Source organism: Anomaloglossus baeobatrachus, chromosome 1 (assembly GCF_048569485.1).
Source record: "Anomaloglossus baeobatrachus isolate aAnoBae1 chromosome 1, aAnoBae1.hap1, whole genome shotgun sequence".
Classification (NCBI taxonomy): Eukaryota; Metazoa; Chordata; class Amphibia; order Anura; family Aromobatidae; genus Anomaloglossus; species Anomaloglossus baeobatrachus.
Genome location: NC_134353.1, coordinates 21479877 through 21609780, shown reverse-complemented (window position 1 = coordinate 21609780; position 129904 = coordinate 21479877). Strand labels below are relative to the sequence as shown.

The 129904-nt window shown below is 47.0% G+C and overlaps 19 pseudogenes; all 19 read right to left on the bottom strand.

The window, feature by feature from the left end:
• Window positions 1-62235: 62235 nt before the first annotated feature.
• Window positions 62236-62354, bottom strand: LOC142258176 (5S ribosomal RNA; annotated as a pseudogene).
• A 1139-nt stretch (window positions 62355-63493) lies between these two features.
• On the bottom strand, window positions 63494-63612 carry LOC142258171 (5S ribosomal RNA; annotated as a pseudogene).
• A 386-nt stretch (window positions 63613-63998) lies between these two features.
• Window positions 63999-64117, bottom strand: LOC142258248 (5S ribosomal RNA; annotated as a pseudogene).
• A 382-nt stretch (window positions 64118-64499) lies between these two features.
• LOC142258241 (5S ribosomal RNA) lies at window positions 64500-64618 on the bottom strand (annotated as a pseudogene).
• A 1139-nt stretch (window positions 64619-65757) lies between these two features.
• LOC142258222 (5S ribosomal RNA) lies at window positions 65758-65876 on the bottom strand (annotated as a pseudogene).
• A 633-nt stretch (window positions 65877-66509) lies between these two features.
• LOC142258957 (5S ribosomal RNA) lies at window positions 66510-66628 on the bottom strand (annotated as a pseudogene).
• Window positions 66629-74269: 7641 nt separating this feature from the next.
• Window positions 74270-74388, bottom strand: LOC142258190 (5S ribosomal RNA; annotated as a pseudogene).
• An 8821-nt stretch (window positions 74389-83209) lies between these two features.
• LOC142258204 (5S ribosomal RNA) lies at window positions 83210-83328 on the bottom strand (annotated as a pseudogene).
• A 2442-nt stretch (window positions 83329-85770) lies between these two features.
• On the bottom strand, window positions 85771-85889 carry LOC142258250 (5S ribosomal RNA; annotated as a pseudogene).
• Window positions 85890-87048: 1159 nt separating this feature from the next.
• Window positions 87049-87167, bottom strand: LOC142258184 (5S ribosomal RNA; annotated as a pseudogene).
• Window positions 87168-89351: 2184 nt separating this feature from the next.
• On the bottom strand, window positions 89352-89470 carry LOC142258325 (5S ribosomal RNA; annotated as a pseudogene).
• Window positions 89471-90915: 1445 nt separating this feature from the next.
• On the bottom strand, window positions 90916-91034 carry LOC142258229 (5S ribosomal RNA; annotated as a pseudogene).
• A 1931-nt stretch (window positions 91035-92965) lies between these two features.
• LOC142258167 (5S ribosomal RNA) lies at window positions 92966-93084 on the bottom strand (annotated as a pseudogene).
• Window positions 93085-95270: 2186 nt separating this feature from the next.
• On the bottom strand, window positions 95271-95389 carry LOC142258180 (5S ribosomal RNA; annotated as a pseudogene).
• Window positions 95390-100910: 5521 nt separating this feature from the next.
• Window positions 100911-101029, bottom strand: LOC142258215 (5S ribosomal RNA; annotated as a pseudogene).
• A 6037-nt stretch (window positions 101030-107066) lies between these two features.
• Window positions 107067-107185, bottom strand: LOC142258165 (5S ribosomal RNA; annotated as a pseudogene).
• Window positions 107186-109373: 2188 nt separating this feature from the next.
• Window positions 109374-109492, bottom strand: LOC142258208 (5S ribosomal RNA; annotated as a pseudogene).
• A 6019-nt stretch (window positions 109493-115511) lies between these two features.
• Window positions 115512-115630, bottom strand: LOC142258196 (5S ribosomal RNA; annotated as a pseudogene).
• A 6532-nt stretch (window positions 115631-122162) lies between these two features.
• Window positions 122163-122281, bottom strand: LOC142258234 (5S ribosomal RNA; annotated as a pseudogene).
• Between the last annotated feature and the right edge of the window lie 7623 nt (window positions 122282-129904).

The window sequence follows — 129904 nt, the reverse complement described above, 5'->3', positions numbered from 1 at the left end:
CAGAAAGCCTCATTGTGAAATATATGGTGAAGTTTCTTGCAGTTTTTCACAAAATCTTCCATTCCAGGAAAAGGTTGGGAAGAAATGGCCACTGCTAGACTTCCATTAAATTGTGGGAAGTCAATGGAAGTAATGATGGAATTCAAGTCCCAGGAAGGTGGAAGAATGAGAGTGTTGTCTGCAAATACTGATTTATACATAGCTGATAAATAATCCCCAACATTAGAGAAGGTCCCGCACATTATAATGACATTGACCTGTGGAATATTCAAAGCCTGAAACATTAGCCCACTGAAGCCAAAACTGTGTTCTGAAAATGTTATGATGAAGGCGGCACAGATGCCATGGTCTCTCATGTATTTTGTTAGTATCTGCAGTTCATTCTCTCCAGTCTCATCATCTGATACTAAAATCCCAACCCAGGTCCAGCCAAAATGCTGCAACAGTTTAATGATTGCCATATTATGGATGTGGGGACTTTGGACTGTTCGGAAAACATGTGGATAGATGCGTCTATCAAATATTGAGTGATCGGCGGCTCCATAGCTGATCTGCAAAACACAGAATAAAAAAATAAACATTAATTTTTGTTTAGCATTTTACTAGTGATGAATGAGCAGTGCCAACTATCTACTACTATGGAGATAAAGTTCCAGTGCACCAGCTTCTTTCAATGGTTGGTGAAACCGCATTGAAGCCGCAGATTCCCCCTGGTGATTGCAGGCACTCCTTACTCAGCTACACTCTTTTTGAACTGAAAAACTCTTAGGTTAGTTCTTTCTCCATATCTCTCTTTCTCTCTTACATCTCACCATACAACCATTTCTACTTTACTACATCCAAACATCTCTACTTTACTACATCCAAACATCTCTACTTTACTACATCCAAACATCTCTACTTTACTACATCCAACCATCTCTACTTTACTACATCCAAACATCTCTACTTTACTACATCCAAACATCTCTACTTTACTACATCCAACCATCTCTACTTTACTACATCCAACCATCTCTACTTTACTACATCCAAACATCTCTACTTTACTACATCCAAACATCTCTACTTTACTACATCCAACCATCTCTACTTTACTACATCCAAACATCTCTACTTTACTACATCCAAGCATCTTTACTTTACTACATCCAAGCATCTCTACTTTACTACATCCAACCATCTCTACTTTACTACATCCAACCATCTCTACTTTACTACATCCAACCATCTCTACTTTACTACATCCAAACATCTCTACTTTACTACATCCAAGCATCTTTACTTTACTACATCCAACCATCTCTACTTTACTACATCCAAGCATCTCTACTTTACTACATCCAACCATCTCTACTTTACTACATCCAACCATCTCTACTTTACTACATCCAAACATCTCTACTTTACTACATCCAAGCATCTTTACTTTACTACATCCAAGCATCTCTACTTTACTACATCCAACCATCTCTACTTTACTACATCCAACCATCTCTACTTTACTACATCCAACCATCTCTACTTTACTACATCCAACCATCTCTACTTTACTACATCCAAACATCTCTACTTTACTACATCCAAACATCTCTACTTTACTACATCCAAACATCTCTACTTTACTACATCCAACCATCTCTACTTTACTACATCCAAACATCTCTACTTTACTACATCCAAGCATCTTTACTTTACTACATCCAAGCATCTCTACTTTACTACATCCAACCATCTCTACTTTACTACATCCAACCATCTCTACTTTACTACATCCAAACATCTCTACTTTACTACATCCAAGCATCTTTACTTTACTACATCCAAGCATCTCTACTTTACTACATCCAACCATCTCTACTTTACTACATCCAAGCATCTCTACTTTACTACATCCAAACATCTCTACTTTACTACATCCAAGCATCTCTACTTTACTACATCCAAACATCTCTACTTTACTACATCCAAACATCTCTACTTTACTACATCCAAACATCTCTACTTTACTACATCCAACCATCTCTACTTTACTACATCCAAACATCTCTACTTTACTACATCCAACCATCTCTACTTTACTACATCCAACCATCTCTACTTTACTACATCCAAACATCTCTACTTTACTACATCCAAGCATCTCTACTTTACTACATCCAAACATCTCTACTTTACTACATCCAACCATCTCTACTTTACTACATCCAAGCATCTCTACTTTATTGCATCGAACCATCTCTACTTTACTACATCCAACCATCTCTACTTTACTACATCCGACCGTCTATGCTTTACTAAATCCAACCATCTCTGCTTTACTAAATTCCAACCATCTTTACTTTACTACATCCAACCATCTCTACTTTACTAATCCACCCATCTGTACTTTACTACATCCAACCATCTCTGCTTTACTACATCCAACCATCTCTGCTTTACTACAGCCAACCATCTTTGCTTTAATACATCCAACCATCTCTACTTTACTACATCCAACCATCTCTGCTTTACTACATCCAACCATCTCTGCTTTACTACAGCCAACCATCTTTGCTTTAATACATCCAACCATCTCTACTTTACTACATTCAACCATCTCTGCTTTACTACATCCAAATATCTCTACTTTACTACATCCAACCACCTCTACTTTACTACATCCAAACATCTCTACTTTACTACATCCAAGCATCTCTACTTTACTACATCCAAACATCTCTACTTTACTACATCCAACCATCTCTACTTTACTACATCCAAGCATCTCTACTTTATTGCATCGAACCATCTCTACTTTACTATATCCAACCATCTCTGCTTTACTACATCCAACCACCTCTACTTTACTACATCCAACCATCTCTACTTTACTACATCTAACCATCTCTACTTTACTACATCCGACCGTCTATGCTTTACTAAATCCAACCATCTCTGCTTTACTAAATTCCAACCATCTTTACTTTACTACATCCAACCATCTCTACTTTACTAATCCACCCATCTGTACTTTACTACATCCAACCATCTCTGCTTTACTACATCCAACCATCTCTGCTTTACTACAGCCAACCATCTTTGCTTTAATACATCCAACCATCTCTACTTTACTACATCCAACCATCTCTACTTTACTACATCCAACCATCTCTACTTTACTACATTCAACCATCTCTGCTTTACTACATCCAACCATCTCTACTTTACTACATCGAACCATCTCTGCTTTACTACATCCAAACATCTCTACTTTACTACATCCAAGCATCTCTACTTTACTACATCCAAACATCTTTGCTTTACTACATCCAACCATCTCTGCTTTACTACATCCAACCATCTCTACTTTACTACATCCAACCATCTCTACTTTACTACATCCAACCATCTCTACTTTACTACATCCAACCACCTCTACTTTACTACATCCAACCATCTCTACTTTACTACATCCAACCATCTCTACTTTACTACATCCAACCATCTCTACTTTACTACATTCAACCATCTCTGCTTTACTACATCCAACCATCTCTACTTTACTACATCGAACCATCTCTACTTTACTACATCCAACCATCTCTACTTTACTACATCCAACCATCTCTACTTTACTACATCCAACCATCTCTACTTTACTACATCCAACCATCTCTACTTTACTACATCCAACCATCTCTACTTTACTACATCCAACCATCTCTACTTTACTACATCCAACCATCTCTACTTTACTACATTCAACCATCTCTGCTTTACTACATCCAACCATCTCTGCTTTACTACATCCAACCATCTCTACTTTACTACATCCAACCATCTCTACTTTACTACATCCAACCATCTCTACTTTACTACATCCAACCATCTCTACTTTACTACATCCAACCATCTCTACTTTACTACATCCAACCATCTCTGCTTTACTACATCCAACCATCTCTACTTTACTACATCCAACCATCTCTACTTTACTACATCCAACCATCTCTACTTTACTACATCCAACCATCTCTACTTTACTACATTCAACCATCTCTGCTTTACTACATCCAACCATCTCTGCTTTACTACATCCAACCATCTCTACTTTACTACATCCAACCATCTCTACTTTACTACATCCAACCATCTCTACTTTACTACATCCAACCATCTCTACTTTACTACATCCAACCATCTCTACTTTACTACATTCAACCATCTCTGCTTTACTACATCCAACCATCTCTGCTTTACTACATCCAACCATCTCTACTTTACTACATTCAACCATCTCTGCTTTACTACATCCAACCATCTCTACTTTACTACATCGAACCATCTCTGCTTTACTACATCCAAACATCTCTACTTTACTACATCCAAGCATCTCTACTTTACTACATCCAAACATCTTTGCTTTACTACATCCAACCATCTCTGCTTTACTACATCCAACCATCTCTACTTTACTACATCCAACCATCTCTACTTTACTACATCCAACCATCTCTACTTTACTACATCCAACCATCTCTACTTTACTACATCCAACCATCTCTACTTTACTACATCCAACCATCTCTACTTTACTACATCCAACCATCTCTACTTTACTACATCCAACCATCTCTACTTTACTACATCCAACCATCTCTTTTAAATATTGCATCCTCTATAATTGTTACTTGTTTGTATATGTTTATGTATATGATATGTATATGTTCCTCCTGAATTGTAAAGCGCTGCGGAATATGTTGGCGGTATAGAAATAAAGATTATTATTATTTATTATTATTATTATTATTATTATCTCTACTTTACTACATCCACAACCATCTCTACTTTACTACATCTAACCATCTCTACTTTACTACATCCAACCATCTCTGCTTTACTACATTCAACCATCTCTGCTTTACTACATCCAACCATCTTTGCTTTACTACATCCAACCATCTCTGCTTTACTACATCCAACCATCTCTACTTTACTACATCCAACCATCTCTACTTTACTACATCCAACCATCTCTACTTTACTACATCTGACCATCTCTACTTTACTACATCCAACCATCTCTGCTTTACTACATTCAACCATCTCTGCTTTACTACATCCAACCATCTCTACTTTACTACATCCAACCATCTGTGCTTTACTACATCCAACCATCTCTACTTTACTACATGCAACCATCTCTACTTTACTACATCTGACCATCTCTGCTTTACAACATCTCACCATCTCTACTTTACTGCATCCAACCATCTGTGCTTTACTACATCCAACCATCTCTGCTTTACTTCATCCAACCATCTCTGCTTTACTACATCTAACCATCTCTACTTTACTACATTAAACCATCTCTACTTTACTACATCCCACCATCTCTGCTTTACTACATCTGGCCATCTATGCTTTACTACATTTGACTGTCTCTGCTTTACTACATCTGACCATCTCTGCTCTACTACATCTCACCGTCTCTGCCTTGCTACATCTCACCATCTCTGCCAAGCTACATCTGACCATCCCTTCTGTGCTACATCTGACCGTCTCTGCCAAGCTACATCTGACCATCTCTTCTGTGCTACATCTGACCGTCTCTGCTGCGCTACATATGACCATCTCTGCTGTGCTACATCTGACCGCCTCTGCCGTGCTACATCTGACCATCTCTGCTTTACTACATCTGACCATCTCTGCTTTACTACATCTCACCATCTCTTCTGTGCTACATCTGACCACCTCTGCTTTACTACATCTCACCATCTCTTCTTTGCTATATCTGACCGTCTCTTCTGTGACACATCTGACTGTCTCTGCCATGATACATCTGACCATCTCTGCCGTGATACATCTCACCGTCTCTGCCGTGATACATCTCACCGTCTCTTCTGTGCTATATCTGACCGTTTCTTCTGTGCTAAATCTGACCATCTCTGCCGTGCTACATCTGACCATCTCTGCCGTGATACATCTCACCATCTCTTCTGTGCTATATATGACCATCTCTGCCGCGCTACATCTGACCATAGCTGCCGTCCTACAACTGACCATCGCTGCCGTGATACATCTGACCGTCTCTGCCGTGATACATCTGACCGTCTCTGCCGTGCTACATCTGACCGTCTCTGCCGTGCTACATCTCACCATCTCTTCTGTGCTATATCTGACCATCTCTGCCGCGCTACATCTGACCATAGCTGCCGTCCTACAACTGACCATCGCTGCCGTGATACATCTGACCGTCTCTGCCGTGATACATCTGACCCTCTCTGCCGTGCTACATCTGACCCTCTCTGCCGTGCTACATCTGACCATCTCTGCCATGCTACATCTGACCTTCTCTGCCGTGCTACATCTGACCGTATCTGCCGTGCTACATCTGATCGTCTCTGCCGTGCTACATCTGACTGTCTCTGCTGTGCTAACGTGCCTGGGGGAGGGGGGGCGCCAAACTGAATTCTTGCCCCGGGTGCTGGAAAGCCTAGATACATCTCTGTGTAGGGCTATGGTCCCTGCCCTCATGCCTCTAATACACTATGCCTACTGTAATAGTCGACCCTGTACTAAATTCAGAATAAAAGTGATATTATAGAATAGATTTTAATTAGCCCTGAAAAGGAGGATTTGTTACTGCTGCATCAGCAGGTACTGCCATGCTGCAACACACTGTCCCTTCTCCAGGAGATTCTCTCCCTGAGCCCTACACTATTTTGGGGTACAGCACGGCAAACATGGCGTCTGTGGGTCTGATATAGACCCAATGATGCTATGCAGCTGACCAATCACAGTACTGCCAGTAGTTAAGATGGCTGTGGCATTACCATGATTGCCTGGCATTTCCTTTAGGTTTACTGGTTGATAAAAAGTCGGGAAACGAGGGGAGGAGACTTAAGTAAAGTGCCACAATACTTCATTATCAAGTGTTTGAGTACTGAGCGGTGCCGAGCACGCTCGCCCATCACTATTATATGTCCAAGGCTTTGCTCATATGTACATGTAACACAGACGAGAGCTAGCCAATGTTTTGTTTGATAGCCCCCTGATTAATATCATTCTATGGGGCAGTGCCAACCAGGGATTTTTGACATCTCTATTTGGCATGAGAAAAGAAAAGTCAGAGCATTCTTTGATTGGCAATGACAGCGCACACCCATTCAAGTCTACGGGTGCGTTCAAAATATCGTACGTCATCTGGATGACATCCCATATACTCTGTGACAGACAATATAGAAGATGGAGAAATTAAGTCTGATCCAAATCTCGTATGTGAGAGAAGCAGATCACAGTGATTGACACTCGGCGTATCAGAAAGTCATTACCATAACTGTGCCGAATCTCTCGCCTGAGGGAACCATCTCCAGTGTGACCCCGGCCATAGGCAAAACAATTACATGACATTTCACCGAAAAATAAAACAAATATGATTGTATTTCAAGGACAAACTGTCCATTTGTTTAGTTGCTTTTCTCACAAAGTTTTATAAGTCTGGTACCTGAGGATATCCATATAATCCAAGGATCTGTGCTGCTGGAACAGTGGTGGACGAGTGACGATCTCCAATGACGCCAACCAGCTGGGCATGGCCCATACAAGAGTAATTAGGTATCACCTTACCCGGTCCAGACAGGAAACATAAAACATTGTGTACTGACAGTCGTCCTTGTGCGCACGAGTCGTAGAGATGATACCCCAGGGTAATATTGGGTAAAATGTCAGCATTCTGGTTGATATTTTCAATAGCAAAGAGAAAAATCAAAAAATGCATCATTCCTTGGAAACTAGGCCTGAAAAAACATGGAAAAGGTAAATAGGGCCTGAAGACCACCCTTGTTTGTTTTTTATTAATTTACCATATGAGTAGGGAAGAAAGAAATATTTGTGAGATTTCCTGATTTCTGATTGGTTTTGCTTTATTATTATATTTTTGCAGCATCATATTTACATGAAATGAGCTGTGAAATATATAGGGAAGCTTCAGATTTATTACTTGGGGCATCACCACTGGTCCAATGCACCGAGAAATTACTAAACTTTGCTTTATGAATAAACATAAAAGATAATATATAAAAAGATGTAGGGAAATATTGGTATATTGTAATATGTAATAAGTAAATATATTCTCCTCATCAGGGCAGATACTGGTGTGATGTAACTGCAATACTGGAGCGTAACATCAGATGACACCGGCACATGAATAGGAAACCTAATGAATACAGAGAACAGTAAACTCATGGCGACTGTCATTACTTTGCAGTATTAGAAGGTGTAAATGGGATGTCCGCTACGTGGAGAACCCCTAAACATTCCCCTTGTTCACCCCCATAAAACTAACAAAGCCTATTCTCCCCTCCGATGCGGCCGCGGTTCCAGCGATGTCTGAAGTCGCATCCCCGGGGCCTATGTGACATTATGCCATGTGACCAATCAGCGCCCGATGTCTGAGTCCGCGCAGGATGTGAGCACTGCTATGACTTCCTGCTGACATGCCTGAAGGCGGGGTGAAGGAAGCCACTGATTGGTCATGGGCTCGCGTGTCACAGCAATGTCACGTGGGCTCTAGTAACGGAACGTCAGAACGTGCAGGAACCACGGCACAGGTGATTATAGGCTTTTTTGTTTTTTTAGGGGCGAACAAGGGAAATAATTAGGGGTTATCCAAGTTGTGGACCACTTCTGTAAAGACACTGAGGGAGGTTGTGCGCACATTGAGTATTTGGTTGCAGAACGGTCTGCATCTCTTGCAGGAAAAATGCGCTTTTTTTATGCATTTTTTAAATGCTGCAAAAATGGTGAAAGAATTGACAGATTATTTTCTGCACCAAATCTGCATGGTACAAATACCACTGTCTGCACTGCACCACTGGAATCTCATTGACTTTGCTGGCCTCAGGATTTCTTACAGTTTTATGAGAAATCTGCACTAAACGCAGCAATAAACTGTGATAAAAAGCACGGTGTGTACACAGCCTGAAGCCACATTACATGACGCAGGTATCTAAACCTCCCCCACAGCTTTCCCAGAAAATCTATACTAAAGCAGCAGCTTATGTGTCTGGCCGTCCGCCTGTATTTATCACGTGGAGACATCAGAAGGGGAGAACATGACGCCATGTCACCTCCTCACACCTCCTGGATATTCAGCCAATGCAGGAATAAAAGCAGATAGCATGTAATAGTCTGTCACTATAATCCCTTCATGGGGAGATGGGACCTCAGGACAGAGCGGTTGTGTCGCTACCAGGAGGCCAAAACTTGTGTAAACTGAAGTGTGTGAAGAAATGCAGGTGATGCCTCGAATCTACAATGTGATTACAACTGTTAGGTTTGTGGAGAAGTCACAGCACGTTTCCATTCAGTTGGATGGTGGACTCACCTGAAAGCTGAATAAACCGCTAGATAGACAATATTTAAAGCATTACTTCAGCAGTTTGGGTTTTTTTTTTTTTTTTCAATATTGGAGCAGTGTTTTAAATCTAATGTCCCTGTCCCTAGAAATATATTCACCCTTCAGAGGCTTCACCTTTTTTTGGCGGCCCTCCGATCCCTCTACACAATCAATGTTACCACCACTTCTGAATTTATGAAATTTAGAAGTTACATCACAAGCTCACTGCAAGTCTATGAGAGCCACAACGAGGTCAGACCAATGCTCTCATAGACTTGTATTGAGCTGTGACCTTCATGATACACTGGAGGAGCTGACAGATCACAAACTGCAGAAAAAGGGTGGCAGGAAAGGATGAGACTACATCAATGAACTTAGATTTAGAACACCATTCCAGCCGGGAAATCACAAGAAATCCACTGGAGCGGGGCTTTATTATCAGTCATTGCCCTTTATACAATCATGTGGAACATCTCTATGAAGTTCTTACTTTACTATGGTTGAATATCTTCAAAAAAGGTCTTCTATAACCACAGAGACACAATGTGTGAAATAAATGAATCAATAAATAAGCAGATTATTTTTTGTTATTTTTTTTTAAAAGCTTATATTGCAATTATTAAAAAAAAAGATTGTTACCTTCTGTACTGCTAAGATACATGTAACAATGGATATGGGAATATAGACATGCATTACTGCTATGGGGAATATATAAAAGTGGAGCTACTTAGAACACAAAAATGTCCAGTTTTAAGTGAGCCCAACAGCCCACGGCAAGGTGACCTCATTTTTGTTGGATCCCTATCAAACTAATGCCTTTGTTTGGGTTAAAAACTTTCAAGTTGTGGGTGGACAGGAACCTGTAAGTAAATAATTAAAGTCACCTGAGGCTGAAGAGCAGGAGCTTTATCAGAAGGTATGACCCTGTAATCTGTGAAAAAGACTGATGGCTCATCCTATCTTTCTAATGTGAACAGGTGCAAACTGAATATGAAACATAGTAATAAAGAGGAGACAGCTGCACTCTGCAGAGCTAATATATGTGGAACAATGAATATGGGAATATAGACATGCATTACTAAAATAAAAAAACATAAAAATTGAGATACTTAGCTTACAAAAATGGCCAGTTTTATGGGAGCTCAACAGCCAAAGACAAGGCAGCCTCTTTTTGTTGGGTCCCTACCTTCTCTAATGCTTCTTTTTGGGTTAAAAAACCCTCCAATTTATGGTTGGACAGGAACCTGCAAATAAAGAATTAAAATCACCTGAGGCTGAAGAGCAGGAGCTCTCAATCAGAAGGCATAACCCTGTAATCTAAGAAAGACTGATGGCACATCCTATCTTTCTAATGTGAACAAGTGCAAACTGAATATAAAGCTTAGTAACAACATGGAGGCAGTTGCCCTCTGCAGTGCTAATACATGTGGAACAATGAATGCGTTGGCTGTTGGGCTCAGTATTGCATGTCTATATTCACATATTCATTGTTCCACATATCTTAGCACTGTAGAGGGCAACTATCTCCTTTTTGTTACTATGTTTCATATTCAGTTTGCACTTGTTCACATTAGAAAGGTGGGATGAGCCATCAGTCTTTTTCACAGATTACAGGGTTATGCCTTCTGATTGAATTCCTGCTTTTCAGCCTCAGGCGATTCTAATTATTTATTAGCAGGTCCTTGTCCAATCATAAATTGTAGGTTTCTTAACCCATATAGAGGTATTAAAGCAGGCAGGGACCCAACAATAAGAGGTCGCCTTGCCGCTGGCTGCTGGGCTCACATAGAACTGGCCATTTTTCTGTTCTAAGTATCTCAATTTTTACATGTCTTTTCATAGCAGTAATGCATGTCTATATTCCTATATCTATTGTTCCATATTTCTTAGCACTGCAGAGTGCAGCTGTCTGCTTTGTGTTACTATGTTTCATGCTCAGTCTGCACCTGTTCACATTATATTGCAATGATCAGCATCAACCAAAGGAAAAAAAAAAACAAAATATGCCCAATATATACAGTACTGCTCAAAAAAATACAGGGAACACTTAAACAACAAAATGGTATTTTAGTGTTTCCTTTATTTTTTTCGAGCAGTATACAGTCATGGCCAAAAGTTTTGAGAATGCTACAAATATTAATTTTTACAAAGTCTACTGCTTAAGTTTTTCTAATGGCAATTTGCATATACTCCAGAATGTCATAAAGAGTGATCAGCTGAACAGCAATTACTTGCAAAGTCAATATTGGCTAAGAAAATGAACTTCAACCCCCAAAACACATTTCAACATCATTGCATTCCTGCCTTAAAAGGAGCAGCTAACATTGTTTTATTGATTGTTCCATGAACACAGGTGTGAATGTTGATGAGGACAGGGCTGGCGATCAATCAGTCATGATTAAGTAAGAATGACACCACTGGACACTTTAAAAGGAGGCTGGTGCTTGGTATCATTGTTTCTCCTCAGTTAACCATGGTTATCTCTAAAGGAACATGTGCAGCCATCATTGCTCTGCACAAAAATGGCCTAACAGGGAAGAGTATCGCAGCTACAAAGATTGCACCTCAGTCAACAATCTATCGCATCATCAAGAACTTCAAGGAGAGAGCTTCCATTGTTGCCAAAAAGGCTCCAGGGCGCCCAAGAAGGACCAGCAAACGGCAGGACCGTATCTTAAAACTGTTTCAGCTGCGCGATCGGACTACCAGCAGTGCCGAGCTAGCTCAGCAATGGCAGCAGGCTGGTGTGAGGGCTTATGCACGCACTGTGAGGCGGAGACTCTTTGAGCAAGGCCTGGTTTCAAGGAAGGCAGCAAAGAAGCCACTTCTCTCCAGAAAAAACATCAGGGGCCGACTGATATTCTGCAAAAGGTACAGGGAGTGGACTGCTGAGGACTGAGGTAAAGTCATTTTCTCAGATGAATCCCCTTTTCGATTGTTTGGGACATCTGGAAAACAGATTATTAGGAGAAGAAGAGGTGAGCGCTAGCACCAGTTTTGTCTCATGCCAACTGTTAAGCATCCTGAAACCATTCTTGTGTGGGGTTGCTTCTCAGCCAAGGGAATCGGCTCACTCACAGTCTGGCCTAAAAACACAGCCATGAATAAAGAATGGTACCAGAATGTCCTCCAAGAGCAACTTCTCCCAACTGTCCAAGAGCAGTTTGGCGCCCAACAATGCCTTTTCCAGCATCGTGGAGCACCTTGCCATAAAGCAAAGGGGATCACTAAATGGCTCATGGAACAAAACATAGAGATTTTGGGTCCATGGCCTGGAAACTCCCCAGATCCTAATTCAATTGAGAACTTGTGGACAATCATCAAGAGACAGGTGGACAAACAAAAAACAAAAAATTCTGGCAAAATGCAAGCATTGCTTATGCAAGAATGGACAGCTATCATTCAGGATTTGGTCCAGAAGTTGAGCATGCCAGGGAGAATTGCAGAGGTCCTGAAGAAGAAGGGGCAACACTGCAAATATTCACTTGCTGCATTAACTCATTCTAACTGTCAATATAACCTTTTAGTACTCATAATATGATTGCAATTATATTTCTGTATGTGATGTAAACATCAGACAAACACAATTAAAAACCAGAGGGCAACAGATCATGTGAAAATAGCATTGTGGTGTCATTCTCAAAACTTTTGGCCATGACTGTATAATGCTTGATACAGAAAATTGAACAACATGTTAAATGCCTTCCTTTGTGGTCAAGATTTTATTCCTTAAATATGAAAATCAGAAATCTCCTTTCTATTCTCCAAAATAAGTAAAAAAACAAAAACCAAAACACCCCTTTGCATATCTGAATGTCACTAGAGTTGACCATCGGTAGGCTCGTCATATACAGTAATAGCTTCCCAGGTTCACGGCATTGCTCATCTCCTGTCATTAGTAGAGTTGAGCGCGGTTCGCGGTTCGAGGTTCTCCAGTTCTAAGCTCGAGTGATTTTGGGGGCTGTTCGAGATCGAACTAGAACTCGAGCTTATTTCAAAAGCTCGATAGTTCTAGATACGTTCAAGAACGGTTCTAGCAGCAAAAAGCAGGGCTTTTTACAGCTACAGTGTGCAGGAGCCATCGCTGGCAGCCTGCCAGAAGCTGGTAACCAAGATAAACATCGGGTATCCAACCAAAGCGCTTTGGTTAGTAACCCGATGTTTATCCTAGTTACGTACAGGAAGCCCACACTTCCCCGCTCAGCTCGCTCCGCCCCCTCCTGCCCGCGGCATGTACACATACATACATACACACACACACACGGTCCCGCTCGGCTTACCTGCGGTGATGAAGTCCCACCATCCCGACCTCAGCGCTGTCACTGTCCTCCATGGCCGCCGCTTGTCACATCACCTTCTCTCGCTTCTGACCCGAGACTGACTAGCGGTGACGTCACGGGCCTCTCGCGATACTTGGTGTGAAGGCGCCGGTCATTGAACTCAGTGACAGGGGCTGTCAGTGTGCTGGAGATCAGCGCAGGTAATGTACCTCGCTGACAGCAGCACTTGTCATCCCCTGCAGTGACCTGGGCTGACCCATTGATGTTAGCTCAGGTCACTGCACTGCTCTCCCAGCCAATGGGGAACATCCTGCTCTTCATTGACTGGGACAGTGTGGATCGTCATGGCAACCCCCTGGATTACACCAGACCTGGATTTGTTTTTCATTCTAATAAATTGGTTAAAGAGGGAATGTTTTGGGGAGTGTTTTTTCAAATAAAAATGTGTTTGTCGTCTATTTTTTTTTATTACTGACTGGGTTGGTAATGTCGGGTATCTGATAGACGCCTGACCTCACCAACCCCAGGGCTTGGTGCCAGGTGACATTACACATCTGGTATTAACCCCATATATTACCCCGTTTGCCACCGCACCAGGGCGCGGGATGAGCTGGGGCGAAGCACCAGGATTGGCGCATCTAATGGATGCGCCACTTCTGGGGCGGCTGCGGCCTGCTATTTTTAGGCTGGGGAGAGTCCAATAACCATGGACCTCCCTAGTCTGAGAATATCAGGCCCCAGCTGTCTGCTTTACCTTGGCTGGTGATCCAATTTTGGGGGACCCCTACGTGTTTTTTTTTTTTAATTATTTATTTAATTTAAAATAACAGCGTAAGGTGCCCTCAGTTTTGGATTACCAGCCAAGGTGAGGTTGCCAGCTGTGGTCTGCAGGCTGCAGCCGTCTGCTTTACCCTAGCTGGCTACATAACTAGGGGGAACCCTACGTGATTTTTTTGGCTAAATACAAAGCTAAGCACCCCTTAGTGCCACATGAAAGGCACCAAAGGGTGCTCCACTTTTTCTCCACTTTTTCTCCATTTTTTCTCCACTTTTTCTACATTTTTTCTCCACTTTTTCTACATTTTTTTCTCCATTTTTTCTCCACTTTTTCTCCACTTTTTCTCCACTTTTTCTCCACTTTTTCTCCATTTTTTTCTCCATTTTTTTCTCCATTTTTTCTCCACTTTTTCTCCACTTTTTCTCCACTTTTTCTCCACTTTTTCTCCATTTTTTTCCTCCATTTTTTCTCCATTTATTCTCCATTTTTTCTCCACTTATTCTCCACTTTTTCTCCACTTTTTCTTCACTTTTTCTCCACTTTTTCTTCACTTTTTCTCCACTTTTTCTCCACTTTTTCTCCACTTTTTCTCCACTTATTCTCCATTTTTTTCTCCACTTTTTCTCCACTTTTTCTCCACTTTTTATCCACTTTTTCTCTACTTTTTCTCCATTTTTTTTCTCCATTTTTTCTCCACTTATTCTCCATTTTTTCTCCACTTATTCTCCATTTTTTCTCCATTTTTTCTCCACTTTTTCTCCACTTTTTCTCCACTTTTTCTCCCCTTTTTCTCCATTTTTTTCTCCATTTTTTCTCCATTTATTCTCCATTTTTTCTCCACTTATTCTCCACTTTTTCCCCACTTTTTCTACATTTTTTCTCCACTTTTTCTACATTTTTTTCTTCATTTTTTCTCCACTTTTTCTCCACTTTTTCTCCATTTTTTTCTCCATTTTTTCTCCATTTTTTCTCCACTTATTCTCCACTTTTTCTCCACTTTTTCTCCACTTTTTCTCCACTTTTTCTCCACTTTTTCTCCACTTTTTCTCCCCTTTTTCTCCATTTTTTTCTCCATTTTTTCTCCATTTATTCTCCATTTTTTCTCCACTTATTCTCCACTTTTTCCCCACTTTTTCTACATTTTTTCTCCACTTTTTCTACATTTTTTTCTTCATTTTTTCTCCACTTTTTCTCCACTTTTTCTCCATTTTTTTCTCCATTTTTTCTCCATTTTTTCTCCACTTATTCTCCACTTTTTCTCCACTTTTTCTCCACTTTTTCTCCACTTTGTTCTCCATTTTTTTCTCCACTTTTTCTCCACTTTTTCTCCACTTTTTCTTCACTTTTTCTCCACTTTTTCTCCACTTTTTCTCCACTTTTTCTTCACTTTTTCTGCACTTTTTCTCTACTTTTTCTCCATTTTTTCTCCACTTTTTCTCCACTTTTTCTCTACTTTTTCTCCATTTTTTCTCCACTTATTCTCCATTTTTTCTCCACTTATTCTCCATTTTTTCTCCACTTTTTCTACATTTTTTTCTCCATTTTTTCTCCACTTTTTCTCCACTTTTTCTCCACTTTTTCTCCACTTTTTCTACATTTTTTTCTCCATTTTTTCTCCACTTTTTCTCCACTTTTTCTCCACTTTTTCTCCACTTATTCTCCATTTTTTCTCCACTTTTTCTACATTTTTTCTCCACTTTTTCTACATTTTTTTCTCCATTTTTTCTCCACTTTTTCTCCACTTTTTCTACATTTTTTCTCCACTTTTTCTACATTTTTTTCTTCATTTTTTCTCCACTTTTTCTCCACTTTTTCTCCATTTTTTTCTCCATTTTTTCTCTATTTATTCTCCATTTTTTCTCCACTTATTCTCCACTTTTTCTCCACTTTTTCTCCACTTTTTCTCCACTTTGTTCTCCATTTTTTTCTCCACTTTTTCTCCACTTTTTCTCCACTTTTTCTCCACTTTTTCTCCACTTATTCTTCACTTTTTCTCCACTTTTTCTCTACTTTTTCTCAATTTTTTCTCCACTTTTTCTCCACTTTTTCTCTACTTTTTCTCCATTTTTTCTCCACTTATTCTCCATTTTTTCTCCACTTATTCTCCATTTTTTCTCCACTTTTTCTCCACTTTTTCTCCACTTTTTCTACATTTTTTTCTACATTTTTTCTCCACTTTTTCTCCACTTTTTCTCCACTTATTCTCCATTTTTTCTCCAATTTTTCTACATTTTTTCTCCACTTTTTCTACATTTTTTTCTCCATTTTTTCTCCACTTTTTCTCCACTTTTTCTCCACTTTTTCTCCATTTTTTTCTCCATTTTTTCTCCACTTTTTCTACATTTTTTTCTCCACTTTTTCTCCACTTTTTCTCCATTTTTTTCTCCACTTTTTCTCCACTTTTTCTCCACTTTTTCTCCACTTTTTTTTCATTTTTTTCTCCATTTTTTCTACACTTTTTCTCCACTTTTTCTCCACTTTTTCTCCATTTTTTTCTCCATTTTTTCTCCACTTTTTCTCCACTTTTTCTCCACTTTTTCTCCACTTTTTCTCCATTTTTTTCTCCATTTTTTCTCTATTTATTCTCCATTTTTTCTCCACTTATTCTCCACTTTTTCTACATTTTTTTCTCCATTTTTTCTCCACTTTTTCTCCACTTTTTCTCCACTTTTTCTCCATTTTTTTCTCCATTTTTTCTCCACTTTTTCTACATTTTTTTCTCCACTTTTTCTCCACTTTTTCTCCACTTTTTCTCCACTTTTTCTCCATTTTTTTCTCCACTTTTTCTCCACTTTTTCTCCACTTTTTCTTCATTTTTTTCTCCATTTTTTCTCCACTTTTTCTCCACTTTTTCTCCACTTTTTCTCCACTTTTTCTCCATTTTTTTCTCCATTTTTTCTCCACTTTTTCTCCACTTTTTCTCCACTTTTTCTCCACTTTTTCTCCATTTTTTTCTCCATTTTTTCTCTATTTATTCTTCATTTTTTCTCCACTTATTCTCCACTTTTTCTCCACTTTTTCTCCATTTTTTCTCCACTTTTTCTCCACTTTTTCTCTACTTTTTCTCCATTTTTTCTCCACTTATTCTCCATTTTTTCTCCACTTATTCTCCATTTTTTCTCCACTTTTTCTCCACTTATTCTCCACTTTTTCTCCACTTTTTCTCCACTTTTTTCTCCATTTTTTCTCCACTTTTTCTCCACTTTTTCTCCACTTTTTCTTCACTTTTTCCCCACTTTTTCTCCACTTTTTCTCAATTTTTTTCTCCACTTTTTCTCCACTTTTTCTCCATTTTTTTCTCCATTTTTTCTCCACTTATTCTCCATTTTTCCTCCACTTATTCTCCATTTCTTTTCCATTTTTTCTCCACTTTTTCTCCACTTTTTCTTCACTTTTTCTCCACTTTTTCTCCATTTTTTTCTCCACTTTTGCTCCACTTTTGCTCCATTTTTTTCTCCATTTTTTCTCCACTTTTTCTCCACTTTTTCTCCACTTTTTCTCCATTTTTTTCTCCATTTTTTCTCCACTTATCCTCTATTTTTTCTCCACTTATTCTCCATTTTTTCTCCATTTTTTCTCCACTTTTTCTCCACTTTTTCTCCACTTTTTCTTCACTTTTTCTCCACTTTTTCTCCACTTTTTCTCCATTTTTTTCTCCACTTTTTTTCCACTTTTTCTCCGTTCTTTTTCTATGGTCGGTCTACCCATTAGCTCTGCCATGCATAGTGTAGCTCTACACCTACTGCACATGTTACTTTATGATTGACATCTCTTTCGTACCAGAGCTGTCTAAGCCTACTCTGACCCCATATTTGTCATTACTATATTGTCCTTGTACTGTATTATGACATTTGTATCATGTGTTTCATTTCTTGCTGTGTTGCAATTTTTTTGCTGCATCCCAATTGTACCTCTACATTGTTCGAGTTTATGTTATTGTTCTCTCACTCTTATCTATTATTACCTCTGAGCACCTATATACCAGTGAGCAGAGCTTCCTCTACAGTAGTTCTCCTGATTAGGCATGCCCTTACCTCATGAGCAGGGCATTGCAGCTTTGGTAGCAACCATTACGACATGGACTCTGCTGCTGTGGACCCGAGAAGAGTGAGTGCAGATTCATTGCACCCACACTCCTCACATGAAGGGTCCGCACTCCTAGAAAATGGGGGATACGTTCCCTGAGTGTCTCCCCCCCATATTCTAGACGGTCCAGAGTCGTCGTGGGACCCCTTTATTTTTTTTCTTACAAAAAATTGGTGAAAGAGGAAATGTTTTGGGGACTGTTTTTTCAAATAAATTTCTTTTGTCGATTTTTTTTTTTTTGTTAGTACTGACAGTTTATAATGTTGGGTATCTAATAGACGCCATGACATCACAAACTGCTGGGCTTGATCTCAGGTTACTTTACAGCTAGTATCAACCCGATTTATTACCCTGTTTGCCACTGCACCAGGGCATGGGATGAGCTGGGGTGAAGCGCCAGGATTGGCGCATCTAGTGGATGCGCCACGTCTGGGGTGCCTGCGGCCTGCTATTTTTAGGCTGTGAAGGCCCAATAACTATGGAGCTTCCCACCCTGAGAATACCAGACCACAGCTGTCCGCTTTACCTTGGCTGGTGATCCAATTTGGGAGGGACCCTACTTTTATTGTGTAATTATTAATATTTATAAAATAATTATAAAAAAGAGCCTGAGGGGACCTCCACATTGGATCCCCAACCACGGTAAAGCTGCCAGCTGTGGTTTTCAGGCTACAGCCGTCTGCTTTACCCTAGCTGGCTATCAAAAATGGGGGGACCCAACGTCATTTTTTTTTTTTAACTATTTTTTAAATAGAAAAAATTAATGGGCTTCCCTGTATTATGATTGCCAACCAAGGTAACGGCAGGCAGATGGGGGTGGCAACCCATAGCTGTCTGCTTTATCTGCGCTGAGAATCAAAAATACCGCGGAGCGCTACGTCATTTTTTTAAAGATTTATTTTTACAGCACTGTGATGTCCAGCAATCAAAATACAGGGAAGCCCATTTTGTTTTTAGTTATTTAAATAAATAATTAAAAAAAATATATATGGGCTCCCGCTGCATTTTTTGTATTGCTAGCTAAGGGTAATCCAAGCAGCTACTGGCTGCTAACCCCCACTGCTTGGTGTTACCTTCACTGGCAATGGAAAATCCAGGGAAGCATTTTTTATTTTTTTTGCCAAAAAACTACAAAAAAAGGACGTGAGCTTCGCCATATTTTTGTATGCTAGCCAGGTACAGCAGGCAGGTGCTGGAAGAGTTGGATACAGCGCCAGAAGAAGGCGCTTCTATGAAAATGCCATTTTCTGAGGCGGCTGCAGACTGCAATTCGCAGCAGTGGGGCCCAGAAAGCTCAGGCCAACCTGTGCTGCGGATTCCAATCCCCAGCTGCCTAGTTGTACCTGGCTGGACACAAAAATGGGGCGAAGCCTACGTCATTTGTTTTCTAATTATTTCATGAAATTCATGAAATAATAAAAAAAGTGCTTCCCTTTATTTTTGGTTCCCAGCCGGGTACAAATAGGCAACTGGGGGTTGGGGGCAGCCGTATGGCGAAGCCCACATAATTTTTTCAGGGGGCAAAAAACTTCTGCATACAGTCCTGGATGGAGTATGCTGAGCCTTGTAGTTCTGCAGCTGCTGTCTGTCTGTATGGAGAAGAGCAGACAGCAGCTGCAGAACTACAAGGCTCAGCATACTCCATCCAGGACTGTATGCAGAATTTTTTTGCCCACCAAAAAAATGACGTGGGCTTCGACATATTTTTGTATGCTAGCCAGGTACAGCAGGCAGCCACGGGCTGCCTCCAACCCCCAGTTGCCTATTTGTACCCGGCTGGGAACCAAAAATATAGGGAACCCCGTTTTTTTTTAATTATTTCACTTATTTCATGAAATAATTAAAAAACAAATGACGTGGGCTTCGCCCCATTTTTGTGTCCAGCCGGGTACAACTAGGCAGCTGGGGATTGGAATCCGCAGCACAGGTTAGCCCGAGGTTTCTGGGCGCCTCTGCTGCGAATTGCAATCCGCTGCCGTCCCAGAAAATGGCGCTCTCATAGAAGCGCCATCATCTGGCGCTGTATCCAACTCTTCCAACAGCTCTGGAGCCAGGTGGCTTGTTGGGTAATCATGAGTTAATACTGGCTTTGTTTTACTAGCCAGTATTAAGCCAGAGATTCTTAATGTCAGGCACGTTTGACCCGGCCATTAAGAATCTCCAATAAAGGGTTAAAAAAAAACACCACACAGAGAAAAAATACTTTAATAGAAATAAATACACAGACACATTAGAGACTCCATCTTTATTACCCCCTGTCAGCCCTCCACGATCCTGCTCTTCTGTCTTCTTTCTTTCTAGTGTAGTAGTAGTGACGATTGTAGTGAGGATGATGTGCACCAGCTCATCACTTGGGGCTGGGGAACCTCATCCTCAGTACAATCCTCACTACAATCCTCACTAGTGTAGTAGTAGTGACGATTATAGTGAGGATGATGTGCACCAGCTCATCACTTGGGGCTGGGGAACCTCATCCTCAGTATAATCCTCACTAGTGTAGTAGTAGTGACGATTGTAGTGAGGATGAGGTTCACCAGCTCATCACTTGGGGCTGGGGAACCTCATCCTCACTACAATCCTCACTACAATCGGGAAGCAGTGTGCAGCCTTCACTCCGTGAGTGATCAGTGCTGGCTGTCAGCGGTAACAGCGGTAACGCTGACAGACGCGTGACCATAGCAACGGTGTTCTCGGAGCCGCGGTTAGCGGTGACGTCCTGTTAACTGCGTTGCTAAGGCAACGGTGATCTCCGTTAATGACCGGCTGTGTCAGCCGGTCCCTAACGGAACGGGGAGTCGAATGTTTGCTAGAGCATGTCGCCGGTACACGGCGATACACATATGTGCACCGTGTACCGGAGAGATGCACTCGCAGGTCCTACATGACGTGTCATAGTCATGTAACCAGTCTGTAGCCAATGAGATAATAGCCACGTGACTGGTCACATGGCTATTTTGACGTCACGATAGGTCCTGCATCTCTGCTGGCAGTGCCGTCACCGGGAGGATTCAGCGATCATCGGATGGAATAGCGGCAGGAGACAGAGTGCAGAAGGGATCGCGAGGACCGGTAAGTGTTATGGCAATGATTATTAACTGTTTGTGTACATTTATAATGCATTTTTATGTGTTTGTGATTGCCTCCCATTATAGCCTATTGGCTCGAGTTCGGTTCGTCGAACGTTCGACGAGCCGAACTCGAACGGGACCTCCGTTCGGCGAACCGACCTCGAGCCGAACCGGGACCGGTTCACTCATCTCTAGTCATTAGTGATTCTGTCTTTATTCTATTGCTGATATTTGATAAACAATAAAACAATAGGATTTTATTTGTATCAAAAGGAAAGGAGAATTTTCTTAGTATCTTTACACCAAAGCGACAATAAAAATCTTCAATCAGAAGTGAATTTCAGACGTTCCCCCATTCTGCGCTCATGGAGTAAAGTCTTATCAGATTCATCTCACATCAAATCCAACCAATATGTTTTCTCTTCTCTTCCTTCATAAATCCCAGAGATGTGACCCCTGATTACAGAATATACGTGGCTCGTCCTGTACATATCGCTCGGTGATGGCCTCACACTATGGATATTACACATAACATTTACACTTACATTGAACATGTTATAGTAGATTTCTCCGAGAGTTGATCTTCCATCACGCGTTGGTTCATGGTCAGCAGACCACCGATGAGGAGATCTCCATCCTGGTAAATTGTAACTAAATCTTCAGCAAGTTCTTTTTTCCTAAGATCACAGACTAATTGAATTGAAGGAAGCCATGGAAGCAGCAGCATAAGAAAACACAACATCTCCTTATAGGAACGGTAAAGATGAAGAAGTAGAAGCGGCCAGAGCAGTGATGGAGCGCACGGCACACAGGGTCCGACCTGTTGTGATCACTGAATCACCCCCCTCTTTTATACACTATGATGGGATATATTTTACATTGTCTGATCTCATCACACACAATGTTGTATTCGTTTCTAAATAACGATCTGAACTGTCATTTCTCTGGGTAATTGTAGAAATAAAACAAGACACGTTATGTCCTTCTCGTAATGGGAATTTCATTATATTCAGTCGCACCCAAAACATAAATAGACAAAAAAAAAGTCTATATCTCTTGTAAAAGAACAAATACAAATGTCAATGCAAGAACTACATGGCAAAATATATTATAATAATCAAAATTGAACTTTAGCTCTATGCAGAGAGTATTTTAGTTACCAGTGATTGCCGGGGTAAGGTAAGACACCAATGCAATATTCAATGGTCAATCGTCCATCTTCTACGTCTCATTCTGTGAGATCACTCACTCGAAGATTTTTCTTCTTTCTAGAAAGGAAAATCCTTTACAGGAATAAACATATTCTAGAGATGAGGGAACTGATTTGGGAATCTGATGATCTTTGTGAATTCAAATAATTTGCAATTCTCTAAGGTGACAAATTGTGGCCGTAATTTGATATAATGCAAAGAATTCTTTAACGGGGGAACATCAGTCCACTGATATGGCCAGGAAATCCTCGCCATAATGCCTTGTAGATATTAAAGCCTGAATAAAAGGAGAGAAAGAGAGAGAAAGATAGAGAAAGAGAGATAAAGATAGAGAAAAAGAGAGAGAAAGAGAGAGAGAAAGAGAGAGAGAAAGAGAGAAAGGGAGAGAGAAAGAGAGAGAAAAAGAAAGAGAGAGAAAAAGAAAGAGAGAGAAAGAAAGAGAAGGAGAGAGAAAGAAAGAGAGAAAGAAAAAGAGAGAGAGAAAGAGAGAGAGAAAGAGAGAAAAAGAGGGAGAAAGAGAAAGAAAAAGATAAAGAGAGAAAGAGAGAGAGAAAGAGAAAGAGAGAGACAGAGAGAGAAAGAGAGAGACAGAGAAAGAGAGAGAAAGAAAGAGAAAGAGAGAGAGAAAGATAGAGAAAGAGAAAGCATCAGAGAGAGGCTGCCATGGATCGGCCTTTGTAACTAGCGTACCGCATAGTTTAGTCCCTGCCAACTATTACAGTATATTGTTCTCTTACAGCCACTTTCACACATCCGTGAAAATCACACACGTTTTTCACGGACGTGTCAAAGGTGTGTATTGCCCTAGGTGAGCCGTGTGTATTATAGCACACGTGTGTTCTCCGTGTGTTATCCATGATAACACACAGAGAATGGGAGGGGACGTTCTACTCACCTGCCCCTGGCTTTGCTGTCTGTAGTGCTCATCTTCGGTCTCCGGTCCTACAGACTCCCCGCTGCTGCTGCTGCTTCCGGCTGCAGTGGAGTGAATATGTAATGAGCATAATGAGCGGCGGTCGGAAGCAAATGACAGCAGCGGCAGAGACAGGAGGGCTGGAGAAGATGAGTAAAGGTTTTTTTTTTCTCAGACACATGTGTTTTCTCTGGTGTGTGTCACACGGAACACATCCGTGTGGTACAGAATATCCAAGGTACGGAAGACAGACTGCACTCAGCTGCTATGCCGGAGAATTTTATTCCAGAAAACGGTGCAGGATAAAATAAGCAGGAGGAGACCTGGATGCGGGTCCCTAACAGAGGACGGCGGCCGTTTCGCCTGCCAATCAGGCTTCCACGGGTCCACCATCCGTGTGGTATGTTTGTGTTACGTGTGACCCATTTGCTTTCCGTGTGATACCCGTGATGATGGAGAGAAAAAGGACATGTCTACGTGTGGAGCACACGGGCACACGTATGCTCCACACGTACACACGGTCCATGGCAGAAGAAGCACGTGAGCGCAGACACATTGATTTTAATGGGTCTACGTGTGCCCGTGTCTCTGGTACGTGAAAAAACTGAACAAACACGTACCGGAGGCACGGACGTGTGAAAGAGGCCCAAACAACACAGGATCAAACATAACAGACTCCGACCATACAGCCAGTGGCTAAGAGATGATGGCTATGGTTTGGGCAGCATGTAGTAGCTGACAAGTTCTCTTTTACTTTTGGGATATTTCTTATTTATGTTCAATCCATTAATTCTGAGCAGATTTGTGCAAATTTTCAACCTAAAATCCCACCAGTTGTTGACCTTAGAAGTGCACAGCTCAGGAGGCCGGACTGTGACTTTCTTTGTTGCACTTTTCTGCCTTCACTTGAATATAACAAATAAAAAGAGATTTCTCAACATCTAGTTAACCTGAATATGCTTGGTATGATATTGATAGAGGCCATGCTCCCTAAATAAATGTTCATACATTTTAATTGATGTTAAGGGGGTGATATAACTGCATTGTACTTGGTAGCACAAAGGCTATCCTAAGCATCAAACTGTAAACATGAAAGTGCAATCACAGCCCAACTATACAGGCTAACAATTGCCTGCTGATCAGCTTTATATAGCAGTTTGGTGGCTGTTTAAAGCCTCCATTTAGCCAATATAACTGCACCTTTAGATCTGGGTACTTTACAAGTCCTGATGACATGATGACTTCACATGCATAGCTCATCTCTGCAGACTTCCATCTTCTCACGTCTTCTGACATCCCAACACAGTGTCTTTAAAACGTGTCATTCATGCCTGAATAAAAATACCTGGCCTTCACTGGGCCCTGTATCAGAGTATAAATATTTGCCCATAACAGTGCACCCTGCACAGAAAAAAATATCCCACATTTTCCTTCTAAGGCTAGGTTCACACACTGCGGTTTTTTGACACTCCGTTTTTGTGGGTTATTTTCCTTGAAAAAGCGCACAAAAACGCACCTGCGGCAAAAAAAGTGGCAATAAACGCATGCGTTTTACCACGTTTTGGTTCGTTTTTTGCTGCGTTTTTTTTATCAGTGAATAATGCCATTAAATATTGTTGAAAAAAAAGAAGAAAGGTCTGATGTCATTTTCTTCTTCAATATGTTCTTCATTCTCCACTAGTGTATGCAGGAGAGCAGACAGCTGCAGAACTACAAGGCTCAGCATGCTCCATCCAGGACTGTATGCTGGAGGAAGAGGCAGGGGAAGCAGAACTACAATTCTCAGCATCCTCCATCCAATAGTGTATGCAGGAGAGCAGACAGCAGCTGCAGAACTACAAGGCTCAGCATCCCCCATCCAATAGTGTATGTAGGAGAGCAGACAGCAGCTGTAGAACTACAAGGCTCAGCATCCTCCATCCAATAGTGTATGCAGGAGAGCAGACAGCAGCTGCAGAACTACAAGGCTCAGCATCCTCCATCCAATAGTGTATGTAGGAGAGCAGACAGCAGCTGTAGAACTACTAGGCTCAGCATCCTCTATCCAGGACTGTATGCAGGAGTTTTTTGCCCCCCCAAAAAATGACGTGGGCTTCACCATGTTTTTGTATGCTAGTCAGGTACAGCAGGCAGCTACGGGCTGCGCCCAACCCCCAGCTGCCAATTTGTACTCGGCTGGGAACCAAAAATATAGGGAAACCATTTTTTTTAATTATTTCATGAAGTTGTAATCCGCAGCACAGGTTAGCCCGAGCTTTCTGGGCCCCTCTGCTGCGAATTGCAGTCCGCAGCCACCCCAGAAAATGGCGCTTTCATAGAATCGCCATCTTCTGGTGCTGTATCCAACTCTTCCAGCTGCCCTGGTGACGGGTGGTTCGCTGGGTAATAATGGGGTTAGGGCTACCTGTATATTATCAGCTGGCCCTAAGCCCGAAATTCATGTTGTCACGCCAATATTAGACATGGCCACTATGAATTTCTAGTACAGATAAAAAAACACACAGAAAAATATTTTTATTAGAAATAAAATACAACACAATTAGTGACTCCATCTTTATTGAAATAAAGACCCCCTCCCTCCTCCGCAGTAATCCTGGCTCAAGGGTCCCGCGCCGTCCAATCCAGATCCAATATCATCTGTTCGGTTTGCTGGAAGGCAAAGCGATCACATGATGTCAGGTTAAAGGACATGAATCACATCACACAGCAGCTGATTGTATAAAAGCCGTTTATACAATCAGCTGAGGCATCGGTACAAAAACAAAAAAAAAATAAAAAATGTGCTAATAACCAGCAGCTCCTGGAGCGATCGGACGGGAGTCTGATCCCGTCCGATCGCTGCAGGAGCTACCGGTAATCAGCTGATGAAGTCTCCTGACGGCAGGATCAGCTGATAGGTTAAGCCGGACGGGCGCTAAAAAGCCGGCGTCACCGCAAGACTTACGATCAGTTGATGCGTCAGGTGACCACATCAGGTGACTACCACCAGGTCCTGCAGACATCGGATGTGCCGGGGAGCCGGCACACAGCTGGGCGGGGGTGGCGGTACCGGGAGAGGAGCTGGGAGCGGACATGGCACCGGGAGTCTGCAGACAGGTGAGTATGAGATTTTGCTACTGTTCACTTTTGATTTAGCAGCCACTTCCAACTCCCGCATGAAAGCGGACATCGCACCGGGCGGGAAATGGAAGCAGAGGTGGTGGTACTGGGAGGATTCACACTTCTGTTTACTGACAGAAGGAATACTCTTCCTGTACATGTCACTTTACTACCCACCCCTTGCGTTTATAGCTGCGTTTTTAGTCATAGAAACGCACTAAAACGCAGCTATATTTGCAAAAAGTTTTTCATTGCGTTTTTGAACATCTCATTGAACTCAATGAGTGGAAAACGAAGTGAAAACGCAAAAATAATTGACATGATGCGTTTTTGTGGGCACCACAAAAACGCAGCTAAAAAAAAGCGCTGTGTGCAGACAGCAAAAATGAAAACTCATAGACTTTGCTGGGGAAGCAAGTCATGCAGTTTTCTGAGCAAAAACACACCCGAAAAATGCACTGTGTGAACTTACCCTTATGGTACATGGCTTCAACACCATAATTTCCTATCAAAGATTCCCACCACACCGACCTCTGCTTTTACTTTATGACCACCACAATGTCAACCCTTGTGAGCTTTAGAAATTAAAATTTCCACTGTCCTCCCTTCTGAATTAAACCCACTGCTTCCTTCTCACTTACGAATTATACTATCTTCGCACTGAACCCAACCTGTGCTGCCCACATTTCCATACTAAGCCCACTTCACACTGCCGTCTTTTCCATACTGAGCCCACTTCACACTGCCCCCTTTTGCATACTGAGCAGACCTTTAACTGTGCCCTTTTCAGTTCTGAGCTTACCCTACATTGTCCCTTTATCCGTACTGAGCCCAAGTCACACTGCCCCCTTTTCAATTTTGAGCCCATCCCACATTGCCTTCTTTTTCATACTGAGCTCATCCCACACTGTCTCCTTATACATACTGAGCCCACTACATACTGCCTCCTTATACATACTGAGCCCACTACATACTGCCTCCTTATCCATATTGAGCCCATGACACACTACTCAGTTTTCAATTTTGGGCATATCTCACACTGCCTTCTTATCCATACTAAGCCCACCTCACACTGTCCCGCTTTCAATTTTGGGCCCATCTCACACTGCCTCCTTTTCCATCCTTCAGACCCCTAAACTTACAACCAAAAGTTTCCCAGACAATAAAGTGATTAAATTTTGAAACTGACCATCCACCGCCATCCGACTCAACCAACAAAGCAGTGTTCCCACTGATTCCTCTTCTGACAGTGGTTTGCTGAAGTGCTGCTTCCAGCTCTCCCATTCCTCCCAATCAGCCTCGTATGCTAATGAAGTACTGTCTACAAGAGATGCTCTAATTAATGGACACGATACTTGGACACCAACTCCCAAAGCTCCACTGGCCACTTACAGCCCCGGACACCGCACTCAGTGCCAAACTTTGAAACGTTTCCACACCAAACAAGACAGAGAATCACCAATTTAGTTCTCTACACCTGTCACTTGAACTGCCACCACTCATAATTTAAGACAAAAGCACCACCAAACAAAATGGCGCATTAAAGAAACCACTGGTGGCAAAGATGATGACGGCTTATTAATAGCCATTACCACCAACATATTGTCAGAATGAAACATTTTTTTTGCTGAAACTGTCACTCCAAATCAAGAATGCTATACCTATTTTGAAAAAACGTGCTTTTCTCCGCTATGCCGGCCATTCACCCACTCTCCATTGCCCCTTGTAGTATGCAGAAAAACCAGTACTACTCACCACAACCATAAAAAGCTTGCAATCAAATATCTCTTACCTCCGTAATCATTAAAGACCGCTTATTGTACTTTTCCAAAAATCCTTCCCACATCAACAACTCATCTGTCAGAACCCTGGTTAAATGAATGTATTGCCGATGGGAAGACATCCCTGCCATAGAGGTTACCAAAAGCTGGGAAAAAACTAACCCCATTGATATAACCCCACAAGCAAAGATAAGTTTCCACAACAAAGACTGCAGATTAGAGATGAGCGAACCGGTCGTAGTTCGGCTTGAGTTCGGTTCGTCGAACGGAGGTCTCGTTCGAGTTCGGTTCGGCAAACCACTTAGGAGAACCACTCGAAACGCATAGGAAACAATGGGAGGCAATCACAAACACATAAAAACACCTAGAAAACACCCTCAAAGTTGTCCAAAAGGTGACAAACAACTCACAACACAAACACATGGGAAAGTGACAAGGACATATACTCATGCGAAAAGAAAAGAGCTGGACAAGGAAAAAGAGGAGGAGACACAGATATAGGCATGTCATGCCCTTCTAAAATCATCTAAAACACCGCAAGGTGACTCCAAGCGGAGTCTCCCTTTTTTCTGAAAATTGGGCCACACAGACACCCCATCAGTGGCAGCACTTGTGCCCTAGTTGTACACTTCACAGGTAGATTTGCATCAACAACATTCAAAATTAATTACGCCAACCTTAACCCTTCCCAGGATGACCCCGGAGTAGGTAGCAAAGGCTTTGCTGAACCATGACTTGTTCATCTTGGCTCCTTTTTAAAAACACTGTAAGCAAGGGTTGCTCAAAGCGGAGTCTCCCTTTTTTCCAAAATTTGGGCCACACAGACACCCCTTCAGTGGCAGCACTTGTGCTGCAGTTGTACACTTTACAGGTAGATTTGCATCAACAACTTTCAAAATTACGCCATCCTTAACCCTTCCCAGGATGACACCGGGGTAGGTAGCAAAGTCTTTGTTGATCCCAGCTGTGTTAACTTGGATCATTTTTAGAAACACTGCAAGCAAGGGTTACTCCAAGCGGAGTCTCCCTTTTTTCCAAAAATTGGGCTACACAGACACCCCTTCAGTGGCAGCACTTGTGCCCCAGTTGTACACTGCATCAAGCACATTCAAAATCCACAAGCATTTACTCTCCCCAGGATGACACAGGGGTAGTAAATTCCTTATGGATCCATGAACTGTTCATTTTGATGAACATTAGTCTGTCCACATTGTCACTGGACAGACGCGTGCGCTTATCTGTCAGCACACACCCAGCAGCACTGAAGACACGTTCAGAGACAACGCTGGCAGCTGGACACAACAAGATCTCCAAGGAGTAAGTGGATAGCTCTGGCCATTTTTCAAGATTTGAAGCCCAAAATGAGCAAGGCTCCATTTGCAAAGTCATGGCATTGATGTTCATTTGGAGATACTCCTGTATCATCCTCTCCAGCCGTTGACTATGTGTCAGACTTGTTGTCTCTGGTGGCCTTGCAAAGGATGGTCTAAAAAAATTATGAAAAGATTCCAAAAAATTGCTGTTAAAAGTACCAGATACGGTGCTGCTGGTACGGTTAGACTGTTGAAGATGACGAGACCGTCCCATGTTTGTCGAGTTACAACTGGGAGATTCACTCAGTGCACCACGGGTGTTTTGTGGAAAAGCCGAGTTAAGATCGAGTAACAGCTTTTGCTGATACTCCTGCATACGTGCGTCCCTTTCTATGGCTGGAATTATGTCACAAAATTTGGACTTGTACCGGGGATTTAATAGTGTGGCAAGCCAGTAGTCATCATCACTTCTAATTTTGACATTACGATAGTCATGTTGGAGGTAGTGCAGCAAGAAGGCGCTCATGTGTCTGGCGCAGCCATGCGGACCAAGTCCACGCTGTGTTTGTGGCATAGAGGTGCTAACAGTTCTTTCTTCCTCTGACATCTCCCCCCAACCTCTTTCAACTGAAATTTGACCAAGGTCTCCCTCATCCGCTGAGTCTTTGATGTCCATGGAGAGTTTGTCCTCCATTTCTTCATGTTCTCCTGCACGTCCTCAACATTTCGCCTGCTACCATGCGCCCCCGTTGATCCCTGTCCCCCATGGTCCCATGCCTGCCGCCTTGGTGATGATGAATGTCTGTACCTTGGTGATGTTGTTGTCTCTTGCGCATATGAATCCTCCTGTAGTTCCTCCCCTTCCTTTTGTCCCACCCCCTGAGTCCGAATAGTGTTTAGCGTGTGCTCGAGCATGTAAATGAATTGAATTTTCATGCTGATAATGGCATTGTCAGCGCTAAACATATTCGTCGCCATGTCAAAACTGTGCAAAAGGGTGCATTGGTCCTTGATCTGAGACCACTCCATCAGGGTGATCTGCCCCACCTCTGCATCTCGTTGGCCCAGACTATACATCATGACGTATTGCGCCAGGGCTCGGCGGTGCTGCCACGTTTGCTGTAACATGTGGAGAGTCGAATTCCAGCGTGTCGGCACATCGCATTTCAGGCGATGAACCGGCAGGCCGAAAGACTTCTGGAGCGATGCAACTCGCTCAGCTGCGGCGGTTGAACGGCGAAAGTGAGCAGACAGTTTTCGTGCCCTGTTCAGAAGGCCATCTAGGTCGGGATAGTGTGTTAAAATTTGCTGGACAACAAGGTTCAACACGTAAGCCATACAGGACACGTGTGTCACCTTGCCCAGGCAAAGGGCCGCACCCAGGTTTGCAGCATTGTCGCACACGGCCTTACCAGGCTGCAGGCTGAGTGGAGACAACCATTTACCAAACTCAGTCTCCAGAGCTGCTCACAACTCAGCCGTTGTGTGACTCTTAGTTCCAAGACATTTCAAGACAAAGACCGCCTGATGCCATTGCGCTCTGCTGTCAGCATAGTAATGAGGGGTGCGTGATTCCTTCTGCGCAGTTACAACGCTGGTGGCCTGACCAGGCAGGCTTGGGGCGGAGGTGGAGGACCCAGACGAGGTTGAGGAGGCAGAAGCATTGGAGTAACTTGGACAGACAAAGGATTGACACACAAGTCGTGGGGACGGCAAGACTTCTGCAGCAGACCCTTCACTATCTATCACCATAGTTACCCAGTGCCCAGTCAGCGACATGTAACGTCCCTGTCCATGCTTACTGGCCCAAGTATCGGTGGTGAAATGCACCCGTTCACACACAGAGTTCTCAAGGAAGCAGTGATGTTGTGTGCGATATACTGGTGTAGCGCAGGCACACCTTTCTTAGAGACGTAGTGGCGACTGGGCATCTGATACTGGGGCACAGCGAGAGACATAAGGTCTCTAAAATCCTGTGTGTCCACCAGGCGGAAAGGCCGCATTTCGGTAGCCAAGAGCTTACAGAGGGATGAAGTCAACCTCTTAGCTTTGTCATGGGTCGCAGGAAATGGCCTTTTATTTGTCCACATCTGAGGGACAGAGATCTGGCTGCTGTGTGTAGACGGTGGTGAGTAGGGTGTCCCTGGAAAAATGCAGGTTTGTGAGGAAAGTGCAGGCATAGTCATGATGTTGCCTTCATCCAACGTTGGTGCTATCGATGTCCGAGAGAGCTGTACACACGCACTTGTTTCCCCTTCCAAACCAACTGACGACTTACCAAGCAAACTGCCTGTTGCGGTTACAGTGGTGGAAGTTGTGCATGGAAAACCAGGTGTGACATCTGTCCCCACAGTCCTAGAAGATGAACAGCGCACGGATGCACTGGAAGGGGCAGGCGGCGGATGGTCCGCTCCGCTAGGCCGCATTGCAGCACGGTGAGCTTCCCACTGGGACATATGATATTTATTCATGTGACGATTCATGGAAGAAGTTGTCAAACTGCTGAGGTTTTGCCCTCTACTAACAGAATCACGACAAATTTTACATATCACATGATTTGGGCGATCTTTTGCTATGTCAAAAAAGAACCAGGCTAGGCAAGGCTTAGAGGGCATGCAACCTGCTGAGCCACCCCGACTAGTGCTCAGAGGCACAGTGGTGGCTGACAATGCAGTTGTAGACGTGCTACCAGTACTCCTCCTCTGTCCAGGAAGAGCAAGGTAACTTTGTCGTCAGTTGCATCCTCCTCCACCTCCTCTGTTGACCTCCTCGAGTGCCTGACTGTGGGATGACAGTAGGTGGGATCTAGAGGTTCTTCTTGAAGCGTTGTGTTTGCATTCCCCTTCCCCTCAGACCGAGCCTCTTCTTGACCTGAACAAATATTTAAGTTGTCATCCAAATCTGGTATCTGCATCTCATCGTCATCAGTATTTTCCTCATTGTCTATTACAACAGGTCTTTCAGTTTGTAAATAAGGGTCAACATTATGCTCAGAAACTTGGTCATCATGGCCTGAATCAGAGTCACAAAGGTTCTGGGCATCACTGCAGACCATTTGCTGGTCTGTACTCACTGTAGCTTGGGAGCAGACCTCTGATTCCCAGGCTATAGTGTGACTGAACAGCTCTGCAGACTCAGCCATCTCTGTTCCACCATACTGTGCAGGGCGGATGGAGACTTGAGAGCTGGGAGAAACCAAGTGTGATTGGGATGACAATTCAGAGGACTGGTGTTTTTTGGATGCGGTAGTTGAGGTGGCTGAGAGGGCACTTGTTGGACCACTTGAGATCCATTCAAGCATTTTCTTTTTTTGGCAACATCTACCTTTGTTCCAGTTGTTCGTGTTCGTAAAAAAGGGAGCACATCGGATTATCCACGGTAAGTATTAGACATCTTACTTTTGCTGGAAGATGGCCTATCTTCAGCAGATGTTAATGGAGCTTTGCCACCTTCCCCACGGACACAACCTTTTTTTCCTTTTCCAACACGCCTGTTCCCCTTTCCACCAGCATCTGTCATTTTGCCACTCATTTTGCTAGCGAAAAGATTGTGCACTTAAAATGTGGTAGCAAAAATTGAGAGGTGGTGTAGATTGCAGCGGTGGTCTACCTTTATTGACAGCAGAATAAACAACAATAAAAATCCCGGACAATGAAACTATGGCCCTTAAAATGGCAGCACAGTTTGCTAGTATAACAGCTTAGTAAAAATGAGTTTGAGTGTGCAATGCAGAGGTGCTGCAAATAGATTTGCACTATTGGGACACTAATGGAAGTCCAACAGCCACTTTTAGGATGCAACTAAGTTTACTCAGTGTTTGCTAGTATAATTTCTTAGTGCCAATGAGCTTGAGTGTGCAATGCAGAGGTGCTGCAAATAGATTTGCACTAGTGGGACACTAATGGAAGTCCAACAGCCACTTTAAGGATGCCACTAAGTTTACTCAGTGTTTGCTGGTATAATGGCTTAGTAACAATGAGCTTGAGTGTGCAATGCAGAAGTGCTGGAAATAGATTTGCACTAGTGGGACACTAATGGAAGTCCGACAGCCACTTTTAGGATGCCACTAAGTTTCCTCAGTGTTTGCTAGTATAATGGCTTAGTAACAATGAGTTTGAGTGTGCAATGCAGAGGTGCTGCAAATAGATTTCCACTAGTGGGACACCAATGGAAGTCCAACAGCCACTTTTAGGATGCCACTAAGTTTACTCAGTGTTTGCTAGTATAATGGTTTAGTACCAATGAGCTTGAGTGTGCAATGCAGAGGTGCTGCAAATAGCTTTGCACCAGTGGGACACTAATGGAAGTCCAACAGCCACTTTACGGATGCTACTAAGTTTACTCAGTGTTTGCTGGTATAATGGTTTAGTAACAATGAGCTTGAGTGTGTAAAGGGCAGGAGGGTACAGTGGCCGGGTTGTGGCTCAGTGTACAGGAAAGTAAGCCTTACTTTCTATCCCTCCTAATGATGAAATGCAGCAAGGTACTTCCCGACCTTAGCTACACAGACGCTCTTATCTGTAGCTTTTAAAACCTCTTTCCACGGACCTGGCTGTCACCTATGGCTCTGAGCCTGCTGTTATTAGCCCTTACAAGGGCTGAAAGAAACTTCTATCCCTTTTCTGTATAGCGCTGTGTGTAGAGTGTACACAGCAGTATCGGAGACAGGAGCTGCACCTGCGGTGACTGACACCCAGACGCAGAAGGTAGATAATGGCGTCCAGACAGGCAGATGCCCGTATTTATAATGCAGGGACATGTGACATGGACATCCTATCACACATGCCGTTGCTTCTATGCCCAAAAGTCCACTTACCTGTGTGTGTGTCTTTGATTGGCTGACATGCTGGCCCGCCCCACTACACGCGCGCTTAGGGAGGGAAGGAAGAACAGAAAAAATAAAAAATTGTGATCGCCATTATTCCAGCAGCAGTGATGTGAACGCGCTGTTCCCGCACACTATACACTGAATTTTCTTAATAGTGTAAGTCACAGAGTGACTTACACTATTACAGCTGAAAGCCAGCTAGTAATTAGCTTGGCTTTTTGCTGCTAGAACCGTTCTCGAACGTAACTAGAACTATCGAGCTTTAGCAAAAAGCTTGAGTTCTAGTTCGATCTAGAACAGCCCCCAAAATCACTCGAACCGCGAACTGGAGAACCACGAACCGCGCTCAAGTCTACTGCAGATCTCTCAGCTGAATTTTCTTTATACATCCAGCCTTACTAACTGCTGATCACAGTCCCACCATCTTCTCCTCTGGCAATCTGCACTCCATTTACAAAGTATCAATGGTAATACCTAAAAAGTAATGCAAATTTAAGGGCCTTCTGTTTTTTTTTTTATGAAAATGGACACTTAACCAGCGCTCTGACCTCTCCATCGACCCTCAATGAAAACAGGCAAACTTTAAAATCAGGCAGCGAAAGAATAAAAAAAATCATGCAAAGTAGTGGATGACATAAGATATCCCAGCTATGTCACACACTCTAAAAAATAACTAAATACTTCAAACAAAGTGCATGAGATCAAGCATCCACTTGGCAGGCACTTATGTACAACATAAGCACTATACCAAAAACATCCCAACAAACAAAAACTATTGGGGTGGATTGGAAATGAGCGAAATGCTGGCTCAATGTCAGTCTTGGCAAACAACACCTCTTTTGCATAAAATATATCCCACCCCACAGCTGCATCTAAAGATGTTTACAATACGGTGCAAAAGCAGGGTCAATATCATTAACCAAACAGCCTTTTGCAAGCAAATATTGCATGAGCCAAAATTTAGTTGGCTCATTATTTTCGTACCACCTGCAAAAGGTGAAATCAATAAATTAAACAAGCAGGGGGTAATCCAAAGGACCTACCATGTGACCTTAAGCAACCTTTGCTTAATCATTTCTCCACAACCAGGACAAGCTTTTTAGGAAAACTTCAATTTTGTTAATGAAAATGGAAGTACATTGGTGGAAAAGGAATTGGAAAACTTAAACAAAAACTTTCCTCTAACTACTGTACTACACCTTCTCCTTATTTAGATGGGCAGCCAGCTCTAAAACTCTAACTGGGCTAACACAGTTTTGTTGCATCTACTCTAATGTAAATTTGAAAACCGTAGAACAGTGTAGCTGGATTTTAACAGCAGTAATAGGCAAAGACTTCTGAAGGCACAATTGAATACAGGGGAGGAAGAAGTCATTCATTATGCCAAGGTGTCTACATGCCTCAAACCAAGAAAGTAGTCAAAATGCACAAGTGTGCAGGTAAAAAAATTTTTTTACTTTTAATGAACACACAATGGTACAATACAAAAGGCATGGATGTAGATAAATAAATTACAAAGACATAGAGGGTGATTAAAATCCCACATGTGGATGCATGCAAAGAATCATATCAATTAAGTAGCTTATAGCTCACTGGTATGGTCAGTGCTGAAAACATATGGCAACACAATGTAAGCACAGGAATTACCAGCTGAAGGAGTAAAGGAGCCGGCTCACATTATAGATAAACAGTGCAGCAAAAGACCAAGAACCAGTATGGAGCTTACCAGGGTAACAAGGAGAAGCGTGCAGGCACACACAGGGATCGTCCCGACACGTGTTTCGTGTGAGGACTGCTTCAGGGGACGGTGGACAACAGGACAATGTGTAAGTCTAATATACCTGCCGTACTGAAGCGGGATTGGTAACACCTGTCGCAGCTCGAGGGGGCGGAGAGGCGCCGCGTCGGCATGAGCGGCTACTCAAGCGTCATCTGGGTAGAGGGAAATCCCTTATTGACGTCAGGAACCCAGAGAACGCCAGAAAGAGAGCCGCGCACACCGCGCATGCGCAGTCCCGCAACCAGGAAGTGCGATCCCAAAACCCATCTTAAGTACTGGCAACAGTAAGGGCAGAAAGAAAGCAGATAAATCTCCTGGGAAGGAACGTCCTGTATAGCGATAACTCAAAGAAAGTATATCGAATATGCCATAACAGGTAAATATAGCTAAGCAGGTTTAGTAAAAGCGAAAGCAGACGAATTATATTTAGGCTGCTTATTGTAAACAGTGTACCGAACTTAAGCATACATAAACATATCATGGACGAGAAATACATGTGATGAATATACATAACGTCCCAACCAGGTACATAAGTAAACATATCTGCTCAGGTCATATTGTAGAACGAAGCATTAACTGCGATAATAATCCAGAGTAGTTTCAATAAGACACTCCATTTTCTGCAGCTCATATAGATATTCAATATTCTGATACTGTAACTCCAGAAGGGGTGGCATGAAAAACATCCGGCAGGCATATTAGAAAAACAGGCTGTGAAAAAGGTAAAAAACACAAAAAGTGGAGTTAAAATTTGTTAAAAAGACTCAACAGAACATAAACAGCACATGGGAATTGTAACCAACCAGCAACAAACATTAATACTGCCCGCAACGGAGGAGACGTGGTGGTCTAAAGAAATGACACAAACGTTTGTCTTTCATTCAATCCGTCAGGTACCACGGACCCAAGCAGAAAGATCCACCGGCACTCTGCCCTTGCCAACATCTTGTGTATATCCCCGCCCCTCAATCCAAGGTGCACCTGGTCGATTCCCCTCACTTTAAAACTTGAGGGGTCCGACCGGTGGTGAACCCTAAAGTGGCGGGGAATAGACTTAAGAGTGTCAACATCCTCAAGTTTGACTTGTTTTGCGGCAATTATATCCCTCACATGTTCCCTAGTGCGGACTTTGAGTTCACGGCTAGTTAGCCCGACATATATTAAATTGCAGCCGCACGTGGCATAATAAATTACGCCAGTGCTGTTGCAAGAGATGTAATGACGAATATCAAATGTCCTAGCACCACTAGAGGATGTGAAGGATGTTGCCCGAATGATATTGCCGTGGCGGCACGCGATGCAAGATCCACAGGGGAACGAACCAACCAAGGGTCGCCCTGCGAAGGGTAGTTTATTAGGTCTTAAATAGTGACTGTGGACCAGCATATCGCGTAAACTCCGGCCACGACGAGCCGTCATGAGAGGACGATCAGGCAGAGTGTTCTTCAACATAGGCTCAGTTTGTAAAATAGGCCAGTGTTTAGAAAGGATACCTCTGATGTGTTCCCACTGACGGTTGAATGACGACACAAAACGGATCTTAGGTTCAGTGCAGCGTGTCGTATTGGGATTAAATCTCAAAAGAAGCTGGTTTCGAGGAACAGACCTTGCGCGTTTATATGCCTTCTTTATAGATCTTGTACTGTAGCCTCTCGCCCTAAACCTATCACGCATCTCATTGGCCCGGTCCTCAAATACCCCTGTCTCAGAGCAAATCCGTTTAAGACGGATAAATTGGCCTGTGGGGATGGCATTGATGGTAAATTTCGGATGGCCGGAAGATGCGTGAAGAAGGGCGTTAACAGAGGAAGGCTTACGGTAAATATCAGTAGACACAAGGCGCTGGTCAGTAAGAGATATATTAATATCCAAAAAGTCCACCTGATTGGGGTCAGCATGGAAAGTAAGATAGATGTTAAAGGAGTTGGAGTTCAAGTGACGCACAAAGCCCTCAAGCTCCGAGGTGGTTCCCCCCCAGATGACAAATATGTCATCAATAAAGCGGAGCCAGCACTGCGCATGGGAGCTAGCCGGCACGCCACCGCCGAAAACCTCTCTCTCCCAGTACCCCAGGAAGAGGTTTGCGTACGATGGCGCGCAAGCCGCCCCCATCGCAGTGCCGCGCCGCTGGAGGTAGAACCGTTCCCCGAAGGTGAAGACGTTGTGCGTCAGTATGAACTCCAATAACTCCAAAATCAGCTGTTGGAGAGGGGGTGCCCAGTTGCTCATACTTAGAAAATATTCCACCGCCTGTAAACCATGTTCATGACAGATGTTAGTGTAAAGTGTCTCAACATCCAAGGTCACCAGCAGTACACCCACGTCCGCCGTCAGGCCATCAAGCCTCCTCAGGACGTCCGAAGTGTCTCTGACATGGGAGGGCAGCGTCTCAACCAAGGGTTGGAGATAAAAATCTATAAACTTGCACACTGCATCGCATAGCCCTCCCATGCCAGAGACAATCGGACGCCCAGGGGGAACCCGCGGGTTCTTATGTATTTTCGGCAATAGGTAGAACGTGGGCGTTACCGGCAACCTTGGAAGGAGACCATCATAGATCTTTTTTGTTATGGTCCCGGCGGTGAGAGCATTTTCGAGTATGAGAGTCAACTGAGTGAGATAGGCATTGGTCGGATTCGAGGGAAGCAGCTGGTAAAAGTCGGCATTCTTCAGTTGCCTATATACCTCGCGCTCATACATGGTGGTCGGCCAGATCACCACGTTACCCCCCTTATCCGCTGGTTTGATCACAACCCCCTCTAGCTTCTTCAACTCCTCAAGGGCCCGTTGGTGTTTAACTGAAAGGTTATTGGGTAGGTTACTCCTTGAGAGAGATCTCAGGTCTCCCATGACCAAGTCATGAAAGATCTGGACCTGGGGGCACAGTGAAAGCGGGGGGAACGTGGTGGAGCGCGGGTATAGATGTGTAGGGAAGATGCCAGACAACTCACCAGATGCCTGACCCTCGAGTTCTTCAAGTGTGCGTGTTGCCTCCTCCTCGGCCTCAGTGATGGACAGACCCGGACCAGATGTCTTAGAATGCAGCTTATGGAGGATCACCCTTCTGAGGAACAGGTTCAAGTCCTTTGCAACTGTAAATAAATCAAAATTGCAATCAGGCACAAAAGTTAGCCCCAGTTTTAGCACTTCAACCTGGTCATCAGAAAGTACAAGTTGAGACAGGTTAATCACCTCCAATTCATTAGAGCTGCTCTTTTTGGCAATTGCACCCGGAGTTGGTCTCGGGGGGCCAGGAGGTACCTTGTTCGGTCGATTTTTCCCCATAAACCCTCTGGTCATGGGTCGAGGAAGAGCTTGCGAAGTCACATTCTCGTCCTCCACTGAAGAAACCGAGGAGGCGGATACAGAGGCTGCCAGACCAACAAAATGCCTTCTACGCCGTGTGTTTGCCCTCCAACGATATACCTGCTGATTCTTATAATCAGTGACATCCCGTTGGTATTTTTTGGTTTTAGTCGAGACCAGTTCCTTTTCCCATTTAGTGAATTCTTTATCCATTGTTTCATTGAAACTGGATAATTCAATGGGTGTTAATTCCTTAGGCAGCCGATCTAATAGGGTAGCAATCTCTCCATCAAGGTCACGGAGAGAAGCCTCATTGTTTTTAATCAATAGAAGCATAAAAGACTTAGAGCAAGCCGAGGCTGCATCCTCCCAGTCTCGCTTAAAGTCCATGTCCGTGACATTAAAAGAGGGGAAAACTTGCACCCTCAGGCCCCTAGGTATTAGATCTCGGTCGACATAGCGCTGCATGAACGCTTTATTCCACCACAATCTCATCCTGCGGTTGTATAAAAGCTTAAGTTGGTTACAAAGTTCCCTGTGCGATCTGGAATCAGTCGTGTTGTCCAGTTCACCCTCGGTGTCAAAGACCTTGTTCAATTGGGTCTGCCACGTAGTTTCGCGGACCCTATAATCCATACTGTTCAATAATACTGTGAAAAAACACAGAAAAATACATATGAAAACCGTAGAACAGTGTAGCTGGATTTTAACAGCAGTAATAGGCAAAGACTTCTGAAGGCACAATTGAATACAGGGGAGGAAGAAGTCATTCATTATGCCAAGGTGTCTACATGCCTCAAACCAAGAAAGTAGTCAAAATGCACAAGTGTGCAGGTAAAAAAATTTTTTTACTTTTAATGAACACACAATGGTACAATACAAAAGGCATGGATGTAGATAAATAAATTACAAAGACATAGAGGGTGATTAAAATCCCACATGTGGATGCATGCAAAGAATCATATCAATTAAGTAGCTTATAGCTCACTGGTATGGTCAGTGCTGAAAACATATGGCAACACAATGTAAGCACAGGAATTACCAGCTGAAGGAGTAAAGGAGCCGGCTCACATTATAGATAAACAGTGCAGCAAAAGACCAAGAACCAGTATGGAGCTTACCAGGGTAACAAGGAGAAGCGTGCAGGCACACACAGGGATCGTCCCGACACGTGTTTCGTGTGAGGACTGCTTCAGGGGACGGTGGACAACAGGACAATGTGTAAGTCTAATATACCTGCCGTACTGAAGCGGGATTGGTAACACCTGTCGCAGCTCGAGGGGGCGGAGAGGCGCCGCGTCGGCATGAGCGGCTACTCAAGCGTCATCTGGGTAGAGGGAAATCCCTTATTGACGTCAGGAACCCAGAGAACGCCAGAAAGAGAGCCGCGCACACCGCGCATGCGCAGTCCCGCAACCAGGAAGTGCGATCCCAAAACCCATCTTAAGTACTGGCAACAGTAAGGGCAGAAAGAAAGCAGATAAATCTCCTGGGAAGGAACGTCCTGTATAGCGATAACTCAAAGAAAGTATATCGAATATGCCATAACAGGTAAATATAGCTAAGCAGGTTTAGTAAAAGCGAAAGCAGACGAATTATATTTAGGCTGCTTATTGTAAACAGTGTACCGAACTTAAGCATACATAAACATATCATGGACGAGAAATACATGTGATGAATATACATAACGTCCCAACCAGGTACATAAGTAAACATATCTGCTCAGGTCATATTGTAGAACGAAGCATTAACTGCGATAATAATCCAGAGTAGTTTCAATAAGACACTCCATTTTCTGCAGCTCATATAGATATTCAATATTCTGATACTGTAACTCCAGAAGGGGTGGCATGAAAAACATCCGGCAGGCATATTAGAAAAACAGGCTGTGAAAAAGGTAAAAAACACAAAAAGTGGAGTTAAAATTTGTTAAAAAGACTCAACAGAACATAAACAGCACATGGGAATTGTAACCAACCAGCAACAAACATTAATACTGCCCGCAACGGAGGAGACGTGGTGGTCTAAAGAAATGACACAAACGTTTGTCTTTCATTCAATCCGTCAGGTACCACGGACCCAAGCAGAAAGATCCACCGGCACTCTGCCCTTGCCAACATCTTGTGTATATCCCCGCCCCTCAATCCAAGGTGCACCTGGTCGATTCCCCTCACTTTAAAACTTGAGGGGTCCGACCGGTGGTGAACCCTAAAGTGGCGGGGAATAGACTTAAGAGTGTCAACATCCTCAAGTTTGACTTGTTTTGCGGCAATTATATCCCTCACATGTTCCCTAGTGCGGACTTTGAGTTCACGGCTAGTTAGCCCGACATATATTAAATTGCAGCCGCACGTGGCATAATAAATTACGCCAGTGCTGTTGCAAGAGATGTAATGACGAATATCAAATGTCCTAGCACCACTAGAGGATGTGAAGGATGTTGCCCGAATGATATTGCCGTGGCGGCACGCGATGCAAGATCCACAGGGGAACGAACCAACCAAGGGTCGCCCTGCGAAGGGTAGTTTATTAGGTCTTAAATAGTGACTGTGGACCAGCATATCGCGTAAACTCCGGCCACGACGAGCCGTCATGAGAGGACGATCAGGCAGAGTGTTCTTCAACATAGGCTCAGTTTGTAAAATAGGCCAGTGTTTAGAAAGGATACCTCTGATGTGTTCCCACTGACGGTTGAATGACGACACAAAACGGATCTTAGGTTTGAACCTAAGATCCGTTTTGTGTCGTCATTCAACCGTCAGTGGGAACACATCAGAGGTATCCTTTCTAAACACTGGCCTATTTTACAAACTGAGCCTATGTTGAAGAACACTCTGCCTGATCGTCCTCTCATGACGGCTCGTCGTGGCCGGAGTTTACGCGATATGCTGGTCCACAGTCACTATTTAAGACCTAATAAACTACCCTTCGCAGGGCGACCCTTGGTTGGTTCGTTCCCCTGTGGATCTTGCATCGCGTGCCGCCACGGCAATATCATTCGGGCAACATCCTTCACATCCTCTAGTGGTGCTAGGACATTTGATATTCGTCATTACATCTCTTGCAACAGCACTGGCGTAATTTATTATGCCACGTGCGGCTGCAATTTAATATATGTCGGGCTAACTAGCCGTGAACTCAAAGTCCGCACTAGGGAACATGTGAGGGATATAATTGCCGCAAAACAAGTCAAACTTGAGGATGTTGACACTCTTAAGTCTATTCCCCGCCACTTTAGGGTTCACCACCGGTCGGACCCCTCAAGTTTTAAAGTGAGGGGAATCGACCAGGTGCACCTTGGATTGAGGGGCGGGGATATACACAAGATGTTGGCAAGGGCAGAGTGCCAGTGGATCTTTCTGCTTGGGTCCGTGGTACCTGACGGATTGAATGAAAGACAAACGTTTGTGTCATTTCTTTAGACCACCACGTCTCCTCCGTTGCGGGCAGTATTAATGTTTGTTGCTGGTTGGTTACAATTCCCATGTGCTGTTTATGTTCTGTTGAGTCTTTTTAACAAATTTTAACTCCACTTTTTGTGTTTTTTACCTTTTTCACAGCCTGTTTTTCTAATATGCCTGCCGGATGTTTTTCATGCCACCCCTTCTGGAGTTACAGTATCAGAATATTGAATATCTATATGAGCTGCAGAAAATGGAGTGTCTTATTGAAACTACTCTGGATTATTATCGCAGTTAATGCTTCGTTCTACAATATGACCTGAGCAGATATGTTTACTTATGTACCTGGTTGGGACGTTATGTATATTCATCACATGTATTTCTCGTCCATGATATGTTTATGTATGCTTAAGTTCGGTACACTGTTTACAATAAGCAGCCTAAATATAATTCGTCTGCTTTCGCTTTTACTAAACCTGCTTAGCTATATTTACCTGTTATGGCATATTCGATATACTTTCTTTGAGTTATCGCTATACAGGACGTTCCTTCCCAGGAGATTTATCTGCTTTCTTTCTGCCCTTACTGTTGCCAGTACTTAAGATGGGTTTTGGGATCGCACTTCCTGGTTGCGGGACTGCGCATGCGCGGTGTGCGCGGCTCTCTTTCTGGCGTTCTCTGGGTTCCTGACGTCAATAAGGGATTTCCCTCTACCCAGATGACGCTTGAGTAGCCGCTCATGCCGACGCGGCGCCTCTCCGCCCCCTCGAGCTGCGACAGGTGTTACCAATCCCGCTTCAGTACGGCAGGTATATTAGACTTACACATTGTCCTGTTGTCCACCGTCCCCTGAAGCAGTCCTCACACGAAACACGTGTCGGGACGATCCCTGTGTGTGCCTGCACGCTTCTCCTTGTTACCCTGGTAAGCTCCATACTGGTTCTTGGTCTTTTGCTGCACTGTTTATCTATAATGTGAGCCGGCTCCTTTACTCCTTCAGCTGGTAATTCCTGTGCTTACATTGTGTTGCCATATGTTTTCAGCACTGACCATACCAGTGAGCTATAAGCTACTTAATTGATATGATTCTTTGCATGCATCCACATGTGGGATTTTAATCACCCTCTATGTCTTTGTAATTTATTTATCTACATCCATGCCTTTTGTATTGTACCATTGTGTGTTCATTAAAAGTAAAAAAATTTTTTTACCTGCACACTTGTGCATTTTGACTACTTTCTTGGTTTGAGGCATGTAGACACCTTGGCATAATGAATGACTTCTTCCTCCCCTGTATTCAATTGTGCCTTCAGAAGTCTTTGCCTATTACTGCTGTTAAAATCCAGCTACACTGTTCTACGGTTTTCATATGTATTTTTCTGTGTTTTTTCACAGTATTATTGAACAGTATGGATTATAGGGTCCGCGAAACTACGTGGCAGACCCAATTGAACAAGGTCTTTGACACCGAGGGTGAACTGGACAACACGACTGATTCCAGATCGCACAGGGAACTTTGTAACCAACTTAAGCTTTTATACAACCGCAGGATGAGATTGTGGTGGAATAAAGCGTTCATGCAGCGCTATGTCGACCGAGATCTAATACCTAGGGGCCTGAGGGTGCAAGTTTTCCCCTCTTTTAATGTCACGGACATGGACTTTAAGCGAGACTGGGAGGATGCAGCCTCGGCTTGCTCTAAGTCTTTTATGCTTCTATTGATTAAAAACAATGAGGCTTCTCTCCGTGACCTTGATGGAGAGATTGCTACCCTATTAGATCGGCTGCCTAAGGAATTAACACCCATTGAATTATCCAGTTTCAATGAAACAATGGATAAAGAATTCACTAAATGGGAAAAGGAACTGGTCTCGACTAAAACCAAAAAATACCAACGGGATGTCACTGATTATAAGAATCAGCAGGTATATCGTTGGAGGGCAAACACACGGCGTAGAAGGCATTTTGTTGGTCTGGCAGCCTCTGTATCCGCCTCCTCGGTTTCTTCAGTGGAGGACGAGAATGTGACTTCGCAAGCTCTTCCTCGACCCATGACCAGAGGGTTTATGGGGAAAAATCGACCGAACAAGGTACCTCCTGGCCCCCCGAGACCAACTCCGGGTGCAATTGCCAAAAAGAGCAGCTCTAATGAATTGGAGGTGATTAACCTGTCTCAACTTGTACTTCCTGATGACCAGGTTGAAGTGCTAAAACTGGGGCTAACTTTTGTGCCTGATTGCAATTTTGATTTATTTACAGTTGCAAAGGACTTGAACCTGTTCCTCAGAAGGGTGATCCTCCATAAGCTGCATTCTAAGACATCTGGTCCGGGTCTGTCCATCACTGAGGCCGAGGAGGAGGCAACACGCACACTTGAAGAACTCGAGGGTCAGGCATCTGGTGAGTTGTCTGGCATCTTCCCTACACATCTATACCCGCGCTCCACCACGTTCCCCCCGCTTTCACTGTGCCCCCAGGTCCAGATCTTTCATGACTTGGTCATGGGAGACCTGAGATCTCTCTCAAGGAGTAACCTACCCAATAACCTTTCAGTTAAACACCAACGGGCCCTTGAGGAGTTGAAGAAGCTAGAGGGGGTTGTGATCAAACCAGCGGATAAGGGGGGTAACGTGGTGATCTGGCCGACCACCATGTATGAGCGCGAGGTATATAGGCAACTGAAGAATGCCGACTTTTACCAGCTGCTTCCCTCGAATCCGACCAATGCCTATCTCACTCAGTTGACTCTCATACTCGAAAATGCTCTCACCGCCGGGACCATAACAAAAAAGATCTATGATGGTCTCCTTCCAAGGTTGCCGGTAACGCCCACGTTCTACCTATTGCCGAAAATACATAAGAACCCGCGGGTTCCCCCTGGGCGTCCGATTGTCTCTGGCATGGGAGGGCTATGCGATGCAGTGTGCAAGTTTATAGATTTTTATCTCCAACCCTTGGTTGAGACGCTGCCCTCCCATGTCAGAGACACTTCGGACGTCCTGAGGAGGCTTGATGGCCTGACGGCGGACGTGGGTGTACTGCTGGTGACCTTGGATGTTGAGACACTTTACACTAACATCTGTCATGAACATGGTTTACAGGCGGTGGAATATTTTCTAAGTATGAGCAACTGGGCACCCCCTCTCCAACAGCTGATTTTGGAGTTATTGGAGTTCATACTGACGCACAACGTCTTCACCTTCGGGGAACGGTTCTACCTCCAGCGGCGCGGCACTGCGATGGGGGCGGCTTGCGCGCCATCGTACGCAAACCTCTTCCTGGGGTACTGGGAGAGAGAGGTTTTCGGCGGTGGCGTGCCGGCTAGCTCCCATGCGCAGTGCTGGCTCCGCTTTATTGATGACATATTTGTCATCTGGGGGGGAACCACCTCGGAGCTTGAGGGCTTTGTGCGTCACTTGAACTCCAACTCCTTTAACATCTATCTTACTTTCCATGCTGACCCCAATCAGGTGGACTTTTTGGATATTAATATATCTCTTACTGACCAGCGCCTTGTGTCTACTGATATTTACCGTAAGCCTTCCTCTGTTAACGCCCTTCTTCACGCATCTTCCGGCCATCCGAAATTTACCATCAATGCCATCCCCACAGGCCAATTTATCCGTCTTAAACGGATTTGCTCTGAGACAGGGGTATTTGAGGACCGGGCCAATGAGATGCGTGATAGGTTTAGGGCGAGAGGCTACAGTACAAGATCTATAAAGAAGGCATATAAACGCGCAAGGTCTGTTCCTCGAAACCAGCTTCTTTTGAGATTTAATCCCAATACGACACGCTGCACTGAACCTAAGATCCGTTTTGTGTCGTCATTCAACCGTCAGTGGGAACACATCAGAGGTATCCTTTCTAAACACTGGCCTATTTTACAAACTGAGCCTATGTTGAAGAACACTCTGCCTGATCGTCCTCTCATGACGGCTCGTCGTGGCCGGAGTTTACGCGATATGCTGGTCCACAGTCACTATTTAAGACCTAATAAACTACCCTTCGCAGGGCGACCCTTGGTTGGTTCGTTCCCCTGTGGATCTTGCATCGCGTGCCGCCACGGCAATATCATTCGGGCAACATCCTTCACATCCTCTAGTGGTGCTAGGACATTTGATATTCGTCATTACATCTCTTGCAACAGCACTGGCGTAATTTATTATGCCACGTGCGGCTGCAATTTAATATATGTCGGGCTAACTAGCCGTGAACTCAAAGTCCGCACTAGGGAACATGTGAGGGATATAATTGCCGCAAAACAAGTCAAACTTGAGGATGTTGACACTCTTAAGTCTATTCCCCGCCACTTTAGGGTTCACCACCGGTCGGACCCCTCAAGTTTTAAAGTGAGGGGAATCGACCAGGTGCACCTTGGATTGAGGGGCGGGGATATACACAAGATGTTGGCAAGGGCAGAGTGCCGGTGGATCTTTCTGCTTGGGTCCGTGGTACCTGACGGATTGAATGAAAGACAAACGTTTGTGTCATTTCTTTAGACCACCACGCCTCCTCCGTTGCGGGCAGTATTAATGTTTGTTGCTGGTTGGTTACAATTCCCATGTGCTGTTTATGTTCTGTTGAGTCTTTTTAACAAATTTTAACTCCACTTTTTGTGTTTTTTACCTTTTTCACAGCCTGTTTTTCTAATATGCCTGCCGGATGTTTTTCATGCCACCCCTTCTGGAGTTACAGTATCAGAATATTGAATATCTATATGAGCTGCAGAAAATGGAGTGTCTTATTGAAACTACTCTGGATTATTATCGCAGTTAATGCTTCGTTCTACAATATGACCTGAGCAGATATGTTTACTTATGTACCTGGTTGGGACGTTATGTATATTCATCACATGTATTTCTCGTCCATGATATGTTTATGTATGCTTAAGTTCGGTACACTGTTTACAATAAGCAGCCTAAATATAATTCGTCTGCTTTCGCTTTTACTAAACCTGCTTAGCTATATTTACCTGTTATGGCATATTCGATATACTTTCTTTGAGTTATCGCTATACAGGACGTTCCTTCCCAGGAGATTTATCTGCTTTCTTTCTGCCCTTACTGTTGCCAGTACTTAAGATGGGTTTTGGGATCGCACTTCCTGGTTGCGGGACTGCGCATGCGCGGTGTGCGCGGCTCTCTTTCTGGCGTTCTCTGGGTTCCTGACGTCAATAAGGGATTTCCCTCTACCCAGATGACGCTTGAGTAGCCGCTCATGCCGACGCGGCGCCTCTCCGCCCCCTCGAGCTGCGACAGGTGTTACCAATCCCGCTTCAGTACGGCAGGTATATTAGACTTACACATTGTCCTGTTGTCCACCGTCCCCTGAAGCAGTCCTCACACGAAACACGTGTCGGGACGATCCCTGTGTGTGCCTGCACGCTTCTCCTTGTTACCCTGGTAAGCTCCATACTGGTTCTTGGTCTTTTGCTGCACTGTTTATCTATAATGTGAGCCGGCTCCTTTACTCCTTCAGCTGGTAATTCCTGTGCTTACATTGTGTTGCCATATGTTTTCAGCACTGACCATACCAGTGAGCTATAAGCTACTTAATTGATATGATTCTTTGCATGCATCCACATGTGGGATTTTAATCACCCTCTATGTCTTTGTAATTTATTTATCTACATCCATGCCTTTTGTATTGTACCATTGTGTGTTCATTAAAAGTAAAAAAATTTTTTTACCTGCACACTTGTGCATTTTGACTACTTTCTTGGTTTGAGGCATGTAGACACCTTGGCATAATGAATGACTTCTTCCTCCCCTGTATTCTAATGTAAATTTTCTGTTTTGAAAAACACCAAGACACTTCATGTGATGCCTTCCACACTGTGAACACTGGTGCATAAATTACCTTCACCCCCAAAACTTACACTTGCCATCGTTAAACTGCAAACAAGCTCTTGGCTTTGATCCTCCTTTCTACTGCAAGATGGGTGTTCTGGCCCCCACCTTGAAAAGACTGATGATTCCGGGATAGTGCCACGACCTTCAGCCATTAACCTATGTCTTCTTGGGCCCATCGAATACTAAGCCTTACAGCTTTCCTCTGACAAACTGTTCATTGTACCTTAAGTACCATATGTGCGGTGAGCCTCCCCAATAGTATCCATGTAGCAAAATAGACAAAGCAATTCTCTGGAGCCTTTTCCTGTAGAACACTGGCTAATATCGTGAAAACCTTCAACCAATTCAAAAATATATGCAGAATTAGCATACATCTATGCTTTTCCTCCTTCTTCATCTCGTTATTTTTAACCTTGTCTAAATTAAAACATTTTAAAAGGAAGGAGGGAAAATATTTCCACGTATTCATCCTTCTAGATTTTCTACTTGACCTTTTTCTTATTTAAATAGGCCACCAGTGGACCCTAAAAGCAAACATCCACCTCCCCTTTTAACCTGTTGTTCAAAATTATCTAATCCCCTCCTTAATCATTGACGTGTAGCTGTTGCACCTGTGGGCCTTTTCGAGAGCAAGGGCGAAGTAAAAGCTTTTTGGGTTTTTTTGCTTTTTTTTATTGGGGCCACTCTAACACCCCCCCCAAAAGAAAAGAATTTGTCAAAAACATCAATGGGACCAGAATTCCCAGCCAGTCTCCCACACTGGTACTTACTAGGCCGGAAACTACATAGCGTCTGTGACCAACCGATGGCAGGCATAACACGTTAAGCATGGCCATCGACGAAACTCTCTTCATCTGCAGGTCTTTTGTAGGAGAAACAAAATTGAAAACGCAAGCTTAAAATGCTGGCGAAAATGGCGACGGAATAAGGGTTTCCCAGCCAGTCTCCAATACCGGTACTTGCCCGGCCTCAAAATGTGTAGTGGCTGCGATCTGACGAGAACAGGCACATTCAGTTTAGAGTGGCCGTTGACAGGTAGCTGTTGCACCTGCGGGCCTTTTCGAGAACAAGAATGAAGTGAAAGCTTTTTGGGTTTTTTTGCTTTTTTTATTGTGGGTGGGGCCACTCTAACTCCTCCGCCTCCCAAAAAAAAGATTTTGTCAAAAATGTCAATTTAACCAGGAATTCCCAGACAGTCTCCCACACTAGTACTTACTTGACCTGAAACTACGTAGCGTCTGCGACACGTTCAGCATGGCCATTGATGAGTGCTCTCTTCATCTACAGGTCTTTTGCAGGAGAAACAAAATCGAAAATGCAAGCTTAACCCCTTCACGACCATGGATGGATCTTTCCGTCATGGTGCCCTGGGCCTTAACGACCAAGGACGGATCTTTCCGTCATGGCGAAATCGCAGCACCGGAGCCCCCCATGACTGCGATCGGTTAACTTAAACCACAGATTCGGGGAGGAGGGGACCTGTACCTGACCTAAGGAGGGGTGGTGCCTCCTCCCCGGTCTTACGGAGGCTGTGATTGGCTGACGAACGCCGCTCAACCAATCACAGCCACTGTAATGTTCCAGCCATTTAAAATGACTGAAACATTGAAATCATGCCCTGACCAGTGCAGCTGTAACACTGGCCATTGGCTGGAGCTGGTTGACCTCACTGGATCACCCTCCCTCAGTTCCAGCAGCTCTGATTGGAAAAATCGGCCTTGTGACCGATCTCTCCAATCACAGTGGACCTGTTGCCGGTGACCGCCCCCCCATCAGCTTCACTTGTCATTACTGCAGCACGCCAGCACAGTTAGTGTATACAGTGCAATGGCAGGGTGACAAGCTTCTGTCCGGGCGGTGTTACGGGGGGCTGTCTGATAATAAAACCCAAAGGAATATCAGACAGTCAGGGTCCACCGTGTAAAGACTCTGCTGCAGACTATGGCAGAGGATAAGGGGTATATAAGTGTGCCACTGTAAATAGTAATAGCACAAGTGCAGAGTGCAATATCTCTGTTAAACTCACAGAGGAGTATAATTAGGAAATAAAGCAATTCCTCCTTTGCTTGGATGGTGTGTGGTATGGTCTCTGTTAATGGTCACAGAGACAAAAGCAGTGAGTGTGAAATGGCACCTACCTAGGTCCGTTCCTCTAGCGGTGCCAGGAGACGGATAGCAGCGTAAGCCGCACAAAGCTCCTACCTGTGTTCGCTCCACTAGTGTGCGAGGACACGAACCACTAGATATGGTACCTACCTAGGTCCGCTCCACTAGTGGTGCAAAAGAGACGGACAGAAGCATAAGCCGCACAATGCTCCTACCTATGTTCGCTCCCCTGGTGTGCGAGGATATGAACAACTGCCAGACGCAGTATAAGGAACGTTACCCTAGTGGCAATGACCACCTACGAGTAGAATCACAAGGCCCAGCCGGACCATGTGCCTCAGGTACCTGCCTATGTCCGCTCCACTAAGATGTAAGGATACGGACCGCAGCCGAAGCTGTAAGGTATAAGAACGCTACCCTGCTGGTAACGCTCACCTAGCATACACAGAGAGATGCTTAGAGGGACGTGCACAGAGCGTCCACTCTCATGCATGAACCAAGAGGACTGAGCGCCGGGCGGCGTGCGTCAGGGTCTTATATAGACTCTGTGCCTCATCCAAGATGGAGAACACCAGAGCCAATCCGCTGCTAGAATGACAGCAATAACGTCACGCTGGCCTATCACCGAGCAAAGCGTCACAAGCACATGACCAGCGACCAATCGGCATAGAAGGTGTCAGAGACATGTGACCACGTGTCACAAGCACATGACCAGCGGCCAATCAGCTTAGAAGGTGTCAGAGACATGTGACCTCGTGTCAGTAATGATGTCACCCGCACATGTGCAATGGCTCCAAGATAGGACTTAGTATCCAGCGCTTGCACATGCGCAGTAGCAAGAAATCCGAACATAGTCTCCAGTGCTCGCACATGTGCAGTAGCAAGAAATCCGAACATAGTCTCCAGTGCCACAGCAACCGTAACAGGCGGTCCCATGCAGTTATGTGACCGGAGCATGGGACTCGGAAGTTGCCGCGCTGCCATTGCACTGTATGAAACCGGCAAAAAGCCTCCCGATCCGCTGCTGCCCTCCGCGATCTGCCACCTGTCTCCCTGATCTGCTGCCTGCACCCCCACCCCTCGTGATCTGCTGCCCGCACCCTCACTTCCACCTGTCTCCCCGATCTGCTGCCCGCACCCCACCCCCACACCTCCCGATCCGCCGCTGCTCTCTGCGATCTGCCACCTGTCTCCCCGATCTGCTGCCCGCACCCCCACTCCTCGTGATCTGCTGCCCGCACCCCCACCCCTCCCGATCTGCCGCTGCCCTCCTTTGTCTGCCACAGTGTCACCGCTCTCCCCGATCTGCTGCCCAGCCCCTCCCACACGTGATCAGCTGTGCGCCCCCTCTCCTCCGTTATGCGCTGCGCGCCCCCTCTCCTCCGTGATGTGCTGCCCACTCCCCCTCACCTCTCACCCCCGTGATCGGCTACCTGCCCCCTCCCCTGTCACCCCCGTGATGTGTGCTCCCTCCCCTGTCACCCCCGTGATGTGTGCTCCCTCCCCTGTCACCCCGTGATGTGTACTCCCTTACCTGTCACCCCCGTGATCTGTGCTCCCTCCCCTGTCACCCCGTGATCTGTGCTCCCTCCCCTGTCACCCCCGTGATCTGTGCTCCCTCCCCTGTCACCCCCGTGATCTGTGCTCCCTCCCCTGTCACCCCCGTGATCTGTGCTCCCTCACCCCTCACCCCCGTGATGTGTGCTCCCTCACCTCTCACCCCCGTGATCTGTGCTCCCTCACCTCTCACCCCCATGATCTGTGCTCTGCTCACCTGTCTTCCCCGTGATCTGCGCTGCGTTCCCTCTCCCACCTCTCACCCTCCCCGATCTGCTGCCTCCTTCATCTCTTGTGATCCTGCTGCCTAGATCCATCCTGTAAGGTAACTATCCCCAATCTCACCTCCCACTACCCTTCCCTCCCATCCACCTTCACCCCATCCTCTGCCGCTCCTGCATCCACTTCGCCCTCTCCCATCCGCCCCCACCCTATCCCAGCCGCCTCCATCTCACAATCGCAGATACTCCCTTTATATGCCGCTGCCCCCCGATCTGCCGCCTCCCCCCCCCATATGCTGCAGTTCTAATCCATCCTGTAAGTATTGTTCGTGGCTCTTTTCTAACTATCCCCAATCACATCTACCACTCCCTCTCCCCCCCCTCCTCCCCCATCTGCTTGCCGCCAAGTACTGATCAGCTACGTGATTGGCTGATTAGGTACGTAATTGTTGCTCTAGTTTTTGCTTTTTTTGTGCACCCCAAATAAAAAAAAAAAAAAACTTGAACAATTAGGTACCTGATCAGCAATCGTCCTGCAGTAATACTCGACTTTGGACAGGACTTCTTTTTTCCATCCCACCTAGTCCCCCCCCCTTTTTTGCAGAACATTCATGCGTGCGCCCGTTTTTTTTTCTATGCCATGGGGGGTCTAGTTTCCAAAATGGGGTCACGTGGGGGAGCTCCACTGTTTCGGCACCTCAGGGGGTCTCCAAACACAACATGGAATTCGCTAATTATCCCAGACAATTTTGCGTTTGAAACGTCAAATGACGCTTCTTGCAATACGAGCCCTGCAAACATTTGATTTCCACCACATATGAGGTATCTGTGTACTCAGGAGAAATTGCACCATACATTTTATGGTGCAATTTTTCCTGATACACTTGTGAAAAAAAAAGTTACCTGGTTGAAGTAACAATTTTGTGGTTAATTTTTTTTTTAACTTTTGTGAAGCCCACAGAGGTTCAAAGTGCTCAATAAACATCTAGATACATTCCATGAGGGGTCTAGTTTCCAAAATGGGGTCACTTGTGGGGGGCTCCACTGTTTCGGCACCTCAGGGGCATTCCAAATGCAACATGGTGCAGCTAACGATTCCAGCTAATTTTCTGTTCAAAAAGTCAAATGACGCTCCTTCCCTTCCGAGTCCTGCCGTGCGCCCAAACAGTGGTTTTTCGCCACATATGAGGTATCTGCGTGCTCAGAATAAATTTCCCAACAAATATTGGGGGTTCATTTAATCCTGTTACCTGCGTAGCGGATGCGATCTGATGAGGGAAGGCACATTCAGTTTAGAGTGTCCGTTGATGGGTAGCTTTGGCACCTGCGGGCCTTTTCAAGACCAAGGAAAAAGGAAAAGCTTTTTGGTTTTTTTTTGCTTTTTTTATTGTGGGTGGGGCCACTCTAACACCCCCCTCCCAAAAAAAGACTTTGTCAAAAATGTCAATAGAACCAGAGATTCATAGCCAGTCTCCCACACTGGTACTTACTAGGCCTCAAACTACGTAGCGTCTGCGACCAACCGATGGCAGGCGATAACACGTTCAGCATGGCAATTGACAAGTGCTCTCTTTATCTATCTACAGGTCTTTTGTAGGAGAAACAAAATAGAAAACGCAAGATTAAAATGCTGGCCAAAATGCCAACGGGACCAGGGATTCCCAGCCAGTCTCTAATGCCAGTACTTGCCCAGCCTCAAACTGCGTAGCGGCTGCGATCTGATGAGGGAAGGCACATTCAGTTTAGAGTGGCCATTGACGGGTAGCTGTTGCACCTGCGGGCCTTTTTGAGAATGAGAATGCAGTGAAAGCTGTTTGGTTTTTTTTTGCATTTTTAATTCTGGGTGAGGCCACTCTAACTCCCCCCTCTCCCAAAAAAAAGAATTTGTCAAAAATGTCAATGGAACCAGGGATTCCTAGCCAGTCTCCCACACTGGTACTTCCTAGGCCTGAAACTACGTAGCGTCTGCGACCAACCGATGGAAGGCATAACACGTTCAGCATGGCCATTGATGAGTGCTCTCTTCATCTACAGGTCTATTGCAGGAGAAAAAAAATCGAAAATGCAAGCTTAAAATGCTGGCCAAAATGTCAACAGAACCAGGGATTCCCAGCCAGTCTCCCATGCCAGTACTTGCCCGGCCTCAAACTGCATAGCGGCTGCGCTCTGACAAGGGAAGGCACATTCAGTTTAGAGTAGCCGTTGACAAGTAGATGTTGCACCTGCGGGCCTTTTCAAGAGAAGGAAAAAGGAACAGCTTTTTGGGGTTTTTTTGCTTTTTTTATTGTGGGTTGGGCCACCCTAACTCCCCCCCTCCCAAAAAAAAGAATTAGTCAAAAATGTCAATGGAACAAGGGATTCCTAGCCAGTCTCCCACACTGGTACTTACTAGTGATGAGCGAGTATGCTTGTTACTACTCGGTACTCGCACGAGTATCACTGTACTCGGGCTACTCGGCGGGTACCGAGTAATTTCGCGATACTCGTGCTGTACTCGTGGTCTTCATCCCTGCATGTTGGCGCTCTTTTGAGAGCCAGCCCTCATGCAGGGATTGGCTGGCAGACCACTGCAATGCCACAGCCCTGTTAGTTGTGGAATTGCAGTGATTGGCCGGCCTGCACAGCGTGACCGAGCCTTTATACCGGCGGGCGCGCTGTGCTCTGCACACAGCCATCTCATATTCCATGCTTTCCACACCCATAGGCCCCTATGATTGGTTGCAGTGAGACACGCCCCCACGCTGAGTGACAGGTGTCTCACTGCACCCAATCACAGCAGCCGGTGGGCGTGTCTATACTGTGCAGTAAAATAAATAAATAAATAATTAAAAAAACCGGCGTGCGGTCCCCCCAATTTTAATACCAGCCAGCTAAAGCCATACAGCTGAAGGCTGGTATTCTCAGGATGGGGAGCCCCATGTTTTGGGGAGCCCCCAACCCTAACAATATCAGTCAGCAGCCGCCCAGAATTGCCACATACATTAGATGCGACAGTTCTGGGACTGTACCCGGCTCTTCCCGATTTACCCTAGTGTGTTGGCAAATCGGGGTAATAAGGAGTTAATGGCAGCCCATAGCTGCCACTAAATCCTAGATTAATCATGTCAGGCGTCTCCCCGAGATTCCTTCCATGATTAATCTGTAAATTACAGTTAAAAAACACACACACCCGAAATATCCTTTATTAGAAATAAAAAACAGTAACAAAGTCCCTCATCACCAATTTATTAACCCCGACAAACCCTCCATGTCCGGCGTAGTCCACAGTCCTCCAGCGTCGCATCCAGCTCTGCTACATTCAGGTGACAGGAGCTGCAGAATACACCGCCGCTCCGGTCAGCTTCACACAGCAACTGAGGTGAGTAGCGCGATCAGCTGCTGTCAGTCAGGTAACTCACGGCCACCGCTGGATCCAGCGGTGCCGCGATTAACCTCAGTGACAGCAGCTGATCGCGCTACTCACCTCAATTGCTGCATGTAGCTGACTGGAGCGGCGGTGAATAGCGCGATCAGCTGAGCTGTCACTGAGGTTACCCGTGGCCACCGCTGCATCCACCGCTGGATCCAGGTAACCTCAGTGACAGCTCAGCTGATCGCTATACTCACCTCAGTTTCTGTGTGAAGCTGACCGGAGCGGCGGTGTATTCTGCAGCTCCTGTCACCTTCATGCAGCACAGCTTGACGCGACGCTGGAGGTCCGTGGATTACGCCGGACATGGAGGGTTTGTCGGGGTTAATAAATTGGTGATGAGGGACTTTGTTAGTGTTTTTTATTTCTAATAAAGGATTTTTCGGGTGTGTGTGTTTTTTAACTGTAATTTACAGATTAATCATGGAAGGAATCTCGGGGAGACGCCTGACATGATTAATCTAGGATTTAGTGGCAGCTATGGGCTGCCATTAACTCCTTATTACCCCGATTTGCCAACGCACTAGGGTAAATCGGGAAGAGCTGGGTACAGTCCCAGAACTGTCGCATCTAATGTATGCGGCAATTCTGGGCGGCTGCTGACTGATATTGTTAGGCTGGGGGGCTCCCCATAACGTGGAGCTCCCCATCCTGAGAATACCAACCTTCAGCCGTATGGCTTTATCTGGCTGGTATTAAAATTGGGGGGACCGCACGCCGTTTTTTTTAATTATTTAATTATTTATTTCACTGCACAGTATACACACACACACACCGGCTGCTGTGTTTGGGTGCAGTGAGACACCTGTCACTCAGCGTGGCAGCGTGTCTCACTGCAACCAATCATAGGCGCCAAAAAGCAGGAAAGCAGGGAATACGAGATTGTTTAATCTCCGGCTTTTTCAAAAGAGGAAAAGCCACCGGAGTTTAGTGAACACAGCTGTGCAGTGCCGCGGCAGTGATCAGGGAATGGTAAGTAAGAGAGAGGGGGGAGAATGACCGACAGACTGTGAGAGGGGGACAGACAAGACAGAGAGAGACCGACAGAGCGAGACCGACCGACGGGAGATAGAATGAAAAAAAAAATGACCGACATCGCTAGTAAAAAGCACAAAACGTGCGTTTTGGACATCGGAGTGCCACACAATTTTTTACGTAAAATCTTTCATGTGTTAATCTCAAAAAGTAACATACACCAGCTCTATCTCACTATTGGGTATGTGCCCTTAACATTTCCGCCATGAAAATTCATTTTGGTGTCATTTTGGAAGGTTTTCTGGTGAGTCCGTAAAAATGGCGTAAAACGCGGACAAAATTGTTCACAGCTGTGACTTTTGAGTGATAAATGCTTCAAGGGGTCTTCCCCATGCTGTTGCCATGTCATTTGAGCACTCTTCTGAGACTTTTGTGCCATTTTTAGGGTTTCTACATGCTGCCGGGGGTCATTTCACAAAAATACTCGGGTCTCCCATAGGATAACATTTGGCTCGGTGCTCGGGCCGAGTACACGAGTATCTTGGGATGCTCGGCCCGAACCTCGAGCACCCGAGCTTTTTAGTACTCGCTCATCACTAGTACTTACTAGACCTGAAACTACGTAGCGTCTGCGAACAACCGATGGCAGGCGATAACACGTTCAGCATGGCAATTGAAAAGTGCTCTCTTTATCTATCTACATGTCTTTTGTAGGAGAAACAAAATCGAAAACGCAAGCTTAAAATGCTGGCCAAAAAGCCAATGGAAACAGGGATTCCCAGCCAGTCTCCCATGCTAGTACTTGCCCAACCTCAAACTGTGTAGCGGATGAGATCTGAGGAGGGCAGGCACATGCAGTTTAGAGTGGCCATTAACGCGTAGCTTTGGCACCTGTGGGCCTTTTCAAGAGCAAGGATAAAGTAAAAGCTTTTTGGGATTTTTTTGCTTTTCTTATTGTGGGTGGGGCCACTTTAACTCCCTCCATCCCAAAAAAAAGAATTTGTCAAAAATGTCAATGGAACCAGGGATTCCTAGCCAGTCTCCCACACTGGTACTTACTAGGCCTAAAAACTACGTAGCGTCTGCGACCAACCGATGGCAGGCGATAACACGTTTAGCATGGCAATTGACACGTGCTCTCTTTATCTATCTACAGGTCTTTTGTAAGAGAAACAAAATCGAAAACACAAGCTTAAAATGCTGGCCAAAAATCCAACGGAAACAGGGATTCCCAGCCAGTTTCCCATGATAGCACTTGCCCAGCCTCAAACTGCATAGCGGCTGAGATCTGAGGAGGGCAGGCACATGCAGTTTAGAGTTGCCATTAACGGGTAGTTTTGGCACCTGCGGGACTTTTCAAGAGCAAGGATAAAGTAAAAGCTTTTTGGGTTTTTTTTTGCTATTTTTTTTGCTTTTTTATTGTGGGTGGGGCCCCTCTAACTCCCCCCTCTCCCAAAAAAAAGAGATTTTCAAAAATGTCAATGGAACCAGGGATTCCCAGCCAGTCTCCCACACTGGTACTCACCAGGCCGAAACTACATAGCGTCTGCAACCAACCGATGGCAGGCATAACACGTTCAGCATGGCCATTGCCGAGTGCTCTCTATATCTACAGGTCTTTTGTAGGAGAAACAACATCGAAAATGCAAGCTTAAAATGCTGGCCAAAATATCAACAAAACCAGGAAGTCCCAGCCAATTTCCCATGCCGGTACTTGCCCGGCCTCAAACTGCGTAGCAGCTGCGATCTGACGAGGGCAGGCATATTCAGTTTAGAGTGGCCGTTGACGGGTAGTTGTTGCACCTGTGGGCCTTTTCGAGAGCAAGGATGAAGTAAAAGCTTTTTGAGTTTTTTTGTCTTTTTTTATTGTGGGTGGGGGCCATCTATCTACCCCACCCAAAAAAGAATTTTTAAAAAAGTCAATGGAACAAGGGTTTCCTAGCCAGTCTCCCACACAGGCACTTAGTAGGCCTGAAACCACATAATGTCTGCGACTAATCGATGGCAGGCATAATGCGTTCAGCATGGCTATTGACGAGTGCTCTCTTTATCTATCTACAGGTCTTTTGTAGGAGAAACAAAATAGAAAACGCAAGCTTAAAATGCTAGCCAAAAAGCCAATGGAAACAGGGATTCCCAGCTAGTCTCCCATACTAGTACTTACACAGCCTCAAACTGCATAACAGCGGAGATCTGAGGGGGGCAGGCACATGCAGTTTAGAGCGGCCATTAACAGGTAGCTTAGGCACCTGCGGGCCTTTTCAAGAGCAAGGATAAAGTAAAAGCTTTTTAGTTTTTTTGGTTTTTTAATTGTGGGTGGGGCCGCTCTAACTCCCCCCCTCTCCCAAAAAAAAGAAATTGTCAAAAATGTAAACGGAACCAGGGATTCAAAGCCAATCTCCCATGCCGGTACTTGCCCGGCCTCAAACTGCGTAGCGGCTGCGATCTGATGAGGGCAGGCACATTCAGTTTAGAGTGGCCGCTGACGGGTAGCTATTGCACCTGCGGGCCTTTTCGAGAGCAAGGCTGAAGTAAAAGCCTTTGTTTTTTTTCTGTTTTTATTGTGGGTGGGGCCGCTCTAACTCCCCCCCCTCCCAAAAAAAAGAAATTGTTAAAAACGTCAATGAAGCCAGGGATTCCCAGCCAGTCTCCCATGCTGGTACTAGCCCGGCCTCAAACTGCATAGCGGCTGCGATCTGACGATGGCAGGCACATTCAGCTTAGAGTGGCCGTTGACAGGTAGCTATTGCACCTGCGGGCCTTTTCGAGAGCAAGGCTGAAGTAAAAGCTTTTTGTTTTTTTTTGCTTTTTTTATTGTGGGTAGGGCCACTCTAACTCCCCCCCTCTCCCAAAAACAAGAAATTGTCAACGGAAATAGGGATTCCCAGCCAGTCTGCCATGCCGGTACTTGCCCGGCCACAAACTGTGTAGCGGCTGCGATCTGACGAGGGAAGGAACATTCAGTTTAGAGTGGCCGTTGACAGGTAGCTATTGCACCTGCGGGCCTTTTCGAGAGCAAGGCTGAAGTAAAAGCTTTTTATTTTTTTTTGCTTTTTTTATTGTGGGTAGGGCCACTCTAACTCCCCCCCTCTCCCAAAAAAAAGAAATTGTCAAAAATGTCAACAGAACCAGGGATTCCCAGCCAGTCTCCCATGCCGGTACTTGCCCAGCCTCAAACTGCGTAGCGGCTGCGATCTGACGAGGGCAGGCACATTCAGTTTAGAGTGGCCGTTGACGGGTAGCTATTGCACCTGTTGGCCTTTTCGAGAGCAAGGCTGAAGTAAAAGCTTTTTGTTTTTTTTTGCTTTTTTATTGTGAGTAGGGCCACTCTAACTCCCGCCCCTCTCCCAAAAAAAAGAAATTGTCAAAAATGTCAACGGAACAAGGGATTCCCAGACTGTCTCCCATGCCGGTACTTGCCCGGCCTCAAATTGCGTAGCGGCTGCGATCTGACGAGGGCAGGCACATTCAGATTAGAGTGGCCGTTGACGGGTAACTATTGCACCTGTTGGCCTTTTCGAGAGCAAGGCCGAAATAAAAGCTTTTTTTTTTTTTTGCTCTTTTTATTGTGGGTAGGGCCACTCTAACACCCCTCCCTCTCCCAAAAAAAAGGAATTGTCAAAAATGTCAACGGAACCAGGGATTCCCAGCCAGTCTCCCATGCCGGTACTTGCCCGGCCTCAAACTGCGTAGCGGCTGCGATTTGATGAGGGCAGGCACATTCAGTTTAGAGTGGCCGTTGACAGGTAGCTATTGCACCTGTTGGCCTTTTCGAGAGCAAGGCTGAAGTAAAAACTTTTTGGTTTTTTTTGCTTTTTTTATTGTGGGTAGGGCCACTCTAACTCCCCCCCTCTCCCAAAAAAAAGAAATTGTCAAAAATGTCAACGGAACCAGGGATTCCCAGCCAGTCTCCGATGCCGGTACTTGCCCGGCCTCAAACTGCGTAGCGGCTGCGATCTGACGAGGGAAGGCACATTCAGTTTAGAGTGGCCGTTGACAGGTAGCTATTGCACCTGTTGGCCTTTTCGAGAGCAAGGCTGAAGTAAAAGCTTTTTGGTTTTTTTTGCTTTTTTTATTGTGGGTAGGGCCACTCTAACTCCCCCCCCTCTCCCAAAAAAAAGAAATTGTCAAAAATGTCAACGGAACCAGGGATTCCCAGCCAGTCTCCCATGCCGGTACTTGCCCGGCCTCAAACTGCGTAGCAGCTGCGATCAGACGAGTGCAGGCACATTCAGTTTAGAGTGGCCATTGACAAGTAGCTATTGCACCTGTTAGCCTTTTCAAGAGCAAGGTCGAAGTAAAAACTTTTTGTTTTTTTTTGCTTTTTTTATTGTGGGTAGGGCCACTCTAACTCCCCCCCGCTCTCCCAAAAAAATTAATTGTCAACAGAACCAGGGATTCCCAGCCAGTCTCCCATGCCGGTACTTGCCCGGCCTTAAACTGCATAGCGGCTACGACCTGACGAGGGCAGGCACATTCAGTTTAGAGTGTACGTTGACAGGTAGCTATTGCACCTGTTGGCCTTTTCGAGAGCAAGGCTGAAGTAAAAGCTTTTTGTTTTTTTTTGCTTTTTTTATTGTGGGTAGGGCCACTCTAACCCCCCCTCTCCCAAAAAAAAGAAATTGTCAAAAATGTCAACGGAAACAGGGACTCCCAGCCAGTCTCCCATGCCGGTACTTGCCCGGCCTCAAACTGTGTAGCGGCTGCGATCTGACGAGGGCAGGCACATTCAGTTTAGAATGGCCGTTGACGGGTAGCTATTGCACCTGTTGGCCTTTTCGAGAGCAAGGCTGAAGTAAAAGCTTTTTGGGTTTTTTTGCTTTTTTATTGTGGGTAGGGCCACTCTAACTCCCCACCCTCTCCCAAAAAAAAGAAATTGTCAAAAATGTCAACGGAACCAGGGATTCCCAGCCAGTCTCCCATGCCGGTACTTCCCCGGCCTCAAACTGCGTAGCGGCTGCGATCTGACGAGGGCAGGAACATTCAGTTTAGAGTGGCCGTTGACAGGTAGCTATTGCACCTGTTGGCCTTTTCGAGAGCAAGGCCGAAGTAAAAGCTTTTTGGTTTTTTTTGCTTTTTTATTGTGGGTAGGGCCACTCTAACTCCCCCCCTCCCAAAAAAAAGAAATTGTCAAAAATGTCAACGGAACCAGGGATTCCCAGCCAGTCTCCCATGCCGGTACTTGCCCGGCCTCAAACTGCGTAGCGGCTGCAATCTGATGAGGGCAGGCACATTCAGTTTAGAGTGGCCGTTGACAGGTAGCTATTGCACCTGTTGGCCTTTTCGAGAGCAAGGCTGAAGTAAAAGCTTTTTGGTTTTTTTTGCTTTTTTTATTGTGGGTAGGGCCACTCTAACTCCCCCCCCTCTCCCAAAAAAAAGAAATTGTCAAAAATGTCAACGGAACTAGGGATTCCCAGCCAGTCTCCCATGCCGGTACTTGCCCGGCCTCAAACTGCGTAGCAGCTGCGATCAGACGAGTGCAGGCACATTCAGTTTAGAGTGGCCGTTGACAAGTAGCTATTGCACCTGTTAGCCTTTTCAAGAGCAAGGCCGAAGTAAAAACTTTTTGTTTTTTTTTGCTTTTTTTATTGTGGGTAGGGCCACTCTAACTCCCCCCCGCTCTCCCAAAAAAATTAATTGTCAACAGAACCAGGGATTCCCAGCCAGTCTCCCATGCCGGTACTTGCCCGGCCTTAAACTGCATAGCGGCTACGACCTGACGAGGGCAGGCACATTCAGTTTAGAGTGTACGTTGACAGGTAGCTATTGCACCTGTTGGCCTTTTCGAGAGCAAGGCTGAAGTAAAAGCTTTTTGTTTTTTTTTGCTTTTTTTATTGTGGGTAGGGCCACTCTAACCCCCCTTCTCCCAAAAAAAAGAAATTGTCAAAAATGTCAACGGAAACAGGGACTCCCAGCCAGTCTCCCATGCCGGTACTTGCCCGGCCTCAAACTGTGTAGCGGCTGCGATCTGACGAGGGCAGGCACATTCAGTTTAGAATGGCCGTTGACGGGTAGCTATTGCACCTGTTGGCCTTTTCGAGAGCAAGGCTGAAGTAAAAGCTTTTTGGGTTTTTTTGCTTTTTTATTGTGGGTAGGGCCACTCTAACTCCCCACCCTCTCCCAAAAAAAAGAAATTGTCAAAAATGTCAACGGAACCAGGGATTCCCAGCCAGTCTCCCATGCCGGTACTTCCCCGGCCTCAAACTGCGTAGCGGCTGCGATCTGACGAGGGCAGGAACATTCAGTTTAGAGTGGCCGTTGACAGGTAGCTATTGCACCTGTTGGCCTTTTCGAGAGCAAGGCCGAAGTAAAAGCTTTTTGGTTTTTTTTGCTTTTTTATTGTGGGTAGGGCCACTCTAACTCCCCCCCTCCCAAAAAAAAGAAATTGTCAAAAATGTCAACGGAACCAGGGATTCCCAGCCAGTCTCCCATGCCGGTACTTGCCCGGCCTCAAACTGCGTAGCGGCTGCAATCTGATGAGGGCAGGCACATTCAGTTTAGAGTGGCCGTTGACAGGTAGCTATTGCACCTGTTGGCCTTTTCGAGAGCAAGGCTGAAGTAAAAGCTTTTTGGTTTTTTTTGCTTTTTTTATTGTGGGTAGGGCCACTCTAACTCCCCCCCTCTGCGAAAAAAAAGAAATTGTCAAAAATGTCAACAGAACCAGGGATTCCCAGCCAGTCTCCCATGCCAGTACTTGCCCGGCCTCAAACTGCGTAGCAGCTGCGATCAGACGAGTGCAGGCACATTCAGTTTAGAGTGGCCGTTGACAAGTAGCTATTGCACCTGTTAGCCTTTTCAAGAGCAAGGCCGAAGTAAAAACTTTTTGTTTTTTTTTGCTTTTTTTATTGTGGGTAGGGCCACTCTAACTCCCCCCCGCTCTTCCAAAAAAATTAATTGTCAACAGAACCAGGGATTCCCAGCCAGTCCCCCATGCCGGTACTTGCCCGGCCTTAAACTGCATAGCGGCTACGACCTGACGAGGGAAGGCACATTCAGTTTAGAGTGGCCGTTGACAGGTAGCTATTGCACCTGTTGGCCTTTTCGAGAGCAAGGCTGAAGTAAAAGCTTTTTGGTTCTTTTTGCTTTTTTTATTGTGGGTAGGGGCACTCTAACTCCCCCCCCTCTCCCAAAAAAAAGAAATTGTCAAAAATGTCAACGGAACCAGGGATTCCCAGCCAGTCTCCCATGCCGGTACTTGCCCGGCCTCAAACTGCGTAGCAGCTGCGATCAGACGAGTGCAGGCACATTCAGTTTAGAGTGGCCGTTGACAAGTAGCTATTGCACCTGTTAGCCTTTTCAAGAGCAAGGCCGAAGTAAAAACTTTTTGTTTTTTTTTGCTTTTTTTATTGTGGGTAGGGCCACTCTAACTCCCCCCCGCTCTCCCAAAAAAATTAATTGTCAACAGAACCAGGGATTCCCAGCCAGTCTCCCATGCCGGTACTTGCCCGGCCTTAAACTGCATAGCGGCTACGACCTGACGAGGGCAGGCACATTCAGTTTAGAGTGTACGTTGACAGGTAGCTATTGCACCTGTTGGCCTTTTCGAGAGCAAGGCTGAAGTAAAAGCTTTTTGTTTTTTTTTGCTTTTTTTATTGTGGGTAGGGCCACTCTAACCCCCCCTCTCCCAAAAAAAAGAAATTGTCAAAAATGTCAACGGAAACAGGGACTCCCAGCCAGTCTCCCATGCCGGTACTTGCCCGGCCTCAAACTGTGTAGCGGCTGCGATCTGACGAGGGCAGGCACATTCAGTTTAGAATGGCCGTTGACGGGTAGCTATTGCACCTGTTGGCCTTTTCGAGAGCAAGGCTGAAGTAAAAGCTTTTTGGGTTTTTTTGCTTTTTTATTGTGGGTAGGGCCACTCTAACTCCCCACCCTCTCCCAAAAAAAAGAAATTGTCAAAAATGTCAACGAAACCAGGGATTCCCAGCCAGTCTCCCATGCCGGTACTTCCCCGGCCTCAAACTGCGTAGCGGCTGCGATCTGACGAGGGCAGGAACATTCAGTTTAGAGTGGCCGTTGACAGGTAGCTATTGCACCTGTTGGCCTTTTCGAGAGCAAGGCCGAAGTAAAAGCTTTTTGGTTTTTTTTTGCTTTTTTATTGTGGGTAGGGCCACTCTAACTCCCCCCCTCCCAAAAAAAAGAAATTGTCAAAAATGTCAACGGAACCAGGGATTCCCAGCCAGTCTCCCATGCCGGTACTTGCCCGGCCTCAAACTGCGTAGCGGCTGCAATCTGATGAGGGCAGGCACATTCAGTTTAGAGTGGCCGTTGACAGGAAGCTATTGCACCTGTTGGCCTTTTCGAGAGCAAGGCTGAAGTAAAAGCTTTTTGGTTTTTTTTGCTTTTTTTATTGTGGGTAGGGCCACTCTAACTCCCCCCCTCTGCCAAAAAAAAGAAATTGTCAAAAATGTCAACAGAACCAGGGATTCCCAGCCAGTCTCCCATGCCAGTACTTGCCCGGCCTCAAACTGCGTAGCAACTGCGATCAGACGAGTGCAGGCACATTCAGTTTAGAGTGTCCGTTGACAAGTAGCTATTGCACCTGTTAGCCTTTTCAAGAGCAAGGCCGAAGTAAAAACTTTTTGTTTTTTTTTGCTTTTTTTATTGTGGGTAGGGCCACTCTAACTCCCCCCCGCTCTCCCAAAAAAATTAATTGTCAACAGAACCAGGGATTCCCAGCCAGTCCCCCATGCCGGTACTTGCCCGGCCTTAAACTGCATAGCGGCTACGACCTGACGAGGGCAGGCACATTCAGTTTAGAGTGTACGTTGACAGGTAGCTATTGCACCTGTTGGCCTTTTCGAGAGCAAGGCTGAAGTAAAAGCTTTTTGTTTTTTTTTGCTTTTTTTATTGTGGGTAGGGCCACTCTAACCCCCCCTCTCCCAAAAAAAAGAAATTGTCAAAAATGTCAACGGAAACAGGGACTCCCAGCCAGTCTCCCATGCCGGTACTTGCCCGGCCTCAAACTGTGTAGCGGCTGCGATCTGACGAGGGCAGGCACGTACAGTTTAGAATGGCCGTTGACGGGTAGCTATTGCACCTGTTGGCCTTTTCGAGAGCAAGGCTGAAGTAAAAGCTTTTTGTTTTTTTTTGCTTTTTTATTGTGGGTAGGGCCACTCTAACTCCCCACCCTCTCCCAAAAAAAAGAAATTGTCAAAAATGTCAACGGAACCAGGGATTCCCAGCCAGTCTCCCATGCCGGTACTTCCCTGGCCTCAAACTGCGTAGCGGCTGCGATCTGACGAGGGCAGGAACATTCAGTTTAGAGTGGCCGTTGACAGGTAGCTATTGCACCTGTTGGCCTTTTCGAGAGCAAGGCCGAAGTAAAAGCTTTTTGGTTTTTTTTGCTTTTTTATTGTGGGTAGGGCCACTCTAACTCCCCCCCTCCCAAAAAAAAGAAATTGTCAAAAATGTCAACGGAACCAGGGATTCCCAGCCAGTCTCCCATGCCGGTACTTGCCCGGCCTCAAACTGCGTAGCGGCTGCAATCTGATGAGGGCAGGCACATTCAGTTTAGAGTGGCCATTGACAGGTAGATATTGCACCTGTTGGCCTTTTCGAGAGCAAGGCTGAAGTAAAAGCTTTTTGGTTTTTTTTGCTTTTTTTATTGTAATACAGCAATCCAAGTATAAAGTAATCAAAAATAGCATATAAAATACACCTTTATTCCTGAACTTGCAAGAGCAACATTAATTACTCCAAGAACACGCAAGTCAGGTACTGAAAGCCATCACTAACAAAGGTGAAAACACCCTGGCCACATGGGTTAGCCAATTATGTGCGCACCCAAAGGGGTCACGTCTAGTGATGGCCACTAGAAATAACAAACACAAGAAAAAAAACAAACAAACATAAAGAAAATCTGATGTTGCTATAGGCAAAGGACAGTGGTCCAATTGACAGAATAAACACAATAAAATAATACCTAAAAAAACAAAACAAAGTGCACTCTATTGACTGACAATGGTCAGTCATACAGATACATAAAATGCAGTAAGTCTTTAGGCATTATAAAAGGAATGGTCTCACCCAATCCCTTTAGAAGGAGGGACATGCAGTCTCTTGATCCTGAGTAGTGGATTCGTCCGCCATGTGCTGGCCCTACCACCTATCAGATATAAAATAACAAAGGACTGCTGCCCCAAACTTCCGTCCTAACAAGGACGGACCACAACTAGGTCTCAAGCTGGACCCCTGTGTTGACCCTGATGACATCCCGGCGTCCCGACGCTTTTCGTCACTCAGACTCCTCAGGGGACATGATAGTCGTCAGTCAGGTCCTTTCTGCCAGCCCTCACAAAACCATAATGTCAGAGGTTCTGGCGTGGTCAATATTGGGGTCATTTAAACGTATGGGTGATATCATTGCTCCAATCAGGAGCTACATCTCACCTGATGCTTATTCAATCAAAATCATGTGGATCCCCTCATGTGGGTTTTGATTAAACATGTGTACTTACGCCCCCTAGGTTGTGTCACAGGCATTCCACCAACGTGACGTCCATTTTCTCCAGGGGAGCTGATCCAATCAGCGCTTTGGTGTATGACAACAGCAGATGCATACTCAGAAGCCCTCCCCACGTCCTCTCTAATCGGCTGTCTGCCCACATCCGGCCGGGGACGCACATCTCGTGTGCGCCGGCATCGGGGGGGAGGGACTTCCTGTTGCCCGGGGTCATGTGATCGGGGATTTCCCCGCGTCACTTCCGGTCCGTCATGTCAGTCATCCCAACTCCGAGTACAGCTCCCACACGCGTCAGTAGTAGGGGAGGTGCTTCCCATTATCCACGGACACGTGATCGGAGGTGGGCGTCAGGACTGCACCGCACGTCACCCCCCGTTCCATGCCCAGTATGGAAATAAGGGAACCTCCCCCTCTCCATGGGGATACGGTCCGATCAGCATATCAGTGCTGTAGCGCACGTAACTTCCCACCCCCATATACATCAGGAGTGCAGAGGCGAAATCATGCGCAAAAGCATATAGCCCTGATAGGCTTCATTTAGCCGATCGCAGTCTACCCTCACTATATTCATGAGTGCATGTTTAGGGGGTCATCTCTAACACTTAATTATCTCAACCATAGAGGTTTCAATAAAGAAACCAAACCCATAAGGATAATCAGATCCACATAGTGTTGTTATATTATCACATATGTAAGTAACTGCAAATTGCAGGTGTATACATAGAACTTGTGACAATTATTGATGAATAAATGGAATGGGCAAAAGCAATATTTCTTCCCATAGTTCCATTTAATAGGTACCAAAGGGGTATAAAGAGATTAGGATGGAAGCGAAACACAATCCACAATGGACTAAATATAACTGTTGAATAGTAGCTGCTCATTTAGGCCTTTGGGGGAGAGGGTTTCTAGCTGGAAGATCCACCTTGTCTCCCTTTGCAGGATGAATCTATCCCAGTCCCCCCCCTCTCTTCGGTCTCAGGACTTTGTCGATTCCAGTAAATCTCAGGACACGTACATCTCCACCATGTTTTTCAGTGACGTGCCTAGCCACCGCAGTGTCCCTGTGATGTTCAACGTCACCAAGGTGTTCACCAATCCTCCGTCTGAATTCACGGATGGTTTTTCCGATATATTCTAGGCCACAAATACAGTCAATCTTGTAAATAACCCCCTGTGTGCGGCAGTTGATAAAATGCCGGATAACATACTCTCTCAAGTTTACATTGCTTCTAAATGTCTTGGTGGTCTGTATCACCGGGCACGCAATACATCCTGGACACTTAAAACATCCCTTGACTCCTCTTGTCAGCCAGTTGTCCTCGACTGACCGTGCAAAATGACTATGGACCAGCCGGTCCGAGAGGGATTTACCTCTCTTATATGTAATTTGCGGTCTAGTCGGGAGCATTGGACACAGGTCCCTGTCCATTTGTAGAATGGCCCAGTGTTTACCCAGTATGCGACGTACATTTTCCGCCCCGTTGTCAAAGGTGGTTATAAATCTAGTTATACCAAACTGGGTCTCCTCTTTTTTCTTCGGGACCAGAAGTTCAGTTCTAGGTCTTTCCCTTGCCACATCATAGGCTCTTTTGATGATGGTCTTTGGGTAACCCCTCTCCTGGAACTTAGCTCCCAGGTCATTCGCCTGTGTTTGGAAGTCACCTTCTCTGGAACAATTTCTTCTAACACGAAGAAACTGTCCCTTCGGTATACCCCTTTTTAGATGTTTTGGATGACTGCTGTCCCACCGGAGAAGGGAATTAGAAGCTGTCGGTTTGTAATAGGTACAGGTCTGTAAATTCCCCATCATATCCTTCTGGATCAATACATCCAGAAAGGGGAGGGAACCACCCTCCTCAAAAGCTGATGTAAACTTTAGACCAATATTGTTCATGTCCAGACCCGCCACATAGTTAGACAACTCATCTCTGGCGCCATTCCAGACCACCAGGATGTCGTCTATGTAGCGGGCCCAGATCTCAAAATATGATGTAACCTCCTCCGTCGCAGATGTAAAAATCATAGTCTCCTCCCACCAGCCCAGTAGCAAGTTGGCATATGATGGGGCACAAGGGCTCCCCATCGCAGTGCTCCTGAGCTGGTGGTAGAAACGGCCATCGAAGAGGAAAACATTCTTGGTCAAACAGAAGTCAAGGAGTCTCAAAACAAAGTCATTATGTTGCTGGTACTGAGTACCCCTAGTCGAGAGGAAGTATCTCACCGCCTCCATCCCTTTATCATGTGGGATGGAGGAATAGAGAGCCTCCACGTCAATGCTGGCGAGAGTAGCACAAGATTGAACGCTAATACCTTCTAACTTACGCAGAAGGTCCGGTGTGTCCTGAACATGGGACTGTAGTGCCAGGACAAAAGGCCTCAAGATTTTATCAAGGTATATTCCACAATTCTGTGTGAGACTATTGATCCCCGAGACGATCGGTCTCCCTCTCAGGGGGTCCAATCCCTTATGGATTTTGGGGAGGCAGTAGAAGGTTGCCATGACAGGATTTTTTTGGAGCAAAAATTCGTATTCCGATCTGTCAATAACTCCTACTGACAGTCCCTCATCCAAGATCCTTCTCAACTCTTCCATATAGGTCCTAGTGGGGTTCCCTGGGAGAATCTCATAAGTATCCTTATCACTCAGCAATCCTAAACAGAGATCAACATATCTGCCCTTATCCATGACGACCACATTGCCACCCTTGTCAGAGGGTTTTATGACAATGTGGTCGTCACTCTCCAAATTTCTCAGAGCCTGGATCTCCAAGCTATCAAGATTATACCTGGAGAAGGTGCCAGTCGCAGAAAGACTCTTAAGCTGGTTGGTTTTTTTTGCTTTTTTTATTGTGGGTAGGGCCACTCTAACCTCCCCCTCCCAAAAAAAAGAAATTGTCAAAAATGTCAACGGAACCAGGGATTCCCAGCCAGTCTCCCATGCCGGTACTTGCCCGGCCTCAAACTGCGTAGCGGCTGCAATCTGACGGGGGAAGGCACATTCAGTTTAGAGTGGCCATTGACAGGTAGATATTGCACCTGTTGGCCTTTACGAGAGCAAGGCTGAAGTAAAAGCTTTTTGTTTTTTTTTTGCTTTTTTTATTGTGGGTAGGGCCACTCTAACCCCCCCCCTCTCCCAAAAAAAAAGAAATTGTCAAAAATGTCAACGGAACCATGGATTCCCAGCCAGTCTCTCATGCCGGTACTTGCCCGGCCTCAAACTGCGTAGCGGCTGTGATCTAACGAGGGCAGGCACATTCAGTTTAGAGTGGCCGTTGACAGGTAGGTATTGCACCTGTTGGCCTTTTCGAGAGCAAGGCTGAAGTAAAACATTTTGGGTTTTTTTGCTTTTTTTATTGTGGGTAGGGCCACTCTAACCCCCCCCCCTCCCAAAAAAAAGAAATTGTCAAAAATGTCAACGGAACCAGGGATTCCCAGCCAGTCTCTCATGCCGGTACTTGCCCGGCCTCAAACTGAGTAGCGGCTGCGATCTAACGAGGGAAGGCACATTCAGTTTAGAGTGGCCATTGACAGGTAGCTATTGCACCTGTTGGCCTTTTCGAGAGCAAGGCTGAAGTAAAAGCTTTTTGTTTTTTTTTGCTTTTTTTATTGTGGGTAGGGCCACTCTAACCCCCCCCCCCTCCCAAAAAAAAGAAATTGTCAATAATGTCAACAGAACCAGGGATTCCCAGCCAGTCTCCCATGCTGGTACTTGCCCGGCCTCAAACTGCGTAGCAGCTGCGATCTGACGAGGGCAGGCACATTTAGTTTAGAGTGGCCGTTGACAGGTAGCTATTGCACCTGTTGGCCTTTTCGAGAGCAAGACTGAAGTAAAAGCTTTTTGTTTTTTTTTGCTTTTTTTATTGTGGGTAGGGCCACTCTAACCCCCCCCCCTCCCAAAAAAAAGAAATTGTCAATAATGTCAACGGAACCAGGGATTCCCAGCCAGTCTCCCATGCTGGCACTTGCCCGGCCTCAAACTGCGTAGCAGCTGCGATCTGACGAGGGCAGGCACATTCAGTTTAGAGTGGCCGTTGACAGGTAGCTATTGCACCTGTTGGCCTTTTCGAGAGCAAGACTGAAGTAAAAGCTTTTTGTTTTTTTTTGCTTTTTTTATTGTGGGTAGGGCCACTCTAACCCCCTCCCCTCCCAAAAAAAAGAAATTGTCAATAATGTCAACGGAACCAGGGAATCCCAGCCAGTCTCCCATGCCGGTACTTGCCCGGCCTCAAACTGCGTAGCGGCTGCGATCTGACAAGGGCAGGCACATTCAGTTTAGAGTGGCCGTTGACAGGTAGCTATTGCACCTGTTGGCCTTTTCGAGAGCAAGACTGAAGTAAAAGCTTTTTGTTTTTTTTTTTTGCTTTTTTTATTGTGGGTAGGGCCACTCTATCCCCCCCCTCCAAAAAAAAAGAAATTGTCAAAAATGTCAACGGAGCCAGGGATTCCCAGCCAGTCTCCCATGCCGGTACTTGCCCGGCCTCAAACTCAGTAGCGGCTGCGATGTGACGAGGGAAGGCACATTCAGTTTAGAGTGGCCGTTGACATGTAGCTATTGCACCTGTTGGCATTTTCGAGAGCAAGACTGAAGTAAAAGCTTTTTGTTTTTTTTTGCTTTTTTTATTGTGGGTAGGGCCACTCTAACCACCCCCTCCAAAAAAAAAGAAATTGTCAATAATGTCAACGAAACCAGGGATTCCCAGCCAGTCTCCCATGCTGGTGCTTGCCCGGCCTCAAACTGCGTAGCAGCTGCGATCTGACGAGGGCAGGCACATTCAGTTTAGAGTGGCCGTTGACAGGTAGCTATTGCACCTGTTGGCCTTTTCGAGAGCAAGACTGAAGTAAAAGCTTTTTGTTTTTTTTTGCTTTTTTTATTGTGGGTAGGGCCACTCTAACCCCTCCCCTCCCAAAAAAAAGAAATTGTCAATAATGTCAACGGAACCAGGGAATCCCAGCCAGTCTCCCATGCCGGTACTTGCCCGGCCTCAAACTGCGTAGCGGCTGCGATCTGACGAGGGCAGGCACATTCAGTTTAGAGTGGCCGTTGACAGGTAGCTATTGCACCTGTTGGCCTTTTCGAGAGCAAGACTGAAGTAAAAGCTTTTGGTTTTTTTTTGCTTTTTTTATTGTGGGTAGGGCCACTCTATCCCCCCCCCTCCAAAAAAAAAGAAATTGTCAAAAATGTCAACGGAGCCAGGGATTCCCAGCCAGTCTCCCATGCCGGTACTTGCCTGGCCTCAAACTCAGTAGCGGCTGCGATGTGACGAGGGAAGGCACATTCAGTTTAGAGTGGCCGTTGACATGTAGCTATTGCACCTGTTGGCCTTTTCGAGAGCAAGGCTGAAGTAAAAGCTTTTTGGTTTTTTTTTGCTTTTTTTATTGTGGGTAGGGCCACTCTAACCCCCCCCCCTCTCCCAAAAAAAAGAAATTGTCAAAAATGTCAACGGAACCAGGAATTCCCAGCCAGTCTCCCATGCCGGTACTTGCCCGGCCTCAAACTGCGTAGCGGCTGCGATCTGACGAGGGAAGGCACATTCAGTTTAGAGTGGCCGTTGACAGTTCGCTATTGTGCCTGTTAGCCTTTTCGAGAGCAAGGCTGAAGTAAAAGCTTTTTGGTTTTTTTTGCTTTTTTTATTGTGGGTAGGGCCACTCTAACCACCCCCCTCTCCCAAAAAAAAGAAATTGTCAAAAATGTCAACGGAACCAGGAATTCCCAGCCAGTCTACCATGCCGGTACTTGCCCTGCCTCAAACTGCATAGCGGCTGCGATCTAACGGGGGAAGGCACATTCAGTTTAGAGTGGCCATTGACAGGTAGATATTGCACCTGTTGGCCTTTACGAGAGCAAGGCTGAAGTAAAAGCTTTTTGTTTTTTTTTGCTTTTTTTATTGTGGGTAGGGCCACTCTAACCCCCCCCTCTCCCAAAAAAAAAGAAATTGTCAAAAATGTCAACGGAACCATGGATTCCCAGCCAGCCTCTCATGCCGGTACTTGCCCGGCCTCAAACTGCGTAGCGGCTGTGATCTAACGAGGGCAGGCACATTCAGTTTAGAGTGGCCGTTGACAGGTAGCTATTGCACCTGTTGGCCTTTTCGAGAGCAATGCTGAAGTAAAACGTTTTGGTTTTTTTTGCTTTTTTTATTGTGGGTAGGGCCACTCTAACCCCCCCCTCTCCCAAAAAAAAGAAATTGTCAAAAATGTCAACGGAACCAGGGATTCCCAGCCAGTCTCTCATGCCGGTACTTGCCCGGCCTCAAACTGCGTAGCGGCTGCGATCTAACGAGGGCAGGCACATTCAGTTTAGAGTGGCCGTTGACAGGCAGCTACTGCACATGTTGGCCTTTTTGAGAGCAAGGCTGAAGTAAAACCTTTAGGTTTTTTTTGCTTTTTTTATTGTGGGTAGGGCCACTCTAACCCCCCCCCCCCCCCTCCCAAAAAAAAGAAATTGTCAAAAATGTCAACGGAACCAGGGATTCCCAGCCAGTCTCCCATGCCGGTACTTGCCCGGCCTCAAACTGCGTAGCGGCTGCGATCTGATGAGGGCAGGCACATTCAGTTTAGAGTGGCCGTTGACAGGTAGCTATTGCTCCTGTTGGCCTTTTCGAGAGCAAGGCTGAAGTAAAAGCTTTTTGTTTTTTTTTTCTTTTTTTATTGTGGGTAGGGCCACTCTAACCCCCCCCCCTCTCCCAAAAAAAAGAAATTGTCAATAATGTCAACGGAACCAGGGATTCCCAGCCAGTCTCTCATCCCGGTACTTGCCCGGCCTCAAACTGCGTAGCGGCTGCGATCTGACGAGGGCAGGCACATTCAGTTTAGAGTGGCCGTTGACAGGTAGCTATTGCACCTGTTGGCCTTTTCGAGAGCAAGGCTGAAGTAAAAGCTTTTTGGTTTTTTTTGCTTTTTTTATTGTGGGTAGGGCCACTCTAACCCCCCCTCCCAAAAAAAAGAAATTGTCAAAAATGTCAACGGAACCAGGGATTCCCAGCCAGTCTCCCATGCCGGTACATGCTCGGCCTCAAACTGCGTAGCAGCTGCGATCTTACGAGGGCAGGAACATTCAGTTTAGAGTGGCCGTTAACAGGTAGCTATTGCACCTGTTGGCCTTTTCGAGAGCAAGGCTGAAGTAAAAGCTTTTTGTTTTTTTTTCCTTTTTTTATTGTGGGTAGGGCCACTTTAACCACCCCCCCTCTCCCAAAAAAAAGAAATTGTCAAAAATGTCAACGGAACCAGGGATTCCCAGCCAGTCTCCCATTCCGGGACTTGCCCGGCCTCAAACTGCGTAGCGGCTGTGATCTGACGAGGGCAGGCACATTCAGTTAAGAGTGGCCATTTACAGGTAGCTATTGCACCTGTTGGCCTTTTCGAGAGCATGGCTGAAGTAAAAGCTTTTTGTTTTTCTTTGCTTTTTTTATTGTGGGTAGGGCCACTCTAACCCCCCCCTCTCCCAAAAAAAAGAAATTGTCAAAAATGTCAACGGAACCAGGGATTCCCAGACAGTCTCCAATGCCGGTACTTGCTCGGCCTCAAACTGCATAATGGCTGATATCTGACGAGGGCAGGCACATTCAGTTTAGAGTGGCCGTTGACAGGTAGCTATTGCAGCTGCTGGCCTTTTCGAGAGCAAAGGCTGAAGTAAAAGCTTTTTGTTTTTTTTACTTTTTTTATTGTGGGTAGGGCCACTCTAACCCCCCCCCTCCCAAAAAAAAGAAATTGTCAAAAATGTCAACAGAACCAGGGATTCCCGGCCAGTCTCTCATGCCAGTACTTGCCCGGCCTCAATCTGCGCAGCGGCTGCGAACTGACGAGAGCAGGTAAATTCAGTTTAGAGTGGCAATTGACAGGTAGCTATTGCACCTGTTGGCCTTTTCGAGAGCAAGGCTGAAGTAAAAGCTTTTTGGTTTTTTTTGCTTTTTTTATTGTGGGTAGGGCTACTCTAACCCCCCCCCTCTCCCAAAAAAAAGAAATTGTCCAAAATGTCAACGGAACCAGGGATTCCCAGCCAGTCTCCCATGCCGGTACTTGCCCTGCCTCAAACTGCGTAGCGGCTGCGATCTGACGAGGGCAGGCACATTCAGTTTAGAGTGGCCATTGACAGGTAGCTACTGCACCTGTTGGCCTTTTCGAGAGCAAGGCTGAAGTAAAAGCTTTTTGGTTTTTTTTGCTTTTTTTATTGTGGGTAGGGCCACTCTAACCCTCCCCCCTCTCCCAAAAAAAATAAATTGTCAAAAATGTCAATGGAACCAAGGATTCCCATCCAGTCTCCCATGCCGGTACTTGCCCGGCCTCAAACTGCGTAGCGGCTGCGATCTGACGAGGGCAGGCACATTCAGTTTAGAGTGGCCGTTGACAGGTAGCTATTGCACCTGTTGGCCTTTTCGAGAGCAAGGCGGAAGTAAAAGCTTTATGTTTTTTTTGGCTTTTTTTATTGTGGGTGGGGCCACTCTAACCCCCCCCTCTCCCAAATAAAAGAAATTGTCAAAAATGTAAACGGAACCAGGGATTCCCAGCCAGTCTCCCATGACCGGTACTTGCCCGGCCTCAAACTGCATAGCTGCTGCGATCTGACGAGGGCAGGAACATTCAGTTTAGAGTGGCCGTTGACAGGTAGCTATTGCACCTGTTGGCCTTTTCGAGAGCAAGGCTGAAGTAAAAGCTTTTTGTTTTTTTTTGCTTTTTTTATTGTGGGTAGGGCTACTCTAACCCCCCCCCCTCTCCCAAAAAAAAGAAATTGTCCAAAATGTCAACGGAACCAGTGATTCCCAGCCAGTCTCCCATGCCGGTACTTGCCCGGCCTCAAACTGCGTAGCGGCTGCGATCTGACGAGGGCAGGCACATTCAGTTTAGAGTGGCCATTGACAAGTAGCTATTGCACCTGTTGGCCTTTTCGAGAGCAAGGCTGAAGTAAAAGCTTTTTGTTTTTTTTGGCTTTTTTTATTGTGGGTGGGGCCACTCTAACCCCCCCTCTCCCAAATAAAAGAAATTGTCAAAAATGTCAACGGAACCAGGGATTCCCAGCCAGTCTCCCATGACCGGTACTTGCCCGGCCTCAAACTGCATAGCTGCTGCGATCTGACAAGGGCAGGAACATTCATTTTAGAGTGGCCGTTGACAGGTAGCTATTGCACCTGTTGGCCTTTTCGAGAGCAAGGCTGAAGTAAAAGCTTTTTGTTTTTTTTTGCTTTTTTATTGTGGGTAGGGCTACTCTAACCCCCCCCCTTCTCCCAAAAAAAAGAAATTGTCCAAAATGTCAACGGAACCAGGGATTCCCAGCCAGTCTCCCATGCCGGTACTTGCCCGGCCTCAAACTGCGTAGCGGCTGCGATCTGACGAGGGCAGGCACATTCAGTTTAGAGTGGCCATGGACAGGTAGCTACTGCACCTGTTGGCCTTTTCGAGAGCAAGGCTGAAGTAAAAGCTTTTTGGTTTTTTTTGCTTTTTTTATTGTGGGTAGGGCCACTCTAACCCTCCCCCCCTCTCCCAAAAAAAATAAATTGTCAAAAATGTCAATGGAACCAGGAATTCCCATCCAATCTCCCATGTCGGTACTTGCCCGGCCTCAAACTGCGTAGCAGCTGCGATCTGACGAGGGAAGGCACATTCAGTTTAGAGTGGCCGTTGACAGGTAGCGATTACACCTGTTGGCCTTTTCGAGAGCAAGGCGGAAGTAAAAGCTTTTTGTTTTTTTTTGCTTTTTTTATTGTGGGTAGGGCCACTCTAACTCCCCCCCTCTCTCCAAAAAAAGAAATTGTCAAAAATGTCAACGGAACCAGGGATTCCCAGCCAGTCTCCCATGCCGGTACTTGCCCGGCCTCAAACTGCGTAGCGGCTGCGATCTGACGAGGGCAGGCACATTCAGTTTAGAGTGGCCGTTGACGGGTAGCTATTGCACCTGTTGGCCTTTTCGAGAGCAAGGCTGAAGTAAAAGCTTTTTGGTTTTTTTTGCTTTTTTTTATTGTGGGTAGGGCCACTCTAACTCCCCCCCCCTCTCTCCAAAAAAAGAAATTGTCAAAAATGTCAACGGAACCAGGGATTCCCAGCCAGTCTCCCATGCCGGTACTTGCCCGGCCTCAAACTGCGTAGCGGCTGCGATCTGACGAGGGCAGGCACATTCAGTTTAGAGTGGCCGTTGACGGGTAGCTATTGCACCTGTTGGCCTTTTCGAGAGCAAGGCTGAAGTAAAAGCTTTTTGGTTTTTTTTGCTTTTTTTTATTGTGGGTAGGGCCACTCTAACTCCTCCCCCTCTCTCCAAAAAAAGAAATTGTCAAAAATGTCAACGGAACCAGGGATTCCCAGCCAGTCTCCCATGCCGGTACTTGCCCGGCCTCAAACTGCGTAGCGGCTGCGATCTGACGAGGGCAGGCACATTCAGTTTAGAGTGGCCGTTGACGGGTAGCTATTGCACCTGTTGGCCTTTTCGAGAGCAAGGCTGAAGTAAAAGCTTTTTGTTTTTTTTTGCTTTTTTTTATTGTGGGTAGGGCCACTCTAACTCCCCCCCCTCTCTCCAAAAAAAGAAATTGTCAAAAATGTCAACGGAACCAGGGATTCCCAGCCAGTCTCCCATGCCGGTACTTGCCCGGCCTCAAACTGCGTAGCGGCTGCGATCTGACGAGGGCAGGCACATTCAGTTTAGAGTGGCCGTTGACGGGTAGCTATTGCACCTGTTGGCCTTTTCGAGAGCAAGGCTGAAGTAAAAGCTTTTTGGTTTTTTTTGCTTTTTTTTATTGTGGGTAGGGCCACTCTAACTCCCCCCCCTCTCTCCAAAAAAAGAAATTGTCAAAAATGTCAACGGAACCAGGGATTCCCAGCCAGTCTCCCATGCCGGTACTTGCCCGGCCTCAAACTGCGTAGCGGCTGCGATCTGACGAGGGCAGGCACATTCAGTTTAGAGTGGCCGTTGACGGGTAGCTATTGCACCTGTTGGCCTTTTCGAGAGCAAGGCTGAAGTAAAAGCTTTTTGGTTTTTTTTGCTTTTTTTTATTGTGGGTAGGGCCACTCTAACTCCCCCCCCTCTCTCCAAAAAAAGAAATTGTCAAAAATGTCAACGGAACCAGGGATTCCCAGCCAGTCTCCCATGCCGGTACTTGCCCGGCCTCAAACTGCGTAGCGGCTGCGATCTGACGAGGGCAGGCACATTCAGTTTAGAGTGGCCGTTGACGGGTAGCTATTGCACCTGTTGGCCTTTTCGAGAGCAAGGCTGAAGTAAAAGCTTTTTGTTTTTTTTTGCTTTTTTTTATTGTGGGTAGGGCCACTCTAACTCCCCCCCCTCTCTCCAAAAAAAGAAATTGTCAAAAATGTCAACGGAACCAGGGATTCCCAGCCAGTCTCCCATGCCGGTACTTGCCCGGCCTCAAACTGCGTAGCGGCTGCGATCTGACGAGGGCAGGCACATTCAGTTTAGAGTGGCCGTTGACGGGTAGCTATTGCACCTGTTGGCCTTTTCGAGAGCAAGGCTGAAGTAAAAGCTTTTTGTTTTTTTTTGCTTTTTTTTATTGTGGGTAGGGCCACTCTAACTCCCCCCCCCTCTCTCCAAAAAAAGAAATTGTCAAAAATGTCAACGGAACCAGGGATTCCCAGCCAGTCTCCCATGCCGGTACTTGCCCGGCCTCAAACTGCGTAGCGGCTGCGATCTGACGAGGGCAGGCACATTCAGTTTAGAGTGGCCGTTGACGGGTAGCTATTGCACCTGTTGGCCTTTTCAAGAGCAAGGCTGAAGTAAAAGCTTTTTGTTTTTTTTTGCTTTTTTTATTGTGGGTAGGGCCACTCTAACTCCCCCCCCTCTCTCCAAAAAAAGAAATTGTCAAAAATGTCAACGGAACCAGGGATTCCCAGCCAGTCTCCCATGCCGGTACTTGCCCGGCCTCAAACTGCGTAGCGGCTGCGATCTGACGAGGGCAGGCACATTCAGTTTAGAGTGGCCGTTGACTGGTAGCTATTGCACCTGTTGGCCTTTTCGAGAGCAAGGCTGAAGTAAAAGCTTTTTGGTTTTTTTTGCTTTTTTTTATTGTGGGTAGGGCCACTCTAACTCCCCCCCCTCTCTCCAAAAAAAGAAATTGTCAAAAATGTCAACGGAACCAGGGATTCCCAGCCAGTCTCCCATGCCGGTACTTGCCCGGCCTCAAACTGCGTAGCGGCTGCGATCTGACGAGGGCAGGCACATTCAGTTTAGAGTGGCCGTTGACGGGTAGCTATTGCACCTGTTGGCCTTTTCGAGAGCAAGGCTGAAGTAAAAGCTTTTTGTTTTTTTTTGCTTTTTTTATTGTGGGTAGGGCCACTCTAACTCCCCCCCCTCTCTCCAAAAAAAGAAATTGTCAAAAATGTCAACGGAACCAGGGATTCCCAGCCAGTCTCCCATGCCGGTACTTGCCCGGCCTCAAACTGCGTAGCAGCTGCGATCTGACGAGGGCAGGCACATTCAGTTTAGAGTGGCCGTTGACTGGTAGCTATTGCACCTGTTGGCCTTTTCGAGAGCAAGGCTGAAGTAAAAGCTTTTTGTTTTTTTTTGCTTTTTTTTATTGTGGGTAGGGCCACTCTAACTCCCCCCCCTCTCTCCAAAAAAAGAAATTGTCAAAAATGTCAACGGAACCAGGGATTCCCAGCCAGTCTCCCATGCCGGTACTTGCCCGGCCTCAAACTGCGTAGCGGCTGCGATCTGACGAGGGCAGGCACATTCAGTTTAGAGTGGCCGTTGACGGGTAGCTATTGCACCTGTTGGCCTTTTCGAGAGCAAGGCTGAAGTAAAAGCTTTTTGTTTCTTTTTGCTTTTTTTTATTGTGGGTAGGGCCACTCTAACTCCCCCCCCCTCTCTCCAAAAAAAGAAATTGTCAAAAATGTCAACGGAACCAGGGATTCCCAGCCAGTCTCCCATGCCGGTACTTGCCCGGCCTCAAACTGCGTAGCGGCTGCGATCTGACGAGGGCAGGCACATTCAGTTTAGAGTGGCCGTTGACGGGTAGCTATTGCACCTGTTGGCCTTTTCGAGAGCAAGGCTGAAGTAAAAGCTTTTTGTTTCTTTTGCTTTTTTTTATTGTGGGTAGGGCCACTCTAACTCCCCCCCCTCTCTCCAAAAAAAGAAATTGTCAAAAATGTCAACGGAACCAGGGATTCCCAGCCAGTCTCCCATGCCGGTACTTGCCCGGCCTCAAACTGCGTAGCGGCTGCGACCTGACGAGGGCAGGCACATTCAGTTTAGAGTGGCCGTTGATGGGTAGCTATTGCACCTGTTGGCCTTTTCGAGAGCAAGGCTGAAGTAAAAGCTTTTTGTTTTTTTTTTGCTTTTTTTATTGTGGGTAGGGCCACTCTAACTCCCCCCCCTCTCTCCAAAAAAAGAAATTGTCAAAAATGTCAACGGAACCAGGGATTCCCAGCCAGTCTCCCATGCCGGTACTTGCCCGGCCTCAAACTGCGTAGCGGCTGCGATCTGACGAGGGGAGGCACATTCAGTTTAGAGTGGCCGTTGACGGGTAGCTATTGCACCTGTTGGCCTTTTCGAGAGCAAGGCTGAAGTAAAAGCTTTTTGTTTTTTTTTGCTTTTTTTTATTGTGGGTAGGGCCACTCTAACTCCCCCCCCTCTCTCCAAAAAAAAAATTGTCAAAAATGTCAACGGAACCAGGGATTCCCAGCCAGTCTCCCATGCCGATACTTGCCCGGCCTCAAACTGCGTAGCGGCTGCGATCTGACGAGGGCAGGCACATTCAGTTTAGAGTGGCCGTTGACGGGTAGCTATTGCACCTGTTGGCCTTTTCGAGAGCAAGGCTGAAGTAAAAGCTTTTTGTTTTTTTTTGCTTTTTTTTATTGTGGGTAGGGCCACTCTAACTCCCCCCCCTCTCTCCAAAAAAAGAAATTGTCAAAAATGTCAACGGAACCAGGGATTCCCAGCCAGTCTCCCATGCCGGTACTTGCCCGGCCTCAAACTGCGTAGCGGCTGCGATCTGACGAGGGCAGGCACATTCAGTTTAGAGTGGCCGTTGACGGGTAGCTATTGCACCTGTTGGCCTTTTCGAGAGCAAGGCTGAAGTAAAAGCTTTTTGTTTTTTTTTGCTTTTTTTTGCTTTTTTTTATTGTGGGTAGGGCCACTCTAACTCCCCCCCCTCTCTCCAAAAAAAGAAATTGTCAAAAATGTCAACGGAACCAGGGATTCCCAGCCAGTCTCCCATGCCGGTACTTGCCCGGCCTCAAACTGCGTAGCGGCTGCGATCTGACGAGGGCAGGCACATTCAGTTTAGAGTGGCCGTTGACGGGTAGCTATTGCACCTGTTGGCCTTTTCGAGAGCAAGGCTGAAGTAAAAGCTTTTTGTTTTTTTTTGCTTTTTTTTATTGTGGGTAGGGCCACTCTAACTCCCCCCCCTCTCTCCAAAAAAAGAAATTGTCAAAAACGTCAACGGAACCAGGGATTCCCAGCCAGTCTCCCATGCCGGTACTTGCCCGGCCTCAAACTGCGTAGCGGCTGCGATCTGACGAGGGCAGGCACATTCAGTTTAGAGTGGCCGTTGACGGGTAGCTATTGCACCTGTTGGCCTTTTCGAGAGCAAGGCTGAAGTAAAAGCTTTTTGGTTTTTTTTGCTTTTTTTTATTGTGGGTAGGGCCACTCTAACTCCCCCCCCTCTCTCCAAAAAAAGAAATTGTCAAAAATGTCAACGGAACCAGGGATTCCCAGCCAGTCTCCCATGCCGGTACTTGCCCGGCCTCAAACTGCGTAGCGGCTGCGATCTGACGAGGGCAGGCACATTCAGTTTAGAGTGGCCGCTGACGGGTAGCTATTGCACCTGTTGGCCTTTTCGAGAGCAAGGCTGAAGTAAAAGCTTTTCGGTTTTTTTTGCTTTTTTTTATTGTGGGTAGGGCCACTCTAACTCCCCCCCCTCTCTCCAAAAAAAGAAATTGTCAAAAATGTCAACGGAACCAGGGATTCCCAGCCAGTCTCCCATGCCGGTACTTGCCCGGCCTCAAACTGCGTAGCGGCTGCGATCTGACGAGGGCAGGAACATTCAGTTTAGAGTGGCCGTTGACGGGTAGCTATTGCACCTGTTGGCCTTTTCGAGAGCAAGGCTGAAGTAAAAGCTTTTTGGTTTTTTTTGCTTTTTTTTATTGTGGGTAGGGCCACTCTAACTCCCCCCCCTCTCTCCAAAAAAAGAAATTGTCAAAAATGTCAACGGAACCAGGGATTCCCAGCCAGTCTCCCATGCCGGTACTTGCCCGGCCTCAAACTGCGTAGCGGCTGCGATCTGACGAGGGCAGGCACATTCAGTTTAGAGTGGCCGTTGACGGGTAGCTATTGCACCTGTTGGCCTTTTCGAGAGCAAGGCTGAAGTAAAAGCTTTTTGTTTTTTTTTGCTTTTTTTATTGTGGGTAGGGCCACTCTAACTCCCCCCCCTCTCTCCAAAAAAAGAAATTGTCAAAAATGTCAACGGAACCAGGGATTCCCAGCCAGTCTCCCATGCCAGTACTTGCCCGGCCTCAAACTGCGTAGCGGCTGCGATCTGACGAGGGCAGGCACATTCAGTTTAGAGTGGCCGTTGACGGGTAGCTATTGCACCTGTTGGCCTTTTCGAGAGCAAGGCTGAAGTAAAAGCTTTTTGTTTTTTTTTGCTTTTTTTTATTGTGGGTAGGGCCACTCTAACTCCCCCCCCTCTCTCCAAAAAAAGAAATTGTCAAAAATGTCAACGGAACCAGGGATTCCCAGCCAGTCTCTCATGCCGGTACTTGCCCGGCCTCAAACTGCGTAGCGGCTGCGATCTGACGAGGGCAGGCACATTCAGTTTAGAGTGGCCGTTGACGGGTAGCTATTGCACCTGTTGGCCTTTTCGAGAGCAAGGCTGAAGTAAAAGCTTTTTGGTTTTTTTTGCTTTTTTTTATTGTGGGTAGGGCCACTCTAACTCCCCCCCCTCTCTCCAAAAAAATAAATTGTCAAAAATGTCAACGGAACCAGGGATTCCCAGCCAGTCTCCCATGCCGGTACTTGCCCGGCCTCAAACTGCGTAGCGGCTGCGATCTGACGAGGGCAGGCACATTCAGTTTAGAGTGGCCGTTGACGGGTAGCTATTGCACCTGTTGGCCTTTTCGAGAGCAAGGCTGAAGTAAAAGCTTTTTGTTTTTATTTGCTTTTTTTTATTGTGGGTAGGGCCACTCTAACTCCCCCCCCTCTCTCCAAAAAAAGAAATTGTCAAAAATTTCAACGGAACCAGGGATTCCCAGCCAGTCTCCCATGCCGGTACTTGCCCGGCCTCAAACTGCGTAGCGGCTGCGATCTGACGAGGACAGGCACATTCAGTTTAGAGTTGCCGTTGACGGGTAGCTATTGCACCTGTTGGCCTTTTCGAGAGCAAGGCTGAAGTAAAAGCTTTTTGGGTTTTTTTGCTTTTTTTTATTGTGGGTAGGGCCACTCTAACTTCACCCCCTCTCTCCAAAAAAAGAAATTGTCAAAAATGTCAACGGAACCAGGGATTCCCAGCCAGTCTCCCATGCCGGTACTTGCCCGGCCTCAAACTGCGTAGCGGCTGCGATCTGACGAGGGCAGGCACATTCAGTTTAGAGTGGCCGTTGACGGGTAGCTATTGCACCTGTTGGCCTTTTCGAGAGCAAGGCTGAAGTAAAAGCTTTTTGTTTTTTTTTGCTTTTTTTTATTGTGGGTAGGGCCACTCTAACTCCCCCCCCTCTCTCCAAAAAAAGAAATTGTCAAAAATGTCAATGGAACCAGGGATTCCCAGCCAGTCTCCCATGCCGGTACTTGCCCGGCCTCAAACTGCGTAGCGGCTGCGATCTGACGAGGGAAGGCACATTCAGTTTAGAGTGGCCGTTGACGGGTAGCTATTGCACCTGTTGGCCTTTTCGAGAGCAAGGCTGAAGTAAAAGCTTTTTGTTTTTTTTTGCTTTTTTTTATTGTGGGTAGGGCCACTCTAACTCCCCCCCCTCTCTCCAAAAAAAGAAATTGTCAAAAATTTCAACGGAACCAGGGATTCCCAGCCAGTCTCCCATGCCGGTACTTGCCCGGCCTCAAACTGCGTAGCGGCTGCGATCTGACGAGGGCAGGCACATTCAGTTTAGAGTGGCCGTTGACGGGTAGCTATTGCACCTGTTGGCCTTTTCGAGAGCAAGGCTGAAGTAAAAGCTTTTTGTTTTTTTTTGCTTTTTTTTATTGTGGGTAGGGCCACTCTAACTCCCCCCCCTCTCTCCAAAAAAAGAAATTGTCAAAAATGTCAACGGAACCAGGGATTCCCAGCCAGTCTCCCATGCCGGTACTTGCCCGGCCTCAAACTGCGTAGCGGCTGCGATCTGACGAGGGCAGGCACATTCAGTTTAGAGTGGCCGTTGACGGGTAGCTATTGCACCTGTTGGCCTTTTCGAGAGCAAGGCTGAAGTAAAAGCTTTTTGTTTTTTTTTGCTTTTTTTTATTGTGGGTAGGGCCACTCTAACTCCCCCCCCCTCTCTCCAAAAAAAGAAATTGTCAAAAATGTCAACGGAACCAGGGATTCCCAGCCAGTCTCCCATGCCGGTACTTGCCCGGCCTCAAACTGTGTAGCGGCTGCGATCTGACGAGGGCAGGCACATTCAGTTTAGAGTGGCCGTTGACGGGTAGCTATTGCACCTGTTGGCCTTTTCGAGAGCAAGGCTGAAGTAAAAGCTTTTTGTTTTTTTTTGCTTTTTTTTATTGTGGGTAGGGCCACTCTAACTCCCCCCCCTCTCTCCAAAAAAAGAAATTGTCAAAAATGTCAATGGAACCAGGGATTGCCAGCCAGTCTCCCATGCCGGTACTTGCCCGGCCTCAAACTGCGTAGCGGCTGCGATCTGACGAGGGCAGGCACATTCAGTTTAGAGTGGCCGTTGACGGGTAGCAATTGCACCTGTTGGCCTTTTCGAGAGCAAGGCTGAAGTAAAAGCTTTTTGTTTTTTTTTGCTTTTTTTTATTGTGGGTAGGGCCACTCTAACTCCCCCCCCTCTCTCCAAAAAAAGAAATTGTCAAAAATGTCAACGGAACCAGGGATTCCCAGCCAGTCTCCCATGCCGGTACTTGCCCGGCCTCAAACTGCGTAGCGGCTGCGACCTGACGAGGGCAGGCACATTCAGTTTAGAGTGGCCGTTGACGGGTAGCTATTGCACCTGTTGGCCTTTTCGAGAGCAAGGCTGAAGTAAAAGCTTTTTGTTTTTTTTGCTTTTTTTTATTGTGGGTAGGGCCACTCTAACTCCCCCCCTCTCTCCAAAAAAAGAAATTGTCAAAAATGTCAACGGAACCAGGGATTCCCAGCCAGTCTCCCATGCCGGTACTTGCCCGGCCTCAAACTGCGTAGCGGCTGCGATCTGACGAGGGCAGGCACATTCAATTTAGAGTGGCCGTTGACGGGTAGCTATTGCACCTGTTGGCCTTTTCGAGAGCAAGGCTGAAGTAAAAGCTTTTTTTTTTTTTTGCTTTTTTTTATTGTGGGTAGGGCCACTCTAACTCGCCCCCCTCTCTCCAAAAAAAGAAATTGTCAAAAATGTCAACGGAACCAGGGATTCCCAGCCAGTCTCCCATGCCGGTACTTGCCCGGCCTCAAACTGCGTAGCGGCTGCGATCTGACGAGGGCAGGCACATTCAGTCTAGAGTGGCCGTTGACGGGTATCTATTGCACCTGTTGGCCTTTTCGAGAGCAAGGCTGAAGTAAAAGCTTTTTGTTTTTTTTTGCTTTTTTTTATTGTGGGTAGGGCCACTCTAACTCCCCCCCCCTCTCTCCAAAAAAAGAAATTGTCAAAAATGTCAACGGAACCAGGGATTCCCAGCCAGTCTCCCATGCCGGTACTTGCCCGGCCTCAAACTGCGTAGCGGCTGCGATCTGACGAGGGCAGGCACATTCAGTTTAGAGTGGCCGTTGACGGGTAGCTATTGCACCTGTTGGCCTTTTCGAGAGCAAGGCTGAAGTAAAAGCTTTTTGTTTTTTTTTGCTTTTTTTTATTGTGGGTAGGGCCACTCTAACTCCCCTCCCTCTCTCCAAAAAAAGAAATTGTCAAAAATGTCAACGGAACCAGGGATTCCCAGCCAGTCTCCCATGCCGGTACTTGCCCGGCCTCAAACTGCGTAGCGGCTGCGATCTGACGAGGGCAGGCACATTCAGTTTAGAGTGGCCGTTGACGGGTAGCTATTGCACCTGTTGGCCTTTTCGAGAGCAAGGCTGAAGTAAAAGCTTTTTGGTTTTTTTTGCTTTTTTTTATTGTGGGTAGGGCCACTCTAACTCCCCCCCCTCTCTCCAAAAAAAGAAATTGTCAAAAATGTCAACGGAACCAGGGATTCCCAGCCAGTCTCCCATGCCGGTACTTGCCCGGCCTCAAACTGCGTAGCGGCTGCGATCTGATGAGGGCAGGCACATTCAGTTTAGAGTGGCCGTTGACGCGTAGCTATTGCACCTGTTGGCCTTTTCGAGAGCAAGGCTGAAGTAAAAGCTTTTTGGTTTTTTTTGCTTTTTTTTATTGTGGGTAGGGCCACTCTAACTCCCCCCCCTCTCTCCAAAAAAAGAAATTGTCAAAAATGTCAACAGAACCAGGGATTCCCAGCCAGTCTCCCATGCCGGTACTTGCCCGGCCTCAAACTGCGTAGCGGCTGCGATCTGACGAGGGCAGGCACATTCAGTTTAGAGTGGCCGTTGACGGGTAGCTATTGCACCTGTTGGCCTTTTCAAGAGCAAGGCTGAAGTAAAAGCTTTTTGGTTTTTTTTGCTTTTTTTTATTGTGGGTAGGGCCACTCTAACTCCCCCCCCTCTCTCCAAAAAAAGAAATTGTCAAAAATGTCAACGGAACCAGGGATTCCCAGCCAGTCTCCCATGCCGGTACTTGCCCGGCCTCAAACTGCGTAGCGGCTGCGATCTGACGAGGGCAGGCACATTCAGTTTAGAGTGGCCGTTGACGGGTAGCTATTGCACCTGTTGGCCTTTTCGAAAGCAAGGCTGAAGTAAAAGCTTTTTGTTTTTTTTTGCTTTTTTTATTGTGGGTAGGGCCACTCTAAGTCCCCCCCCTCTCTCCAAAAAAAGAAATTGTCAAAAATGTCAACGGAACCAGGGATTCCCAGCCAGTCTCCCATGCCGGTACTTGCCCGGCCTCAAACTGCGTAGCGGCTGCGATCTGACGAGGGCAGGCACATTCAGTTTAGAGTGGCCGTTGACGGGTAGCTATTGCACCTGTTGGCCTTTTCGAGAGCAAGGCTGAAGTAAAAGCTTTTTGTTTTTTTTTGCTTTTTTTTATTGTGGGTAGGGCCACTCTAACTCCCCCCCCCTCTCTCCAAAAAAAGAAATTGTCAAAAATGTCAACGGAACCAGGGATTCCCAGCCAGTCTCCCATGCCGGTACTTGCCCGGCCTCAAACTGCGTAGCGGCTGCGATCTGACGAGGGCAGGCACATTCAGTTTAGAGTGGCCGTTGACGGGTATCTATTGCACCTGTTGGCCTTTTCGAGAGCAAGGCTGAAGTAAAAGCTTTTTGTTTTTTTTTGCTTTTTTTTATTGTGGGTAGGGCCACTCTAACTCCCCCCCCCTCTCTCCAAAAAAAGAAATTGTCAAAAATGTCAACGGAACCAGGGATTCCCAGCCAGTCTCCCATGCCGGTACTTGCCCGGCCTCAAACTGCGTAGCGGCTGCGATCTGACGAGGGCAGGCACATTCAGTTTAGAGTGGCCGTTGACGGGTAGCTATTGCACCTGTTGGCCTTTTCGAGAGCAAGGCTGAAGTAAAAGCTTTTTGTTTTTTTTTGCTTTTTTTTATTGTGGGTAGGGCCACTCTAACTCCCCCCCCTCTCTCCAAAAAAAGAAATTGTCAAAAATGTCAACGGAACCAGGGATTCCCAGCCAGTCTCCCATGCCGGTACTTGCCCGGCCTCAAACTGCGTAGCGGCTGCGATCTGACGAGGGCAGGCACATTCAGTTTAGAGTGGCCGTTGACGGGTAGCTATTGCACCTGTTGGCCTTTTCGAGAGCAAGGCTGAAGTAAAAGCTTTTTGTTTTTTTTTGCTTTTTTTTATTGTGGGTAGGGCCACTCTAACTCCCCCCCCTCTCTCCAAAAAAAGAAATTGTCAAAAATGTCAACGGAACAAGGGATTCCCAGCCAGTCTCCCATGCCGGTACTTGCCCGGCCTCAAACTGCGTAGCGGCAGCGATCTGACGAGGGCAGGCACATTCTGTTTAGAGTGGCCGTTGACGGGTAGCTATTGCACCTGTTGGCCTTTTCGAGAGCAAGGCTGAAGTAAAAGCTTTTTGTTTTTTTTTGCTTTTTTTATTGTGGGTAGGGCCACTCTAACTCCCCCCCTCTCTCCAAAAAAAGAAATTGTCAAAAATGTCAACGGAACCAGGGATTCCCAGCCAGTCTCCCATGCCGGTACTTGCCCGGCCTCAAACTGCGTAGCGGCTGCAATCTGACGAGGGCAGGCACATTCAGTTTAGAGTGGCCGTTGACGGGTAGCTATTGCACCTGTTGGCCTTTTCGAGAGCAAGGCTGAAGTAAAAGCTTTTTGTTTTTTTTTGCTTTTTTTTATTGTGGGTAGGGCCACTCTAACTCCCCCCCCTCTCTCCAAAAAAAGAAATTGTCAAAAATGTCAACGGAACCAGGAATTCCCAGCCAGTCTCCCATGCCGGTACTTGCCCGGCCTCAAACTGCGTAGCGGCTGCGATCTGACGAGGGCAGGTACATTCAGTTTAGAGTGGCCGTTGACGGGTAGCTATTGCACCTGTTGGCCTTTTCGAGAGCAAGGCTGAAGTAAAAGCTTTTTGTTTTTTTTTTGCTTTTTTTTATTGTGGGTAGGGCCACTCTAACTCCCCCCCCTCTCTCCAAAAAAAGAAATTGTCAAAAATGTCAACGGAACCAGGGATTCCCAGCCAGTCTCCCATGCCGGTACTTGCCCGGCCTCAAACTGCGTAGCGGCTGCGATCTGACGAGGGCAGGCACATTCAGTTTAGAGTGGCCGTTGACGGGTAGCCATTGCACCTGTTGGCCTTTTCGAGAGCAAGGCTGAAGTAAAAGCTTTTTGTTTTTTTTTGCTTTTTTTTATTGTGGGTAGGGCCACTCTAACTTCCCCCCCTCTCTCCAAAAAAAGAAATTGTCAAAAATGTCAACGGAACCAGGGATTCCCAGCCAGTCTCCCATGCCGGTACTTGCCCGGCCTCAAACTACGTAGCGGCTGCGATCTGACGAGGGCAGGCACATTCAGTTTAGAGTGGCCGTTGACGGGTAGCTATTGCACCTGTTGGCCTTTTCGAGAGCAAGGCTGAAGTAAAAGCTTTTTGTTTTTTTTTTGCTTTTTTTTATTGTGGGTAGGGCCACTCTAACTTTCCCCCCTCTCTCCAAAAAAAGAAATTGTCAAAAATGTCAACGGAACCAGGGATTCCCAGCCAGTCTCCCATGCCGGTACTTGCCCGGCCTCAAACTGCGTAGCGGCTGCGATCTGACGAGGGCAGGCACATTCAGTTTAGAGTGGCCGTTGACGGGTAGCTATTGCACCTGTTGGCCTTTTCGAGAGCAAGGCTGAAGTAAAAGCTTTTTGTTTTTTTTTGCTTTTTTTATTGTGGGTAGGGCCACTCTAACTCCCCACCCCTCTCTCCAAAAAAAGAAATTGTCAAAAATGTCAACGGAACCAGGGATTCCCAACCAGTCTCCCATGCCGGTACTTGCCCGGCCTCAAACTGCGTAGCGGCTGCGATCTGACGAGGTAGCGGCTGCGATCTGACGAGGGCAGGCACATTCAGTTTAGAGTGGCCGTTGACGGGTAGCTATTGCACCTGTTGGCCTTTTCGAGAGCAAGGCTGAAGTAAAAGCTTTTTGGTTTTTTTTGCTTTTTTTTATTGTGGGTAGGGCCACTCTAACTCCCCACCCCCTCTCTCCAAAAAAAGAAATTGTCAAAAATGTCAACGGAACCAGGGATTCCCAGCCAGTCTCCCATGCCGGTACTTGCCCGGGCCTCAAACTGCGTAGCGGCTGCGATCTGACGAGGGCAGGCACATTCAGTTTAGAGTGGCCGTTGACGGGTAGCTATTGCACCTGTTGGCCTTTTCGAGAGCAAGGCTGAAGTAAAAGCTTTTTGTTTTTTTTTGCTTTTTTTTATTGTGGGTAGGGCCACTCTAACTCCCCCCCCCTCTCTCCAAAAAAAGAAATTGTCAAAAATGTCAACGGAACCAGGGATTCCCAGCCAGTCTCCCATGCCGGTACTTGCCCGGCCTAAAACTGCGTAGCGGCTGCGATCTGACGAGGGCAGGCACATTCAGTTTAGAGTGGCCATTGACGGGTAGCTATTGCACCTGTTGGCCTTTTCGAGAGCAAGGCTGAAGTAAAAGCTTTTTGTTTTTTTTTGCTTTTTTTTATTGTGGGTAGGGCCACTCTAACTCCCCCCCCTCTCTCCAAAAAAAGAAATTGTCAAAAATGTCAACGGAACCAGGGATTCCCAGCCAGTCTCCCATGCCGGTACTTGCCCGGCCTCAAACTGCGTAGCGGCTGCGATCTGACGAGGGCAGGCACATTCAGTTTAGAGTGGCCGTTGACGGGTAGCTATTGCACCTGTTGGCCTTTTCGAGAGCAAGGCTGAAGTAAAAGCTTTTTGTTTTTTTTTGCTTTTTTTTATTGTGGTTAGGGCCACTCTAACTCCCCCCCCCTCTCTCCAAAAAAAGAAATTGTCAAAAATGTCAACGGAACCAGGGATTCCCAGCCAGTCTCCCATGCCGGTACTTGCCCGGCCTCAAACTGCGTAGCGGCTGCGATCTGACGAGGGCAGGCACATTCAGTTTAGAGTGGCCGTTGACGGGTAGCTATTGCACCTGTTGGCCTTTTCGAGAGCAAGGCTGAAGTAAAAGCTTTTTGTTTTTTTTTCTTTTTTTTATTGTGGGTAGGGCCCACTCTAACTCCCCCCCCCTCTCTCCAAAAAAAGAAATTGTCAAAAATGTCAACGGAACCAGGGATTCCCAGCCAGTCTCCCATGCCGGTACTTGCCCGGCCTCAAACTGCGTAGCGGCTGCGATCTGACGAGGGCAGGCACATTCAGTTTAGAGTGGCCGTTGACGGGTAGCTATTGCACCTGTTGGCCTTTTCGAGAGCAAGGCTGAAGTAAAAGCTTTTTGGTTTTTTTGCTTTTTTTATTGTGGGTAGGGCCACTCTAACTCCCCCCCCCCTCTCTCCAAAAAAAGAAATTGTCAAAAATGTCAACGGAACCAGGGATTCCCAGCCAGTCTCCCATGCCGGTACTTGCCCGGCCTCAAACTGCGTAGCGGCTGCGATCTGACGAGGGCAGGCACATTCAGTTTAGAGTGGCCGTTGACGGGTAGCTATTGCACCTGTTGGCCTTTTCGAGAGCAAGGCTGAAGTAAAAGCTTTTTGTTTTTTTTTGCTTTTTTTATTGTGGGTAGGGCCACTCTAACTCCCCCCCCCTCTCTCCAAAAAAAGAAATTGTCAAAAATGTCAACGGAACCAGGGATTCCCAGCCAGTCTCCCATGCCGGTACTTGCCCGGCCTCAAACTGCGTAGCGGCTGCGATCTGACGAGGGCAGGCACATTCAGTTTAGAGTGGCCGTTGACGGGTAGCTATTGCACCTGTTGGCCTTTTCGAGAGCAAGGCTGAAGTAAAAGCTTTTTGTTTTTTTTTGCTTTTTTTATTGTGGGTAGGGCCACTCTAACTCCCCCCCCCTCTCTCCAAAAAAAGAAATTGTCAAAAATGTCAACGGAACCAGGGATTCCCAGCCAGTCTCCCATGCCGGTACTTGCCCGGCCTCAAACTGCGTAGCGGCTGCGATCTGACGAGGGCAGGCACATTCAGTTTAGAGTGGCCGTTGACGGGTAGCTATTGCACCTGTTGGCCTTTTCGAGAGCAAGGCTGAAGTAAAAGCTTTTTGTTTTTTTTTGCTTTTTTTTATTGTGGGTAGGGCCACTCTAACTCCCCCCCCCCTCTCTCCAAAAAAAAATTGTCAAAAATGTCAACGGAACCAGGGATTCCCAGCCAGTCTCCCATGCCGGTACTTGCCCGGCCTCAAACTGCGTAGCGGCAGCGATCTGACGAGGGCAGGCACATTCAGTTTAGAGTGGCCGTTGACGGGTAGCTATTGCACCTGTTGGCCTTTTCGAGAGCAAGGCTGAAGTAAAAGCTTTTTGTTTTTTTTTGCTTTTTTTTATTGTGGGTAGGGCCACTCTAACACCCCCCCCTCTCTCCAAAAAAAGAAATTGTCAAAAATGTCAACGGAACCAGGGATTCCCAGCCAGTCTCCCATGCCGGTACTTGCCCGGCCTCAAACTGCGTAGCGGCTGCGATCTGACGAGGGCAGGTACATTCAGTTTAGAGTGGCCGTTGACGGGTAGCTATTGCACCTGTTGGCCTTTTCGAGAGCAAGGCTGAAGTAAAAGCTTTTTGTTTTTTTTTGCTTTTTTTTATTGTGGGTAGGGCCACTCTAACTCCCCCCCCTCTCTCCAAAAAAAGAAATTGTCAAAAATGTCAACGGAACCAGGGATTCCCAGCCAGTCTCCCATGCCGGTCCTTGCCCGGCCCTCAAACTCTGTAGCGGCTGCGATCTGACGAGGGCAGGCACATTCAGTTTAGAGTGGCCGTTGACGGGTAGCTATTGCACCTGTTGGCCTTTTCGAGAGCAAGGCTGAAGTAAAAGCTTTTTGTTTTTTTTTGCTTTTTTTATTGTGGGTAGGGCCACTCTAACTCCCCCCCCTCTCTCCAAAAAAAGAAATTGTCAAAAATGTCAACGGAACCAGGGATTCCCAGCCAGTCTCCCATGCCGGTACTTGCCCGGCCTCAAACTGCGTAGCGGCTGCGATCTGACGAGGGCAGGCACATTCAGTTTAGAGTGGCCGTTGACGGGTAGCTATTGCACCTGTTGGCCTTTTCGAGAGCAAGGCTGAAGTAAAAGCTTTTTGTTTTTTTTTGCTTTTTTTTATTGTGGGTAGGGCCACTCTAACTCCCCCCCCTCTCTCCAAAAAAAGAAATTGTCAAAAATGTCAACGGAACAAGGGATTCCCAGCCAGTCTCCCATGCCGGTACTTGCCCGGCCTCAAACTGCGTAGCGGCTGCGATCTGACGAGGAAAGGCACATTCAGTTTAGAGTGGCCGTTGACGGGTAGCCATTGCACCTGTTGGCCTTTTCGAGAGCAAGGCTGAAGTAAAAGCTTTTTGTTTTTTTTTGCTTTTTTTTATTGTGGGTAGGGCCACTCTAACTCCCCCCCCTCTCTCCAAAAAAAGAAATTGTCAAAAATGTCAACGGAACCAGGGATTCCCAGCCAGTCTCCCATGCCGGTACTTGCCCGGCCTCAAACTGCGTAGCGGCTGCGATCTGACGAGGGCAGGCACATTCAGTTTAGAGCGGCCGTTGACAGGTAGCTATTGCACCTGTTGGCCTTTTCGAGAGCAAGGCTGAAGTAAAAGCTTTTTGTTTTTTTTTGCTTTTTTTATTGTGGGTAGGGCCACTCTAACTCCCCCCCCTCTCCAAAAAAAGAAATTGTCAAAAATGTCAACGGAACCAGGGATTCCCAGCCAGTCTCCCATGCCGGTACTTGCCCGGCCTCAAACTGCGTAGCGGCTGCGATCTGACGAGGGCAGGCACATTCAGTTTAGAGTGGCCGTTGACGGGTAGCTATTCACCTGTTGGCCTTTTCGAGAGCAAGGCTGAAGTAAAAGCTTTTTGTTTTTTTTTGCTTTTTTTTATTGTGGGTAGGGCCACTCTAACTCCCCCCCCTCTCTCCAAAAAAAGAAATTGTCAAAAATGTCAACGGAACCAGGGATTCCCAGCCAGTCTCCCCATGCCGGTACTTGCCCGGCCTCAAACTGCGTAGCGGCTGCGATCTGACGAGGGCAGGCACATTCAGTTTAGAGTGGCCGTTGACGGGTAGCTATTGCACCTGTTGGCCTTTTCGAGAGCAAGGCTGAAGTAAAAGCTTTTTGTTTTTTTTTGCTTTTTTTTATTGTGGGTAGGGCCACTCTAACTCCCCCCCCCTCTCTCCAAAAAAAGAAATTGTCAAAAATGTCAACGGAACCAGGGATTCCCAGCCAGTCTCCCATGCCGGTACTTGCCCGGCCTCAAAACTGCGTAGCGGCTGCGATCTGACGAGGGCAGGCACATTCAGTTTAGAGTGGCCGTTGACGGGTAGCTATTGCACCTGTTGGCCTTTTCGAGAGCAAGGCTGAAGTAAAAGCTTTTTGTTTTTTTTTGCTTGTTTTTATTGTGGGTAGGGCCACTCTAACTCCCCCCCCCTCTCTCCAAAAAAAGAAATTGTCAAAAATGTCCACGGAACCAGGGATTCCCAGCCAGTCTCCCATGCCGGTACTTGCCCGGCCTCAAACTGCGTAGCGGCTGCGATCTGACGAGGGCAGGCACATTCAGTTTAGAGTGGCCGTTGACGGGTAGCTATTGCACCTGTTGGCCTTTTCGAGAGCAAGGCTGAAGTAAAAGCTTTTTGTTTTTTTTTGCTTTTTTTTTATTGTGGGTAGGGCCACTCTAACTCCCCCCCCTCTCTCCAAAAAAAGAAATTGTCAAAAATGTCAACGGAACCAGGGATTCCCAGCCAGTCTCCCATGCCGGTACTTGCCCGGCCTCAAACTGCGTAGCGGCTGCGATCTGATGAGGGCAGGCACATTCAGTTTAGAGTGGCCGTTGACGGGTAGCTATTGCACCTGTTGGCCTTTTCGAGAGCAAGGCTGAAGTAAAAGCTTTTTGGGTTTTTTTGCTTTTTTTTATTGTGGGTAGGGCCACTCTAACTCCCCCCCCTCTCTCCAAAAAAAGAAATTGTCAAAAATGTCAACGGAACCAGGGATTCCCAGCCAGTCTCCCATGCCGGTACTTGCCCGGCCTCAAACTGCGTAGCGGCTGAGATCTGACGAGGGCAGGCACATTCAGTTTAGAGTGGCCGTTGACGGGTAGCTATTGCACCTGTTGGCCTTTTCGAGAGCAAGGCTGAAGTAAAAGCTTTTTGTTTTTTTTTGCTTTTTTTTATTGTGGGTAGGGCCACTCTAACTCCCCCCCCTCTCTCCAAAAAAAGAAATTGTCAAAAATGTCAACGGAACAAGGGATTCCCAGCCAGGCTCCCATGCCGGTACTTGCCCGGCCTCAAACTGCGTAGCGGCTGCGATCTGATGAGGGCAGGCACATTCAGTTTAGAGTGGCTGTTGACGGGTAGCTATTGCACCTGTTGGCCTTTTCGAGAGCAAGGCTGAAGTAAAAGCTTTTTGGTTTTTTTTGCTTTTTTTTATTGTGGGTAGGGCCACTCTAACTCCCCCCCTCTCTCCAAAAAAAGAAATTGTCAAAAATGTCAACGGAACCAGGGATTCCCAGCCAGTCTCCCATGCCGGTACTTGCCCGGCCACAAACTGCGTAGCGGCTGCGATCTGACGAGGGCAGGCACATTCAGTTTAGAGTGGCCGTTGACGGGTAGCTATTGCACCTGTTGGCCTTTTCGAGAGCAAGGCTGAAGTAAAAGCTTTTTGTTTTTTTTTGCTTTTTTTTATTGTGGGTAGGGCAACTCTAACTCCCCCCCCCTCTCTCCAAAAAAAGAAATTGTCAAAAATGTCAACGGAACCAGGGATTCCCAGCCAGTCTCCCATGCCGGTACTTGCCCGTCCTCAAACTGCGTAGCGGCTGCGATCTGACGAGGGCAGGCACATTCAGTTTAGAGTGGCCGTTGACGGGTAGCTATTGCACCTGTTGGCCTTTTCGAGAGCAAGGCTGAAGTAAAAGCTTTTTGTTTTTTTTTTGCTTTTTTTTATTGTGGGTAGGGCCACTCTAACTCCCCCCCCTCTCTCCAAAAAAAGAAATTGTCAAAAATGTCAACGGAACCAGGGATTCCCAGCCAGTCTCCCATGCCGGTACTTGCCCGGCCTCAAACTGCGTAGCGGCTGCGATCTGACGAGGGCAGGCACATTCAGTTTAGAGTGGCTGTTGACGGGTAGCCATTGCACCTGTTGGCCTTTTCGAGAGCAAGGCTGAAGTAAAAGCTTTTTGTTTTTTTTTGCTTTTTTTTATTGTGGGTAGGGCCACTCTAACTCCCCCCCCTCTCTCCAAAAAAAGAAATTGTCAAAAATGTCAACGGAACCAGGGATTCCCAGCCAGTCTCCCATGCCGGTACTTGCCCGGCCTCAAACTGCGTAGCGGCTGCGATCTGACGAGGGCAGGCACATTCAGTTTAGAGTGGCCGTTGACGGGTAGCTATTGCACCTGTTGGCCTTTTCGAGAGCAAGGCTGAAGTAAAAGCTTTTTGTTTTTTTTGCTTTTTTTTATTGTGGGTAGGGCCACTCTAACTCCCCCCCCTCTCTCCAAAAAAAGAAATTGTCAAAAATGTCAACGGAACCAGGGATTCCCAGCCAGTCTCCCATGCCGGTACTTGCCCGGCCTCAAACTGCGTAGCGGCTGCGATCTGACGAGGGCAGGCACATTCAGTTTAGAGTGGCCGTTGACGGGTAGCTATTGCACCTGTTGGCCTTTTCGAGAGCAAGGCTGAAGTAAAAGCTTTTTGGTTTTTTTTGCTTTTTTTTATTGTGGGTAGGGCCACTCTAACTCCCCCCCCCTCTCTCCAAAAAAAGAAATTGTCAAAAATGTCAACGGAACCAGGGATTCCCAGCCAGTCTCCCATGCCGGTACTTGCCCGGCCTCAAACTGCGTAGCGGCTGCGATCTAACGAGGGCAGGCACATTCAGTTTAGAGTGGCCGTTGACGGGTAGCTATTGCACCTGTTGGCCTTTTCGAGAGCAAGGCTGAAGTAAAAGCTTTTTGTTTTTTTTTGCTTTTTTTTATTGTGGGTAGGGCCACTCTAACTCCCCCCCCTCTCTCCAAAAAAAGAAATTGTCAAAAATGTCAACGGAACCAGGGATTCCCAGCCAGTCTCCCATGCCGGTACTTGCCCGGCCTCAAACTGCGTAGCGGCTGCGATCTGACGAGGGCAGGCACATTCAGTTTAGAGTGGCCGTTGACGGGTAGCTATTGCACCTGTTGGCCTTTTCGAGAGCAAGGCTGAAGTAAAAGCTTTTTGTTTTTTTTTGCTTTTTTTTATTGTGGGTAGGGCCACTCTAACTCCCCCCACCTCTCTCCAAAAAAAGAAATTGTCAAAAATGTCAACGGAACCAGGGATTCCCAGCCAGTCTCCCATGCCGGTACTTGCCCGGCTTCAAACTGCGTAGCGGCTGCGATCTGACGAGGGCAGGCACATTCAGTTTAGAGTGGCCGTTGACGGGTAGCTATTGCACCTGTTGGCCTTTTCGAGAGCAAGCTGAAGTAAAAGCTTTTTGGTTTTTTTTGCTTTTTTTTATTGTGGGTAGGGCCACTCTAACTCCCCCCCCCTCTCTCCAAAAAAAGAAATTGTCAAAAATGTCAACGGAACCAGGGATTCCCAGCCAGTCTCCCATGCCGGTACTTGCCCGGCTTCAAACTGCGTAGCGGCTGCGATCTGACGAGGGCAGGCACATTCAGTTTAGAGTGGCCGTTGACGGGTAGCTATTGCACCTGTTGGCCTTTTCGAGAGCAAGGCTGAAGTAAAAGCTTTTTGTTTTTTTTTGCTTTTTTTTATTGTGGGTAGGGCCACTCTAACTCCCCCCCCTCTCTCCAAAAAAAGAAATTGTCAAAAATGTCAACGGAACCAGGGATTCCCAGCCAGTCTCCCATGCCGGTACTTGCCCGCCTCAAACTGCGTAGCGGCTGCGATCTGACGAGGGCAGGCACATTCAGTTTAGAGTGGCCGTTGACGGGTAGCTATTGCACCTGTTGGCCTTTTCGAGAGCAAGGCTGAAGTAAAAGCTTTTTGTTTTTTTTTGCTTTTTTTTATTGTGGGTAGGGCCACTCTAACTCCCCCCCCTCTCTCCAAAAAAAGAAATTGTCAAAAATGTCAACGGAACCAGGGATTCCCAGCCAGTCTCCCATGCCGGTACTTGCCCGGCCTCAAACTGCGTAGCGGCTGCGATCTGACGAGGGCAGGCACATTCAGTTTAGAGTGGCCGTTGACGGGTAGCTATTGCACCTGTTGGCCTTTTCGAGAGCAAGGCTGAAGTAAAAGCTTTTTGGTTTTTTTTGCTTTTTTTTATTGTGGGTAGGGCCACTCTAACTCCCCCCCCTCTCTCCAAAAAAAGAAATTGTCAAAAATGTCAACGGAACCAGGGATTCCCAGCCAGTCTCCCATGCCGGTACTTGCCCGGCCTCAAACTGCGTAGCGGCTGCGATCTGACGAGGGCAGGCACATTCAGTTTAGAGTGGCCGTTGACGGGTAGCTATTGCACCTGTTGGCCTTTTCGAGAGCAAGGCTGAAGTAAAAGCTTTTTGTTTTTTTTTGCTTTTTTTTATTGTGGGTAGGGGCCACTCTAACTCCCCCCCCCTCTCTCCAAAAAAAGAAATTGTCAAAAATGTCAACGGAACCAGGGATTCCCAGCCAGTCTCCCATGCCGGTACTTGCCCGGCCTCAAACTGCGTAGCGGCTGCGATCTGACGAGGGCAGGCACATTCAGTTTAGAGTGGCCGTTGACGGGTAGCTATTGCACCTGTTGGCCTTTTCGAGAGCAAGGCTGAAGTAAAAGCTTTTTGTTTTTTTTTGCTTTTTTTTATTGTGGGTAGGGCCACTCTAACTCCCCCCCCTCTCTCCAAAAAAAGAAATTGTCAAAAATGTCAACGGAACCAGAGATTCCCAGCCAGTCTCCCATGCCGGTACTTGCCCGGCCTCAAACTGCGTAGCGGCTGCGATCTGACGAGGGCAGGCACATTCAGTTTAGAGTGGCCGTTGACGGGTAGCTATTGCACCTGTTGGCCTTTTCGAGAGCAAGGCTGAAGTAAAAGCTTTTTGTTTTCTTTTGCTTTTTTTTATTGTGGGTAGGGCCACTCTAACTCCCCCCCCCTCTCTCCAAAAAAAGAAATTGTCAAAAATGTCAACGGAACCAGGGATTCCCAGCCAGTCTCCCATGCCGGTACTTGCCCGGCCTCAAACTGCGTAGCGGCTGCGATCTGACGAGGGCAGGCACATTCAGTTTAGAGTGGCCGTTGACGGGTAGCTATTGCACCTGTTGGCCTTTTCGAGAGCAAGGCTGAAGTAAAAGCTTTTTGTTTTTTTTTGCTTTTTTTTATTGTGGGTAGGGCCACTCTAACTCCCCCCCCTCTCTCCAAAAAAAGAAATTGTCAAAAATGTCAACGGAACCAGGGATTCCCAGCCAGTCTCCCATGCCGGTACTTGCCCGGCCTCAAACTGCGTAGCGGCTGCGATCTGACGAGGGCAGGCACATTCAGTTTAGAGTGGCCGTTGACGGGTAGCTATTGCACCTGTTGGCCTTTTCGAGAGCAAGGCTGAAGTAAAAGCTTTTTGGTTTTTTTTGCTTTTTTTTATTGTGGGTAGGGCCACTCTAACTCCCCCCCCTCTCTCCAAAAAAAGAAATTGTCAAAATGTCAACGGAACCAGGGATTCCCAGCCAGTCTCCCATGCCGGTACTTGCCCGGCCTCAAACTGCGTAGCGGCTGCGATCTGACGAGGGCAGGCACATTCAGTTTAGAGTGGCCGTTGACGGGTAGCTATTGCACCTGTTGGCCTTTTCGAGAGCAAGGCTGAAGTAAAAGCTTTTTGGTTTTTTTTGCTTTTTTTTATTGTGGGTAGGGCCACTCTAACTCCCCCCCCCCCTCTCTCCAAAAAAAGAAATTGTCAAAAATGTCAACGGAACCAGGGATTCCCAGCCAGTCTCCCATGCCGGTACTTGCCCAGCCTCAAACTGCGTAGCGGCTGCGATCTGACGAGGGCAGGCACATTCAGTTTAGAGTGGCCGTTGACGGGTAGCTATTGCACCTGTTGGCCTTTTCGAGAGCAAGGCTGAAGTAAAAGCTTTTTGGTTTTTTTTGCTTTTTTTTATTGTGGGTAGGGCCACTCTAACTCCCCCCCCTCTCTCCAAAAAAAGAAATTGTCAAAAATGTCAACGGAACCAGGGATTCCCCAGCCAGTCTCCCATGCCGGTACTTGCCCGGCCCTCAAACTGCGTAGCGGCTGCGATCTGACGAGGGCAGGCACATTCAGTTTAGAGTGGCCGTTGACGGGTAGCTATTGCACCTGTTGGCCTTTTCGAGAGCAAGGCTGAAGTAAAAGCTTTTTGTTTTTTTTTGCTTTTTTTTATTGTGGGTAGGGCCACTCTAACTCCCCCCCCTCTCTCCAAAAAAAGAAATTGTCAAAAATGTCAACGGAACCAGGGATTCCCAGCCAGTCTCCCATGCCGGTACTTGCCCGGCCTCAAACTGCGTAGTGGCTGCGATCTGACGAGGGCAGGCACATTCAGTTTAGAGTGGCCGTTGACGGGTAGCTATTGCACCTGTTGGCCTTTTCGAGAGCAAGGCTGAAGTAAAAGCTTTTTGGTTTTTTTTGCTTTTTTTTATTGTGGGTAGGGCCACTCTAACTCCCCCCCCCTCTCTCCAAAAAAAGAAATTGTCAAAATGTCAACGGAACCAGGGATTCCCAGCCAGTCTCCCATGCCGGTACTTGCCCGGCCTCAAACTGCGTAGCGCCTGCGATCTGACGAGGGCAGGCACATTCAGTTTAGAGTGGCCGTTGACGGGTAGCTATTGCACCTGTTGGCCTTTTCGAGAGCAAGGCTGAAGTAAAAGCTTTTTGTTTTTTTTTGCTTTTTTTTATTGTGGGTAGGGCCACTCTAACACCCCCCCCCCTCTCTCCAAAAAAAGAAATTGTCAAAAATGTCAACGGAACCAGGGATTCCCAGCCAGTCTCCCATGCCGGTACTTGCCCGGCCTCAAACTGCGTAGCGGCTGCGATCTGACGAGGGCAGGCACATTCAGTTTAGAGTGGCCGTTGACGGGTAGCTATTGCACCTGTTGGCCTTTTCGAGAGCAAGGCTGAAGTAAAAGCTTTTGTTTTTTTTTGCTTTTTTTTATTGTGGGTAGGGCCACTCTAACTCCCCCCCCTCTCTCCAAAAAAAGAAATTGTCAAAAATGTCAACGGAACCAGGGATTCCCAGCCAGTCTCCCATGCCGGTACTTGCCCGGCCTCAAACTGCGTAGCGGCTGCGATCTGACGAGGGCAGGCACATTCAGTTTAGAGTGGCCGTTGACGGGTAGCTATTGCACCTGTTGGCCTTTTCGAGAGCAAGGCTGAAGTAAAAGCTTTTTGTTGTTTTTTGCTTTTTTTTATTGTGGGTAGGGGCCACTCTAACTCCCCCCCCCCTCTCTCCAAAAAAAGAAATTGTCAAAAATGTCAACGGAACCAGGGATTCCCAGCCAGTCTCCCATGCCGGTACTTGCCCGGCCTCAAACTGCGTAGCGGCTGCGATCTGACGAGGGCAGGCACATTCAGTTTAGAGTGGCCGTTGACGGGTAGCTATTGCACCTGTTGGCCTTTTCGAGAGCAAGGCTGAAGTAAAAGCTTTTTGTTTTTTTTTGCTTTTTTTTATTGTGGGTAGGGCCACTCTAACTCCCCCCCCCTCTCTCCAAAAAAAAGAAATTGTCAAAAATGTCAACGGAACCAGGGATTCCCAGCCAGTCTCCCCATGCCGGTACTTGCCCGGCCTCAAACTGCGTAGCGGCTGCGATCTGACGAGGGCAGGCACATTCAGTTTAGAGTGGCCATTGACGGGTAGCTATTGCACCTGTTGGCCTTTTCGAGAGCAAGGCTGAAGTAAAAGCTTTTTGTTTTTTTTTGCTTTTTTTTATTGTGGGTAGGGCCACTCTAACTCCCCCCCCCTCTCTCCAAAAAAAGAAATTGTCAAAAATGTCAACGGAACCAGGGATTCCCAGCCAGTCTCCCATGCCGGTACTTGCCCGGCCTCAAACTGCGTAGCGGCTGCGATCTGACGAAGGCAGGCACATTCAGTTTAGAGTGGCCGTTGACGGGTAGCTATTGCACCTGTTGGCCTTTTCGAGAGCAAGGCTGAAGTAAAAGCTTTTTGGTTTTTTTTGCTTTTTTTTATTGTGGGTAGGGCCACTCTAACTCCCCCCCCTCTCTCCAAAAAAAGAAATTGTCAAAAATGTCAACGGAACCAGGGATTCCCAGCCAGTCTCCCATGCCGGTACTTGCCCGGCCTCAAACTGCGTAGCGGCTGCGATCTGACGAGGGCAGGCACATTCAGTTTAGAGTGGCCGTTGACGGGTAGCTATTGCACCTGTTGGCCTTTTCGAGAGCAAGGCTGAAGTAAAAGCTTTTTGTTTTTTTTTGCTTTTTTTTATTGTGGGTAGGGCCACTCTAACTCCCCCCCCTCTCTCCAAAAAAAGAAATTGTCAAAAATGTCAACGGAACCAGGGATTCCCAGCCAGTCTCCCATGCCGGTACTTGCCCGGCCTCAAACTGCGTAGCGGCTGCGATCTGACGAGGGCAGGCACATTCAGTTTAGAGTGGCCGTTGACGGGTAGCTATTGCACCTGTTGGCCTTTTCGAGAGCAAGGCTGAAGTAAAAGCTTTTTGTTTTTTTTTGCTTTTTTTTATTGTGGGTAGGGCCACTCTAACTCCCCCCCCCTCTCTCCAAAAAAAGAAATTGTCAAAAATGTCAACGGAACCAGAGATTCCCAGCCAGTCTCCCATGCCGGTACTTGCCCGGCCTCAAACTGCGTAGCGGCTGCGATCTGACGAGGGCAGGCACATTCAGTTTAGAGTGGCCGTTGACGGGTAGCTATTGCACCTGTTGGCCTTTTCGAGAGCAAGGCTGAAGTAAAAGCTTTTTGTTTTCTTTTGCTTTTTTTTATTGTGGGTAGGGCCACTCTAACTCCCCCCCCTCTCTCCAAAAAAAGAAATTGTCAAAAATGTCAACGGAACCAGGGATTCCCAGCCAGTCTCCCATGCCGGTACTTGCCCGGCCTCAAACTGCGTAGCGGCTGCGATCTGACGAGGGCAGGCACATTCAGTTTAGAGTGGCCGTTGACGGGTAGCTATTGCACCTGTTGGCCTTTTCGAGAGCAAGGCTGAAGTAAAAGCTTTTTGTTTTCTTTTGCTTTTTTTTATTGTGGGTAGGGCCACTCTAACTCCCCCCCCTCTCTCCAAAAAAAGAAATTGTCAAAAATGTCAACGGAACCAGGGATTCCCAGCCAGTCTCCCATGCCGGTACTTGCCCGGCCTCAAACTGCGTAGCGGCTGCGATCTGACGAGGGCAGGCACATTCAGTTTAGAGTGGCCGTTGACGGGTAGCTATTGCACCTGTTGGCCTTTTCGAGAGCAAGGCTGAAGTAAAAGCTTTTTGGTTTTTTTTGCTTTTTTTTATTGTGGGTAGGGCCACTCTAACTCCCCCCCCCTCTCTCCAAAAAAGAAATTGTCAAAAATGTCAACGGAACCAGGGATTCCCAGCCAGTCTCCCATGCCGGTACTTGCCCGGCCTCAAACTGCGTAGCGGCTGCGATCTGACGAGGGCAGGCACATTCAGTTTAGAGTGGCCGTTGACGGGTAGCTATTGCACCTGTTGGCCTTTTCGAGAGCAAGGCTGAAGTAAAAGCTTTTTGTTTTTTTTTGCTTTTTTTTATTGTGGGTAGGGCCACTCTAACTCCCCCCCCTCTCTCCAAAAAAAGAAATTGTCAAAAATGTCAACGGAACCAGGGATTCCCAGCCAGTCTCCCATGCCGGTACTTGCCCGGCCTCAAACTGCGTAGCGGCTGCGATCTGACGAGGGCAGGCACATTCAGTTTAGAGTGGCCGTTGACGGGTAGCTATTGCACCTGTTGGCCTTTTCGAGAGCAAGGCTGAAGTAAAAGCTTTTTGTTTTCTTTTGCTTTTTTTTATTGTGGGTAGGGCCACTCTAACTCCCCCCCCTCTCTCCAAAAAAAGAAATTGTCAAAAATGTCAACGGAACCAGGGATTCCCAGCCAGTCTCCCATGCCGGTACTTGCCCGGCCTCAAACTGCGTAGCGGCTGCGATCTGACGAGGGCAGGCACATTCAGTTTAGAGTGGCCGTTGACGGGTAGCTATTGCACCTGTTGGCCTTTTCGAGAGCAAGGCTGAAGTAAAAGCTTTTTGTTTTTTTTTGCTTTTTTTTATTGTGGGTAGGGCCACTCTAACTCCCCCCCCTCTCTCCAAAAAAAGAAATTGTCAAAAATGTCAACGGAACCAGGGATTCCCAGCCAGTCTCCCATGCCGGTACTTGCCCGGCCCTCAAACTGCGTAGCGGCTGCGATCTGACGAGGGCAGGCACATTCAGTTTAGAGTGGCCGTTGACGGGTAGCTATTGCACCTGTTGGCCTTTTCGAGAGCAAGGCTGAAGTAAAAGCTTTTTGGTTTTTTTTGCTTTTTTTTATTGTGGGTAGGGCCACTCTAACACCCCCCCCTCTCTCCAAAAAAAGAAATTGTCAAAAATGTCAACGGAACCAGGGATTCCCAGCCAGTCTCCCATGCCGGTACTTGCCCGGCCTCAAACTGCGTAGCGGCTGCGATCTGACGAGGGCAGGCACATTCAGTTTAGAGTGGCCGTTGACGGGTAGCTATTGCACCTGTTGGCCTTTTCGAGAGCAAGGCTGAAGTAAAAGCTTTTTGTTTTTTTTTGCTTTTTTTTATTGTGGGTAGGGCCACTCTAACTCCCCCCCCCTCTCTCCAAAAAAAGAAATTGTCAAAAATGTCAACGGAACCAGGGATTCCCAGCCAGTCTCCCATGCCGGTACTTGCCCGGCCTCAAACTGCGTAGCGGCTGCGATCTGACGAGGGCAGGCACATTCAGTTTAGAGTGGCCGTTGACGGGTAGCTATTGCACCTGTTGGCCTTTTCGAGAGCAAGGCTGAAGTAAAAGCTTTTTGGTTTTTTTTGCTTTTTTTTATTGTGGGTAGGGCCACTCTAACTCCCCCCCCCTCTCTCCAAAAAAAGAAATTGTCAAAAATGTCAACGGAACCAGGGATTCCCAGCCAGTCTCCCATGCCGGTACTTGCCCGGCCTCAAACTGCGTAGCGGCTGCGATCTGACGAGGGCAGGCACATTCAGTTTAGAGTGGCCGTTGACGGGTAGCTATTGCACCTGTTGGCCTTTTCGAGAGCAAGGCTGAAGTAAAAGCTTTTTGTTTTTTTTTGCTTTTTTTTATTGTGGGTAGGGCCACTCTAACTCCCCCCCCTCTCTCCAAAAAAAGAAATTGTCAAAAATGTCAACGGAACCAGGGATTCCCAGCCAGTCTCCCATGCCGGTACTTGCCCGGCCTCAAACTGCGTAGCGGCTGCGATCTGACGAGGGCAGGCACATTCAGTTTGGAGTGGCCGTTGACGGGTAGCTATTGCACCTGTTGGCCTTTTCGAGAGCAAGGCTGAAGTAAAAGCTTTTTGTTTTTTTTTGCTTTTTTTTATTGTGGGTAGGGCCACTCTAACTCCCCCCCCTCTCTCCAAAAAAAGAAATTGTCAAAAATGTCAACGGAACCAGGGATTCCCAGCCAGTCTCCCATGCCGGTACTTGCCCGGCCTCAAACTGCGTAGCGGCTGCGATCTGACGAGGGCAGGCACATTCAGTTTAGAGTGGCCGTTGACGGGTAGCTATTGCACCTGTTGGCCTTTTCGAGAGCAAGGCTGAAGTAAAAGCTTTTTGGTTTTTTTTGCTTTTTTTTATTGTGGGTAGGGCCACTCTAACACCCCCCCCTCTCTCCAAAAAAGAAATTGTCAAAAATGTCAACGGAACCAGGGATTCCCAGCCAGTCTCCCATGCCGGTACTTGCCCGGCCTCAAACTGCGTAGCGGCTGCGATCTGACGAGGGCAGGCACATTCAGTTTAGAGTGGCCGTTGACGGGTAGCTATTGCACCTGTTGGCCTTTTCGAGAGCAAGGCTGAAGTAAAAGCTTTTTGTTTTTTTTTGCTTTTTTTTATTGTGGGTAGGGCCACTCTAACTCCCCCCCCTCTCTCCAAAAAAAGAAATTGTCAAAAATGTCAACGGAACCAGGGATTCCCAGCCAGTCTCCCATGCCGGTACTTGCCCGGCCTCAAACTGCGTAGCGGCTGCGATCTGACGAGGGCAGGCACATTCAGTTTAGAGTGGCCGTTGACGGGTAGCTATTGCACCTGTTGGCCTTTTCGAGAGCAAGGCTGAAGTAAAAGCTTTTTGTTGTTTTTTGCTTTTTTTTATTGTGGGTAGGGCCACTCTAACTCCCCCCCCTCTCTCCAAAAAAAGAAATTGTCAAAAATGTCAACGGAACCAGGGATTCCCAGCCAGTCTCCCATGCCGGTACTTGCCCGGCCTCAAACTGCGTAGCGGCTGCGATCTGACGAGGGCAGGCACATTCAGTTTAGAGTGGCCGTTGACGGGTAGCTATTGCACCTGTTGGCCTTTTCGAGAGCAAGGCTGAAGTAAAAGCTTTTTGTTTTTTTTTGCTTTTTTTTATTGTGGGTAGGGCCACTCTAACTCCCCCCCCCTCTCTCCAAAAAAAGAAATTGTCAAAAATGTCAACGGAACCAGGGATTCCCAGCCAGTCTCCCATGCCGGTACTTGCCCGGCCTCAAACTGCGTAGCGGCTGCGATCTGACGAGAGCAGGCACATTCAGTTTAGAGTGGCCGTTGACGGGTAGCTATTGCACCTGTTGGCCTTTTCGAGAGCAAGGCTGAAGTAAAAGCTTTTTGTTTTTTTTTGCTTTTTTTTATTGTGGGTAGGGCCACTCTAACTCCCCCCCCTCTCTCCAAAAAAAGAAATTGTCAAAAATGTCAACGGAACCAGGGATTCCCAGCCAGTCTCCCATGCCGGTACTTGCCCGGCCTCAAACTGCGTAGCGGCTGCGATCTGACGAAGGCAGGCACATTCAGTTTAGAGTGGCCGTTGACGGGTAGCTATTGCACCTGTTGGCCTTTTCGAGAGCAAGGCTGAAGTAAAAGCTTTTTGGTTTTTTTTGCTTTTTTTATTGTGGGTAGGGCCACTCTAACTCCCCCCCCTCTCTCCAAAAAAAGAAATTGTCAAAAATGTCAACGGAACCAGGGATTCCCAGCCAGTCTCCCATGCCGGTACTTGCCCGGCCTCAAACTGCGTAGCGGCTGCGATCTGACGAGGGCAGGCACATTCAGTTTAGAGTGGCCGTTGACGGGTAGCTATTGCACCTGTTGTCCTTTTCGAGAGCAAGGCTGAAGTAAAAGCTTTTTGTTTTTTTTTGCTTTTTTTTATTGTGGGTAGGGCCACTCTAACTCCCCCCCCTCTCTCCAAAAAAAGAAATTGTCAAAAATGTCAACGGAACCAGGGATTCCCAGCCAGTCTCCCATGCCGGTACTTGCCCGGCCTCAAACTGCGTAGCGGCTGCGATCTGACGAGGGCAGGCACATTCAGTTTAGAGTGGCCGTTGACGGGTAGCTATTGCACCTGTTGGCCTTTTCGAGAGCAAGGCTGAAGTAAAAGCTTTTTGGTTTTTTTTTGCTTTTTTTTATTGTGGGTAGGGCCACTCTAACTCCCCCCCCTCTCTCCAAAAAAAGAAATTGTCAAAAATGTCAACGGAACCAGGGATTCCCAGCCAGTCTCCCATGCCGGTACTTGCCCGGCCTCAAACTGCGTAGCGGCTGCGATCTGACGAGGGCAGGCACATTCAGTTTAGAGTGGCCGTTGACGGGTAGCTATTGCACCTGTTGGCCTTTTCGAGAGCAAGGCTGAAGTAAAAGCTTTTTGTTTTTTTTTGCTTTTTTTTATTGTGGGTAGGGCCACTCTAACTCCCCCCCCTCTCTCCAAAAAAAGAAATTGTCAAAAATGTCAACGGAACCAGGGATTCCCAGCCAGTCTCCCATGCCGGTACTTGCCCGGCCTCAAACTGCGTAGCGGCTGCGATCTGACGAGGGCAGGCACATTCAGTTTAGAGTGGCTGTTGACGGGTAGCTATTGCACCTGTTGGCCTTTTCGAGAGCAAGGCTGAAGTAATAGCTTTTTGGTTTTTTTTGCTTTTTTTTATTGTGGGTAGGGCCACTCTAACTCCCCCCCCCGCTCTCCAAAAAAAGAAATTGTCAAAAATGTCAACGGAACCAGGGATTCCCAGCCAGTCTCCCATGCCGGTACTTGCCCGGCCTCAAACTGCGTAGCGGCTGCGATCTGACGAGGGCAGGCACATTCAGTTTAGAGTGGCCGTTGACGGGTAGCTATTGCACCTGTTGGCCTTTTCGAGAGCAAGGCTGAAGTAAAAGCTTTTTGTTTTTTTTTGCTTTTTTTTATTGTGGGTAGGGCCACTCTAACTCCCCCCCCCTCTCTCCAAAAAAAGAAATTGTCAAAAATGTCAACGGAACCAGGGATTCCCAGCCAGTCTCCCATGCCGGTACTTGCCCGGCCTCAAACTGCGTAGCGGCTGCGATCTGACGAGGGCAGGCACATTCAGTTTAGAGTGGCCGTTGACGGGTAGCTATTGCACCTGTTGGCCTTTTCGAGAGCAAGGCTGAAGTAAAAGCTTTTTGTTTTTTTTTGCTTTTTTTTATTGTGGGTAGGGCCACTCTAACTCCCCCCCCTCTCTCCAAAAAAAGAAATTGTCAAAAATGTCAACGGAACCAGGGATTCCCAGCCAGTCTCCCATGCCGGTACTTGCCCGGCCTCAAACTGCGTAGCGGCTGCGATCTGACGAGGGCAGGCACATTCAGTTTAGAGTGGCCGTTGACGGGTAGCTATTGCACCTGTTGGCCTTTTCGAGAGCAAGGCTGAAGTAAAAGCTTTTTGTTTTTTTTTGCTTTTTTTTATTGTGGGTAGGGCCACTCTAACTCCCCCCCCCTCTCTCCAAAAAAAGAAATTGTCAAAAATGTCAACGGAACCAGGGATTCCCAGCCAGTCTCCCATGCTGGTACTTGCCCGGCCTCAAACTGCGTAGCGGCTGCGATCTGACGAGGGCAGGCACATTCAGTTTAGAGTGGCCGTTGACGGGTAGCTATTGCACCTGTTGGCCTTTTCGAGAGCAAGGCTGAAGTAAAAGCTTTTTGTTTTTTTTTGCTTTTTTTATTGTGGGTAGGGCCACTCTAACTCCCCCCCCTCTCTCCAAAAAAAGAAATTGTCAAAAATGTCAACGGAACCAGGGATTCCCAGCCAGTCTCCCATGCCGGTACTTGCCCGGCCTCCAACTGCGTAGCGGCTGCGATCTGACGAGGGCAGGCACATTCAGTTTAGAGTGGCCGTTGACGGGTAGCTATTGCACCTGTTGGCCTTTTCGAGAGCAAGGCTGAAGTAAAAGCTTTTTGTTTTTTTTTGCTTTTTTTATTGTGGGTAGGGCCACTCTAACTCCCCCCCCTCTCTCCAAAAAAAGAAATTGTCAAAAATGTCAACGGAACCAGGGATTCCCAGCCAGTCTCCCATGCCGGTACTTGCCCGGCCTCAAACTGCGTAGCGGCTGCGATCTGACGAGGGCAGGCACATTCAGTTTAGAGTGGCCGTAGACGGGTAGCTATTGCACCTGTTGGCCTTTTCGAGAGCAAGGCTGAAGTAAAAGCTTTTTGTTTTTTTTTGCTTTTTTTATTGTGGGTAGGGCCACTCTAACTCCCCCCCCCCTCTCTCCAAAAAAGGAAATTGTCAAAAATGTCAACGGAACCAGGGATTCACAGCCAGTCTCCCATGCCGGTACTTGCCCGGCCTCAAACTGCGTAGCGGCTGCGATCTGACGAGGGCAGGCACATTCAGTTTAGAGTGGCCGTTGACGGGTAGCTATTGCACCTGTTGGCCTTTTCGAGAGCAAGGCTGAAGTAAAAGCTTTTTGGTTTTTTTTGCTTTTTTTTATTGTGGGTAGGGCCACTCTAACTCCCCCCCCTCTCTCCAAAAAAAGAAATTGTCAAAAATGTCAACGGAACCAGGGATTCCCAGCCAGTCTCCCATACCGGTACTTGCCCGGCCTCAAACTGCGTAGCGGCTGCGATCTGACGAGGGCAGGCACATTCAGATTAGAGTGGCCGTTGACGGGTAGCTATTGCACCTTTTGGCCTTTTCGAGAGCAAGGCTGAAGTAAAAGCTTTTTGTTTTTTTTTGCTTTTTTTTATTGTGGGTAGGGCCACTCTAACTCCCCCCCCCTCTCTCCAAAAAAAGAAATTGTCAAAAATGTCAACGGAACCAGGGATTCCCAGCCAGTCTCCCATGCCGGTACTTGCCCGGCCTCAAACTGCGTAGCGGCTGCGATCTGACGAGGGCAGGCACATTCAGTTTAGAGTGGCCGTTGACGGGTAGCTATTGCACCTGTTGGCCTTTTCGAGAGCAAGGCTGAAGTAAAAGCTTTTTGTTTTTTTTTGCTTTTTTTTATTGTGGGTAGGGCCACTCTAACTCCCCCCCTCTCTCCAAAAAAAGAAATTGTCAAAAATGTCAACGGAACCAGGGATTCCCAGCCAGTCTCCCATGCCGGTACTTGCCCGGCCTCAAACTGCGTAGCGGCTGCGATCTGACGAGGGCAGGCACATTCAGTTTAGAGTGGCCGTTGACGGGTAGCTATTGCACCTGTTGGCCTTTTCGAGAGCAAGGCTGAAGTAAAAGCTTTTTGTTTTTTTTTGCTTTTTTTTATTGTGGGTAGGGCCACTCTAACTCCCCCCCCTCTCTCCAAAAAAAGAAATTGTCAAAAATGTCAACGGAACCAGGGATTCCCAGCCAGTCTCCCATGCCGGTACTTGCCCGGCCTCAAACTGCGTAGCGGCTGCGATCTGACGAGGGCAGGCACATTCAGTTTAGAGTGGCCGTTGACGGGTAGCTATTGCACCTGTTGGCCTTTTCGAGAGCAAGGCTGAAGTAAAAGCTTTTTGTTTTTTTTTGCTTTTTTTTATTGTGGGTAGGGCCACTCTAACTCCCCCCCCTCTCTCCAAAAAAAGAAATTGTCAAAAATGTCAACGGAACCAGGGATTCCCAGCCAGTCTCCCATGCCGGTATTTGCCCGGCCTCAAACTGCGTAGCGGCTGCGATCTGACGAGGGCAGGCACATTCAGTTTAGAGTGGCCGTTGACGGGTAGCTATTGCACCTGTTGGCCTTTTCGAGAGCAAGGCTGAAGTAAAAGCTTTTTGGTTTTTTTTGCTTTTTTTATTGTGGGTAGGGTCACTCTAACTCCCCCCCCCTCTCTCCAAAAAAAGAAATTGTCAAAAATGTCAACGGAACCAGGGATTCCCAGCCAGTCTCCCATGCCGGTACTTGCCCGGCCTCAAACTGCGTAGCGGCTGCGATCTGACGAGGGCAGGCACATTCAGTTTAGAGTGGCCGTTGACGGGTAGCTATTGCACCTGTTGGCCTTTTCGAGAGCAAGGCTGAAGTAAAAGCTTTTTGGTTTTTTTTGCTTTTTTTTATTGTGGGTAGGGCCACTCTAACTCCCCCCCCTCTCTCCAAAAAAAGAAATTGTCAAAAATGTCAACGGAACCAGGGATTCCCAGCCAGTCTCCCATGCCGGTACTTGCCCGGCCTCAAACTGCGTAGCGGCTGCGATCTGACGAGGGCAGGCACATTCAGTTTAGAGTGGCCGTTGACGGGTAGCTATTGCACCTGTTGGCCTTTTCGAGAGCAAGGCTGAAGTAAAAGCTTTTTGTTTTTTTTTGCTTTTTTTTATTGTGGGTAGGGCCACTCTAACTCCCCCCCCTCTCTCCAAAAAAAGAAATTGTCAAAAATGTCAACGGAACCAGGGATTCCCAGCCAGTCTCCCATGCCGGTACTTGCCCGGCCTGAAACTGAGTAGCGGCTGCGATCTGACGAGGGCAGGCACATTCAGTTTAGAGTGGCCGTTGACGGGTAGCTATTGCACCTGTTGGCCTTTTCGAGAGCAAGGCTGAAGTAAAAGCTTTTTGTTTTTTTTTGCTTTTTTTTATTGTGGGTAGGGCCACTCTAACTCCCCCCCCTCTCTCCAAAAAAAGAAATTGTCAAAAATGTCAACGGAACCAGGGATTCCAAGCCAGTCTCCCATGCCGGTACTTGCCCGGCCTCAAACTGCGTAGCGGCTGCGATCTGACGAGGGCAGGCACATTCAGTTTAGAGTGGCCGTTGACGGGTAGCTATTGCACCTGTTGGCCTTTTCGAGAGCAAGGCTGAAGTAAAAGCTTTTTGTTTTTTTTTGCTTTTTTTATTGTGGGTAGGGCCACTCTAACTCCCCCCCCTCTCTCCAAAAAAAGAAATTGTCAAAAATGTCAACGGAACCAGGGATTCCCAGCCAGTCTCCCATGCCGATACTTGCCCAGCCTCAAACTGCGTAGCGGCTGCGATCTGACGAGGGCAGGTACATTCAGTTTAGAGTGGCCGTTGACGGGTAGCTATTGCACCTGTTTGCCTTTTCGAGAGCAAGGCTGAAGTAAAAGCTTTTTGTTTTTTTTTGCTTTTTTTTATTGTGGGTAGGGCCACTCTAACTCCCCCCCCTCTCTCCAAAAAAAGAAATTGTCAAAAATGTCAACGGAACCAGGGATTCCCAGCCAGTCTCCCATGCCGGTACTTGCCCGGCCTCAAACTGCGTAGCGGCTGCGATCTGACGAGGGCAGGCACATTCAGTTTAGAGTGGCCATTGACGGGTAGCTATTGCACCTGTTGGCCTTTTCGAGAGCAAGGCTGAAGTAAAAGCTTTTTGGTTTTTTTTGCTTTTTTTTATTGTGGGTAGGGCCACTCTAACCCCCCCCCCTCTCTCCAAAAAAAGAAATTGTCAAAAATGTCAACGGAACCAGGGATTCCCAGCCAGTCTCCCATGCCGGTACTTGCCCGGCCTCAAACTGCGTAGCGGCTGCGATCTGACGAGGGCAGGCACATTCAGTTTAGAGTGGCCGTTGACGGGTAGCTATTGCACCTGTTGGCCTTTTCGAGAGCAAGGCTGAAGTAAAAGCTTTTTGTTTTTTTTTGCTTTTTTTTATTGTGGGTAGGGCCACTCTAACTCCCCCCCCTCTCTCCAAAAAAAGAAATTGTCAAAAATGTCAACGGAACCAGGGATTCCCAGCCAGTCTCCCATGCCGGTACTTGCCCGGCCTCAAACTGCGTAGCGGCTGCGATCTGACGAGGGCAGGCACATTCAGTTTAGAGTTGCCGTTGACGGGTAGCTATTGCACCTGTTGGCCTTTTCGAGAGCAAGGCTGAAGTAAAAGCTTTTTGTTTTTTTTTGCTTTTTTTTATTGTGGGTAGGGCCACTCTAACTCCCCCCCTCTCTCCAAAAAAAGAAATTGTCAAAAATGTCAACGGAACCAGGGATTCCCAGCCAGTCTCCCATGCCGGTACTTGCCCGGCCTCAAACTGCGTAGCGGCTGCGATCTGACGATGGCAGGCACATTCAGTTTAGAGTGGCCGTTGACGGGTAGCTATTGCACCTGTTGGCCTTTTCGAGAGCAAGGCTGAAGTAAAAGCTTTTTGTTTTTTTTTGCTTTTTTTTATTGTGGGTAGGGCCACTCTAACTCCCCCCCCTCTCTCCAAAAAAAGAAATTGTCAAAAATGTCAACGGAACCAGGGATTCCCTGCCAGTCTCCCATGCCGGTACTTGCCCGGCCTCAAACTGCATAGCGGCTGCGATCTGACGAGGGCAGGCACATTCAGTTTAGAGTGGCCATTGACGGGTAGCTATTGCACCTGTTGGCCTTTTCGAGAGCAAGGCTGAAGTAAAAGCTTTTTGTTTTTTTTTGCTTTTTTTTATTGTGGGTAGGGCCACTCTAACTCCCCCCCCTCTCTCCAAAAAAAGAAATTGTCAAAAATGTCAACGGAACCAGGGATTCCCAGCCAGTCACCCATGCCGGTACTTGCCCGGCCTCAAACTGCGTAGCGGCTGCGATCTGACGAGGGCAGGCACATTCTGTTTAGAGTGGCCGTTGACGGGTAGCTATTGCACCTGTTGGCCTTTTCGAGAGCAAGGCTGAAGTAAAAGCTTTTTGTTTTTTTTTGCTTTTTTTATTGTGGGTAGGGCCACTCTAACTCCCCCCCCCTCTCTCCAAAAAAAGAAATTGTCAAAAATGTCAATGGAACCAGGGATTCCCAGCCAGTCTCCCATGCCGGTACTTGCCCGGCCTCAAACTGCGTAGCGGCTGCGATCTGACGAGGGCAGGCACATTCAGTTTAGAGTGGCCGTTGACGGGTAGCTATTGCACCTGTTGGCCTTTTCGAGAGCAAGGCTGAAGTAAAAGCTTTTTGTTTTTTTTTGCTTTTTTTATTGTGGGTAGGGCCACTCTAACTCCCCCCCTCTCTCCAAAAAAAGAAATTGTCAAAAATGTCAACGGAACCAGGGATTCCCAGCCAGTCTCCCATGCCGGTACTTGCCCGGCCTCAAACTGCGTAGCGGCTGCGATCTGACGAGGGCAGGAACATTCAGTTTAGAGTGGCCGTTGACGGGTAGCTATTGCACCTGTTGGCCTTTTCGAGAGTAAGGCTGAAGTAAAAGCTTTTTGTTTTTTTTTGCTTTTTTTTATTGTGGGTAGGGCCACTCTAACTCCCCCCCCTCTCTCCAAAAAAAGAAATTGTCAAAAATGTCAACAGAACCAGGGATTCCCAGCTAGTCTCCCATGCCGGTACTTGCCCGGCCTCAAACTGCGTAGCGGCTGCGATCTGACGAGGGCAGGCACATTCAGTTTAGAGTGGCCGTTGACGGGTAGCTATTGCACCTGTTGGCCTTTTCGAGAGCAAGGCTGAAGTAAAAGCTTTTTGTTTTTTTTTGCTTTTTTTTATTGTGACTAGGGCCACTCTAACTCCCCCCCCTCTCTCCAAAAAAAGAAATTGTCAAAAATGTCAACGGAACCAGGGATTCCCAGCCAGTCTCCCATGCCGGTACTTGCCCGGCCTCAAACTGCGTAGCGGCTGCGATCTGACGAGGGCAGGCACATTCAGTTTAGAGTGGCCGTTGACGGGTAGCTATTGCACCTGTTGGCCTTTTCGAGAGCAAGGCTGAAGTAAAAGCTTTTTGTTTTTTTTTGCTTTTTTTATTGTGGGTAGGGCCACTCTAACTCCCCCCCCTCTCTCCAAAAAAAGAAATTGTCAAAAATGTCAACGGAACCAGGGATTCCCAGCCAGTCTCCCATGCCGGTACTTGCCCGGCCTCAAACTGCGTAGCGGCTGCGATCTGACGAGGGCAGGCACATTCAGTTTAGAGTGACCGTTGACGGGTAGCTATTGCACCTGTTGGCCTTTTCGAGAGCAAGGCTGAAGTAAAAGCTTTTTGGTTTTTTTTGCTTTTTTTTATTGTGGGTAGGGCCACTCTAACTCCCCCCCCTCTCTCCAAAAAAAGAAATTGTCAAAAATGTCAACGGAACCAGGGATTCCCAGCCAGTCTCCCATGCCGGTACTTGCCCGGCCTCAAACTGCGTAGCGGCTGCGATCTGACGAGGGCAGGCACATTCAGTTTAGAGTGGCCGTTGACGGGTAGCTATTGCACCTGTTGGCCTTTTTGAGAGCAAGGCTGAAGTAAAAGCTTTTTGGTTTTTTTTGCTTTTTTTTATTGTGGGTAGGGCCACTCTAACTCCCCCCCCCTCTCCAAAAAAAGAAATTGTCAAAAATGTCAACGGAACCAGGGATTCCCAGCCAGTCTCCCATGCCGGTACTTGCCCGGCCTCAACTGCGTAGCGGCTGCGATCTGACGAGGGCAGGCACATTCAGTTTAGAGTGGCCGTTGACGGGTAGCTATTGCACCTGTTGGCCTTTTCGAGAGCAAGGCTGAAGTAAAAGCTTTTTGGTTTTTTTTGCTTTTTTTTATTGTGGGTAGGGCCACTCTAACTCCCCCCCCTCTCTCCAAAAAAAGAAATTGTCAAAAATGTCAACGGAACCAGGGATTCCCAGCCAGTCTCCCATGCCGGTACTTGCCCGGCCTCAAACTGCGTAGCGGCTGCGATCTGACGAGGGCAGGCACATTCAGTTTAGAGTGGCCGTTGACGGGTAGCTATTGCACCTGTTGGCCTTTTCGAGAGCAAGGCTGAAGTAAAAGCTTTTTGTTTTTTTTTTGCTTTTTTTTATTGTGGGTAGGGCCACTCTAACTCCCCCCCCTCTCTCCAAAAAAAGAAATTGTCAAAAATGTCAACGGAACCAGGGATTCCCAGCCAGTCTCCATGCCGGTACTTGGCCGGCCTCAAACTGCGTAGCGGCTGCGATCTGACGAGGGCAGGCACATTCAGTTTAGAGTGGCCGTTGACGGGTAGCTATTGCACCTGTTGGCCTTTTCGAGAGCAAGGCTGAAGTAAAAGCTTTTTGTTTTTTTTTGCTTTTTTTTATTGTGGGTAGGGCCACTCTAACTCCCCCCCCTCTCTCCAAAAAAAGAAATTGTCAAAAATGTCAACGGAACCAGGGATTCCCAGCCAGTCTCCCATGCCGGTACTTGCCCGGCCTCAAACTGCGTAGCGGCTGCGATCTGACGAGGGCAGGGACATTCAGTTTAGAGTAGCCGTTGACGGGTAGCTATTGCACCTGTTGGCCTTTTCGAGAGCAAGGCTGAAGTAAAAGCTTTTTGGTTTTTTTTGCTTTTTTTTATTGTGGGTAGGGCCACTCTAACTCTCCCCCCCCTCTCTCCAAAAAAAGAAATTGTCAAAAATGTCAAGGGAACCAGGGATTCCCAGCCAGTCTCCCATGCCGGTACTTGCCCGGCCTCAAACTGCGTAGCGGCTGCGATCTGACGAGGGCAGGCACATTCAGTTTAGAGTGGCCGTTGACGGGTAGCTATTGCACCTGTTGGCCTTTTTGAGAGCAAGGCTGAAGTAAAAGCTTTTTGGGTTTTTTTGCTTTTTTTTATTGTGGGTAGGGCCACTCTAACTCCCCCCCCTCTCTCCAAAAAAAGAAATTGTCAAAAATGTCAACAGAACCAGGGATTCCCAGCCAGTCTCCCATGCCGGTACTTGCCCCGGCCCTCAAACTGCGTAGCGGCTGCGATCTGACGAGGGCAGGCACATTCAGTTTAGAGTGGCCGTTGACGGGTAGCTATTGCACCTGTTGGCCTTTTCGAGAGCAAGGCTGAAGTAAAAGCTTTTTGTTTTTTTTTGCTTTTTTTTATTGTGGGTAGGGCCACTCTAACTCCCCCCCCTCTCTCCAAAAAAAGAAATTGTCAAAAATGTCAACGGAACCAGGGATTCCCAGCCAGTCTCCCATGCCGGTACTTGCCCGGCCTCAAACTGCGTAGCGGCTGCGATCTGACGAGGGCAGGCACATTCAGTTTAGAGTGGCCGTTGACGGGTAACTATTGCACCTGTTGGCCTTTTCGAGAGCAAGGCTGAAGTAAAAGCTTTTTGTTTTTTTTTGCTTTTTTTTATTGTGGGTAGGGCCACTCTAACTCCCCCCCCCCTCTCTCCAAAAAAAGAAATTGTCAAAAATGTCAACGGAACCAGGGATTCCCAGCCAGTCTCCCATGCCGGTACTTGCCCGGCCTCAAACTGCGTAGCGGCTGCGATCTGACGAGGTCAGGCACATTCAGTTTAGAGTGTCCGTTGACGGGTAGCTATTGCACCTGTTGGCCTTTTCGAGAGCAAGGCTGAAGTAAAAGCTTTTTGTTTTTTTTTGCTTTTTTTTATTGTGGGTAGGGCCACTCTAACTCCCCCCCCTCTCTCCAAAAAAAGAAATTGTCAAAAATGTCAACGGAACCAGGGATTCCCAGCCAGTCTCCCATGCCGGTACTTGCCCGGCCTCAAACTGCGTAGCGGCTGCGATCTGACGAGGGCAGGCACATTCAGTTTAGAGTGGCCATTAACGGGTAGCTATTGCACCTGTTGGCCTTTTCGAGAGCAAGGCTGAAGTAAAAGCTTTTTGTTTTTTTTGCTTTTTTTTATTGTGGGTAGGGCCATTCTAACTCCCCCCCCTCTCTCCAAAAAAAGAAATTGTCAAAAATGTCAACGGAACCAGGGATTCCCAGCCAGTCTCCCATGCCGGTACTTGCCCGGCCTCAAACTGCGTAGCGGCTGCGATCTGACGAGGGCAGGCACATTCAGTTTAGAGTGGCCGTTGACGGGTAGCTATTGCACCTGTTGGCCTTTTCGAGAGCAAGGCTGAAGTAAAAGCTTTTTGTTTTTTTTTTGCTTTTTTTTATTGTGGGTAGGGCCACTCTAACTCCCCCCCCCTCTCTCCAAAAAAAGAATTGTCAAAAATGTCAACGGAACCAGGGATTCCCAGCCAGTCTCCCATGCCGGTACTTGCCTGGCCTCAAACTGCGTAGCGGCTGCGATCTGACGAGGGCAGGCACATTCAGTTTAGAGTGGCCGTTAACGGGTAGCTATTGCACCTGTTGGCCTTTTCGAGAGCAAGGCTGAAGTAAAAGCTTTTTGTTTTTTTTTTGCTTTTTTTTATTGTGGGTAGGGCCACTCTAACTCCCCCCTCTCTCCAAAAAAAGGAATTGTCAAAAATGTCAACGGAACCAGGGATTCCCAGCCAGTCTCCCATGCCGGTACTTGCCCGGCCTCAAACTGCGTAGCGGCTGCGATCTGACGAGGGCAGGCACATTCAGTTTAGAGTGGCCGTTGACGGGTAGCTTTTGCACCTGTTGGCCTTTTCGAGAGCAAGGCTGAAGTAAAAGCTTTTTGTTTTTTTTTGCTTTTTTTTATTGTGGGTAGGGCCACTCTAACTCCCCCCCCTCTCTCCAAAAAAAGAAATTGTCAAAAATGTCAACGGAACCAGGGATTCCCAGCCAGTCTCCCATGCCGGTACTTGCCCGGCCTCAAACTGCGTAGCGGCTGCGATCTGACGAGGGCAGGCACATTCAGTTTAGAGTGGCCGTTGACGGGTAGCTATTGCACCTGTTGGCCTTTTCGAGAGCAAGGCTGAAGTAAAAGCTTTTTGTTTTTTTTTTGCTTTTTTTTATTGTGGGTAGGGCCACTCTAACTCCCCCCCCTCTCTCCAAAAAAAGAAATTGTCAAAAATGTCAACGGAACCAGGGATTCCCAGCCAGTCTCCCATGCCGGTACTTGCCCGGCCTCAAACTGCGTAGCGGCTGCGATCTGACGAGGGCAGGGACATTCAGTTTAGAGTGGCCGTTGACGGGTAGCTATTGCACCTGTTGGCCTTTTCGAGAGCAAGGCTGAAGTAAAAGCTTTTTGTTTTTTTTGCTTTTTTTATTGTGGGTAGGGCCACTCTAACTCCCCCCCCTCTCTCCAAAAAAAGAAATTGTCAAAAATGTCAACGGAACCAGGGATTCCCAGCCAGTCTCCCATGCCGGTACTTGCCCGGCCTCAAACTGCGTAGCGGCTGCGATCTGACGAGGGCAGGCACATTCAGTTTAGAGTGGCCGTTGACGGGTAGCTATTGCACCTGTTGGCCTTTTCGAGAGCAAGGCTGAAGTAAAAGCTTTTTGTTTTTTTTTTGCTTTTTTTTATTGTGGGTAGGGCCACTCTAACTCCCCCCCCTCTCTCCAAAAAAAGAAATTGTCAAAAATGTCAACGGAACCAGGGATTCCCAGCCAGTCTCCCATGCCGGTACTTGCCCGGCCTCAAACTGCGTAGCGGCTGCGATCTGACGAGGGCAGGCACATTCAGTTTAGAGTGGCCGTTGACGGGTAGCTATTGCACCTGTTGGCCTTTTCGAGAGCAAGGCTGAAGTAAAAGCTTTTTGTTTTTTTTTTGCTTTTTTTTATTGTGGGTAGGGCCACTCTAACTCCCCCCCCTCTCTCCAAAAAAAGAAATTGTCAAAAATGTCAACGGAACCAGGGATTCCCAGCCAGTCTCCCATGCCGGTACTTGTCCGGCCTCAAACTGCGTAGCGGCTGCGATCTGACGAGGGCAGGCACATTCAGTTTAGAGTGGCCGTTGACGGGTAGCTATTGCACCTGTTGGCCTTTTCGAGAGCAAGGCTGAAGTAAAAGCTTTTTGTTTTTTTTTGCTTTTTTTTATTGTGGGTAGGGCCACTCTAACTCCCCCCCCTCTCTCCAAAAAAAGAAATTGTCAAAAATGTCAACGGAACCAGGGATTCCCAGCCAGTCTCCATGCCGGTACTTGCCCGGCCTCAAACTGCGTAGCGCTGCGATCTGACGAGGGCAGGCACATTCAGTTTAGAGTGGCCGTTGACGGGTAGCTATTGCACCTGTTGGCCTTTTCGAGAGCAAGGCTGAAGTAAAAGCTTTTTGTTTTTTTTGCTTTTTTTTATTGTGGGTAGGGCCACTCTAACTCCCCCCCCTCTCTCCAAAAAAAGAAATTGTCAAAAATGTCAACGGAACCAGGGATTCCCAGCCAGTCTCCCATGCCGGTACTTGCCCGGCCTCAAACTGCGTAGCGGCTGCGATCTGACGAGGGAAGGCACATTCACTTTAGAGTGGCCGTTGACGGGTAGCTATTGCACCTGTTGGCCTTTTCGAGAGCAAGGCTGAAGTAAAACCTTTTTGTATTTTTTTGCTTTTTTTTATTGTGGGTAGGGCCACTCTAACTCCCCCCCCTCTCTCCAAAAAAGAAATTGTCAAAAATGTCAACGGAACCAGGGATTCCCAGCCAGTCTCCCATGCCGGTACTTGCCCAGCCTCCAACTGCGTAGCGGCTGCGATCTGACGAGGGCAGGCACATTCAGTTTAGAGTGGCCGTTGACGGGTAGCTATTGCACCTGTTGGCCTTTTCGAGAGCAAGGCTGAAGTAAAAGCTTTTCGTTTTTTTTGCTTTTTTTATTGTGGGTAGGGCCACTCTAACTCCCCCCCCTCTCTCCAAAAATAGAAATTGTCAAAAATGTCAACGGAACCAAGGATTCCCAGCCAGTCTCCCATGCCGGTACTTGCCCGGCCTCAAACTGCGTAGCGGCTGCGATCTGACGAGGGCAGGCACATTCAGTTTAGAGTGGCCGTTGACGGGTAGCTATTGCACCTGTTGGCCTTTTCGAGAGCAAGGCTGAAGTAAAAGCTTTTTGTTTTTTTTGCTTTTTTTTATTGTGGGTAGGGCCACTCTAACTCCCCCCCCTCTCTCCAAAAAAAGAAATTGTCAAAAATGTCAACGGAACCAGGGATTCCCAGCCAGTCTCCCATGCCGGTACTTGCCCGGCCTCAAACTGCGTAGCGGCTGCGATCTGACGAGGGAAGGCACATTCTGTTTAGAGTGGCCGTTGACGGGTAGCTATTGCACCTGTTGGCCTTTTCGAGAGCAAGGCTGAAGTAAAAGCTTTTTGTTTTTTTTTGCTTTTTTATTGTGGGTAGGGCCACTCTAACTCCCCCCCTCTCTCCAAAAAAAGAAATTGTCAAAAATGTCAACGGAACCAGGGATTCCCAGCCAGTCTCCCATGCCGGTACTTGCCCGGCCTCAAACTGCGTAGCGGCTGCGATCTGACGAGGGCAGGCACATTCAGTTTAGAGTGGCCGTTGACGGGTAGCTATTGCACCTGTTGGCCTTTTCGAGAGCAAGGCTGAAGTAAAAGCTTTTGGTTTTTTTTTTGCTTTTTTTATTGTGGGTAGGGCCACTCTAACTCCCCCCCCTCTCTCCAAAAAAAGAAATTGTCAAAAATGTCAACGGAACCAGGGATTCCCAGCCAGTCTCCCATGCCGGTACTTGCCCGGCCTCAAACTGCGTAGCGGCTGCGATCTGACGAGGGCAGGCACATTCAGTTTAGAGTGGCCGTTGACGGGTAGCTATTGCACCTGTTGGCCTTTTCGAGAGCAAGGCTGAAGTAAAAGCTTTTTGTTTTTTTTTGCTTTTTTTTATTGTGGGTAGGGCCGCTCTAACTCCCCCCCCCTCTCTCCAAAAAAAGAAATTGTCAAAAATGTCAACGGAACCAGGGATTCCCAGCCAGTCTCCCATGCCGGTACTTGCCCGGCCTCAAACTGCGTAGCGGCTGCGATCTGACGAGGGCAGGCACATTCAGTTTAGCGTGGCCGTTGACGGGTAGCTATTGCACCTGTTGGCCTTTTCGAGAGCAAGGCTGAAGTAAAAGCTTTTTGTTTTTTTTTGCTTTTTTTTATTGTGGGTAGGGCCACTCTAACTCCCCCCCCTCTCTCCAAAAAAAGAAATTGTCAAAAATGTCAACGGAACCAGGGATTCCCAGCCAGTCTCCCATGCCGGTACTTGCCCGGCCTCAAACTGCGTAGCGGCTGCGATCTGACGAGGGCAGGCACATTCAGTTTAGAGTGGCCGTTGACAGGTAGCTATTGCACCTGTTGGCCTTTTCGAGAGCAAGGCTGAAGTAAAAGCTTTTTGTTTTTTTTTGCTTTTTTTTATTGTGGGTAGGGCCACTCTAACTCCCCCCCCTCTCTCCAAAAAAAGAAATTGTCAAAAATGTCAACGGAACCAGGGATTCCCAGCCAGTCTCCCATGCCGGTACTTGCCCGGCCTCAAACTGCGTAGCGGCTGCGATCTGACGAGGGCAGGCACATTCAGTTTAGAGTGGCCGTTGACGGGTAGCTATTGCACCTGTTGGCCTTTTCGAGAGCAAGGCTGAAGTAAAAGCTTTTTGTTTTTTTTTGCTTTTTTTTATTGTGGGTAGGGCCACTCTAACTCCCCCCCCTCTCTCCAAAAAAAGAAATTGTCAAAAATGTCAACGGAACCAGGGATTCCCAGCCAGTCTCCCATGCCGGTACTTGCCCGGCCTCAAACTGCGTAGCGGCTGCGATCTGACGAGGGCAGGCACATTCAGTTTAGAGTGGCCGTTGACGGGTAGCTATTGCACCTGTTGGCCTTTTCGAGAGCAAGGCTGAAGTAAAAGCTTTTTGTTTTTTTTTTGCTTTTTTTTATTGTGGGTAGGGCCACTCTAACTCCCCCCCTCTCTCTCCAAAAAAGAAATTGTCAAAAATGTCAACGGAACCAGGGATTCCCAGCCAGTCTCCCATGCCGGTACTTGCCCGGCCTCAAACTGCGTAGCGGCTGCGATCTGACGAGGGAAGGCACATTCAGTTTAGAGTGGCCGTTGACGGGTAGCTATTGCACCTGTTGGCCTTTTCGAGAGCAAGGCTGAAGTAAAAGCTTTTTGTTTTTTTTTGCTTTTTTTATTGTGGGTAGGGCCACTCTAACTCCCCCCCCCTCTCTCCAAAAAAAGAAATTGTCAAAAATGTCAACGGAACCAGGGATTCCCAGCCAGTCTCCCATGCCGGTACTTGCCCGGCCTCAAACTGCGTAGCGGCTGCGATCTGACGAGGGCAGGCACATTCAGTTTAGAGCTGGCCGTTGACGGGTAGCTATTGCACCTGTTGGCCTTTTCGAGAGCAAGGCTGAAGTAAAAGCTTTTGTTTTTTTTTGCTTTTTTTTATTGTGGGTAGGGCCACTCTAACTCCCCCCCCTCTCTCCAAAAAAAGGAATTGTCAAAAATGTCAACGGAACCAGGGATTCCCAGCCAGTCTCCCATGCCGGTACTTGCCCGGCCTCAAACTGCGTAGCGGCTGCGATCTGACGAGGGCAGGCACATTCAGTTTAGAGTGGCCGTTGACGGGTAGCTATTGCACCTGTTGGCCTTTTCGAGAGCAAGGCTGAAGTAAAAGCTTTTTGTTTTTTTTTGCTTTTTTTTATTGTGGGTAGGGCCACTCTAACTCCCCCCCCTCTCTCCAAAAAAAGAAATTGTCAAAAATGTCAACGGAACCAGGGATTCCCAGCCAGTCTCCCATGCCTGTACTTGCCCGGCCTCAAACTGCGTAGCGGCTGCGATCTGACGAGGGCAGGCACATTCAGTTTAGAGTGGCGTTGACGGGTAGCTATTGCACCTGTTGGCCTTTTCGAGAGCAAGGCTGAAGTAAAAGCTTTTAGTTTTTTTTTGCTTTTTTTTATTGTGGGTAGGGCCACTCTAACTCCCCCCCCTCTCTCCAAAAAAAGAAATTGTCAAAAATGTCAACGGAACCAGGGATTCCCAGCCAGTCTCCCATGCCGGTACTTGCCCGGCCTCAAACTGCGTAGCGGCTGCGATCTGACGAGGGCAGGCACATTCAGTTTAGAGTGGCCGTTGACGGGTAGCTATTGCACCTGTTGGCCTTTTCGAGAGCAAGGCTGAAGTAAAAGCTTTTTGTTTTTTTTTGCTTTTTTTTATTGTGGGTAGGGCCACTCTAACTCCCCCCCCTCTCTCCAAAAAAAGAAATTGTCAAAAATGTCAACGGAACCAGGGATTCCCAGCCAGTCTCCCATGCCGGTACTTGCCCGGCCTCAAACTGCGTAGCGGCTGCGATCTGACGAGGGCAGGCACATTCAGTTTAGAGTGGCCGTTGACGGGTAGCTATTGCACCTGTTGGCCTTTTCGAGAGCAAGGCTGAAGTAAAAGCTTTTTGTTTTTTTTTGCTTTTTTTTATTGTGGGTAGGGCCACTCTAACTCCCCCCCCTCTCTCCAAAAAAAGAAATTGTCAAAAATGTCAACGGAACCAGGGATTCCCAGCCAGTCTCCCATGCCGGTACTTGCCCGGCCTCAAACTGCGTAGCGGCTGCGATCTGACGAGGGCAGGCACATTCAGTTTAGAGTGGCCGTTGACGGGTAGCTATTGCACCTGTTGGCCTTTTCGAGAGCAAGGCTGAAGTAAAAGCTTTTTGGTTTTTTTTGCTTTTTTTTATTGTGGGTAGGGCCACTCTAACTCCCCCCCCTCTCTCCAAAAAAAGAAATTGTCAAAAATGTCAACGGAACCAGGGATTCCCAGCCAGTCTCCCATGCCGGTACTTGCCCGGCCTCAAACTGCGTAGCGGCTGCGATCTAACGAGGGCAGGCACATTCAGTTTAGAGTGGCCGTTGACGGGTAGCTATTGCACCTGTTGGCCTTTTCGAGAGCAAGGCTGAAGTAAAAGCTTTTTGTTTTTTTTTTGCTTTTTTTATTGTGGATAGGGCCACTCTAACTCCCCCCCCTCTCTCCAAAAAAGAAATTGTCAAAAATGTCAACGGAACCAGGGATTCCCAGCCAGTCTCCCATGCCGGTACTTGCCCGGCCTCAAACTGCGTAGCGGCTGCGATCTGACGAGGGCAGGCACATTCAGTTTAGAGTGGCCGTTGACGGGTAGCTATTGCACCTGTTGGCCTTTTCGAGAGCAAGGCTGAAGTAAAAGCTTTTTGTTTTTTTTTGCTTTTTTTTATTGTGGGTAGGGCCACTCTAACTCCCCCCCCTCTCTCCAAAAAAAGAAATTGTCAAAAATGTCAACGGAACCAGGGATTCCCAGCCAGTCTCCCATGCCGGTACTTGCCGGCCTCAAACTGCGTAGCGGCTGCGATCTGACGAGGGCAGGCACATTCAGTTTAGAGTGGCCGTTGACGGGTAGCTATTGCACCTGTTGGCCTTTTCGAGAGCAAGGCTGAAGTAAAAGCTTTTTGGTTTTTTTTTGCTTTTTTTTATTGTGGGTAGGGCCACTCTAACTCCCCCCCCTCTCTCCAAAAAAAGAAATTGTCAAAAATGTCAACGGAACCAGGATCCCAGCCAGTCTCCCATGCCGGTACTTGCCCGGCCTCAAACTGCGTAGCGGCTGCGATCTGACGAGGGGCAGGCACATTCAGTTTAGAGTGGCCGTTGACGGGTAGCTATTGCACCTGTTGGCCTTTTCGAGAGCAAGGCTGAAGTAAAAGCTTTTTGTTTTTTTTTGCTTTTTTTATTGTGGGTAGGGCCACTCTAACTCCCCCCCCTCTCTCCAAAAAAAGAAATTGTCAAAAATGTCAACGGAACCAGGGATTCCCAGCCAGTCTCCCATGCCGGTACTTGCCCGGCCTCAAACTGCGTAGCGGCTGCGATCTGACGAGGGCAGGCACATTCAGTTTAGAGTGGCCGTTGACGGGTAGCTATTGCAACCTGTTGGCCTTTTCGAGAGCAAGGCTGAAGTAAAAGCTTTTTGTTTTTTTTTTGCTTTTTTTTATTGTGGGTAGGGCCACTCTAACTCCCCCCCTCTCTCCAAAAAAGAAATTGTCAAAAATGTCAACGGAACCAGGGATTCCCAGCCAGTCTCCCATGCCGGTACTTGCCCGGCCTCAAACTGCGTAGCGGCTGCGATCTGACGAGGGCAGGCACATTCAGTTTAGAGTGGCCGTTGACGGGTAGCTATTGCACCTGTTGCCTTTTCGAGAGCAAGGCTGAAGTAAAAGCTTTTTGTTTTTTTTTTGCTTTTTTTTATTGTGGGTAGGGCCACTCTAACTCCCCCCCCTCTCTCCAAAAAAAGAAATTGTCAAAAATGTCAACGGAACCAGGATTCCCAGCCAGTCTCCCATGCCGGTACTTGCCCGGCCTCAAACTGCGTAGCGGCTGCGATCTGACGAGGGCAGGCACATTCAGTTTAGAGTGGCCGTTGACGGGTAGCTATTGCACCTGTTGGCCTTTTCGAGAGCAAGGCTGAAGTAAAAGCTTTTTGTTTTTTTTTTGCTTTTTTTTATTGTGGGTAGGGCCACTCTAACTCCCCCCCCTCTCTCCAAAAAAAGAAATTGTCAAAAATGTCAACGGAACCAGGGATTCCCAGCCAGTCTCCCATGCCGGTACTTGCCCGGCCTCAAACTGCGTAGCGGCTGCGATCTGACGAGGGCAGGCACATTCAGTTTAGAGTGGCCGTTGACGGGTAGCTATTGCACCTGTTGGCCTTTTCGAGAGCAAGGCTGAAGTAAAAGCTTTTTGTTTTTTTTTGCTTTTTTTTATTGTGGGTAGGGCCACTCTAACTCCCCCCCTCTCTCCAAAAAAAGAAATTGTCAAAAACGTCAACGGAACCAGGGATTCCCAGCCAGTCTCCCATGCCGGTACTTGCCCGCCTCAAACTGCGTAGCGGCTGCGATCTGACGAGGGCAGGCACATTCAGTTTAGAGTGGCCGTTGACGGGTAGCTATTGCACCTGTTGGCCTTTTCGAGAGCAAGGCTGAAGTAAAAGCTTTTTGTTTTTTTTTGCTTTTTTTTATTGTGGGTAGGGCCACTCTAACTCCCCCCCCTCTCTCCAAAAAAAGAAATTGTCAAGAATATCAACGGAACCAGGGATTCCCAGCCAGTCTCCCATGCCGGTACTTGCCCGGCCTCAAACTGCGTAGCGGCTGCGATCTGACGAGGGCAGGCACATTCAGTTTAGAGTGGCCGTTGACGGGTAGCTATTGCACCTGTTGGCCTTTTCGAGAGCAAGGCTGAAGTAAAAGCTTTTTGTTTTTTTTTGCTTTTTTTTATTGTGGGTAGGGCCACTCTAACTCCCCCCCCTCTCTCCAAAAAAAGAAATTGTCAAAAATGTCAACGGAACCAGGGATTCCCAGCCAGTCTCCCATGCCGGTACTTGCCCGGCCTCAAACTGCGTAGCGGCTGCGATCTGACGAGGGCAGGCACATTCAGTTTAGAGTGGCCGTTGACGGGTAGCTATTGCACCTGTTGGCCTTTTCGAGAGCAAGGCTGAAGTAAAAGCTTTTTGTTTTTTTTGCTTTTTTTTATTGTGGGTAGGGCCACTCTAACTCCCCCCCCTCTCTCCAAAAAAAGAAATTGTCAAAAATGTCAACGGAACCAGGGATTCCAGCCAGTCTCCCATGCCGGTACTTGCCCGGCCTCAAACTGCGTAGCGGCTGCAATCTGACGAGGGCAGGCACATTCAGTTTAGAGTGGCCGTTGACGGGTAGCTATTGCACCTGTTGGCCTTTTCGAGAGCAAGGCTGAAGTAAAAGCTTTTTGTTTTTTTTTGCTTTTTTTTATTGTGGGTAGGGCCACTCTAACTCCCCCCCCTCTCTCCAAAAAAAGAAATTGTCAAAAATGTCAACGGAACCAGGGATTCCCAGCCAGTCTCCCATGCCGGTACTTGCCCGGCCTCAAACTGCGTAGCGGCTGCGATCTGACGAGGGCAGGCACATTCAGTTTAGAGTGGCCGTTGACGGGTAGCTATTGCACATGTTGGCCTTTTTCGAGAGCAAGGCTGAAGTAAAAGCTTTTTGTTTTTTTTTGCTTTTTTTTAATGTGGGTAGGGCCACTCTAACTCCCCCCCCTCTCTCCAAAAAAAGAAATTGTCAAAAATGTCAACGGAACCAGGGATTCCCAGCCAGTCTCCCATGCCGGTACTTGCCCGGCCTCAAACTGCGTAGCGGCTGCGATCTGACGAGGGCAGGCACATTCAGTTTAGAGTGGCCGTTGACGGGTAGCTATTGCACCTGTTGGCCTTTTCGAGAGCAAGGCTGAAGTAAAAGCTTTTTGTTTTTTTTTGCTTTTTTTTATGTGGGTAGGGCCACTCTAACTCCCCCCCTCTCTCCAAAAAAAGAAATTGTCAAAAATGTCAACGGAACCAGGGATTCCCAGCCAGTCTCCCATGCCGGTACTTGCCCGGCCTCAAACTGCGTAGCGGCTGCGATCTGACGAGGGCAGGCACATTCAGTTTAGAGTGGCCGTTGACGGGTAGCTATTGCACCTGTTGGCCTTTTCGAGAGCAAGGCTGAAGTAAAAGCTTTTTGTTTTTTTTTGCTTTTTTTTATTGTGGGTAGGGCCACTCTAACTCCCCCCCCTCTCTCCAAAAAACGAAATTGTCAAAAATGTCAACGGAACCAGGGATTCCCAGCCAGTCTCCCATGCCGGTACTTGCCCGGCCTCAAACTGCGTAGCGGCTGCGATCTGACGAGGGCAGGCACATTCAGTTTAGAGTGGCCGTTGACGGGTAGCTATTGCACCTGTTGGCCTTTTCGAGAGCAAGGCTGAAGTAAAAGCTTTTTGTTTTTTTTTGCTTTTTTTTATTGTGGGTAGGGCCACTCTAACTCCCCCCCCTCTCTCAAAAAAAAGAAATTGTCAAAAATGTCAACGGAACCAGGGATTCCCAGCCAGTCTCCCATGCCGGTACTTGCCCAGCCTCAAACTGCGTAGCGGCTGCGATCTGACGAGGGCAGGCACATTCAGTTTAGAGTGGCCGTTGACGGGTAGCTATTGCACCTGTTGGCCTTTTCGAGAGCAAGGCTTAAGTAAAAGCTTTTTGTTTTTTTTTGCTTTTTTTTATTGTGGGTAGGGCCACTCTAACTCCCTCCCCTCTCTCCAAAAAAAGAAATTGTCAAAAATGTCAACGGAACCAGGGATTCCCAGCCAGTCTCCCATGCCGGTACTTGCCCGCCTCAAACTGCGTAGCGGCTGCGATCTGACGAGGGCAGGCACATTCAGTTTAGAGTGGCCGTTGACGGGTAGCTATTGCACCTGTTGGCCTTTTCGAGAGCAAGGCTGAAGTAAAAGCTTTTTGTTTTTTTTTGCTTTTTTTTATTGTGGGTAGGGCCACTCTAACTCCCCCCCCTCTCTCCAAAAAAAGAAATTGTCAAAAATGTCAACGGAACCAGGGATTCCCAGCCAGTCTCCCATGCCGGTACTTGCCCGGCCTCAAACTGCGTAGCGGCTGCGATCTGACGAGGGCAGGCACATTCAGTTTAGAGTGGCCGTTGACGGGTAGCTATTGCACCTGTTGGCCTTTTCGCGAGCAGAGGCTGAAGTTAAAGCTTTTTTGTTTTTTTTTTGCTTTGATTTTTATTAGGTGGGGTAGCTGGCCACTCTAACTCCCCCCCTCTCTCCAGAAAAAGAAAGAAATTTGTCAAAATACTCAACGGAACCAGGGATTCCCAGCCAGTCTCCCCTGACGGTACTGCCCCGGCCTC